Here is a 144,179-nt window from a genome sequence, read left to right as displayed (position 1 = left end):
GTTTATTGCCTTGTATTATATATAAATAATAAGACTAATGTATATTCCACCTGTCTGCTTTTCTTTCTCTTAATTCGGTCTTACTCTTCTCATTCACATATACATTTTATGCTGCTTTCAGAACTGTGCGTAACAGCATTTCCTGTGCCATCTTTCCTCTGTCAAGCTAGTGAGCGAGAAACACAACCATACAAGGGGTCTGGATTCACCTCTTTTCACTGAGTCCCTCCAGGACTGTATGGTGGATGAAGGAGATGACATCATATTGCAGGGGATTATAACAGGAAGCCAGCCAATCAATGTTTCCTGGCTTCATAATGGTGAGTCAGTGGCAGATGGTCTTGCAATTAATTAAATTCTAAATCAAATTCTTTCAAGTGTTCTACTTACGTTGCTGTATCAGGTTTTCCCTGATGACAAGACCAGAGTAAACCAATTTGAATTTCCATGCTGGTCCAAGCTGGCTTATACTGGTTAGGTGCTAGTCAAGCTGGTGGACCAGCATAGGTGAAGCGTGTGTAAGACTGGGGAAGGCCTAGCCTCCCCCTGATCATGGGCATGAAGTGTAGGCAATATGAATGAATATAGGAAACTGAAAGAGAATTCCGATTGCCAATCAGGGATGATAATGCTCGTAACTGCTGGTATAGGATCAGTTTCACCACCACAATTCCAAATGTATTGCTAGCGAGAACGGAAAGGCTGACTCATGATCAGTGGCTGCGGCTGAATTTATCTTACATCACTTGAGTGGCTGCGGCTGTACGCTGCATGTGCATGGAGAATGTTTTGGTTTCTGAAATTATTTTTAAAATTTTTAAACAAATATTACATTGAGTTAAATTCTATGAATATTAAATTCTTGTATTAAAACATATTGATTAGATTTGGATAAACAAACTCATTGAAAAGTAGTTCATCCAAGTCTGTAGTGTTCTTTTTTTCTTTTTTTTAATTAGCCCTACATCAAAAAGCGGCATCCGAATCAAATATGAAACGAGCCAGCACAGAGATGACTTCAATGAAAATAAAATCATCAGACACATTCCTTGATCTCGTGAAGAAGACTTCGTCACAACTAGATTTTTTCTTAATGTCTCAAGTCATCGTTTCATGACAAATTCATGTCGGTGCAGGACCGCTTATTATTATGCCGTATGTAGGTCCAATTCAATTTCATTTTTACTGCAGTAAGAAAGACAGAGCTTATTTCTTATTATTCAAGTTTGCAGTTATGCTGATTAAATAACCCAAATCAGGAATATAGTCTATGCTTGCTCTAGCTTTTGTTTAAATAATGATCAATGAGTACTGGCGTCTGTGAAAAATAAATACAAATTTGAATGGAGTGTGAACGCTGTACAGTAGGTTGTATCTGCATTTTGAAAAATCTTTTGAATTTAATGTATGGCTCCAGATTGCAAGAAATGTATTTTAAATGTTTTCAATATTATTATTATTATTATTATTATTATTATTATTATTATTTATAACCTCTAAGTGAGGTTGGGGTGGGGGGGTTTCACCAACAAAAAAACTAAAACAATGCTTGATCCTTCTGGTGAAGCTGGTTGACCAAGATACGCTTGCAAATTAAGTTGGTTAAGAATCCTGGCAGGGATGCCGTCCTACATTCCAGCATCCAAAGCATAAGCTGGGAACCAGCAATGCTGGTCTTTTCAACAGGGCTGTGATTTAGCTCCATTTGTAAATGGCAACTCAAAGCAAATGCATTCCTTTAAATATTATATCTCTTTGTACATGAATGATGTCCCATCTTTAAATACCCCTCTTAGTTTTATAATATCATCCTTTTATCTCCCTCTTTCTTTCAATCTATTCCACACCCTTGTCTCAGGTGAGGTTGTGCAGTTTGGTAAATCTTCATTAGTAGGGAGGAACAGTAAGACTGGTAGTTAGCGAGTGTCTTCCAGAGGATGCTGGGGCTTACACCTGTGTAGCTGAAAACACTGCAGGAAAAACATCCAGCAGTGCAGCAGTGTGTGTAAGAGGTAATGCAAGAACACTCACAGACAAACACACACATTCAGCATCATTAGTCTGCATGTACAGTACAGCAGTTTGACAAGAGTGATGAATGTTAGTGTAAACACAATCCAGTTTGTTGAGAAGTTGGGTTAGATTCCAACGGAAAGGCAGTTAAAGGGTAGCCTACACCCCAAACTGAAAATTCTGTCATCATTTATTTACCCTCATGTTGTTCCAAACCCATATAGGTGAAATGTTAGTCTCAGTCACCATTCACATTCACTGCATCTTTTTTCCATACAATTAAAGTGAATGGTGACTGGGAGAAACATTCTGTCTAAAATCTCCTTTTGTGGTCCACAGATGACAGAAAGTCAAACAGGTGTGGAACAACATGAGGGTGAGTAAATGATGACAGAATTTTCATTTTTGGATAAACTACTCCTTTAACATGACAAGACTCTAACATGAACACACTAAAAAAAACATAAAGCCTATTTTTAAGATTTACTCATTTAAATTACATAACAAATTTCCATCAAATTCTTGAATTGTTAACACACAAAAATATATTTCTCAATTCAATTTGATGGATTTTTATATATATATATATATATGTGTGTGTGTGTGTGTGTCATGTGTGTGTGTGTGTGTGTGTGTGTGTGTGTGTGTAAAACTGAAATGCGTAAATCTTAACATTATGTTTTTGAATGCAGGACTCTAAAGAGGTGTGGAGGTGTTTCTGTCTACATAAAATAGCCTAGCTGTATTTAGCCTGTAGTTGTGTGTGTTGTATGTAAGCTATAGTTTGGGGACAAAACCACCCTTTGGGGACATTTAGGTACATCCTCAATTGTAAAAATCAATTAATAATAATGGGGGTAAATACAAATAACCCTAATAGTAACTATAATTATCTTAATATGAAAACAATATAAGTTTATGCTATGTCCCCATTTAGATACCTAAGTAAACATCTATGTATGTGTGTGTGTTTGTGTTGCTAGGACCATCAATGTTAATTTCCCTGTCTAATGTTGTTCTTGTTTGTCTCACTCTTTCATCCTCTCTGACTTTTTTGCTTATTTACATAACCATTACTCCCTCATTCTAACATGTAAATACAATAAAATCTCCCTCTGTCAAAATGGACTTTGAAGACTATGAAACGATTCTTGGGGTCAATAACAATACCACACACAACTCTCATCCTCTTAATTCCGCTAATCCACACACTTCTAACGTGGTAAATGGGGGTTTAAACTCACCTCAGAACATTCCAGATGACATCAGTGTATTCAGAGGCCCACAGTCACCTGTGACCCCCCAGACAGGACAACCTGTAACATGTTCCCCAACACAAAAGAAAGGTATGTCACAAACAATCACCTCTACACGTACATATGAGGTGGAAATATAATTTAATACATGACACATTTAATCCAGGATAATTGTTCTCCAAAGCTTCTGTTTTCTAGTTCTACTTTTTGTCAGGAAAAGAATTAACCCAAGCATTTAATTATTTCCTGACTGCTTAGCATGCTAATGGTTATGTCACACTTTATGTTGAGCACTTCCTCTCTTTTATCTGTTGCATGTTTTTCTTAGACACACACACATACCTGTCGTCTTGACTCCACCCCTGTATGATAAGCAAAGTTTCTGTTATCTGTTGCATGCTCTTTAACACAAATGCACCCACACACACACACCTGATTCCTTACATATTTGTGCATTCGAGTGCTCTCTCTGTCTTTTGTTACAGAAGTGCTTGTCAAAAGGAGGAGCAGCTCAGGTACAGGTAAGATTATCATTATGTCTGTCTTCCACATTTTTTAGTTCTTCTTTTAAACTTTGACTAAAAATACTGCCTTTTTTATACTTTTCTTCATACCAGTAACCTAACCTAACAGTATTTAGAAAATACTGCTCAAACTACTGTGTTTTGGAACATGGTAGCTAATTTCCAGCTGCTCAAAGCCGGTCAAACTTGGGCAGGGAAAGTTATTTTCTTTCCTTCCTCATTTCTTCTTCTTAAGGTGCATCTGATCTCTAGCCTCCCACACCTTCTTTTCTTAATAAAAGAAAATTCTTAAACTTTTTAAGGGGAAGGCTTTTTGTCTAAAATTGCAAGTTAAAGTATAACCACTGTGACCTGCTTCGAAGTCATTTGGCTCTGAGTGGTAGTCTATGTTTCACTCCGCTGATCTTTACTTCCAGATTTTCTGGCTGTTTCAGGGGCTGTTAGTGTTGTATATACCAGGGACCGGTCTGTTTGCGTCGTAGCTACTGATATTTGTCTTAAACTTTTCTCTTTTCAAATACTGGAACCACTGACATCCAATGTAATACACCTGATTTATTTGTCCTTAAGACATCCACACACTGATAAAACTGAGACATAAAAACAGGAATTTGCTTTAAGTTCTATTTTTTTTCATGTAAGTGTCAGATTTTCAGTGACAGCGCTGGCCCTAAACAGTTTTTGGACACTTTAGCCACACTTTAAAATGTATGAATATCATAATATAACAATATATTAAACCAAGTGTCATTTGTTTTAAAGAAAAATGGCACAAACACAGTTTTCAAGGAAAACATTTTACAAAAATAAGTTTGTTAGATTTTAAGATTATGAAACAATAGACAAATTGTTCAAAGTATTTGAAGACTGTCTGATTGTCAAACACTTGTGGAACATGTCTTCTTCACCTGTGGTTACTCTGCTAAGACACTTGTGTGAACTTGAGGGGAATTTACTTCATACAACCACTCAAAATAGGCTAACCATGTGACCAGTTAGTTCAAAGTAATTACAAAAATGGGCAAAAAAATTGAAGTTATTTCAGAGAAAAGCTCTAGCATCTTTTTGTTTGTAAATGCCACTGGTTTTGATATATTTTCAATGGAATAAAATTCATGCATTTTTTAAGCAAAAGTTTAGGTTATAGTGAGGCACTTGCAATGGAAGTGAATGGGGCCAATTTTTAAAGGCAAAAAATTTGCAAAAGCACTTCCATTAATTCTTCAGTTTAAACTTGTGTATTATTTGAGCTGTAAAGTTGTATAAATCGTAATTTTCGTTACATCGTCTTAGCATCAAAGTTGTAAAATGAGATATAACTTTACACAGAAAAGGTTAGTAAGTGAAATCACACTAAAATCATGTTAACACTCATATTGTTTACATCTTGTGGTTATACTTTTGAAAAAGTGAGTAATTTAACTTTTACAGTTTGGCCCCATTAACTTCCACTGTAAGTACCACACTGTAACCCAGATTTCTGCTTATTTTTTATTTATTTATTTTTTTTTAAGAAAAGGACGAACAAGTCGGAATTCATTTTTGTGTTAATCAGTATTAAGCCACAAATGCAGTTGTTTAAGCTTGTATTGAGGCCGGAATATTCCTTTAAATTGAATGTCTACATTCTTATTTGGCGCCACTGTATGTAACTTAAAAAACATATGCTTTCAGTCCAGACTGAGAGGCAGGTTTTCATCTTTCTATTTGATACTTTTCTATGTAACTGTGGGCTGGGCATTAATGCACCATATGATGGGTGTTTGTTTGCAGTCTTTTGATCTTTCATGTAAAACACACTGCTATCTGTGGTCATTCTCTATGGTTGGTCTGTATTATGATATATTATGACTGGTCTTTTCAAAGAACATGAGGTCATCATACATAAGCAGATTTTATCAGGATCAGTCAAATTCATGTAAGTGTGCTGATTTGAATAATGACAGTTTCAGTCCACTTTCTCAAGTATCTGTTTGATAGCCCACAGCTCAAGCTGTATGATAGGGTTGTGCTTGTGTTATACATTCACACAGTATGAGAGCTAAACACCCCGAGAGAGCTGTAAAATTATTATGTGGATATCTAAAGTAAGGGAAGGAAAGTGTGATTGGATTTTTCTTACAGTAGAATAATGTATGAATGTATGAAACCACTTAGCCTAAATGGTTTGAATGTACACTATAAATATTTGAAAATCATAGTGCATGGGATAAATTATCCATCTTTTAACTTTCAGAACACATTATAAGATTTGCCATTTTGTGTATATCATATAAGAGACTACTGCATTGCTCCGAGGCTGCTCTTTCACAGCTTGCTCAGGAGACTAAATGGAGATCTATTTCTTGTTTAATTTAAGGATCAGCTGTGTCTCTCATGTTTCTACAAAAATGATTTAAGGACAATTAAAAATAGATACAAATGAGGCAATTCCTAACATACAGTAAGAGTGCAGAGCTATAACATTTACATGGATAGCATAGCCTACTGTGAATTATTTGTTTTTTGAAGAATTAGATTAGAAGTCATATTGAAATTTCTGACTTCCGATTGCAGACTTTGGTGTCTTGCTACACTGTCTCATTTGAAACTCTAAGGAATACATACAGTATGTGAGCTTACTAGACTCTTTTTCTGAAGAGAACAATCAGACTCTCCCTTTGGTCTTCATTTAATATCATTGTGTCTAGGAAAAAAATTTAGATATTAAAGAGGTCTCATATGTGATTTTTTTCCTTCTTACAGCACCGCCTTTGCAGTTTGTATCTCCATTAGATCGGCTGGAGATCCGTGTTGGAGAGACAGCCCAACTGACCTGTGCATTCAAAGGCAGCTCTCCAGTAGTGTCCTGCTGGATCCGTAACAAAGAGGAGGTATAAAAGCACTCACACAAACAACTTCTGTTGCTGTACTTTTCTAGAGTAAAATGTTAAAGTTAGTTGAAGGGACAATTCACCTTAAAAAATGTAAAAAATGGCTTGGAACAACATGAGGGTGAGAAAATGATGACAGGGGAGTGATGTTACTGTCTGCTTTTCTAAAGGTGTTGGAAGGCTCCAGGTTTCGTATAGAGAGCTGTGATCAGAGCAGTTCCCTGGTGATCTCTGAAGCTTTGCCTGAGGACTCTGGACGTTATACTATATTTGTGCGAGATCGCAAAAGCTCCGCCCAACACACAGTGACCGTATGTGTTATTGGTACGTTCCGATAACTCACATTGAGCATACAACTTCTATACTCTGTGCATTTGCATGACATGAGTGTTTGTGTGTGTTTAATCCAGACCGGCCCCAGCCACCTGCCTCCTGTCCTGTGGCGTGTGTTCTCTCCCCTCTCTCTCTGGTGTTGTCCTGGTCAGGTCCTTGTTACGATGGAGGAAGTGCTGTAACAGGATACGTGGTCGAGGTTCGGTCACAAAGCCTTGGTGAGACTGACTACTGGAGAGAGCTCAACACCCAGTGCAAGAGCACCTCACTCAGGGTGAACTCAGGGCTTCAGCCACAGGAAGAGTACTGCTTCCGGGTCAGAGCTTATAACGCTGTGGGGGTCAGCGAACCGAGTCAAGAGTCGCAGCCAATCAGGATGGACATCCCAGGTGAGGTGGACCTATGCTTTAAAATGAGTAAGGGCAAATACGATGAAAAAAAAAGGTTCTTTTTTGTTGAAAAGGTTTGACAAAGCTCTTTTGATAAGACAATTTAGCCAGTTTAGCTGTTTAAATGTACACTACAGTACACTGCCAAAAGTATGTAGACACCTCCTTCTAATTAACTACCTGTAGTTTGGCAAGGCCCTTTATTTCCATTGAAGACAGATCTTAAAGGGTCATGAAACACCCCTCTTTCAGCTCATTTCTGCCTCACAACTGTTTAAAAATAAACTTGCGTCCCAGTACTATCAACTCTCTCAACTGACACTGAGGCACTTGAGAGTTTGAAGTGCTGGTCACGTGGTATAATGAATAGTCCTCTGGGAAAAAAGGGGAAAGCGGATGTCAATGTTGAGGAGAAGATTGACACAATCCTTGAGGCTAGGCCCAGGAACCAATCATCGAGCCGCGAGGGTTCAGAGGAGAGCAGAGGATTCCACTCTAGCCCGACGCTGGCAGCTGTCCGGGAAAGCATGTCTGTCATCTCCGCGCCAGCCTGTGACCGGGCGACCGTACCCAAGGGGGGAAGCCCAGCTAAGGCTTCCGTTTCCGACTGGACGAGCCCGCTCTCCGATGCTGTGCTCAAGAGCTCATCACCTTCGCGGGTTCCGAACAAGAGGTCGAACTCGCTGTGAGAAGAGCCAGCGGACTCATCCGGAAGCCCGATCAGGGCAGACGAGCGTGCTGGGGAATGGGAGGTCTGTGGGGGGATACCCGGCAGAGGTGGTCCCACTGAGGTCCCCAAATCGCCCCCAGTGTAGCGCAGGCCTCATACCCGTAGGTAGAAGGACCGAGGCAGGGAGCCGCTGGGGTGGCTTGCTTTCTTATGAAGGCAAGCCGCGACCACAATGTTGCCATAGTCATGTTCTCGCAATGAGTACATGACCCACCCATCCGATCGTGACCGTCAGAAGGCGAGAGATAACAGCCGCAACCAGGAATAACACACAAACGGAAGGGCATCTTTAAAAAGACGTTCCGTGTATGCCGCTCTTTTAGAGAAATATACTCTTTTTTTAGAATATACTCTTTTATTTCTGCGGAAGCGCCCAGGGGCATACTCTGCAGTGCACCAGTGCAGAGGGGGAGAAGCCGCTGAAATGCACCATCAGATCCAGCAGAGGTGAATGGACAGCCATGAGAATTCAGCTCAGTAAGCACCGACCATTTGGCTCAGAAGAGAAAATCTGAATGAGTGGTTGCATACCAGCTCCTTTTATACCCGTATGTTCGGGGGAGTGGTTTGCAAATACCACTCGCCAATTCCCATTGCCCTTTTTTCAAAGACCAGAGGTGTTTCGGGCTCCCAAGAGTGACCCCTAGTGTCACTACATCGACACAACATCGAGTGAGTGACAGATAGGGAACTATGGGCTCAGATATTGGGAGATGGATAATAATGGTTTTCAAATTAGACAATTCTACTCTGATAATTTGCAGTGTATATGGATTCAGTTCTGGAACACATAATTTAGACATGTTTAAGTAAAGCTGTGAAACTTTAACAGATCTTGAAAAGAAATACAATGATGGTCATATAATAATTGCAGGTGATTTCAGTGAAACTCCTAATGATTTTATGGACCGTTTCCCCCCAAAAGATGCTCATTCACGAAACTCCAATTTATTTTATTTAATAACTAATAATTTTAGTAATAGATGTATGGAGGTATTTAAATCCTAATCACCGTTATTACACCTGGAACAATAATTCTCTGTCTTTGGATCAAGAATAAATATTTGGAATTCCTCTTGATTTAGTTCAGTATGTCTCAGAAACCCACATTTCTTGTGCCCCTTTATCAGATCATAAATTGATAACTATTTCCTTTAACCCTTGTTCTGTCTTTACATTTTTTACCAAATTTGGTGTTCCCAATCAAAAATGACTGGCATATTAAAATTGCTTATAAATCTCTCATTATGCTTTATTATCACCAAAAATTGGATTAGATCTTTTTATGAACTTCTTTTCTTTCAATTAGGACAGGTTTTGTATTTCTGTTTGGAACTTACTGATCGTAGGCCTCCCTGACCTGAGCTTATGCACATCATTTTTCAGTGAAAAAAGACATTATTTGTGAATAATTTTTGCAATATTAAATAAAATATGAAAACATGCTGTACTATTTATCACACTAGTATGCTTTAATGTTTAAACAGGAAGTATATTTTGAAACACTTTAATTTAGTAAATTGTTGCACAAAGTCACACTTGAGGTGTTCCCGGTCAAAAATGACCAGCCTATTAAAATTGCTGATAAATCTCTCATTATGCTATATTATCACCAAAAATTGGATTAGATCTTTTTGTCAACTTGTTTTCTTTCAATTAGGACAGGTTTTGTATTTCTTTTTGGAACTTAATGATCACAGGCATCACTGACCTGAGTTTGTTCGCCTTATTTTTTGAGTGAATAAAGCATTTTTTATGTGTTATTTTGACTAAATTAAATACCATAAGAAAACATCTATGCTATAAAAATGACACTATTTTGTTTTAATGTTTCTCAAGTGGATGGAGCATGGGATCATTTACTTAAGTGATTTGTTTGATCCATCATTTAAAATTTACTCTTATGATCATTTTATGTTTAAATTTCATTTCCCTGTCAAATATGTAGAGTTTGCTATGGTGATCAAAGTTTATCCCTTCTGGATTGATTCATTTACTAGGCAGTCACCTGGTCTATAATAAAGCAGAAAGGAAGGACTGTAATTTCCTTGCCAGAAATATGGATATATTTGTCCAAAGTTGCTCTAACAAAGATATTAGACAAGTGTTTCATGACAAAAAGGTTAACGAGGTTAACCGGAAGAAGGCCTGCATGTTGCCCTACAAATTTTGTATTTCAAATAAAGTGAGAGAAATTTATATAAAGATTTTACACAAAATATACCCCACTAATATTTTACTCTCTAAGTTTACGGATGTTGGAAAAGAATGTTCTTTTTGTAAAAGTATTTATGTCATCTGTTTTTTTATTGTTAAATTGTCCAGAAATTTTGGAAAGATTGTACTTCTTTTTCTGTGGAAAATAATTTAAATATAATGTTGTCTGTTGAAGACATTATTTGTTACTTTGAGCATGAAGAAAAAAGTATAGACAATTTATTGAATTATATAATTTTGGCTGGTAAATTTTACATTCACAAAAGTAGAATGTCCAATTATCTTCCATTTTACAAGGCTTCCTTTAATGAGCTTGTATATTTATTACAATCACTTAAGATTATAAAAAAAAAAAAGTATGTCTATTGTTTTGTTAAGCACGATGAATCGGTATTTGGCGTCATTTAAAATAATATTATATTAATATAATAATATTATTTATTTCTTTTCTTTTTTTATTTCTTTGTATCTTGGAGTAATATGATGTTGCCTGTTTTTGAATTATTTTTGATTATGCATAATGAAAGGAGAAAAAAACGTCTTGATGTTGATTTTAAACCAGGGGTTGATGTTGAAAATAGTGCAAAAAAATCCCTAAATCACTCAAATTAAAATGAAAGGATACTCACTTTGTCTTCTATCATGTGTAACACATACATATCTGGTAACATATCAGAAAATGTAGTTTTAGTGTTTCATGACCCTTTAACCCTTCAAACATCATAAAATGACATTCTAGAGAATTGTGTACTTTCAAATTTGTGGAAACAGTTTGGTGAGAGCCCTTTTTTGTTCCTTCATTACCATTTCCCTGTGCACAAAGCGAGGTCTATAAAGAAATAGTTTACTGAGTCTGGTGTGGAAGAACTTGATTGGCCTACACAAAGCTATTGAACACCTTTTGGATGAATTTGAATGCAGACAGGAGCTAGGCCTAATCACGCAACATTGCCTGGCCTCACTGTGACGATCTTGTGTTTCAGTGGAAGCAAATACCATGTTCCAGCCATGTTCTAACGTCTAGTGGAAAGCCTTTCCAGAATAGTGAAAGCTGTCAAGGAGGACCAATTCCCAATTAATGCCAATGGTTTTGAAAATAAATGTTCTAACAAGCACCTATTTTGGTTCGTTGTTGGTGTCCACATACTTCTGGCTAGATTGTGTATCTTTTGTGTTTGTTCAATAGTTTTTTTTTTTTTTTTTGTTTTTTGTTTTTTGCTCTTAGTCGTAAACCCAGCTTTTCCCTCAAATTAGAGGCACAAAGCTCAGTAACCAGTTTAAAAAATTGAAGAACATGTTTAAAATAATAACACAAAGCATGCAATCTGTGAGAATGAGGCTTTGAGCTGAGGGACGTGTGATGGATTCTGTGATGTTCTCTTTCAAAGGACAGCCCAATGAAGAGACACCAGTGGAATATGTAAATGTGACAATCAACACTGAGCATAAAGTTTCTGACCACTATATTGTTCAGGAAAAACTCGGAGTGTAAGTACTTATCCACAAATAAACACACACACATTCAACAGGCCTCATAGCTGTTGTTCATAGTACCTGTCAAGCTTAACGAAACTTCATCCCTGTACTGAGTATGTGTGTGTATGGAAAGTGTACATGTTCCTGCATGCATGCTTGTATCAAAAAGAGAAAACAACCCCTATAACTGACCCAGATTCCCAGAAAAATGCCTAGCTAAATAATCATGTTTACACAAAGACATCCTAACTTTTTAGGCAAAATATAAAATGTAACTAAGTGCACTTAATCCAACTGAATAGACAAAAAGCCAGAACACTGCGAAACAGTGATCACTTGATATTGGTCAGATTTCTAAATTTCATATTACTTATAGTTACTTCTGGTTTGTAAGCATGTTATCATGTTCCCATTTTGATTCTCTCAAAAGAGGGAAGTTTGGGCAGGTGTTTCGGATGACTCACAAGGAGACGGGTCGTGTATGCGCTGGAAAGTTCTATAAGGGACGGCGAGCAAAGGAGAGAGAAGCGGCGAGGAAAGAAATAGAGCTAATGAATTTCTTACACCACCCTAAATTGGTGCAGTGTCTCGCCGCATATGACAACAAACCTGAGATTGTTATGGTGATGGAGTAGTAAGTATCCTGATTGTGGTAGGTGGTAATGAGTGATTGGTTGGTACAACACGCTTAATACAGATGTACAATATTACAACAGTAATCTAAATTTAAAATGAATAAAATAGTCAAAATTTTGAAAAAAAAAAAAAAAAAGTCATAGCATTATGAAATTAGTAATATTTTGAGAATAAAGTACATTTATGATAGTAAAGTCATAGCATTATAAGATAATGTTCATTGAGTAGTGTTTTGAAAATAAAGTCACAATACTACAAAGATAACTTTGTTAAGAGACATCGTAATGTATACGGCACTAAAACTGCATTGTACAATATAGGTTTTTTTGTGCATATTTTTTTAAAAATATTTTTGTGTGTGTGTTTTAAAGACTCCATGAAAATGTTTAATTCACAAGTTTGCATGTCCATTTAGTCCTTGAAGTGGTAATGGTAAACAGGTTTGTAAGGGTAAACAAATTTGTCTTGCTGTCCATAAAGGAGGGGCTAAGTTTACCCCCTGTTAATTTATGATTAAAAATAAAAGGGGAAGTTGGGGTGGTGAAGAATTTTCACGGGAAAGAGGTAAGCAGCCACTTGTATGTGCTTGTGTGATTGACAGGACTAAACTGACAAGCTCCTCCCAAACCTTCATGTAAAACATTACATTTCTTAAAGCTAACAGCCACAAAACTCAAATCATTATTTCATGTAGTCTTTAAATGCACAGGTAGTTGATATTGACATGCAGCAGATAATTTACGTTGTTGGTTCTGATAAGAGTAATATGCAGAAATGAAGAGATGCCAGCAAGTTTTATGCATTAACTTCTGCAACAATGACAATATTTTGGTCATTATAGTATTTTGGTAATTAACACAGCATGATTATATTATGTCTCTGTATGTGTAGTGTTGCTGGCGGTGAGCTGTTTGAGCGTATTGTAGATGACAGTTTTGAACACACCGAGGCTTCCAGTGTGGGCTACATACGCCAGATTCTGGAGGGCATTCAGTACATGCACCAGCAGAACATCATCCACCTGGACCTCAAACCTGAAAACATCGTCTGTGTGGACAGAACAGGCGGTCAAATCAAAATCATTGACTTTGGACTTGCTAGCAAGCTGGGTAAGAATATACTCAGACATCAATGTCCACACAACAACATGTTAATTCTCAATATTCAATAATAAAAAAATAAACAAATTGGGGGCACAGCTCCCCTTATACCCAGCCATGCCTGGTATTATCCTGTTTTTTGTTGTTGTTGTTGTTGTTTTGAAAATGGTACCATGATCATAGGTGTCATTTACAGATGGGACATGTCCCTACCACTTTTTGAAGTAGCTTTCGTCAGGTAAGTGTCTAATGTAAAAGAAACATCTCTAGTTCTTGAGGAGGAGTTTCCATTTCGTTCATGTGTTATAATAAGCAGCTTTCAGCACCGAAGTTTGTATTTTTAATGAGTGCTCATTGCGGCTGTTATCAATGGCATTGAGTGAATGCGGGCAGCGATGTGTGCAACAAGACACACTCAACTGGGTCAAGGAGGCCGATTGCACCACCTTTAGTGAGCCGCTGGCACCCCCTTTACATGGCGCCCCTATGCATTGCACCTGGCATATATGGTTTTTACGCCTCTGCTTGCTCCGCTGCTCGTGCTCCTTTCTAGTTAAATCACAAAGCAAAATGCAAACAGATGTGTCCCCGCTCATGATATACATCCAGTAACGTGAAGATGCACTCTTCGTTTATTAAAATAATAAGATTATATTAGGGCAGATTATAATCCAAAAACTTTACCATGAGATCAAACAGTCATTCTGAACAAAAATGTCATTCAACTATGTCCCCACCACTTTTTAATACAAAGTGACACCGTGATAAATGGTTTATATTACATTATATTTAGCACACTAATAATACCATGGTTTTCTTTAAAGTATATTGGAGGACAATCTAAAGACCATGATTCATGAATATGGCAATCATGCAGTAGAGTGTATTACAATTTTATACCATCACTGTGCCATTATACCACCACAGTGCTTTTTGTTAGTATGGATTCTTGAAGTAAAGTGTGTGTGTGTGTGTGTGTGTGTATGTGTGTGTGTGTGTGTGTGTGTGTGTGTGTGTGCACGTGTGCATTTGTTATTTACCTTAGACCCCTCCACGCCTCTGAAGGTGATGCATGGCACTCCAGAATTTGTTGCTCCAGAAGTCATCAACTTTGAGCCAGTCACTCTGGCCACTGATATGTGGAGCATCGGGGTCATATGCTACATCCTGTGAGTAACAACACCACTGTTGCTCGCTGCTGTAGTGCTGAACACGGTTCTTGCTGCCCCCTAGTGGTGAATCATGAAATGGTATTTGTTCCATGTAGGCTGAGTGGTGAATCTCCATTCCAAGGGGAAAGTGACTCAGAGACTCTGTCTCTCGTAACAGCAGCACAGTGGGAGTTTGATGAGGAGAGCTTTGAAGAGATCACTGACCTGGCAAAGGATTTCATTAGCTCTCTGCTCAGCAAAGATATCAGGTTCATCAATATCCATCACTTCCCTTCCCTCACAAATATGTTCAGTTTTAAAAATAATGAACCTGAGTCCACACACTTTCATACTCAGCTTAGTTGTCTATTTACTCTGTGTTGGTAACAGACGAAGAATGTCATGTGAAGATGCCTTGGCTCATGCCTGGATGGCATTTGTGAGTGTAGACAACACCAGTAGCATCACCAAAAACCTCTCCAAAGACAAGATGAAGAAATTCCTGACAAGGCAAAAGTGGAAGGTAATCTAGTAATCATGCAGTGTTTAATTACAATGCACATACCAGACCATCATTGCAGATTTAAATGAGTGAATGCAAGAGATAAGCCATCAAAATTTCTTGATCCATTCTCCAGGAAGAGATAGGCTCTGAATTTTAAATGCGTATCTGCTGTAAGTTAATCATAGCAGATGAAGATGTCCTCGAAGCTAAAAGACAGGGAGTAAACTTCAGTTTTAATTTCATGGAGTCTTTTCCAAAACATAGTGAGTTGCCTTGCAGCCTCCTGCCTACATAGACAGCTGCCTTCTATCATGGCAGCATCCTAACTGACATGGAGCCTTGTAAGTGAGCGATTCATAGGCAGCAATTCCGAATGCCATTCAAATGCATGGGAGAATTGACTCACAATTGATTTCAGAGTGATGCAGGAGGAAGGGCACGACTCTCTAATGAGCATAAATACTGTATACATAGCAAACACAGACTATTTTTGAGTAAAATAATACATTTTCTATTATTTAACATTTGAAGTGTGTAATTTCTGCACCACATCACCATCGAACGGCACCATCAAAATTGCAAAAATAAACAAATAGCCTTCATACTTTTTTTAAACAGCCTCTTGAATGAGTGCCCCATCTACGTTTGATCGAACAAACCCATAGTCCCGCCCCTGTCTCAAGCTATTGGTTGAGTCAGTGTTGCTGGACAGGTCGTTCAAAACAAACAGCAGAATTTTTACAGAGCTACAGAGACACAGTGTTTACAGGTTGAGAAAATTCACATCAATTAGCTTACTTGTTTTGGCTTACAACCAAAAGTCTCTGCATACAGTATTAAGCTGGGATAAGAGAAAGCATTTTTACACCGAAAAATCTAAACACTTCAGCTTTAAAATATTTTTAGTGATAATTTTAAGTAATGAATGGATAAGTATAGTTATAATCAAAAATATAGCTGCAAGCATTGCTCAACCCAAAGAGTACATATGACATACAGGGCAAGCACACACCACAGGTTGCCCTAGAATGGATTTGAACCTTTGACTTCAAGCTTCTAGAGTTCAGAGAAAAACCCACTACACCACAACTTTATTGGTCACCAAACGGCCATACCAAGCTTCGAGCAACACAGCCAAGCAAAGCAGTCATTATAATTATCTTCGTATTTACGTAACTTTTCAACAAAGATGAAAATCTTAATTGATTGGGGAAAAGCCCAGCAACCATTCAGTAAGCAAAACACAAAAATCTACAGAACTACAAAACTTTCTAACATATGATTTGCTGAGGTGGGGTTTGAACCCATAACTCTTGGCACTATTGCCAAAATCCTTACCTACTGTGCCACTCAATATGATTTATTTATAGCAAAGAGGCATGGCATTTTTAGAGTGAGTACACAAGTGTGGGTTATCTTGTTAAATATAGGTGGCGCTGTCTCCAAACAGTTCAGGTATCCTCAGGACATAATATTGATGATGCATAACAATTTTGTTTTAAATTCAAGAATGCATTCAAAAGATATAAATAATTTTTCACAAAACATATGTATCAGAAGAACAATAATAATAAGAAGAAGGATAAAAATAAAATGCAAACAGAAATGATCAGGAACAAGCCCTGCAACTATTCAGTAAGCACAATACAAAGACCTCCAATACAATATTAAATAAACTGTAATACTTGTCCCCCTTTAACTTTCTTACTCTCCCAACTCTGGCTTTCAGAAAACAGGCAAAGCTCTGCTGGCTCTGAAGAGGATGGCTATATTGTCTAAACCAGAGGGTGCTGCGTGCCTGAGCCCTGTAGATGGTGAGAAAGAAAAAAAAAAACTTAAAAAAATCTATTTTTTAGCCTATGTGTTTAAAAATGTGATTTTATATAAATATTTTAGTCTTCAGTACACACTGTTTGAGGCAGTCTTCTGGCTCTTGTGTATTGTAGAGACAGAGCAGGCACTGCATTCTTTGGAGCTGAAACTTCAGTGTAAACCGGAGTTCAGTAAGACTCCATTTGACCTGACTGTCCCACAGGGCTCCAGCGCCAAACTCTCCTGCCTCATCGCAGGTTGGGTCACACTGATAGAGATCATTTACCTTCTACCTCAAATAATAATTCCAACTGGTATTTCTAAGCTAAACTGTGTAAAATATGCAGCAGTGTTTATATTTTCATTCGAAATATGCAGCTGAAAATAATACCAAGTATATTATTGCAGCAAATATTTCCGCTTAATTAAAGGAAGTTACATTCTGTCTCCATTTTTTCTCTTCCCGTTTCACCCATTAAATTATATCTTCTAAAATGACATGTGTATTCCTCCTCTTTCCTTTACTGTTCTCACATTTACTGTTCCTGGACACATTCCCTTTCTCTCTTTGCAACACTTTTGAACTGCAGTCTTTCTCTTGCAGGTTACCCTGACCCTGAGGTGGTGTGGTTAAGACAGGGTGAGCTGTTGGAGTTGCAGGACAGGTGTGTAACAGTGGATTATGAGGAGAATGGCAGCTGTACTCTCACCCTTGAGAATGTCTCTCTGCACCACAGTGGCCTGTATTCCTGCAGAGCCACCAATGTACATGGGGAGGCGCAGTGCTCTGCTACTCTTACAGTAGTAGAGAAAGACAGCTTATAGGTTCTTAATGGCACATTAATGATTACAGATTTACTATGCATTGAAATGTGTTTATACATATCACAAACACACACAAAACACATTTTGTTTACACACACCAGATAGATTCAAATATATTGATGGAATGAATGTACATGCTGATATAAATGTGGATTCAGTGTTAAAACTGTAATAAAAAAATCTGATGTTATTGTCATTATTATTATTGTTCATGAACATGCACCGAACATCAATTTCTCAAAGCCAGACCTCTGAAGATCAACATACAGTAGCCCTAAAAAGTATTTGGATGGTTTAGGACACTTAAGACACACAACTCTTAATGTCATTGCATTAGATCATATGTGACATCTGCAAACAAAAAGTTCACACCGGTTTACGTTAGGGCTGAAACATTTAGTCGATGTTATCGAAAACGTCGACAATAAAAAATTGTTGACAAAATGTGATTGCTCAGGACGTAGTGAATCATAATATATGTCACGGTGTGTATGTTAGCGTGAAGAACATCTGCGATTCAAGCTCTATTAAAGGTGCAGTATGTATGATTCAGAAACCCTTGTTATTAATGGCACCTGTGGCCATTAAGTGAACTGCAGTCAGCTACCTGTTGCTCGTGCTCCCGCTCGTTTACACACTCCATCCATAGGGCATTGGCCAAAACAATGACGTGACATACAAAGAGACAACGTGATTCACCGGCATCATGCTGACAGATGAGGTAGCATAATTAAAATAACACAGTTATGATTGTTTTACTACAAACTTTGAGACTGTATATTATATTTGACTCTCCAGTGCTGGAACAGGGCTAAAACAAAGTGTGGATATAGGTCTGACTATGCAAGACTGTATTTTGAAGTAATCACTTTTCTTTGCATGATACATTGACTGCATTTTTACAATAGCCTATGTCGGCGTTAGCTAGCTAGCCAGATTTATCAATAGCTGTTAGCTAAATTTGGTGGATGATGACAGTAGAGGTTTATAAAATAGATTGTACATTATAAATATGTTGACACAATTCAGTATTGATGTGATTCCATCACAAATGTCATTTTGATATATCGATGCGCTATTGTTTTATAATAATAGAATGTATATATTTTCTGTATAACCAAGTTACGTTTCACTAATGAATGGAGCTTTTTGCATTATCTTGAACAATGTCTAGCATTCATTTAATGTGTTATTGTAGTTTACCTTGCTGAATAATTACAGATTAACATTGACATTAACCTGACTTTTAGTATAAAGTGAAGATCGTTTAAATTATTTGAAAGTTACGAAGTAAGGTAGCTTGCAATTTGTCAGTGTTAGCAGGCAAGATAAAGTTAGCTAAAATTACACAGATCAATCCTTATGGCATTATATTTCACATGTTTTGCAGTTATGTAAGCTTATCTGTCCAATAGAAGAGAATGCCAATTCAGGGTCGGTTTTGATCCCCAAAACTGAGCGAATGTCCCTCCAGGAATCAAATGTTCACTCCAATTTTCGCTCGACCACGATCACGTTCCCACTTAGCCAGACAGGATTCAGTAGATAAATGTGTTTTATTTTTTTTTGGCTTTCTCTGAGTTTGTGTAGGAGTTGGTGTTTTGTTGGGAGCCGGACGTTTGCTGGATTCCATCTCTAAGATAACGTTACCTAGTTTTGCATTTTGTTGTTGCTGTTGAATAGCGGAAGAGAAGCTATTACTGTCTGAGGCAAGGCTCTCGGGAGCGCGCATAAACGTCACATCCTTTGGATTTTCCCGGCAAAAGCGACCCGCTCCCTTTGCATGAAAATCAGTCTACAGGCTTTAATAGGCAACCTAGGAAGTCCGGGAAGGGCTCATTTTTTAAGTTGTGTTATAAGCCGTTCACACATTGGCAAAAAAAGGTGAATATTAAATGAAAAATTTTACATATTGCACCTTAAAAAGAGGGAGCTTGTTTTTTGTGAGTTAAAGATGAATCGATGTGACCAAAAATGTGAGAGTGTAGTCTTAGCCCATTATACAATGAAAAAAAAATTTTTTTTAGATTTGTCTTTTTTGGTTTGTTTTCCAATATAAGTATCAAAAACTCCTTACGTAAATTTACTTTAGGAGCTATACTGCAGAAGAAAAAATTGGATAGGATTTTTTGCAGTTAATTTTTTACTGAATTAAACTTAATAAAAAGGATTTTTTTCCCCTTTAATTCAGTGAACGTCATTTAGAGATATTTTTAAAAGATGATTTTGTCCTCTTTATTGTTAGTAAGCCCGTTTAATACCAACTTTTAAGTCGGGCACAAGCTGAATAATTGGTTAAGAGCTAATGATTAATCATTGCAATAATCGCCGAATAATCGTTGTAATAATCGTTAGATTAGTCAATTATCAAAATAATTGTTAGTTGCAGCCCTAGTTTACGTATTACACAGATTGAGAATCTTTAGGGGCTGGGACCACAATGTAAAATAGTAGATGTCAAGACAGACTGTTCAAGGCCTAGATTCCATGTCTATTTAAAAAACAATTAAACATTTTAAATCTTTGGATGCTAAAATAACATTGCTAGATATATTTGATAGCAATTTCCTTCATCAGTTCAAAGACATAAATGCATTTCCTGCCAGTGAGTAATTATGTATGTCACAACACAGGGCCATTTTGTGGCCATTTAACACTCAGGATTTGCACATAAGCCAGACACTAAAATGTTGCATTCCCTTGTTACCAAAGTATTTGCTTGAGATGGAAAAGTGCATTAAGTGGACCATTAAGAGCTGTATTTTGTGACAGTTCTGGTTGATCAATCGGCATCAGACAATAATCAAATGAAACCATACATTTTCATAACCTGTTGGATGCTATGTACGGAAAGCTGGTTTTAAAAAAGGTGTTTATTTCATTTCATTTTAAACATAAGTATTATAGCACATAAGACATACAGTATGTTACATACATTGTTGTTTATATTTTCAAATAAACACATTTTCACACAATTCTTCAATAAACTGAAATGTCCCTCTCATTTTATACTTCATGTTAATTTTCTTACAATTTGCATCTGAAATGTACAGCAAAGAAATAATTTATGGACTATTAAATATCAAATCTCCCATTTTCATGTGAAATTTGCAGTGGCACAGTGTGTGGGCAAAATGCCACGTAATGGAAATAAAAATGTGAATCACTGTCAATTTTAAACTAACAATGAAAAGTGAAAATAAAGACAAATAAATGAATTATTTGTAACTAATAACTTATAAGATCTACCTCCTTACCCTAAACATTTAACCTTAACCTAACTTATAGTGACATAAAAAGCAAATGTGACACAAACAACAGAATAGCTTACGCAGTCACGCCATTTTGTGGTGCGTCTATGACACTTTTGGGTCATGTGTTGACTTGTGTGTTCTTTAAGGTTCCCCAGTCCATTGTATCACAAATGCAACACTCTATTAGTTGAGCAACAGTACAAAAAAGCTTGTAAATGTAGTTGATTATGTAATGTAAATGCTAAAATATATCACCTTACAAGTCATGCACTAGTAAAAGAGTTTATATGTTATAAGACAGCACTGTGTGAGGAATAGTGCAAAAAGTGTTTATTAACTGATAATCTGCCGGTTTACTGAAGATTTGTGTGAAAGTGAATAAAAGTCATAAGTCAATTTCACACATATAGCCTTTTCTAGAAAATTACATGCAATTTTTGCCATTTTTTTAGAGGTGTCTCATAGAACCAGGGCATGTGTTTTCACATGAGTTTGTGATCAGATCGACCAGACAGCCGGAGTATCCACAGTCAATGTTTATTTTGATGCTGATGTGTGAATGGTCGCAAAACGGAAAAAAGACCGTTGCATGTGTGGTAGCAGATGTGGTACATTTACCAGTAAAGGCAATCCAATGATTTTACTGCAATTTACCAGGTAGCATGTGTGAAAGGGGCTATTGAGTGTGTTTACTTGCATGATCTCAGACCAACTATGCTTGAAAAGCAGATAATGTGTGTGGTCATGTGAATGCCTAAACGACTTGCTTTCCTTTATCGGTGGTGTGGTTCAGGGGTGGTTCTAGGTTAAGCGGATATTCACTGCAGTGGATATGTATGGCCTTCCTTTGAGGAAATATCGAAATATAATACATTTTATAATTAAAGTTTAAATGTTACATATGTGAGGTCTAATTTATATAATAAATATTTAAATATTACTGAAACAGACTGGGGAAAATATAGACGCACTGTATGGCGAAGAGGGAGAAAGTTCGGGGCTAGAGAAAAAGTATTCTGGTAAGGTCATCGACAATTTAAGCAAAAATAATTATATATATATATATATATATATATATATATATATATATATATATATATATATATATATATATATACAGTTGTGCTCAAAAGTTTGCATACCCTGGCAGAAATTGTGAAATTTTGCCATTGATTTTGAAAATATGACTGATCATGCAAAAAAACTTTTCTTTAAGGATAGTGATCATATAGCCATATTCAAGGGTGTGTAAACTTTTGATCAGGGCCATATGGGTGATTTCTGTTATCATTATGATTTAAAAAGTAGCCAAACAACTATGTGATAATAAATGGCTTCATATGATCACTATCCTTAAAGAAAAGACCAATTGAAAGATCAGTGCCAAAATGTCATAATTTCTGCCAGGGTATGCAAACTTTTGAGCACAACTGTATATATATATATATATATATATATATATATATATATATATATATATATAAATTAAACATTTATATTTGGTCTCTCCAGTATTGGATATTTGGTTACATCCTTGATATTCTGGGCACAAGTATCATCAGAATAATTAAGTTAGTTTACTTTGGCTGAAACAGGTGTATGTTATGAGGCATAAAGTAGCCTTCACCTGTTGGTTTTGCAAATGCTCAGTTGACCAATTAAATGCAAATATATCACAGATTATAGATGTCACAGACACAAATCATGGACAAAGGTCCTACTATATAATCGTATCAAATTCACCTAGAGCACTTAGTTGCACTCACTTACCTCAGGGACAAGAAATGGAGACATATGTATCAAACATATGACCTCATTTCTGAGTTCAAATGGGACAAATTTCTCAAACATTTCATTCCACAACCAGCTTTGCACAGGATCTTACAAGACAGTTTTGGCCATCCCTGATATCCTAATGGTTGCCATTAATTTTCTGATATCTCTCTGTGTGATTGTGGAACTAATTCTGAGACAATATCTGGCACCTCCAAGTCCAGGAAACTCATCTTCCTTTGCACAGAGTGAGCTCTTCCTTCTTCATATCATCTGCATATATGTTTTCTTCTACATTGGAATTCTGCTGACCATAGTTCGGAATCTTGGTGGAGTAACCGGAATAAAAAGAGGAATACATCGCAGCCTTTCACAGTTGCAACTTGATTGGAGGGTCCTCCTTCTTTGGTGCCATGTCTATAGACTTTTATTTGGCTGTGGCTCATCCCATAGTGTATGTGGCCTACAAGACTTCCACAAAGCCAAAAATGGTACATATATGCTGTACATTTATTTGGGTGTGTGCCTTCACCCTGGGGATAATTATGGTCTTCTTTAATATGTGTAGGTACCATCCATTTATTATTGCTTGTTTTTGTGTCACAGTGCCGATTAGTTTTGTCTGTTGCACACTTGCACTAATTGCTTTACCCTCTGCTGGGCTTGGAAATGGTGATAAAACATCAAAACTTGAGAAAACCAAACAGAATGCCATCGGATTCATTTTGAATTGCTTAATCATATTAATAGCTTATTATCTGCCAACCATCTGTTTATTCATCTACTTGTTAGTAAAGCAGACTGACTGGAAAAATTTGCAATGTCAAGCTTTACCTCTATTGCTCACAATCCAGATTACTGAGCTGGTAGCACCACTGATCTTTTTCTATACCACAGGAAAACTGGAAGCAATAGCAAAATATTGTTTGACCACATTTCAGAATCATATGGGTCTCTGCTAATGGTGTTGTTTTTTTTGTTGTTGTTTTTTTTTTTACTAGTTAAAGGACGATAGTTATACTTCGCCGATATTCATTTTTTTCTCATTTATACTGTATATACATCATTTACAAATTAGGCACTTATATTCAGTGTTGGGTAACGTTACTTTTAAAAGTAACTCATTAGAATATTGCGTTACTCCTTAAAAAAGAAACTTAAAGGGGACCTAATATGCAAAATTCACTTTTACATGGTGTTTGAACATAAATGTGAGTTGACAGTGTGTGTACACAACCACCCTACAATGTTAAAAGTCCACCCACTCCTCTTTCTTATATTTCTATTAATCAAAAACAGTGTCTCAAAATGACTGGTTTTGGTATCTGCTCTAAAGTGACGTCACTTTAGAGCAGGCCATGCCCACGACTGGTGACGGACTCCACCCTATTATCATAGATCCTCCCCTGAGTGATCGACACACCGTCCGCCATTTTTTTCCGCGCTCGAGCAGCTACATTGAGAAGAATAATGTCTCAGCTTCATAAGCGTCATACGTGTTCTGTTGTAGGCTGCATAAGAGTCTTTATGTACTCCCGGCATCAGAGCCACTGAAGACGCAGTGGACAAGTTTTGTTCCCCAAAACATACCAAAATTAATGTATGTTTGTGCAAATCATTTTACACCGGACTTCTTTGTGAATGAGGGTCAATATAAAGCAGGATTTTCAAAAAATTTGACTCTCAAGCATGGGTCAGTACCAACTGTTCGTGTTCCAGCTTTATATCTTGAAGATGTAAGTATCGCACTTTATATTTTGTGAATGTTTGCAAATCGCATGATACAAATAAAATGTCATGTCTCGTTATAGCGCATAGCTAACGTCATTACAGCATATTTTTGTGTTGCTCATCCATCGTTGCTAAATGGCTGAAAAACACTCCGGTATTTACGGACACCTGAGACTTATATTACATCTTGTAAAAAGGGGCATAATAGGTCTCCTTTAATATATTAAAAAGTTAATTTTTATGGAAAGTAAAGTGTTACGATACTTTTGCATAATTTTTGCGATACTCAAAGTTAATTTCTCTTCTGCTATGCTATGCATTCCATACAAATAAGCCATGCATTGCATACAAGAGACATTACATGTCATGCTAGCTACTGTGCAACACTCATATCAAAACAACATAGTAAACAAACAGATATTTAGAAAGTAGATCTTCACATCATATTTATAATAAAGAATCGATAACATGAATATGCATGATTTGTTTTTCCATCAACATGGCAGCCAATATGAATAATGAAGAATAACACTGTCTTACTTAAAGCAGCAAAGTCCAACAATTGAACCTGCATCATATGTCATCATGTACTGTGCCCATTGACAATGTCAAAATCAACAAAGATGTTTTTCAAAAGTCAGGATACAATTCAGTGGGGAATGCCAGCCTAACATGTTCAAGGAATGTGTCTGATAATAAAATAATATTTTTCACTTAAGTCATCTCAGTGCACGCTTGTTTTGAGTCGATCCACGATGCGTACAGATGCCACTGGTTGATAGCATACAACTTCAAAGGCGCATGTTGTTACAAAATGAATGGAATAGTTTTTAATGCTATCAAAATGTCATAAAAACAGTTTGTGTCATGAATCAAACTACTTGTATATTATAAAACAAAAATGTAGAATCTTTTTAGAACCTAAGACATTTTCTCTGCATACACAATCGATGTAGAACATTGCTCTGAGCCACTGAACCAGAGTCAGCTTTTCTCATCCCATTCTCCCAATTACAGGGAGCTGTAACATGGAGCAGTTCTGCTGCATGAGTCAGTGAATTGAGCAAGTATTTCACCCTGTGTATCATATCGTGGCCAGTGGAAGACTAGTCTTATAATCCCTCTGCCTAAATGTGTTTACTGATTTTTTAATGCAGTGTGTACAAACACATGAATCAATCACGTTTCACTCAACTAAATGTTGACCTCAAATGACACTAAAAACACATTTTCTTGGCTTGTATAGCTAATGCGTATATGCGTTAGCGAGTTGATTGATAGGTGATGTCTGTATCTAAAAGGTGATTGGCTCTTTTACCTGCGAGGCGGGACTTCCTTTCTACATCCATTGACTGCTGGGTGCTAGAGCTTCTTGGTTGGGCGTTCCAATTTCTCCCATTCATTTAAATAGAAGTGACTCATCTCTGCTAAATAGTCTCTGGCCTCACACTCAATAGAACTACAATTCCCATCATGCACTACGTCTCCTCCCCGAAGTTTGCACACTTTTACTCCTGATTTCTCACAATACAAGGAAAGTAGAGGTGTACAAATGCAATGCGTTACTTTAATTAAAAAGTAACTCCGATATCATGGTCTAAAATAAAAAAATATTGCGTTACTTTACTCGTTACTCGAAAAAGTAATCTGATTACGTAAAACGTGTTACTTGTAACGTGTTACCCCAAAACTGCTTACATTCAAATTAAAATAACTATAAGCCAGCCTAGTAATAGGTTGAGAGTAACAACTGTTTATTGTACATATTGTTATGTGGGTATACTGTTGCATGGCCTATGATGAATGTATGTTAAATGTCTACACTCTACCCAAGAAAGGCCTGATTCATGAATGAACCACTCTTTTGACCCTGTTCTTTACAAAGAATTGGTCAAATGGGTTAACAACGCAGTCTGAATCGGTACGCAATTCAGTCCGAATCATGTGGACAGCTCATTCATGCACGAATCGAATGGTAAAACAGTAACTTGATTCTTTTTAAGATAGAGAGCAAAAAAGCACTGAAAGAAGTGGATATTTACCGACATTAAATTGAAATCAGACTTTGGCAGCATTTGCCGGCGACGAAGAAGGTCTTAAGGTTCAACACTCACATCTGTAGTAAGTCCATGAAAGCACATAAAGCTGAAGTGTTTAACTTTTCAGTGTTAAAACAATTTCTCTGATCAAAGCTTAATATGCAGAGACAACTGTATGTAAGCCATTTGTAGGGTAATTTTCTTGATAACTGTAAATACTGTCGATGTGTCCGAATATCCATCCATTTAGTATGCCAAAAACAGTATGCCAATGGAGTAGTATGTCCGAATCCACAGCATTCATGAAGCAGTAAGCGAGAAATACCCGGATGACCTACAATTTCCAACGAGATTCTGAAGTGCAGATCGACTGGACACTTAACGATCCCATAATCCCAAGGGAGATGAGGCGAAGTCACATTCAAAACGCTGGATTTAAAAGAACGTCGGTAAACCATGAGTCAGACGGCTCTTCTCAAATGTTAGCGCTACATATACCAAGATAATTGTTCCATGCGCTTAAATTGAGCTTGTTTACCGAAACCAGACCAGATAATTTTCGCGGTTGTTGTTCTTACGTCATATATGCGGGTCACGGGTCAATGCCCACGTCCCTGGATGAAGTATGTCCAAAATCTTTATACTACTCACATGCATACCTAAAAGAACTTACTGTTTTGGCGGCAGATACATGCGTCCTTCATCAAATACAGTACATAGTGTGACAGTACGCAGTTTCGGATGCAGCATGTCTCTGTGGCGCTAAAAATATTCTTCTGTTTGTTTTGAGCATCCCGTCCATACCGACAGAATAACATTGACTCAACCAATGAGGTGGGTTGGGGGCGGGACCAGGGGTGGTTCTAGGGTCAGTGGATACTCGGGGCTTAGCCCAGAGCCCTGCATATGGGGCCATCCTTTAATGAAATATCGGAATACAACACACATTGTAATAAAAGTTTAAATGTTACATTAGATTAGATAAGATTCAACTTTATTGTCATTTTGCAGAGTACAGGTACAGAGCGAATGAAATGCAGTTAGCATCTAACCAGAAGTGCAAATAGCAATATGTATATAATATACAATAAAGATTTTTTAATGGAGTGCAAAGTTATGAGGTAGAGAAGCAGAGACCAGCTCAATGCAAGTGTTTATGAATACAGTACATGGTGCAAATGAAGAAGTATAAAGACTGAAGGTGCATTGTACAGAATGAGGTATAATATATGTAAATATATATATATGGCCGGTGACCATAACAGTGCAAGTGGCATCAAGAAATGATGTGCAAAGAAATGTTCAAGGGATTTTTTTTTTTTAAATGCAGAATATCAGGAGGCAACATTGTAAATGTACAATGTACGGCGAATATCATGAGGCAAGAAACATTGTAAATGTACAGTGTGGAGACACTGTTTTTTTTTACAAGTATTATTTTTACAAGTGGTCTGAGTGGGATGTAGTGTTCAGCGGCTGAGTTTAGAGTTCAGTAGGCTGACAGCTGAGGGAAAGAAACTGTTCCTGAATCTGCTGGTGTGACAGCAAAGACTCCTATAGCGTCTCCCAGATGGGAGAGGAGTAAACAGGCCATGGTTGGGGTGAGAGGTGTCTTTGGTAATGTTTCTCACCCTCCTTAGGCAGCGTTTGTGGTGAATGTCTTTGATGGAGAGTAGCTGAACACCAGTGATGTATTGGGCAGTTTTCACCACCCGCTGGAGGGCCTTCTGGTCTGAGACAGTGCAGTTGCCATACCACACTGTGATGCAGTTTGTTAGGATACTTTCAATAGTGCAGCGGTAAAAGTTCAGCAGGATGTGGGGGGACAGGTGAGCTTTCCTTAGCTTCCTAAGGAAGTAAATTCATTGTTGTGCCTTTTTGATCAGAGTGGAGGTATTGTAAGTCCAGGAAAGATCCTCAGAGATATGGACACCCAGGAACATGAAGCTAGTCACACGATCCACTTCGTCCCCATCAATGTAGATGGGAGTGTATGTGTGGCCCTTCCTAGTCTGCCGATGGTCCACAATCAGCTCCTTGGTCTTCTGGGTGTTGAGTGTGAGATTGTTGTTGGCACACCACACTGCCAGGTGCTGTACCACTTCCCTGTAGGCCATCTCATCATCGCCGCTGTTCAGGCCTACCACCGTGGTGTCATCTGCAAACTTGATTATGGAGCTGGAGCCATGCTCAGGTATGCAGTTGTGGGTGAAGAGGGAGTAGAGGATTGGACTCAGCACACAACCCTGTGGTACACCAGTGTTCAAAGAGAGGGTGGAGGAGTTGTGGTTGCTGATCCTAACAGACTGTAGTCTGAAAGTCCAAGGTCCAGTTGCAGAGGGAGGGGCTGATGCCAAGATCAGTGAGCTTGGAGATCAGCTTGGATAGGATCACAGTATTGAAGGCAGAACTGAAATCAATGAATAGCATCCTGACATATGTGTTGTTTTTGTCCAAGTGAGTCAGGGTGTGGTGAAGAGCTGAGGCGATAGCTTCCTCAGTTGGCCTGTTGGGTTTGTAGGCAAACTGATATGGGTCTAGTGTTGGGGCAGGCATGTTTTCAGGTGGGAGAGGACTAGCCTCTCAAAACACTTAGTGATGATGGGAGTAAGAGCAATGGGGCGGAAGTCATTGAGGGCCATTGCAGCAGCGTGTTTTGGTACTGGTACAATGGTGGTTGTTTTGAAGCAGGTGGGGACAATGGCCTGGGCCAAGGAGAGGTTGAAAATGTTGGTGAAGACGTCAGCCAGCTGTTCTGCGCAGGCCCTGAGCACTTGGCCAGGATTGCCATCAGGGCCAGCAGCTTTATGTGCATTCACTCTGCTCAGGGTGGAGCACGTCACTGGTGGAAAATGTGAGCGGCATATCATCAGGTGGGAGCTCAGCTTTTATGGGTGGATCTGTGTTTCCACGATCAAAGCGAGCATAATAGGTGTTCAGTTCGTCTTGGAGGGTGGCATTAATTGTTGGGGGGGGGGGTGTTGTTCGCTGGTTTGTAGTCTGTGAGGGCATGGATGCCTGTCCACATACGTTGGGGGTCGTTGTTCTTAAATTTGTCCTCAATCCGCAGTTTGTATTTGTATTTGTGTTTGGCTGCTTTAATCCTCCTCTTCAGATTGGCCCTGGATAAATTGTAGGCTTCCCAGTCGCCAGATCTGAAAGCAGCATCATGTGCCTTCAGCAGGAGTTGGACTTCCTTTTTCATCCAGGGTTTCTGATTGGGGTATGTTTTAAAAGTTTTATGGGTGGTTACCTTGTCAACGCACCTGTTGATGTGTTGCAGAACAGAATTTGTGTAGGTATTAATGTCCGTGTGTGAGTCCAGGTTGGCCTGAGAAGCAAACGCATTCCAGTCTGTGTTCTGGAACTCATGCTGTAGTGAAGAGTCTGCTCCTTCCAGCCACACTTTTACAGTCTGTGAGATGTCATTTATATAGGCTAATAAATCTTTCAATATTACAAAAAAACAAAACAAAAAAAAACTAAAGGTTCCCACCAACTTTTGTCCCAGCTTCAGGTTTGCTCAAAGATCAGAAGTTGCATGGTTTTCACAGTATGAACTTTAAAATGTGATTAAAAAAACAACAACTATATTGTCCCTTTTGGCTTCCCATAGTTCGCCAAGTTAAGTTATTTAAGCAATATCTGCTGATGTAGGGCCATATAGCATGATCGTGAGTATGATGCTTACAGTATATACAACAGTTCAATGAACAAGTACATTTTAAAAAATTAGGCACACAATAAAAAAACCGCATTTGTGCATAGAACTACTTAGGCGATGGATTAGAATCTTCCGTTGCTAGTTCAAACCAAATGATGAGTCCAAGCCTCTCTAAAACATCACTTTAGAACTAGTATCACAGCTTGGGTCGTTTCTAAAAAGTTATTGGAGAAACAAGGATGCGTGTGTGTGTATGTGTGTAATAGAGAGCGATAGAGAGAGAGAGAGCGATAGAGAGAGAAAGAGAGAGAGAGAGAGAAAGCATATGTGATTTGGACTCTCAAACAGAGATGCTGTAGTGTGTTAGTCAGCTTTCTGAAAAAAATTTCATTTTGGTCAAATGCATCCTGTTTTCTCTGTGGGAAAATAGCCATCCAAGTGGGGGTATTCCTCCCTATTTCACGGTAGCTGGTGCACAAGAGTCAATCACTACTCAAACCGCAATCTCCTCCACCATTTTGAACAGTATGTCCTCTCCAATGTGGAAAGTCTGGTAAGAGGTAAGCACCTTGAGTTTGTGTAATTAATCAGTCTGTTGTGTCTCTCAGCTTTGATGAGCCTTAATGCTGAAGTTGTTCGTTTAAAGCCGTTTATAGCTACTTCCTAGCTTTAGTAGTGTAGTAGTAATACGAGCGATCACAGCATGCTGATGAATAAAAACACTGACTGATGCTGACTAACCTCACGTCGCCTGTCTCATGTTATACACAAAAATTGTCTTTTGCTGCCACCTTCTGGCTAAAGAGACACATATAGCTCTTGACACATATGCACTGATCTAGCACTTTAGTCTAGAATGGCAGGAACACAAGCAGAGTGATACAAACAGTGAACAGTGAAACAGCATCGGAGTGCTGATGTGTGAGACCATCAGTACTCATGGAACGTTTCTCATCCATTCAGATTTGAGGACCGGAACTTCACTATGTGAACCTCTTGAGCATTTTGGAGTTTTCTATTTTTTTACCATTATTTCTTTATTTAATCAGAACCAGTATTTTTTTTATATGAAATAACAGGTATATGTTTATCAATTCCATATACTTTTTTTGAGGAAATCAATTGTATAGTCAAAAGACTAAATTAAAAATATTTTTATGTAAACTTTTGTAGGTGCAAAAGTTAGTGAACCCTGAGCTGCATTGCTTAAAACGAGCAGGTAAATACAATTAGGTGGGGCAAAATTGGTGGCTAAATTAACCAGTGAAATGAGAGATCTTTAGGGAAGAAATTGGGCAGCACTGATTGAAACAGAGATAAAACCAGGTCAGTTTAGTCTTACCAAAGTGAACCCATACAGGTCAATCATGCCGAGAGGAAAAGAAATCTCAGAGGACCTCAGGAAGAGGGTAGTGACAGCACATTTGTCTGGGGAAAGCTATAAATTCATCTAAAAAAAATTGAGCTCCATCGGTCCACCGTGAGGCAGATCATCTACAAATGGAGAGCACTGAAAATTACTGCAACTCTACCTAGAAGTGGACGACATAAAATATCTGCAAGAGCTGCAAGAATAGTGATAATTCAGGTAAAAGCCAACCCAAACATAATATCTAGGGATTTGCAGACCTCTCTTGCTGTATCTGGGACACATGTATATGCTTCCACAATAAGAAGAAAACTCCATCAACATGGCTTTCATGGGAGGGCTGCTAGGAAGAAGCCTCTGCTCTCAAAAAATAACAAAGCTGCCCATCTCAACTTTGCCAGAGAGTACCTGGAGAAACCTCAAGCTTTCTGGAAGTCCATTCTGCGGACAGATGAGTCCAAAATTGAACTGTTTGGTCACAACCAAAACTGCCACGTTTGGTGAAAAGTCAACACTGCATACCACCAAAAGAACCTTCACCCAACAGTGAAGCATGGTGGTGGGAACATTAAGATCAGGGCCTGCTTTTCATCCTTGGGACCTGGACAACTCTACATAGTCCAGAGAATCATGAATTCTGAGGAATATTGTAAAATCCTGGAACATAACCACAAGCCGTCAGTTGTGAAGTTAAAGCTTGGCCGAAAATGGATCATGCAACATGATAATGATCTGAAGCATTCCAGCAAAACAACCAAAGAATGGCTGAGGAAGAATAAGATTCGTGTTTTGGATTGGCCCAGTCAAAGTCCGGACCTGAATCCAATTGAAATGCTGTGGCGGGACCTGAAGCTGGCAGTTCATGCCAGACGCCCATCCAACCTCACTTGACTGGCTGCGTTCTGCAAGGGGGAATGGGCAAAAATCCCCTAAAGCAGATGTGAGAGACTGATTAGTCGCTACAGAAACCATTTGGTTGAGGTTATTGCTGTGAAAGGAGGTGCAATACCATATTAACTGAAGGGGTTCACATATTTTTGCACCCATGAAATCTGAGTTTTTGTTCAATCAACCACTTTTGTTAAATAAACAATGACAATATATCATTTTCTTTTGTTTGAGTCCATTATTTGGAATGTCAGTATTATGAATTGGGGTATAGATTGACATTTAATAAGGTTATTTTAGTATTTTTTACAAAAATACTATCTCTGTAGGGTTCACAAACTTTCGAGCAGCACTGTATATATGTTAAACAACAATACTGCCCTTCAAAGTGTGGTTTATGCAGGGTTGGGGAGTAACGCAATACATGTAACGGGATTACGTGTTTAAAATACAAAATACTAGTAACTGTATTCCACTACATTTACAATCATTGGTAATTAGAATACAGTTACATTCAAAAAGTATTTTGATTACTGAAGAGATTACTTTGCATTTTGCATTGTCATTTGTTTCTTAATATTTAGTCCTTTCAGATGGAAAACATTTATACATATAAATGATGCGATCCAAAATGCATTTGAACATCGGTGAAACATTTTCTTACGATGTGTTACATTCATACGAGCAGACAGTGAAGTATGTTTGAAGTAAGTTTGGAACAGAAGAAATAGAAATAAATCTTGTGTAAACTGTCAGTTTTACGCTAAGCTAAAATGCTATTTCTAGCCATTTTACATGCACGTTACCAGACACGATCATATTTTTTTTATCAAGAAAATTAACGTTGGATCATAATTTGATTGATCTTGTTTTAGAAACAACACTGCATAAGATATTTAGGTTTTTCAGAGAATGTATTTTTAACATGTGTATTTTGTTTTACTGTACTGGCAGATTTTTTATAGTCAAAACAAGTGAAAAAATCTACCAGTGCTGAAGAAGTAATCCAAAGTATTTAGAATATATTACTGACCTTACAAATTACAAATTACATTTTACAGCATGTATTCTGTAATCTGTAGTGGAATACATTTCAAAAGTAACCCTCCCAACCCTGGCTTTATGTGGTAACATCTAAATTACTGATAACTGCTTTGATTGAAGTAAAACTATTATTTAACATAACTGAGTTAATTTACCTACAGTATGGTTACACCACAAAAAGCTAGCTTTAGGGGTTAGATCAAGTAGAAATAGTTCCTTAAGGTAACAGTTAAAGGTTACCACTTTTTACAGTGATCTATCCTGCAACTATCTTAAGATTCAGAGAAAACGAAGTGTGAAAATTTGATAATAAACATGGTAACACTTTAGAATACTGTTCCTTAATTAATTGGTATCTATGCAGGATTACTGCAGGACAAATGAGCAGTACTACATTAACACTTAAGTCACTACAATTAACTAAAATGGACACATGATTAACTAATCAGTAAGTAATTAAAAATTGATGACTGTAGTAGTTTACTATTAGCTAATCAATAATTAATTAATTTTATTTGCCTCACTGAGAACTAATAACTAACTATGGCTAAATTTGAAAAACTCTGTGTCTAAAATGTGAAGATATATATATATATATATATACACACACACACACACACACACACACACACACACAGCTCTGGAAAAAAATTAAGAGACCACTGCAAAATTATCAGTTTCTCTGGATTTACTATTTATAGGTATGTGTTTGAGTAAAATGAACATTTTTGTTTTATTCTATAAAGTACTGACAATATTTCTCCCAAATTCCAAATAAAAATATTATCATTTAGAGCATTTATTTGCAGAAAATGACAACTGGTCAAAATAACAAAAAAGATGCTGTGTTTTCAGACCTCGAATAATGCAAAGAAAACAAGTTCATATCCACTTTTAAACAACACAATACTAATGATTTAACTTGGTAAGAGTTCAGAAATCAATATTTGGTGGAATAACCCTGATTTTCAATCACAGCTTTCATGTGTCTTGGCATGCTCTCTACCAGTCTTTCACATTGTTGTTGGGTGAATTTATGCCACTCCTGGCACAAAAATTCAAGCAGCTCGGCTTTGTTTGATGGCTTGTGGCCATCCATCTTCCTCTTGATCACATTCCAGAGGTTTTTAATGGGGTTCAGGTCTGGAGATTGGGCGCAGTTGGGGAGCATTGTCAGAGCAGAAGGAAGCAAGTTTTCTTCCAGGATAACCTTGTACGAGTCATGCATCATTTACAAAGACGAATCTGCCCGATTCCAGTCTTGCTGAAGCACCCCCAGATCATCACCGATCTTCCACCTGGTTGTCTAATGGTTAAACGGAGACCTGGAGAGGCCTTCAAGGCACAGTGTCTCACACCCACTGTGAAATTTGGTGGAGGATCGGTGATGATCTGGGTATGTCAAGTAAGAATCCCTAGTTTAATTAATTTATTGATCATCTGAGTAATTGTTCATCTTAAATTTTTTTTTTTTATGTATAGTTTATGCCAATATGCTGCTGTTGGCACGGTATATCATGTTTTTTGGGAATGTTTAGTTTTAAATAATTTCTGGACTCAAGTTCCGGATCCCTGCCTGTGTTTTCTGAATGATGGCTCTTCTTTGAATCTTGGATCAATGGACAAAAGGATGATTTCTTTCAGGCTTTACTGCAGCAAAGAGGACAATATTCTAACATTGGTGGGGTACTAATGCAGGTACAACAAGACTGTGGTTACTGAATATGCAATACATGCTTAATATGGAACGCTCTACAGCCAGGATTAACAAAGCCAGGCCCAGAACAGTGCAGGCCTGGTTAAGGGTTTCCTTCCAAATGAGACACAGACAATGAGTGAAAGAATCAAATTACAGGGACATACTGAGATTGAGCAAGTAGCATTCGGCAGGGCATATGATCCTAACATGGCAGCCCCCATGAGGTTTTCATTATATGTCATGTGTTCCGGCAGGAGAAACTACGCTCTTCACTTTAGTTCAGTCAAACTCTCACAGTTCAGGACAGCATCGCTGCAGTCTAGATGGATGTATATCTCTTATCTGTTTGGCGAAGTTGTTTACCTGCTATAATGCTTGTGTCACGGTACCCGCCCCGATCGGGATTCTAACCAGCGATCCCCAGCATGGGAATCAGATGCGCAAGCAAGGAGGCTACAAAAGCCATGGCCTCTAGCCTCGGTCGCTAGTGCATCTCTTAAAGGAATAGTTCACCCAAAAATGAAAATTTGCTGATAATTTACTCACCCTTAGGCCATCCAAGATGTATCTGAGTTTCTTTCTTCATCAAAACAGAATTTAAGACTTTTAGGATTTCATTTCAGGCCTCCTCTAAACAATGCAAGTGAATGTACTCCATTTTTTGACAGTCCAAAATGCATATTTAGGGTGCATCAAAATAATCCACACAACTCCAGTCGACAAATACATTTCTTCTGTACCCAAACGATTGATTATTTTTAGAAACAAAACAATACATATATACTTTTTTAACTACAAATGTTCGCTTCCATACATCTCTGTGACGTGCGCTCATGAGAGGGATGACGTAAGGGATGAGTCAGGAAGCGTCATTGTTTACAATAGAAACTTGCACAGAGCACAGAGCACAGACCAAGCGCCGTTAACAAACCGAAAAAGTCCAAAACATTTTCAAAACAATATAAAATAAAATACAAAATAATTTCCAAATAATAATAATAATAATAAAAAACAATGTAAACAATGACATGCTTCCTGACTCCTCCTCCACGTGACACGTGACCTTGCCAACGAGCGCACGTCACAGATGTACGGAAGCGAACATTTGTAGTTTAAAAGTATATATGTATTGTTTTGTTTCTCAAAATAATCAATCGTTTGCATTCAGAAGAACTTTATTTGTCGACTGGAGTCGTGTGGATTATTTTGACGCACTCTAAATGTGCATTTTGGACTGTCAAAAAATGGAGGACATTCACTTGCATTGTTTAGAGGAGGAAGCCTGAAATGAAATCCTAAAAGTCTTAAATTCTGTTTTGATGAAGAAAGAAACTCAGATACATCTGGGATGGCCTGAGGGTGAGTAAATTATCAGCAAATTTTCATTTTTGGGTGAACTATTCCTTTAAGGCCAGGAGAGTGAGGTTTACACACTGCACAACTATCACGTACCAGCTGGCTAGCGTTACACTTGTATATGTTTTCTGGTAGGCTTGTTGAAGCTTATATTGGTTGTCATGCTTTTATGAATCGAACATTAGTCACGTGTAAACCAATCGCGATGTATCCACATTGTTTGGTAAATTTACTGTAACATGTTTACTAATATGAATGACTTCTGAAACTGACTTCTTGTAATTGTTATATTGCATATTTAAGCATATAACTTTCATGTTTAATAAAGTATATTTTATCCCCATCATTACTGAATCCTCGTTTTATGTTTTTAGTTTACGGTGTTATTGTTTGCAGTGCATAGACGCAAGACAAATAAAGTCTTTCATTGAACTCAAGAGTTTCACCTCTTAAATTGATATGTGTAGTACAATATAAAACATTAATAATAAATAAAACACTTGAATAATCATATTAAAATATGCTGGTAACTGGTGGTGGTTTGTTATCGATGTAAAAGTGCTTTGAATGTAGTGTCAGAAAAGTGCAATAAGTGTAAAATTCATTCAAAATATGTAAATAAGAGTGTTCAGTCTTCATCAAAGCAAGTAATATTTCAGTTTTAAATGTTTAATCATATAACATAATATCAACATGAAATTAGCATGTTATGATGACTACAGTTCTGAGTATCTCCCAGTCATGATCACACAAAGGCGATGTCCAGGTAAGCTCAAATCATGAGATTCATCCGCCAGAAGGGTAGTGTCGAAACACGATGGATGTAAAGTGTTCTTCCGCAAATTGCTTGCAATTTTAAGTTTCAACCACAGATGCCGCAAGAGAGCACAAAGTTACGTAGTGCAGCTTTAAATAATACCAAGCAATAGAAATTCTTTTTTTTATATATATATCAAATAGTTTATTATGTTTCCAGGAGTATTGGTTATTCATGTTTTTTGATGCTACAGAAATCGCAGCTGATTTTCGGTAAAGCTGCTTTGGAACAATGTGTATTTGGAAAAGCGCAAATCTAAAACGATACAAATAAAAATGATTTGACTTTTATGTTACAATGATTTTTTTGTACTTTGGCAACAAAATCTCAATGTTCTCTCTTTGCACTGTCAAATAAATAATTGAGAGCCAGTGCTGAAGCATTTTACCAATCAGAAATTAGCATAAATTAATTTTAAGTAATCGTTGCCAACCATGTTAAAATAAAATGTAGCATTATAAATTAAAAATCTATGTACTGATTAGCATTGTTCCATTTCTGCTAACCATGTTGAGTTATGTAAATATCATCTGCAGCCTGAAACTGAACTTTTGGTCAGATGTTAGGAGGGAATGCACTTGGCTGCATAGGAAAGCTATAGAATGCTCCCTTGCTCCCTATTTAGTGAATGCTTAACCTCCAGTGGGCTGTCTGTCTGCACTGGTCTCAGAACAGTTCGAGCTGCTGTTCCTCTGTATTGAAAGGAGCCATTTGAGCCATATTTAATGGTGGATCTGACTTGTTGGTAGGCATCAGGCAATAATCAAATGAAACCATACATTTTCACATCCTGTAGGATGTCGGATGCTGTGGATGAAAAGCTGGTTTTATGCATCATTTATTTCTGTGTTGTCACATTTCAAAAACCACTTTTTCACACACTTCCTCAAGAAATTAAAATTTCTCTCTCAATTGGTGTGTCATGTTAATTTTCCTACAATTTGCATCTGAAATATACAGGAAAGAAAACATTATGGTCTATCACATTATGGAACCTCTCATGTTCAAGTGCAACTCACTGTGCCACAGTGTGTAGGTAATCTGATTTGTTGGAGTAATCTGGGTAGATAAACTGACACAGAGAATCTGAATCTTTTTCAGTTTTATGCTAAATTGGTATGGTTTACGAGGACATTTGTTTAGGTTACAAACTGGTAATTACAAGAGTATTATGCTATAAATATGGTTTATAAGGACATTTCTGGTGTCCCCACAATTCAAATAGCTTAAAAAAAATAAAATAAAAAAAAAAAAAAAACATACTAAACGATGAATAACAAGCATTGACATGTAGCACTGATAATGTTAGTTCAATCAAATAAGACATCTAATAAGATAGGGTCTTATTTGACATTATCATAATGTGAGAAAACTAAAAGCTTGACACTCCATAAATATGTGCTATACAAACCCTAAATATTTTTACATATTAATTTATTCAATGTTGTTAACTGCTTTTAGCAAAATTTACCCTAATTTACAGGAGGACAAATATTGTCATTTAATGTATGCTACTGTTCATGTGTTGCATTATTGTAACTTTACAATCAAGTGTCAATCAAGGCAATCACTGCAAAAAAAACAGTGCTACCTACAATACTAAATAGGACTCTGCACTCAAAAAGGTATAATATACACATACAATTTTAATATTGAAATGTACATCAACATGAATTCACAATCTTAAAAACATTAATGAACAAAATAAGGTGTATTTAAATATTTAAGTTGCCTATATTACGTTTTTTTCCTAATTTGGGTCATTGTCCCTCAAAATGTTTGTTCTGTCAGAGATTATTTAGTAGAGATGGGCCACTTCTATTTAAATGAATGGAAGGAATTGGAACGCTCATCCAAGGAGCTCTGAGCACTCAACAGTCAACGGATGTACAAAGAAAGTCCCGCCTTACAGTTAAAAGAGCCAATCACCTTTTAGATACAGACATCACCTGTCAGTCAACTCTAGAACGTACATGCGCATTAGCTATACAATCCGGGAAACTTGTGTTTGTGGTTTTCATCAATGCAAAATGCAGCTCTCACACGCGATCCTTCAACACCACAGGCGTTTCAGTGTAAGCTTGAATCACACTTAAAATGCAATGAACAGGACATTGTCAAAAGGATATTAATTATTTTGATTGCTCTTCCTACTTATTTTTTCACTTATTTATTCACATTCACAAACATTTTGGATTGATTTAACTAGGCTTAAAGAAGCGCAAATAACAGAGGCGGAGCTATGAAAGCAGCCTGTGACCATGAGAGGTTAAGTAGCCAAATTCAGCCTTGTGTGACGGTGACAGGTCGAGTGAGAGCCGTGGCAGGTCGAGTGAGAGCTGCTTGTGGTGGTGGCAGGTCTCCATGGCAGCTCTCCCTTCCATGGAAAGATTTTACCCCTACTGGTTCTCCCTTGGTATAATTGCTTGTATTATACTCATTTGTAAATCGCTTTGGATAAAAGTGTCTGCTGAATGAATACACTACAAAAAATGATTTCCACACAACATCATGGAGCTGTTGAAAGTCAATATAGACTGCAAAGACTTATCAGGGATATGGCTGGTAACATATAGGCTCTGCATATATAATGTGTTTTGCAGTGGCAGACTGTGCATTTAAAGTCTAGGCCTTCATTGTGATTCGTGCCATTAAGAAAACACAGTTTCACAATGAATACCCTATGACACCCTATGCCTTTGGGCATCATACACTTAATGCTCAAGCAAGCCTAATTTTAACTGCAGCATGACTGTTTTGTTGTGAAAGTCACCCAAACAGACATTCAAAAATCATAATTTTTCATATGAATCTACCAAGGAGGTCTATAATACCTGGAAAAATCTGTCTAATAATATTTGCGATTTAAATGTTGCTTGTAATAAATTTTGTTTCGTCAGGGTACATGGTTATGCTGCATTCCATTCAAGTTGGATGTGGGATATTTCTACTTGATATCTCTGACCATAAATGTATTCCATTCCCCGATATTCGGAAGATGACGTTTAAGAAAACGAAACTGCAACACTCCCGTTAGCTTAGCAGGGGTTTGACTCTCATTAGAGATGTCTCTTAGCAACCCAACTGATAAACAATGCTGCAGCGCTAGCATTTATGCTTCAGGTGTACGATTATCAAAAGAGATTATAATGTTTTATACACCTGTTTCTGCAGGCGTTTGTTAAACAAGCTTTAATATCATGTAATGTGGAAACAAACTAATTTATCGATATTACTTAATAAAGTGAATGTTTATCACTTACTTTGTATATCTCCCTGAGTGTCCACATGTTTGTGTGACATCATGCACCTGCATCTCGGCAAAATCAGAGTTGAGAATTCTGACTTCAAGATGCATTTCATTGCACTTTTCCTAGTAGGAAATTGTAAAATCCGACATTCTGAGTTGAATGGAACGCAGCACTACTTTTCAAAACTTGATCCGACACTGAATGCTCAAGCAGCCTAATTTACACTTAGAAAACCCCTGATGTTGCTATAACAAAGCAAAAAGCACTTTCCAATTTTCTTGAGGTGAAAATCAGTCGCCCTTTCCTGTTTAATAAATTAAGAAATCACACGGTCATGCAGAACGTCTCGTGTTTTTAAATCCATAAGGATCTCTTTCTCAACGGCAATACCAGCAGTGATGACAGCTGACTCGTCAGACAGCTCAATCTTATGCTTTTCGTTTTTGAATTACGTACATCACTTAAAGCGTGATTGCGTCACTCAAGGCCAGCTTAAAGGCCTCGACTGGGACATATCCTAAAGACCACACCCACCAAGAACAAATAAATCAATCTGATTGGCTGATGAATCTGACAATCTGACTTTAGTTGCTCATTCATTTGCACTGTTGAGGGATTCTGTAGAAATTATGAAGGCCTGAGGGGGTGGAGCTCAGACTCACGCGCTGCTTTGGGCATGCAATTTGTGAAACAGTTGTCACACTTTGCTTGTAAGCATCAAGGAATATATTCTGACTGGATAAACTTTTCATTTTTCTCTATTTGTTTGTAGATTAATTAAGAGTGGAAAGCGATTAAAAATACATAGGCAAAAAGGTGATTGAGAATGAAAGGATGAAAAATATTTATTTATTTGGCATGTTACACCAGCAGAGAAGGCTTTGCTGGCCCTGAGAATTCGCCACTGGTGTTTTGTTTGGTAAAGCTGAGCTGAATTAATCTGGCCCTCTTCCTACATCACTCTGCCTGTTATGTTGTTCTATTACATCTCCATGCTGAAAGCCTTGTTCCTTGTTGGACTTGGAAACAGCAAGAAAAGTTCAACAGTACAAGGAGCAGAATGACAATCTAACCTAAAGACCAAAAGACATGTCCTTTCTAACCGTCCCCTTGACACTATCATCTTCTCCAAGCACAACCTGCTGTATACCAACTAAAGAAAGAAACTGTCCTGCAAGAACTACATCAAAATCATTAGTCCTTTTTCTGCTTAATCTGTTCACTGCCACTGCCCATCAACCCTCTCAGAAGTAGTCATTTAAGGTTCTACTTTTTGCTGGGTTGAATCCTATCTTACAGACATTTATTGATTTACATTAATTCACTTATTAGACACTTTTATCCAAAGCGACTCTGTGTGTTCAGGCCCAGTGGCACTCAGTAGAGGTTGGTGGCGAATGTTTAAACTAAAGAATTTTGTATGAACTGAGATTAATGACTAAATGCAGGGCTGAATTAAGACTCCATTGTGCCACTGGGCCTGAACACAGATTGGCCAATGAATAGCAAGCACTCTAAACAGAGAGGACTTGTGAAGAGAGAGACATTACGTCTAGGTTGTAAAACCATGCGAATGTGTTTTGAGGACCATCCTGCTGCAAAACATATGTCTTGTAAGGACACACCATTTGTCCATGCGCATGAGGAGGCCATGCCTCTAGTTGAGTGTGCTTTAACACCAATTGGGCAAGTCTTACACTGCGACTCATAAGCCAGGGCAATTGCTTCGACAATCCAGTGAGAAAGTCTTTGCTTGGAGGCAAACATTCCTTTTGTGCGTCCTCCATAGCATACAAAGAGCTGATTAGACAGTCTGAACTGGCTTGTACGCTCAATGTATGTATGTAGTGCCTGCACAGGGCATAACAAATGCAATGATTGTTCCTCATCCGAATTAAATGGAGGAGGGAAGAAGGCCTGAAGGTGAACTACCTGTGCTCTGAAGGGCATGGTTAGGACCTTAGGCACATAGCCTTTTCTGGGTTTGACAATTGCTTTTGAAAGACCAGGGCCAAACTCCAGACATGAATTTTCGATTGATAGTGAATGCAGGTCACAGACCCGTTTTACTGAGGCCAGAGCCAGCAGTAGTGCGGTCTTAATGGTGAGCATTTGTAAATCAACAGAGTCCAAAGGCTCGAAGGTGGCCCTGCGAGAGCTTTTAGGACTAAAGTTAAGTCACAAGTCGGGACTGTAGCCGGCTGAGGTGGGTTTAATCGTCTTGCTCCTTTAAGGAAATTTATGATTAAATCATGCTTGCCTTACCGGGGGAAATGCATATTTGAGTTTCGCCGGCCATTTGTGTGTCTGCTCCCAGCAGGGCTTGGGACTTCAAGTACCAGAGGGGGCAGTGGGTAATTCAGGCGGCCTGGGACATATGTCACTCTCAGGGAGAGGAGATGACGCTCGCTCCATATGAAGAGGTAATGCATCAGTCTCAACAGTGGCGGTGAATGAATTCTGCCTTGACGGTTTATACTGTATATACAACTGACATGTTGTCTGAGCGAACCAGGACATGACAGTTCACCATTTCTGCCTGAAAAGCCTTTAAGGCTAGGAATACAGCCGCTAGCTCCAGGCGGTTGATGTGCCACGCTTTCTTCACACCTTTCCAGGTGCCAAAAGTCGGGCTTCCATCGTGCACCGCCCCCCAACCTGTGTTGGAAGCATCCGTAGTCACCACTTTCCGCCTGACAATCTGCCCCAGCGTGACACCTCGCTGGTAAAAGGCAGGAGCTGTCCAAGGTGCTAAAGCAGCTATACAGCGATGTGCATGTGTCCTTAGCGCCTTGAGCCAGCATTGAAAAGGTCTCATGTGTAAGAGACCTAATGGAATGGCGGATGCTGCTGCCATAAACCCCAATGTGTTTTTGAAACAGCTTCAGTGGAAGTGTTCTCCCCAGTTTTAACTGAGACAGACACTGTAGAATGGCCTGAACGTGCTCACTCGTGAGGTGCACGCACCAGCTCGTGGAGTAGAGGTGGACTCCCAAAAAGGAGATTTGTTGGCTGGGGGAGTGGGTGCTCTTCACCCAGTTCACATTGAGGCCCAAGCTGTTAGATGTTGAAGCAGTAAGTCTCTGTGCTGACATAACAGAGCCTCTGATTGTGCCAATAACAGCCAATCATTGAGGTAGTTCAAGATGCGCACGCCGCTCAGTTTCAGGGGGCGAGAACCACATCGATGCACTTTGTGAAAGTGCAAGGTGCTAGAGAATTGATACGCTGTTTCCTCGAATGCAAATCTAAAAAAACATCCTGTGATTTTGTACGATTTGGATATTAAAGTACGCATCCTTCAGATCTATCGACACAAACCAATCGTGTGGACGTACATGCGATAATGATCCGTTTCTAAGTAATCATTTTGAACGGGCATTTTGTGAGTGCACGATTTAGGATCCAGGATCAGCCGAAGCCCTCCGTCTTTCTTTGGGACAAGAAAATAATGGCTGTAAAACCCTTTTTGGGCTTGAAAATTTGGCACAATCTCTATCACGCTTTTCATGAGGAGATTGTGTAATTCGGCTCATAACACTGGCGCATCTTCGGACAAAACAGTGGAAGACAGTACGCTGTTGAAATGGGGTGGCCGGCATGCAAATTGGATCGTATAACCATGTTAGATAGTTTTTTGCACCCATTCTTTAATACCCGTTAGGGCTCGTCACACGTCCGCGTAATGGGACAGAGGGCGATTTGGTTTGCTCACCATATATGATGCAACGCTCACCATAGGGGAGTGGTTGCGCATAATGTGTGTGCTTTGAAGAGGAAAAGGCTCTTTATTGAGAATGTATGAGCATATCGTGCATATGCAATGAGTTCTGTATTCTTTTTTGCACTTACTGCATTTTTTATTACATTTATTTGAGTGCAAGACACAGAAACAACATTTTGAATAACATTGTGAACAACAACATTCCTTTCCCGACAAACAGCAATGGGGAGATGGGGAACAGCATTCTGTGTCTCCAATCAAGCCTTTTTCAGAGCAGACCCGGAAGGAACTGCGGGATCTGTTTTCTGCTTCAAAGGGTTGTGCCTGTCAGGAGCGTTTTACTGCGTGGGGATGTTTCTCTTACCGACACGGGGCATACACTGGTATGGCTGCTTCCGTTTGGGCTATGGCTTGCGTGGCCTCACCGGTGGCTCGGCAGCAGCAGGTGGCGGTGCTGAGGTAGCAGGCATGGGGCTTTTAGCCGGGCACCGGCTCGAAACAGAGCGAGGGCGAATGGGCTGTGATGTACTCCATTTGGGCATGAAGTGTCTCATAGAGAGTGACTGCTGCTGAGTCGCGATGTAACGCTCGGCAAACTTAGTCACAAAGCTGCCAAAGAGGCCAGCTGGAGACACTGGAGCATCCAACAGAGTGGCTTTTTCCCTATCACTTATTTCTGTGTCAGCCATATATGTTGATCCAGAACAACCAGGTTGCCCATGGACTTGCCGAAGGCCTGTGCAGTGACTTTCATGGCACGCAACGCTAAGTCTGTAGCAGTGCGAAGGTCTTTGAAAGTCTCTGGATCGAAGCCTTGCTTGTCCATTTGCTTGAGGAGCTTGGATCCTCAAGCTCAAGCTGATCCAGCTTGTCCTGCCACTGAGTAAGCTTTTCCAGCCAGTGCGGACGTTTGTCGACAAGGCTTGGAAGGATGTATGGGTTGTGATTTAAATGCCCTGTTTCTCATTGGGTAGAGTTGTGCTGCTACCGCCTCCTCCACAGGAGGAAGTTGGACATAGCCATTCTCTTCCCCATGATCCACATTAGAGAGGATGGCATCACTGCTCGAGAGTGCTGAGAAGGGTGTGCGCCAGGACTTAGACAGTTCATTATGAACTTCAGGGAAGAATGGGGCAGATTTGTGGGATGCGGCCGCTTGACGGCGTCCGGACTGCAGGAACCATTCATCGAGGCGAGACTGTTCAGGTTCCTCTGGGGGAGACTACTCAAGGTTAAGCTCTTCGACCGCCCTTGTAAGGACATGGAGCATCTCCCTGTCAGAGGCGTGTGCACGTTCCTCGCCCTTGCTGGGGGGAGGGGTGGCAGCACCATCAACTGACCGCTCGCCTGATGCAGCAAGAGAAATGGCATCGTCATTATCATCCCCAACGTCAGAACCACTGAACGAGACGCGGCCACACGCTCTTTCAGTGGGCTGGAACTCGTCTCGCACATAGCGTATCTGGAAACGTGCTTCGTGGAGAATGAGGGCCTCGCAGGGCATGTGCCGACACGAGGTCCACCTCAAGTTCATCCTGCTCGACCTCGCGGCTCCGCCATGCCTCCTTGTGTGAATCCTCGGAAGAGGGCGGTAGAAGGGCAAAAGAGGCTGAATCGTCCCTCAGAATGAGGCCTATTCGTGAGGGAAGTGACTTGAGACTCAAGCCCTCACAGTGAGGACAGTCTGTCTCCATGAGAGCTGACTCTGCATGGGCGCAGCCCAGAGAGTAAACGCAGCTCTCATGCTGATCTGACGGCAGGATGTGCCTATCGCACAATGAACACTTACAGAACAACATCTTGAAAAAGACAAAAACACGTATATTTATATCACACAATATACAATACACAATTACTTTGTAAGGATACACAAACCCGGCCGAAGTGCTGCGGGTAATCAGGATGCTGAGGACTGTTCACCAGCGAAGCGCCAAGCGGTGAGGTGGTGTTTTGTTTGCCGAGCACTGCAGGGGAGTGGAAAGACTTCCCATGAAGATTCCGCCCGCTGACTCGTGTATATCTATGCCGAAGGTAGAGGGCTTCTAGATAAGAGATGATTGCTGTCTTGAAGAAATTCTTGTGCTCCTGCTTTTATAGTAGACAGCTTCGCGCCCAAACGGACAGGGCTCAAACACCATAGCCAATATTAGAATATTGGCATTATTGTAGAGAGGTTTCAACTAGGTCGTGTAAGAAGGCACTCCCCATATGCGTTTATAAACGCAATGTCAAGTGTAGTGAGACGTAAGGGTACCGAATCCTCGATTCATCTGCATTGAAATCTCAGAACGTTTTTATTTATTATTGGAGACATTAGTGATTTTTAATAAAAACTGATCATTGCAAGGATACATACCTGTGAATGGAAATCCGCCTCAGTAGTATCTATAAAAGCATTTTTAAAATTCTCATCCAGTACTAATAAACAACTGTGATTGGCCCACCCTGGCCAGCGCTGAGAAAAGTAACAGTTACCACGTGACAGCACCGCCTATGCACTGTTTCGGTAGAATTACGGACAACTGGACAATGATACTTTTAATGATACTGAAAACTTTAACCATTTAAAATAAAAATGGACCTAACACAATTTTTTAAATGCTGTCATGTGGTGGCCCCCTGGACATGATGCCCCTGGACACGTGCCCAATTGCCCATATGGTTAATCCAGTCCTGACTAAATGTCTTTGAAGTCCATCTTGAATTAACTGCAGAAGTCCACGTAGATGGAATATCCTTTGTTATTTGGTTGATGAAGGCTTTAGTTGGCGCCCCGTGCCACCCCCGGCAAGATGCTGCCCCAGGCGGCTGCTCATGTCTATGCCTAAATCCGCCTCTGAGTACTATCAAGCCTTTGCAGATGATTCAGAATACAGCAGCATGTCTGGTCTTTAATAAGCCAAGAGCCAAGTCATAACCCTCTTGAATTTGTTAACTGCTGCTAATATAAGTTACCCCACAGTACCTTCAAGGGATGATCCTAACCAGAGGTAAATTTGCAAAAACAACAGCTTTGATTTTTCTCATGTGTAAACTTGGTCTATGCAGGTGGATTCAGGATTTTCTGGTCACAAGAATCATCAAAATTATGTGAGTAGGAGGAAGATTTTTGTGGTTAGGTGGTATTTGTTACGTAAATAATATTTCTTCAAAACAGGTGTATGTTCTGAGGCATAAAGTTGCCTGAGAATGCACATCTGTTGGTTTTGCAAATAGTTATTTGATCTACCTAATGCAAATATATAACAATCTAACAATGACAGAGAAGTAAATCTTGGTCAAAAGCCCCAATATATAGATCTACCCCACTAAGTTCACTTCCACAAAGCACCAGACTTACCTGCACTCACTTCTTGAGAGACAAGAAATGGAGATGTGGGTTTCAAACACCTCCTTCTCCCTGGGTGTTAATGGGACAAATTTCTCAAACATTTCATCTCATTATCAGCCTTGCACAGGATCTTACAATCCATCTATGGCCGTCCTTGATATCCTAATGGTTGTCATTAATCTTCCGATAACCGTCTATGTGATTGTAGAACTATTTCTGAGACAATTTTTGGCACCTCCAAGTCCAGGAAACTCATCTTCCTTTTCACTGAGTGAGCTCTTTTTTCTTCATCTGTGCTGCATACATTCTTTCTATTACATCGGAGTTCTGCTGACCACATTTCGGAACCTTGGTGGAGTAACTGGAATCAGACAGGAATACATCACAGCCTTTCACACTTCCAGCTTGATTGGAGGGGCTTCCTTCTTTTCTGCCATGTCTATTGACTTGTATATGGCTGTTGCTCATCCAATAGCATATATGGCCTGCAAGACTTCCACAAAGCGAAAAATGGCACATATATGCTGTACATTTATTTGGGTGTATGCCTTCACCCTGGGGATAATTATAGTTGTCTTAAATTTCAGTATGTACCATCCAATAACTATGGGTTTGTTTTGTGTCACAGTGCCAATTAGTTTTTCCTGTTCCATGTTCTCACTGATTGCTTTAAACTCTGCTGGGCCTGGAAACGTCAGTCAAACGTCAAAACTTGAGAAAACCAAACAGAATGCTGTCCGGTATGTAATAAACAGCTTTGTTATATTAATAGCTTACTATCTGCCAACTATCGGTTTATTCATCTACAAGTTAGTAAAGCAGACTGATCGGGAAAGTTTGCCATGTCTTGTATTACCTCTGGTGATAACTATTCAGATTGCGGAGTTGGTAGCACCACTGGTCTTTTTCTACATTACAGGAAAACTGGAAGCAATAACTAAGCATTGTTCAACTTTATTTCAGAATGGTTTGGATCTCTGCTAATGGATTTTTTTTTTCTTTTTTCTTTTTACTATTTAAAGGATGACAGTTGCACTCAACTAAATCATCTCCTGCTAATTTATCATTCTCCAGCTTTAACTGCAAGAATTTTAATAGATATATTTGTTAGTTGTAATGGACAATTGACCTTTTAGGTGTCATTAATAGTTGCAATACCAAACATCAAAATAAACATTTTGGCATTGTAAACAATCCACTTTCTGTGAATGTGGTAACTCTTATTTATACTATAAGTTGAAGCACAGTAATGGACGAAGAGGAAGAGGACATTTAGATGCAAATCAAATGCAACATGATACACAGAGTATCTGTTAATGATCAAGGTGTTAATGTTACAACTTACACATTATGTAATTAATTTAATCTGCTAAAAAACAAACACAGAAGTAGTAGGTCAGACTAGTGAAGACTGGAATATATATTCAGTGTAATAATTGTGTTCAGAATATTTCTCGTCTTGCATATGTTGCACAGCCTGTGATCAACAACTGTGAATGCATGTGAAATCACTGCACTGTAGCCTGGAAATTCACATTTCTCCCTAGCTGTGCAAGTGTAAAATGGCAATAAACCTTACTTTGACTATGCCATCTAAGTTCTACATTCAGGGTTCCCACTCTTTTAAACCAATGAATTTCCATGACTTTTCCATGACTTGAAAGCTAATTTCCATGCCCAATCATTTAGCCTTTCATTCTGAAAATGGCACCAAAATAACAAATCGCAAATTTGTAAAAAAAAAAAAAAAAAAAAAAAGTTTGATAAAAGTTGAACTGAAAACATTTAATTTGACATTTAATCCATACGAGCACTGCGTGCATCCTAAAATGGGCTAGGATTAGCAGCACATTGCTGTCTCCAGGGTGTATTCACACTTGGTTCGATTGCTTGGACCGCACCAGAGTTCGTTTCCTCCCCACTACCCCTGCTGGTCTTTGTTCACATCATATAATTTGGGTCCGAACAACAGTCTGATTAAATCATCAACGTGAGTACAAGCGGCAGCTGTTTTCCTCTGTAACTAGGTAACAACTCAAGAAGACATCAGCTTCGCTGTGTTAGTAAAGTATTAATCTCTTTGGATTGACCTTCAAAACTTTACATGCACAGAACGACAATTATGTTTGTCTGCCACGGATGCCTTGAATGTGTAATGATGTGATGAATATTAGCGTTTGTCTGCCGCGAACCTGCGGATGCATTGCAGGAGATGTGAAGAATGTGAGCTGCTCTCTGAAGGGGATTTATTTGGACGCAAGCATGAGAAATGCATTATACCATAATAATTGCGATTGGGAGCCTGCAATGACGCAAATTATATGTCATCACAAGCGGTTCACTTTGGTGATTTGGTACGATTGCGTTCATATCAGTAACGAACCATACTGGAGGTGACATGAACCGTAACCTAGACCTTTTCAAGCGGACTCGAGTGCAGTTCACGGGTTTAGAAAACAGCGTTCACATTATCCAAACAAACCAAACTTTGATGTCATTCGAACCCGGCTATGCACCAAAAGTGCTAGTGTGAAATCACAATATGGGTGCTTTCAATTGCTGGTTCAATTGCTTGGACCGAACCCAAGTTCGTTTCCTCCCCCTCCTGTGCTGGTCTGTGTTCACATAATTTTATTTGAGTCCAAACCGCGGTTTGATTACCTAAGTACAAGCGGTAGCTCTTTACCACTTTAACTAGGTAACAACTCGATAAAACGTCACTGTGTTAAGCAAAGTATTAAAGTTTATCTCTTTGGATTTACCACGAAAACTTGCCATGCACAGAACAACACTTGTGTTTGTCTGCTGCGGATGCATTGAATGTGCAATGATGTGATGAATATTAGCGTTTCTCTGCCGCAAGCACGCGGATGCATTGCAAGAGATGTGAAGAATGTGAGCTGCTCTCTGAAGGTGGTGTATTTGGACACAAGCAGGTATGAGAAATGCATTATACCATAATAATTGCAATCGCGAGCCGGCAAAGACGCAAATTCACTTCCACAACTTGGTACGATTGCATTCATATCAGCAGCGAACCGTACTAGAGGTGACATGAACCGTACCCCATACCACTTTTTCAAGTGGACTCGGGTGCGGTTCCCGAGTGTGCACCTGAGTTCGGAAAACAGCATTCACATTATCCAAACGAACCGACCTATGACATCATTTGACCCCAAAAGTGCTAGTGTGAAAGCAGCCTAATTGGTCAGGTATTCAAAGGGTGTGTTCACACTTGTAGTTCGGTTCTCTTGGTCCGGACCAAAAAAAGAAAATTATACATTTAGTCCTGGTTTGCTTAGTGTTCACACTGGCATTTTTAACACTGAACCTAAAGATATGAAACAAAAGGCATCAGGAAAAAGTCACAACCTGTTTGGACAGAGTTTATGACATATATTTTGTGACATAACTTACAGAACATCCAAAACAATGCTGGCTGCTGGGCTAAATGCACTCATTAGATTTATATATGTATATATATGGTGGTATTTTTACCAGCTGAGAACAAACGAAGAGCTAATAAAATGTGTAAAGGAGTCAAAACAGCACCAGGAATTCCTCCATTGCAAACACAAATGAAGATATGCTGCAAGGACGGCTGATGGCGGTTCCGACACCTGTACTGAACTGTAATGGGCAACATAGCTCCTATGATGAGAAGAACCAGGTATGCTTGAGGTCAGTATTAAAGGCAAATTACTTCCTGTTTTTGGTCCATTTAGACATTTTTGGTCCATGTTGCATTCATTTATCAATCAAACCGCACCAGGGTTAATACGGAAGCGGACCGAGACCCACTATTCAGGCTGTCTCGGTCCGCTTGTTTGGTGCGCACCAAGGTTCAGATGGCAGCGTTCACACTTGTTCAAATGAACCCTGTACATTTAAAAATACACATTAAAGTGGATCTAAATTTTCTACTTTTTAGGTTAAGATTAATTATTTTTATATAGATTTTTTATATACATCAGAATTTCTGAAAAATTGAATAAAGACCAAGAGCCATTCCAAAGACAATCTTGTTTTCAATGAATGTTTTATTTAATTTGCGCTCTCTTTAACAAATCTTACAAAACAAGTGTTACAGTCAATGTTCTTTCATAAGCATGAGCCCATGGATGATCTGATCAACCTTTAAGTTAAAGATAAATAAAATTTTCACCTCTATTAAATACTATTACAGGAGGAGTTTGTGCTCACAATGGGCCTATGCTAATAAAAAGAGAGTGAGAAAGACAACAACGACTTGCCAATTATTTATCTATAAAACAGTGGCAATCATGAACTCTCAAAAAAAAAAGGATAAGGAAAAACTGAACTGTACAAAAAAAGTTATCTTTCTTACCCACCCAGTTCCTGTTAAAAACTCCCTGATTTCCCAATTAAAAAGAAGATTTGACAAGAGATTAAATGAAATTCACGGGAGTAGAATCAAATTAAAATGCAGTTCCTCTCAACAAAATTCTGTTATGGAAGGTCCTTTACTGAACTTCAGAAGACAACTGAATCAGAAAAGAATGGCTTAAGTGTGATGCTGGGTTGATGGGGCTCAGAGCACCAGTTTATTATGGCAAATCCAGCAAGAAAGCAACATATTGCCTGGCGAACATGCTCAAGATTCATACTTTTTCAATTAAAATCTGCCATGCAATTATTTAGAACACCAATGCTTAAACTAAATGACTTCTACAGTAAAACATTCAAATAGCTTTTAAACACACATATTTCCAATCCAGCTGTCTTTGAAAGATCACATTTCCTCCTTAACCAGCTGCTTTTGAAAACACATCTGTTCCGCGAGCACTTAACCAACCCACACTATTTGCACTTAACCCGCACTAAATGTGTATAAAAAAAAATAAAAGAAATCCTTGTCTGTCTCTTTCTTCTGTGCTAGCATCTTTACTACTCCAGCAACTGTAAGAACCTGGCAGTCCTATACTGCAGATGTTGATAAACTTTGTATGACAAACTGCTTGCTATGTGTCTCATTTGTAAGTGGCTTTGGATAAAAGCGTCTGCTAAATGACTAAATGTAAATGTGCTTTCTTCATTCTGATTGGACAGAGCGTTTCTATGGGAACAGTACAGCCAATAGAATGGCAAGCACATTCATAAAAGACCTTGTAATAGAGTGCACATTGGCAGGTGCAAGCAGAAGCTACGGAAGTAGTAGATTATTTATCTAATGACTACGTAGGTGTGCCTCCCTCTGCTTACATGGCTTTCACCTTGATCTGCTTCATTTTCATCTGCTTCTTCTCCAACTTCTTTTGCTCGCGACGTTGGGCAGCTTCCTGAAAAACAAAGGAAAACATAATATAGTATTAAAGATATAGATAAGATTTCTTCACAATATCTTTCTCTCAGACACACACCTCTAAGCGGCGCTGTCTCTCTGGATCCTCCTCATTCATGATCCTCTCTTTCTCCGCTCTCTTCTTCTCTTCTCGGCGTGTCTGAGCAGCCTCCTGTCTTTGAGCATGAGTCTGCTTCAGAAAGTTCTCCTCCACACGAGCACGGTTCCTGTCAGCTTTTTGCTTCCCCTGAACACCCCGAAGAAGCTACATATTAACCCTCTGTTACTAATTCAACACATCTTTATGCGTGCTGTGTGCACTCACCTCTCTATTGAGGCGGAGCTTCTTGACTTTGTCGATGCTGTAGATCACCATGTTCATCAGAGGAAGCAGACTGTCCATATCTTTGGGAGACGTGTTACCCATTCCAGGCACTATAATAATTAATACTCAGATTAACTAGGAATGTTAAAGTGTCACAATATAATATACATATTACAAGTAATATTCAGTAAAATATGAATTGCCATCTGTGGATTATGAAACTGGCTCACCGTTAAATGTAAACAGCAGTGTTTTCTTGGTCTCAGGCAGCTTTAAGGGCTGACCCTCCCTAAAAATCATTAATCAGAATGAGCTTTATTGCCAAATGTGCTCACGTACACAAGGAATATTTTTTGGTGATAGGAGAAACAAGCAAGTACACACAGAACATTACAGTGAGACACAGAATATAAAACAAGGTAAGAGTATAAACAGACAAAAAAAAAAATATTACTAAATGTTAGCATCATAATTTTTCAAACTTAAAATGAACTATAACAGGTCTGTTATGCCTTCAAGTGCATGTTTTGTTTTTTGGAAAAAAGAAAGGTTATATGAATAGTGGTCTAACAATTATATGAATTATTTAATGTACGTGTGTGTTTTGTTTTATCTTGTCTTGCTGTATTTTATTTGTGATACTGTTTGTGATATATTTAATTTGATTTATTTTGTTGTTGTATGTGCACTGTGGTATTAATAAAAAAAAATAAAATAAAAAAAAGTCTCAACAATAAGGATTGTTTTCTGCTGGCCTGGTTAGGCCAGTAATTCAGATTTTATGTGCCCTCACCACAAATATAAATAGCATGTTTTTACATTATCAAAATAAATAAATAAAATGATTATACATAATTATTACTGGAAAAGGATGGCGTACGGTGTGAAACATTATGGATTTGTAATAATCTTCAACCCATTCTAACTAAAGCTTCCCACACACACACACGTCATTCTCACATTTTTGACAGGTTTTTTTTTTTTTTACTTTATACCAAAAAGCCCAAACTATGATAATTCCCTTTCAAGGGACCTCCTTCCTGAAACATAGAGGCAGCTATATATTTTCATGTATAAAGTCCCAATTATACTGTTTGCTAAATTTAATGTTTAGCTTTGTTAGTGTATTTGTTTTCAACCCACAACTGGAGTAATGGTATGATGTATAAACTCAAAGTCAATTCAAATGAATTATCTATAGCGTTTTTCATAATAAATATTGTTTCAAATAAGCATTAGATAGAGAATCTGGTGGTCTTACAAACCCCAGTTAAAAAGCTAAAGGTGACAGTGTCAAGTAGAATCTATGGCTAATTTCCGACCTCTTGACTAGAAAGAATGAAACAGTAATGAATGCTAAATTCAGTAAATGTTGACTTAACAAATTTTTTACCCCCTTTTTTCTCTGAAATTTTCCACGAACCCTTTAGCTCTCCCTTGTGGCTCTCTTGGGTTCCCCAAACCCCAGTTTAAAATCCCCTGGGCTAGACTGATTTGGTGACATTTAAATTTTGAATTTGTAACTATATTCAAAAATACTGTTTTTGAAATAAAACCAAATGTTTAAATTTTAAAACATGTATATGATCAACAAACTTATGATGTAGTGACAATGCAGCACTGACCCAATCAGGCAAGTGACCGTTCTTTCAATTGGCCCAAATCTCTCTCAAATCCTTATTGTTAAACCCTGTGTAACAACAACATTTGTAACAGTAATGTTGCCATTCATAGTACATTCAAGAACCCTTACTCTTGCATAACTTTTGGACCAGAAAATTGGTCCGAAAAATGGATGGACTCAATCTTGTCAGCATGATTGGTGAGGTAATGTACCATCTGAAACCAGAAAAACAAGTTGGGAGTAAGTTTAACACTGATCCATGACATTGAGCGGAAAAATATTGATCTCTGTTTCTCGAGGAACAAAATAATCTGTCTCAGTGGGAGGTCCCTGTGTGTTCCATATCTCAGTCCTGACGTTCAACTCTTACCTTGTTGTCCATCACTCCATCCGTGACCTCCCCCATCTCTGATATGATGGTCAGAGAGTCAGTGAGGCCATATTTAGCCCCTGACTTGGGCTTATCCCCGCAGAACTCACTCTGTCAAGTGACCAAGAAAATATGAAGTTAGCCCACACATAAATATACATCTAGTGCTGTGTCAGAGAAACAGATTACTCACCAAGTCCTGCATCTCTTTCTGCAGTCGTGCCATGGCCTTCCGACTCCCCATGGCAAACACAAATGTATCCATGTCATCGTCATTCAGAGTAACTTTAACTTGCTGTGGACAATGAGAAGACAGACAGCAAAGCAATAAGATTTCTAATGTATCTAAGGATATCTAAAGAATTTGCCTATGAAAACCCATGTGGAGACCAGTTTATGTTTGTATTTTAGAGTTTGAGTGCTTACTACTTGATCACATGCTGGTCTCATCATCCGTGCCAACACATTCAGCAGATCCTGTCTTTTCAGAAACTGCAGAGCAAAAGAAGAAACATGAATGAATACACAAATATCTACAGTCTTGGTCTCTCACTCTCTAACAAATACATCACCTTTAGCTGAATGAGCATTCCTTCACAGCAGACACGTCCCGAGCACCACAGGTTATAGATGTGCTCATTCTCCTGATTCAGCTTCCCTGTACTGGTGGCCTCCTTACTGGTACCGTCATCACCTACAAAACAAGACACATTTGATAATCTGTATAAAAAAATTAAACAAATGGTGGGTGGGGGGATAATTGCATAAATCAAATAAAGGGAACAAAGAAGACCATATGGGCAAAAGAGGAAGTTATACACACCCACAAGGGCAAAGTTGCTCTCGAGAAGTTCTCTGTGGGAATTGAACCATGCCTGGGCGAGTCTGCTGTTCTTGTTTTTTCCAATTATGTAGTTCATAATATAGGCTAGGAGACCAGTGACCATCAAGATTTCCATGTAATAACTCTCCCAGCTGTTCTGAAGGTGCGCTGGGACCTGTAGCTCACACAAATAAGGTCAGCTGAGGATAAGTCACTGCCTACAAAGTGCCTGCAAGGTCAAATGCATTGTAGATGAGTTCTTACCTCTCTGTAAATAAGAGTGTCTTTAAAGGAGGGGTTGGTCTTCTCGTGGCCCTCAAACTCCTCATTGTCAAACTTGCTGTACATGTCTTGATCCTGTAACAACAACCAGGTTAAATTAAACTACTCATCCACTTGGACTGGTTGAAAAATATTTCAGGCTAAAATCTGCACAAGAAAGGAAATAAGAATGGCTGAACATCATCACTTCCGTGCTGCAATTTAAGAGTTATGAGAATGCATTTCACATCTTTACTTGTGCATCACCATCCTCAAACTCATCCAGGCCATCCTCATTCTCCACTGTGGCCTCGTCTTCATCATCCTCTACCGGTGTGAACGAAGGGGCTGCTCGTAGGGGTGGCTCTTTCTCCACATCAACTGCTGGATCCTCACTGACATCTTCAAACTCAGCAAAGTCATTGTCATCAAACTCGGCAATGTCCTCACCATCATCAAAGTCATCATTGTAGCGCCCCCTAGTGTCCGGCAGGGCCAGCAGCAGCAGAAGGGCTGGGAGGAGGAAGAGCAAGTGCCTCATGGCTGGGCCTATGCAAATAGAAATGACAGCCAAACTGAAGACTTGTGTTATAAAAAAACAATATTCTGCCCTTTGTAATAATTTATATCCAATCTAATGTGTTCATAAAGACACTAACGTGAATGTTGACCATGTAAACAAACAATTGTTTGACAGATGCCTGATACATGATAAGACACCTCAATACAACAAGACTCGTATCAAAAACACTTCATCCTCCAAGAAACAGCCAATGATGCCTATAGTATTCCATGCTTAAGGCCAGCAGTAGCATAGACAAACAAGACTTGGTTTTCTGGTTCTCACTGATTACTATTCTAAGAAAATACCTTCAAACACCTTTCCCTTACATATATTTCTTTAGGTTAAACTGTACAAGTGTTCACTAGGGCTGCCGCCAACCAAAGATTTTCCTAGTAGGCGTTAGTTTAAGCCATTAGTCGACTAGTTGTCGCACGTTTATGATATTAATTTAATTAAATATTTTTTGGGGGGGGTTATCAGAAAATGGTTTGAGTTCCAGGGCTGAGAAAGAATAAGTAACATTGCTAACACTGTCGTACATTACAGAGAAATTCTAAACCGTAATAATGAGCCTTTAAAATATACATTTTACATGCACGAAGTGAGCCGCAGCGACACCGGCAAAATGATTCTGAATGTGTCAGAAAAACCAGCAAGGAGACTGTCTGAACATTTTGTTAATTTATAGAGAAATGCACATTAAGTTAAACATGCAGTAAGCGAGGTACTAATTTAGCTTACCCACTCCTCACGAACACTTGAATAAGCCTAATAGCGCATATTTATCTAGGTTATCTAACGTTAGATTGAGCGGCCATGCTAAGTGGCTAACGTTAGGCTACTTGTTTCAAATGATAAGCCATGTTAGAGGTTGATGAATGATAGGCGAACGTTTGCCTGCAGAGTTTGCATGTTACCTTCTTGGGGTCATCCTTTACCCTCTTGAAATGATCCCACACTTTGGATTTCCTGCCTGACATAATTAATTACCGCATGGATCAGCCATGTAAAGGATCATGTCTGTCCATCACTGACTGTGTGACTTCGCCACTTCCTGTGGAGTTTTTTTTTTCTGCAACCAACCGACCATTCAAAACTTGGGTCGACCAAGACTCTTCTCATCGACTAACGTTTGGTAGACTATTAGGGGGCAGCCCTAGTATTCACATACTTAAAGGAATTGTTCACCCAAAAAGGAAAATTCTATCATTTACACACCCTCATGTCATCTCAGATGTGTATGACTTTCTTCTGCTGAACACAAACAAAGATTTTGAGAAGAATATTTCAGCTCTGTTGGTCCAAACAATGCAAGTGAATGGTGACCAAAATTTTGAAAGTTGGCATGACACGGAAGTTGCGACCGACTTCTGTAATACAACGTATTTCCGAGTGAAACGGCTTATTGAACTAGAAAAAATGTTTGCTGTCAGCTGTTGACTGGCTTGTGGAAAGTGGGCATTGCATAGCGGAGTGGAGGCAGATCTGAATGAGAGTTTGCAGTAGACACAAACACACACCCCTTCCACCATGCAGCTCGAGCCAGAGCCGGTTATCAGTGAAACTGAGCAGTGATCTCAACGCACTACTGATCAAACTGACAACATAAACGCACGAGCACGTCACAGTTTTTCTTATATCGAGGCTTTAGCCATTGAAAAACAAGCAAGTAAAAGATAACAATATTTTAACATTTTGTATCACAAAGGGAAAAAACACTTACTTGTGCTGTACATCCCAAGATACCTGCATTAGAAATTATGAATAAACTCCAGAGGCATCCATGTTGTTTTCATTAGTGATCACCTCAGCAAATCAGGCGTGAAATGTCTAGAAAACATCCGCAAATTCACCGTTATTCCTCCTCACTCTAAATATTAATTCAAGCCAGCTGGCTCGTAACCAAGACCGAACAAACACCTTAACATCTCTGTATTAGCTGTTATGATGGCAGGTTTGTTCATACTCTTGAAGGAGTGGGGTTAAAACTCACTACCACTTGCATAAGTAAGCAAAGCAGAGTCAGTCATTTCACCAGAAGAGCAAGACATGACATTTTGATTAAAGATCACAAGGTCAAAAAAAAAAAAAAAATTTTATAAAATAGAAAATATGCATGGATGAATTGTTAATAATAAGACTAGTAACATGCATTAATAAAATAAATAGGGTCAATGTTGATTTCATGCATCACATAAAGTCAACATAAAAGTAATCTATAAGACTCCAGTGGTTTAATCCATGTCTTCTGAAGCGATCTAATCGATTTTGGGTGAAAACAGACCAAAATAAAACTCCTTTTTTACTATAAATATTGCCATTGCAGTCTCTAGGCACGATCATGAATTCAAGCTCAGTTACACTTCATAGCACTTGATGCATGAGTGAAGTGCTAGATGGCATTATGAAGTGTAGTCAAGCTTGAAATCATAATTGTCAAGGAGACTGTTGATGTCAAGATTTGGCCTATAATGAAAAATGAGTAATATTTTGGTCTGTTCTCATCCAAAATTGATTAGATCACTTCAGAAGACATGGATTAAAACACTGGAGTCTTGTGCATTACTTTCATGCTGCCTTCATGTGATTTTGGAGCTACAAAATTCTGGTCACCATTCACTTGCATTGTTTGGACCAACAGAGCTGAAATATTCTTCTAAAAATCTACATTTGTGTTCTGCAGAAGAAAAAGTCATACACATCTGGCACAGCATGAGGGTGAGTAAAATAAATTTTGGGGGTAAAACTATTCCTTTAATGAATAAGAATAAGCCATTGCAGGTTACTTTTAATCTAATGTTTATGTACCACATGTGTGTTATGTTGTCAATTACCAGACAATAATTTCGACTCATTCCTCAGAGTGTACAAAGGTAAATGTCTCCAAATTGTCTAAAACATGAAAATGAGTTCAGATTCAATAGTGGAGCAGTAACTGGAGAAATCGCCAAAATAGTTATGGCAGTGGGAAGGGAAGAGGCCAGTCAATCTTTTGATTGTCTTATCGTGAAAGCCTAAGCCTCAGATGTTGGTCACTGAAATAAGTGTGTTCTAATTGGCTGAAAGTCTTTAATAATCACACAGCATTGTCTGGTTGGCCATACACTAAGCTGATCCACTCTTTTCCTATTGAATATCATCAACACCTATGGTGTAAGATTGCACACTTTAACTCAGTGTCTAACAGTATGATTCAATATCAACTTAAGCTGATCGCTGATGATTCAATTCTTCTGTATTGTCAACCATGTAAAAACAGCCACAACTCCTTCCTTATATGCTCACAATGTGTCTAAGCAAATACTGAACACCTCTTCAAATTTACATTTTAACAATAAAATGCTCCTATTATCAAGAAACTGATGTCAAAAGGACAATTACAGTGAATTATAAGCCTCACATCCTGAAAAGCAAGCGAAAAGCATTTATAACTAAAGCATCAGCAGTTTAACAGCAGTATAAATAAAACATTTTTTATACTAATATACACCTAATTTCACTTACCATGCTCACCTGTAGTAAAAATAAATAAATCTCATAAATCACTGCTAATTCATGAGTTTGGGCCCATATACTGTACTCTAAACATGGAATTGATAGGATATTAAGTGTATAATGTGTGTGTGTGTGTTTGTTGACAGGACAGAGGGTGAAGCAGAGCAGATGGCTCACTCTAAATGACTTCTGCCAAGACAACCAATGCACCTTGTAATGTCAGTTAACACAGCTATAACCGGCTGTCCAGCAATTCTCCACCTGTCACAGACTGGTAATGGAATAAGTACTCTAAATAGCAAACGGTAAAGTTAGAGATATGAGGAGTGTTATTACATTTTAACCGACTTCAACCTCTAAACTTTGCAAAGGTTTGTTTAAGGTTCATGCCAGCGCCAATCCCTCTCTATATGTAACCCTTCTATCATACCTTAACAGACCTGGCTAATTCACCACGTGTGTCTTCTCAGGCAAGTCAAACGATTCTTACATTTGACGAAAAAAGAAGCTAACAAGCCAACATATCCACCCCACCCCCAAGACTCCAGCCTATCTCATCCCGACGATAGCTAGCTTATTAGCTCGCTAGCCAGAAATCGCTACACGATCAACCGTAGAAAACAAATGCGACATTGTTGCTGCACTACACCATCGAGGATCATTTCACCTCATGTGTTTAAAACGAACAGCAAGGGTGATGTCATAAATCACGTACACATACCTTCAAATGTGTGACTTCTTCAGTGGCTAACAGTCTGTGACAGAGCAGCTGTACTCCTCACAGCAGAGGCGAGGATCCGCTGACTGACTCTACCCACAGTGCTTTGCGAATACCAACCCTGACAACGAGGATGAGAAAAGATCGAGGAGTTTATTATGGCGCTCTGATGGATGATTGACCCTTTATTAGTAAACTGTTTGCATATAATTTTTTTTTTTAATTTTTAATTGTTAAAAACAATACAAACAGTTAGGGGTTTCAATACAAACAGTATTATGTTAAATTATACAAATAAAGATCTTTACAAATCTTTTAGCTTTAATATTTTTACAAAGTTTAATCATGTTGTAATATCCTTGTAACTCTATCAAAAATATTTTAATATTGGGTTTCTTTTCTGACCATTTCTACTTATGTAAAAAGATTAGTCCATTAATAATTATAAAATTTACAATAAAAGGAAGGTTAGCATCTTTGTTATTGTGATGAAAATAATGTAAAACATTGTTTTCTTCAATGGAAAAAGTGTAATTCGTTTTTCTACACATAAATTGAGAGACATCCAGAATCTTTTAACAAGATGGCAATTCCAAAACAGGTGGGATAATGTATGTGTTTATGTATGTATGTGTGTGTCTGTACATATGTGTATAATTAGTTTTATTTTTTATTTTTTATTATTATCTATGTCTTGTTGTATTGTTTGTGTACTGGAAGCTCCTGTCACCAAGATAAATTCCTTGTATGTGTAAGCATACTTGGCAATAAAGCTCATTCTGATTCTGATTCTGATAATGATTCTGGTTCATCTTTACAGAATGCACATTCATTATTCATTTCAATTTTACATCTTTTACTAATATAATCTTTTGTTTGCATATAAAGTACTGCTACTTAAATCTGTATTTAGGGATTTTGGTAACAATTTACAGAAAGGTTGTATTGGTAAACATTAGTTAACACAATAGTTAAAATGAACCAACAATAAACAATATTACTTTTACAGCATCTCAGTTAATGTTAATTCCTACATATACTAATACATTTTTACAAGAAAAGTTGTAAACGTTAACATTAGTTCATGTAATATGAGCTAACATTAATTTTAGTTCATTATAAAGCATTTACTTATGTTAATGAATAGAACCTTATAGTTGTGTTTCCGATTTTTGGAACTATACAATAACTGTTTAATTATTGTTTTATCTAATCATTTAGTTTGTACATTCAATTTATAAGTTAATAAATGCTGTAAAAAATAATTGGTCATTGCTAGTTCATGATGTATAATGCATTTACTAATGTTAATGAATGAACCTGATATGAAGGCCTAATGTGTTATCGATTTTTTTAACTATACAATAACTGTTTATTTATTGTTTTGTCTAATAAATTAGTTTGTGCAGTACATTAATAAGTTAACAAATGCTGTAAAAATAATTTTCATTGATAGTTTATGATATCTACTACATTTAGATTTACATTTTTTTTACATTATTTATATTTTATTTATTTATTTGTATTATTATTTTTTATTATTATCTCAGTCTTGTTGCTGTTTTTGTATTATTGTACACTGGAAGCTCCTGTCACCAAGATAAATTCCTTGTATGTGTAAGCATACTTGGCAATAAAGCTCATTCTGATTCTGATTCTGATTAGCCTACTAATGTTAATGAACAGAACCTTAAAGTGCTGCCGATTTTTTTAACTGTATAACTGCTTATTTATTGTTCTTATGTAATCATTTATTTTATAGATGACATTTATAAAATGTTGTTATCTTTATACCTTTATAATTTGTAAATAATTAACTAATAATATCTATTGTAATTAATATTAATATATATTATTTAAGATTGATAACATTTAATTTGCATTTAAAGACATTTGTAAATGAAAGCTAAAATACTTCATTAGCCTGGTTTGACGATTTATCATTGTCCCATTTTTAATTCTGGAATCCATTCTGTATTCTAGGTCTTAGATCTTGTGTTGTGGTTCATGTTTTCTCTCTTGACCCACAGTCATTGTGTTGCTTTCCAGTGTTGAAGGGAACAAATGAAAAATTTGACATTAAATAAATAAATGTAAAAAAAAAAAAAATTTCAACTAGTCGCAATGAAAACCGAATATCTATAAATAACCCTCGGCTCCCATTTTCTATCGAGAACTTTTATTTTGAAATACACACGTTCTCAGATCAAATGCGCTGTGGAGTGGTCCGGCCTGTTTAGGGCTCTCTAAAGTTAGAATTAAAAACCGTTGGGGCAAAGAAACACATGGGCATGTAGTTACATATAATGATGAACATTATCGAGTGAATCTGTTGTCGCCTTGGTTTTGTGTCGCAGCAGAGCGCAGTTCGTCGGATTCGCGGAGGGATTGTTATGACATTCTCTTTGTCTCACGCTGCACAAACACGAGAGCATATTTCTTGCTGAAAGAAGAGGCTCTTTCAGCGATCCGTACAAACCTAGTTAGTTTTGTTGACCTAATTCTTTCTCGTCCCTGCCGACCTGATCAAGGCATTGAAACATGTCGTTACACGGCAAACGAAAAGAGATCTACAAATACGAGGCGCCATGGACGGTTTATGCCATGAACTGGAGCGTCCGACCTGACAAACGCTTTCGGTTGGCGCTCGGCAGCTTCGTCGAGGAATATAACAACAAGGTAAACAGTTGTTTGACATCAATGCCAGATAGTCATGCTTGATGTGTATACGGTGTTCTGTGATATTATTGCGACTGTTCCAACCATACTGGGACGTGTGCGTGGACATTTATAGGAACATGTCAAATACAGATGAAAAATATTAACACCGTGCATTATAAAATAATACAGTGCCACTAAAATGTGCACATTGTACAAAATTATTATACAAATCATTCAAAATGTGTAATGAAAGAGGGTGTGTTGACAAATACGGCCAGGGCTGAGCATAGATGCCTAGACTTTATATGTACTTGTAGGTAAGGTAATATATGCATTTATTAAGACAGAAAATTGGAAGTGTAATTTGCCCTCTTAAAAATTATAATTATCTAATAACTAATTCATAAAATAGTTTTTACTTGATACTTGGTGGATTCTGTCTGTGTGAAATGAAAAGTGGACCGGACAATATTAAATTGACTGTTTTGTTTTTGATGTCCAGGTCCAGCTGGTGGGTCTTGAGGAGGAGAGCTCAGAGTTCGTATGCAGGAACACCTTCGATCACCCGTACCCCACCACCAAGATCATGTGGATCCCTGACACCAAGGGAGTCTATCCAGACCTGCTGGCCACCAGTGGAGATTACCTACGCATATGGAGGGTGTGAAGAGGAGACAACCATACATTCACATTAGTTGTTACACATCAGTTTGTGTTCAAGTTTGACTGCTCATAAGACACTGCATCGCCCTATGACTTAAGGTCAACATGAAATAGTGTTCGGAAACCATTTTACTTCAATAATGTCAAGTTTCCAAAGAAAACAAGATATTCTGTTTGGAAAAAAAATGTAGGACGGAACTTGATTGTAACCATCGGTAATTGATTAGATCATGAAGTGAATTTTATATGACTGGTGGTTGGAGGGAAAGGTTTAAAAATGTAAGAGTGCTTAGTGTTGTCAACTGAAAAGGAAAGTTTTTGCAGAGCAAGTTATGACATTTGAACATGTATTTTCTTTGGAATGATGTACATCCATGAATCGCTCACAACAAGACCATTTATGGTTATTAAGAAAGTAAATGGGATCATTTCAGATTTCATGTTGACTTTATATAATTAGGAACCAAGACAACCCAATAAGCATACATGTTTGAATTAACTGTATATCTCTTGTCAGGTTAATGACACAGAGACCCGTCTAGAATGCCTCCTGAATAATAACAAGAACTCTGATTTCTGCGCACCTCTGACCTCTTTTGACTGGAATGAAGTGGACCCCAACCTTCTGGGTAAGAGACTTACATAGTCAACCTGTGCATGTTTGTGTATGAGAAAATGCTTTACATGTTTACATGTTTGTGTGTTTTTGCATATATCTTTAAATGCATGCATACGTCTTTGTCTATGACCATCAGGTTGTCATAATATATGTGTGTTTTCTGGTTTTATAGGCACCTCCAGTATTGATACCACCTGCACTATCTGGGGTTTAGAGACGGGACAGGTTCTGGGGAGGGTCAATCTGGTCTCAGGCCATGTCAAAACGCAGCTAATCGCTCATGACAAAGAAGTGAGTATAAAACTTCCCCTAGTCCTATGTTTGATTGGCCGTTCTAACACACACCGACACACACACATACTATATATATATTTGTGTGTGACTTGAGCATTTCTATTGGCTTGCAGGTGTATGATATTGCTTTCAGCCGTGCAGGTGGTGGGCGGGATATGTTTGCGTCTGTGGGAGCAGACGGTTCTGTACGCATGTTTGATCTGCGGCACCTAGAACACAGCACCATCATCTACGAGGACCCTCAACATCACCCGCTGCTGCGCCTCTGCTGGAACAAACAGGACCCCAACTACTTGGCCACTATGGCCATGGACGGCATGGAGGTCTTTCTTTTAATTATTTTTACTTGAGATTTGGTCGATTTGGCTACTTTTAGTATATTCCCTAATGTCTCCCTAACTTTCTTTGCTTTCTATATTAAGGTGGTGATTCTGGATGTGCGTGTGCCGTGCACACCAGTGGCTCGGCTCAATAATCATCGTGCTTGTGTAAATGGCATCGCATGGGCTCCCCACTCCTCCTGCCACATATGTACAGCAGGTTAGAAACCAGCCCAGCCACATACACACACACACACACACACACACACACACAGGTTTGTTTCACTATGTAAGTGAGGACATCTCATAGACCTCCATTTCTTAGCAGGCTAATGATATTTTCTATTCCCTAACCCTACCCCTAAACCTAACCCTCACAGAAACCTGTGCACATCAGTAGATTTAAAGCTAAACATGATTAGGCTGATTTTTGGGCTTTTTTTACTAGTCAGGACCACCTAAAATGTCCTCACTAGAGAGTTTTCAACAAGTTTCACTATATTAGTGAGGACATTTTCAAAAATGTGGCACTCACAAATATAGTGAAACCTGTATACACACACAGTAGCGGATTTAGGCATGGGCGATATCTTGCGGGGGGCGGCACGAGGCACCCACACAGACCATACAACCCCCCCATACATCTTTGGAGGCGTGTTGAAGCGGGTTTCGCCCAGGGCTCCATACAAGCTAGAACCGCCATTGCACACACACACATTGCATTAATATTCTCAACTGGTCCTCCATAAAGTTTCATTTCAAGGCAAACTGCATTAAGGCAGGGTGATTTATTGAATATTCACTATATATTTGCAATGATTTTGCTGGCGAGATCAAATTAAACAACATTGCAGTGATTTTATTGCAAGTTTCCTGAAGAACATGCCACTTGAATAGATTCGCGATTGTTCCTTGTCTCGCTCGTGAGCATTATAGGCAAATTTGATGCATTTTCAAAAGCTTCCACTTTAGTGAATCGTTTTAAAATTCTGATTCCGTGATTTGTTTGCACCATCACTCAAATTTTCACGGAAGCCTTTATGGGGCATTTTTCATATATTTAAATGTTTTAGTCATTTATATATAAAGTGGCTGGTGAGTGTATATACACCGATCAGCCACAAGATTAAAACCACCTGCCATTATTGTGTAGGTCCCCCTCGTCCTGCCAAAACAGCGCCAACCTGCATCTCAGAATAGCATTCTAAGATGGTATTCTTCTCACCAGAATTGTACAGAGCAGTTATCTGAGTTACCATAGACTTTGTCAGTCTGAACCAATCTGGCCATTCTCTGTTGACCTCTCTCATCAACAAGGCATTTCCGTCCACAGAACTGCCGCTCACCGAATATTTTTTGGCACCATTCTGAGACTGTTGTGTGTGAAAATCCCAGGAGATCAGCAGTTACAGAAATACTCAAACCAGCACCAACAATCATGCTACAGTCCAAATCACTGTGATCAAATTTTTTCCCCATTCTGATTGTTGATGTGAACATTAACTGAAGCTCCTGACCTGTATCTGCATGATTTTATGCACTGCACTGCTGCCACACATTTGGCTGATTAGATAATCGCATGGATGATTGTTGATGCTGGTTTGAGTATTTCTGTAACTGCTGATCTCCTGGGATTTTCACACAGAGCAGTCTTTAGAATGTACTCAGATTGGTGCCAAAAACAAAAAACATCCAGTGAGCGGCAGTTCTGTGGACGAAAATGCCTTGATGAGAGCGGTCAATAGAGAATGGTTCAAACTGACAAAGTCTACGGTAACTCAGATAACCGCTCTGTACAATTGTGGTGAGAAGAATACCATCTTAGAATGCTGTTCTGAGATGCAGGTTGGCGCAGTTTTGGCAGCACGAGGGGGACCTACACAATAATAGGCAGGTGGTTTTAATGTTGTGGCTGATCGGTGTATATACACTCACCGGTCATTTTATTAAGTACACCTGTACATCTACTTATTCATGCGATTGATCTAATCAGCCAATCGTCTGGCAGAAGTGTAATGTATACAATCATCAGATACGGGTCAGGAGCTGCAGTTAATGTTCACATCAACCATCACAATTGTGATCTCAGTGATTTCGACCATGGCATAATTGTTGGTGCCAGACGGGTTGATTTGAGTATTTCTGTAACTGCTGATCTCCTGGGATTTTCACTCGCAACAGTTTCTAGAGTGTATAGAGAATGGTGCGAAAAACAAAAAACAACCAGTGAGCACCAGTTCGAAAACTCCTTGTTGATGAGAGAGGTCAACAGAGAATGGCCAGACTGGTTCGAGCTAACAGAAAGGCTATGGTAAGACTGCCCCCTGATAGTCGACCAAAACGTCAGTCATGAGAAGAGTCTTGGTCGATCAAGTTTTGATTGGTCGGTTAGTCGCAGAAAAAAAACTCCACAGGAAACCAACGAACAATATTACCGCTGGTTGGACGCTAGGTGGTACTATGGGGTAATTTTCGTTAAGCAGGGTTAGGGTTAAGCCTACACAATAAAGCATGACACCTTGATTTCAAACTTTGAACTTTATTTTTTATTTATTTTAACAAAAAATTCAAATGAAACTGGAAAAAAATGAAGTGCAATTAAAATGTGTGTTGTTCAACTTTTTGAAAGATGGTTTTACAACATTTGTCAACATCTCTCTGGCAAAGAACCTGCTTCAACTGTGCATTCTCTACCGGTCGGGTATTTCGTTATTCGGGAAAATACATCGTGTGTGAATAAATGCGTTTTGTTCCCTCCTCCATATATATATCGCAATATCCAATTACATCAGCAACCCCTGGGCTGAGGGATTGGTGAATAATCTTGCTTTAGTGAGTTTGCATTTCAAATTAAATTAAATTATTTAAAAAACGAAAAACTTAAATCAAATACATTTCTAAATTCAAATTGCTCTCCAAACAAAACGAAAAAGCAATTAAAATAATGAAGTGATCAAAAAAATAATATATAGGCTATATAAGTAACCACCTTTCCATTTACCGTCAGGCAAGTGTCTGTCTAAACATGCAGGCAGAAAATTACTTACACAAATGAAGACAAAATCAATTATAAATGTAAAAATTATAAAGATGATGATAATCACTGAAATATAAATCATGGATCGAGGTGAACGTGTTTTTGTATTTTATGTTTTAATCACAGCTATAGAGGCTGCAGAGTTGTGGTCACAATAAAACTGCTCTGTGGAAATAAAGTGAACTGAACTCAAAACACCTCCTGAGCTGAGATGTCTGAGGTCATTTGCAGCACTCATAGATAATACTGTTCTTGCAAAAACAATTCAGAAGACAGAAACGGTGAGAACCTTTTACATGCGTGTGTTCCACGAGACTGCAGGCCTCCGTATCAACATGCATGCGCATGGACGGTTTTTCTGTCATCTGTTCTTAATAATATAATAAAGTGTGTTTCTTCAAGCATGTGTCTGTGTCTATGGGCAAATTATTTGTAAAATTAATTTGATAATAATAATAGCATAATAATAATAATTGTATACATTAATGGGAAAACGAGCCAAATATCGTCTTGACATCGTCAAAGGCATCAGCTATTGGTGATCACTCTGACCATCGTTGATCCACGTGATCATTGTCTGTCGGCAAAACCCTAATGTGCATTTCTCTCTATAAATTAACAAAATGTTCAGACAGTCTTGCTGGTTTTTCCGACATATTCAGAATTATTACCACTTTTGCCGGTGTCGCTGCGGCTCACTTCATGCGTGTGCTTGTAAAATGTATATTTTAAAGGCTCATTATTACGGTTTAGAATTTCTCTGTAATGTACAACAGTGTTAGCAATGTTACTTATAACATTCTTTCTCAGCCCTGGAACTCGAACCATTTTCTGATGCCCCCCTATATATATATATATATATATACATACACTATATTGCCAAAAGTATTCGCTCATCTGCCTTTAGACGCATATGAACTTAAGTGACATCCCATTCTTAATTCATAGGGTTTAATATGACGTCGGCCCACCCTTTGCAGCTATAACAGCTTCAATTCTTCTGGGTAGGCTTTCCACAAGGTTTAGGAGTGTGTTTATGGGAATTTTTGACCATTCTTCCAGAAGCGCATTTGTGAGGTCAGACACTGATGTAGGACGAGAAGGCCTGGCTCACAGTCTTCGCTCTAATTCATCCCAAAGGTGCTCTATCGGGTTGAGGTCAGGACTCTGTGAGGCCAGTCAAGTTCTTCCACACCAAACTCGCTCATCCATGTCTTTATGGACCTTGCTTTGTGCACTGGTGCGCAGTCATGTTGGAACAGGAAGGGGCCATCCCCAAACTGTTCCCACAAAGTTGGGAGCATGGAATTGTCCAAAATCACTTGGTATGCTGAAGCATTCAGAGTTCCTTTCACTGGAACTAAGGGGCCAAGCCCAGCTCCTGAAAAACAACCCCATACCATAATCCCCCCTCCACCAAACCTCACAGTTGGCACAATGCAGTCAGACAAGTACCGTTCTCCTGGCAACCGCCAAACCCAGACTCGTCCATCAGATTGCCAGATGGAGAAGCGTGATTCGTCACTCCAGAGAACGCATCTCCACTGCTCTAGAGTCCAGTGGAGGCGTGCTTTACACCACTGCATCCGACGCTTTGCATTGCACTTGGTGATGTATGGCTTGGATGCAGCTGATCGGCCATGGAAACCCATTCCATGAAGCTCTCTACGCACTGTTCTTGAGCTCTGAAGGCCACATGAACTTTGGAGGTCTGTAGCGATTGACTCTGCAGAAAGTTGGCGACCTCTGCGCACTATGCGCCTCAGCATCCGCTGACCCCGCTCTGTCATTTTACGGGGCCTACCACTTCGTGGCTGAGTTGCTGTCATTCCCAATCGCTTCCACTTTGTTATAATACCACTGACAGTTGACAGTGGAATATTTAGTAGCGAGGAAATTTCACGACTGGACTTGTTGCACAGGTGGCATCCTATCACAGTACCATGCTGGAATTCACTGAGCTCCTGAGAGCAGCCCATTCTTTCACAAATGTTTGTAGAAGCAGTCTGCATGCCTAGGTGCTTCATTTTATACACCTGTGGCCATGGAAGTGATAGGAACACCTGAATTCAATTATTTGGATGGGTGAGCGAATACTTTTGGCAATATAGTGTATATATATACACATATATATAAGTAATTAAATTAATATCATAAACGTGCAACTAGTGGACTAATGGCTTAAATTAACGCCTACTAGCCGACTAGGAAAATCTTTGGTCGGGGGCAGCCCTAGGCTACAGTAACTCAGATAACCACTCTAAAATTGTAATGAGCAGAACAGTGTCTCAAAATGCACAACATGTCAAACCTTGAGGCAGATGGGCCACAACAGCAGAAGACCACAAAGGGTTCCACTTCTGTTAGCCAAGAACAGAAAGCTGAGGCTGCAGTGGGCCTATCTTTTGTGTACCTCAGCAGGAATCCAGATTTATCAGACCAGGCGATGTCAATCATCTACTGTCCAGTTTTGGCGAGCCTGTGCCCACTGCAGCCTCCGTTTCCTGTTTTAAGCTGACAGTAGTGGTACCCGGAGGGCTTTTCTGCTGCTGTAGCCCATCCGCCTCAATGTTTGATGTGTTTTATGTTCAGAAATGCTTTTCTGCGTAGAGCTGTTGTAACGTATGGTTATTTGGGTTACTGTCACCTTCCTGTCAGCTTGGACCAGTCTGGCCATCTCCTCTGACCACTGTCATTAATAGGCCGTTTTCGCCCACAGAACTGCAGCTTGCTGGATGTTTTTTGCACCATTCTCTTAACACTAGAGACTGTAGTGTGTGAAAATCCCAGGAGATCAGCAGTTACAGAAATACTCAAACCAGCCCATCTGGCACCAACAATCATGCCATGGTCGAAATCACTGAGATCACATTTTTTCCACATTCTACTGATTAATGTGAATATTAACTGAAGCTTCTGACCCATATCTGCATGATTGTATACATTACACTGCTGCCGCATGATTGGCTGATTAGATAATCCCATGAATAAGTAGATGTACAGGTGTACCTAATAAAGTGGCTGGTGTGTGTGTGTATGTATGTATGTATGTGTTATATATATATATATATATATGTACACACACACGCACACACATGCATACAGTTGAAGTCAGAAGTTTACATACACTTAGGTTGAAGTCACTAAAAAAAAGTTTTTTTAACCACTCCGCAGATTTCATATTAGCAAACTATAGTTTTGGCAAGTCGTTTAGGACTTGTGCATGGCACAAGTAATTTTTCCAACAATTGTTTACAGACAGATTGTTTCACTTTTAATTGACTATATCACAATTCCAGTGGGTCAGAAGTTTACATACACTAAGTTAACTGTGCCTTTAAGCAGCTTGGAAAATTCCAGAAAATGATGTCATGCCTTTAGGCAATTAGCCAATTAGCTTATGATATGCTAATTGGATTCAATTGGAGGTGTACCTGTGGATGTATTTTAAGGCCTACCTTCTAACACAGTGACTCTTTGCTTGACATCACGGGAAAATAAAAATAAATCAGCCAAGACCTCGGAAAAAAATTGTGGACCTTCACAAGTCTGGTTCATACTTGGGAGCAATTTCCAAATGCCTGAAGGTATCACGTTCATCTATACAAACAATAGTACGCAAGTATAAACACCATGGGACCGCGCAGCCATCATACCGCTCAGGAAGCAGACGCATTCTGTCTCCTAGAGATGAATGTAGTTTGGTGCGAAAAGTGTAGATCAATCCCAGAACAACAGAAAAGGATCTTGTGAAGATGCTGGAGGAAACAGGTAAACAAGTATCTATATCCACAAAAAAAAACAGTCCTATATCAACATAACCTGAAAGGCTGCTCAGCAAGGAAGATGCCAATGTTCCAAAACCACCATAAAAAAGCCAGACTACAGTTTGCAAGTGCACATGGAGACAAAGATCGTACTTTTTGAGAGATGTCCTCTGGTCTGATGAAACAAAAATTGATCTGTTTGGCCATAATGACTATTGTTATGTTTGGAGGAAAAAGGGTAAGGCTTGCAAGCCGAAGAACACCATCCCAACCGTGAAGCATGGGGGTGGCAGCATCATGTTGCAGGGGTGCTTTGCTGCAGGAGGGACTGGTGCACTTCACAAAATAGATGGCATCATGAGGAGGGAAAATTATGTGGATATATTGAAGCAATATCTCAAGACATCAGCCAGGAAGTTAAAGCTCTGTTGCAAATGGGTCTTCCAAATGGACAATGACCCCAAGCATACCTCCAAAGTTGTGGCAAAATGGCGTAAAGACAACAAAGTCAAGGTGTTGGAGTGGATATCACAAAGCCCTGACCACAAATTTGTGGGCAGAACTGAAAAAGTGTGTGCGAGCAAGGAGGCCTACAAACCCTACTCAGTTACACCAGTTCTGTCTGAAGGAATGGGCCCACTGAGAATGTGATGAAAGAAATAAAAGCTGAAATAAATCATTCTCTCTACTATTATTCTGACATTTCACATTCTTAAAATAAAGTAGTGATCCTAACTGACCTAAGACAGGGAATGTTTTCTACGATTAAATGTCAGGAATTGTGAAAAACTGTTTAAATGTATTTGGTTAAGCTGTATAAAAACTTCTGACTTCGTCTGTGTGTGTGTAAATATTTCTGTTTATAGCCATGTTTTGTTATATTGGTCCAAATACATGAAAATTATTAAATATTCTGCTTTGTGATCATTTAGTGAAAAACAGTGTGGAAAACATAATAGATTTTTGCTGTGTTTAGTTTTGGCATTAAACATTTTGAATCTACTTTGCAACAATGGCTGTTTGGTGAAAATTAGTATTTGAAAAGAGAAACTCACCCTTATAACCCATTTCTTAGCACATACAAAAATATCCATAAATACTGAATATCAGAAAAAGGCTGAAAAATATAGATTTGTTTTTTCTACCACCCAGACCTAATATCAGGGTTTCCACAGTCATGTAAAACATGAAAAAATCTGAGAATTTGTAAATTGATGACATCTTCAAAGTCATTGAAAAATCATGGAAATGTCTATAGTGTATACATTTTTCTAGTTTTTATTGGCTCTAAAAATATCTTATCAGCTAGATAATGCTCTTGTATTGAGTAAAACTTGCTTCAAGCCATAGTTATGTCTGATGTTTGAATGAATCATTCTTTTGTGTCTGCTCTTGTAAATGAAATGGTCTGTTTCACAATTTCAGTCTGAATAATTTGTTAGTGTATCGTCTGAATCAGAATAGTTCTTAGAAATCTGTATCCAGAAACAAATGCCTGGAAAGGTCATGGATCTTCATTGGTCAAAAATGGTGGGAACCTTTTAATATGCATCAGTATTAGACTGGCAGCAGTGACAGTGCTGTTTCATACAAGTCTTCTTTACCTGGCCCCCCTCTCTTTAACTCCCACTGTAGCGGACGATCACCAGGCTCTGATCTGGGACATTCAGCAGATGCCGCGTGCAATCGAGGACCCCATCTTGGCCTACACAGCTGAAGGAGAGATCAACAACGTGCAGTGGGCCTCCACTCAGCCCGACTGGATCGCCATCTGCTACAACAACTGTCTGGAGATCCTGCGGGTGTAGTGCTGATCCTGAAAGCCCCTGTATGCTGAGCTCAGGGCTTATCACAGGAGAAGAGTCTTGAAGAGGAGCAGAGACTTGTTTTCTAACGTTCCTGAGGTCTATAGGTTTCAGTGGGGAGGGGAGATGAGATGACTGGGCCGATGGGAACAGTAGTCTGAACAATGTGTGTGGATCTTTTGTCTGAGAGAACGAGGCTGTGTGAATGAGTATCTGTAGGTCTGCACAATATATCATATTGGTCTGTTTTCCTACTTGCTGATGTCCCAGAGTCCTCATATTGGGATCTTAAAGAAAACTGTAATTTACTATGATTGTAAGGCCCAATTTGTGTAGGGAGAGGTTGTATGTTTGTTTATTCTGTTTGACCATTTTAGAACTATTCTTTAAGTAGGCAAGCAAAATTGTTCAGGTACACATTTGCCAAGATAGACTTCTACTGCAAAACAACTCTTAGGTTGCAATTCCTTACTTAGATTTGTACAGTTTTAAAGGTCCTCTAAACTGCAGATTATCAGATATCTGAATTTCCATCAAGAATACATTTATTTCAATTTTTCTTCATTTCAGAAAGGTGCCATTTTTTATATCCCTGGGAAATGTTAAAAATAGCTGTTTTAGATTGAACTGTCAACTGTTACAGAAAAAAAAAATGTATATCATAAAAGCACTGCAGAACCTTCATAATTGCTCAGTCCCTCATATACTCACATTAGTTAAGATATATTACTGCTCACTAATTGTGAGAAGAGCCCTCTTATATTTCCCCATGTTATTTTTCAAAAAAGTCAGTTCCCTTTCAGCATGCTTGTGCTCAAAGTGAAATGTGTACTTTATACATATATAAATATGATGTACAAGGTAGGACAAAGGTGTTACTTTTTCAGAATAATTTTGCAAGTCATTTGGTCTGTTCACATGTTCTGTTATGCAAATATGATGTAGTAGTAATGCCACTATTTTTGGTCGAGACTGAAATCAAAAGTGAATTTGCGAGGCTATGTGAGATTATTCATCCTCAACTCGCACTATTAGATGGGGTGTTTATATGTAAGTAGATTTGTGTGTGTCAAGCCATAATGCTTTTCTATTAATAAACTCTTGTTCTTTCATAAAGCTTCCACTGAGAATTCATTTTAAAGCATCACGGAAAGGCCAGACAATTTAAAATAGAAAAACTAAGACCGGGAATGTTGCTATCTTAAACCCATATAGACAGAATATTTTGGGAAAATCCATGAGATCCCGAAATCGATAAAACACATGGAGAGTGTGAGCCTTCCTGTTACTTCAGAAAACAAATCCGTACAACATTGGCACTCTGTTATAAATAACATTTAATCTAAAAAAAAAATATATATATATATATATATATATATATAATATTAACTGTGTGCTTTTGGAAACCTTTACAGTCCAATAAAGGTTTTCAATCATTTTACATACATTCATGTGCTTTCATTGTAGAGGTGAACATTGAATTTACACTGATGTCATCTCAACAAGTCCTTGTCTTCAATCAAAATGTGAAGAATTCAAAGGAATATCATCTTGACATCTTTGTCTTTCACATACATTGATCACACTTCCATTAGTTCACACACCCATTGGAGCATATGCAACACACACACACACACACACACACACACACCTCACTGATCAGTTCACAAAGTGGATAAATTAACCATTTAAATTGAGAAATATCATTTCATGATCTCGGAATTCATGTCCATTTGCTTACTATTAATCCAACAGACAAATATACTTTTTACCTGATGTAATATTACATTAGATTTGGGTCAAATATCTAACCTGACACAAAAATATATAATAGTATAAGTAGTATTTTACTTTTAAAAAATTTTATAGATTGAAAAGAATAAGTCCTGCACTTTTACAATATCAATACACAAGAAATTCATTATACTCTGAAAACAGCCCAGACATATGTTTCATCTGTCTGGGTGTGAAATGTCCTCGTCTCAGTGGTGGCACTGCCTCAGAAGGTCTATTCTCTGAATCTCAGCCAGCGTAAGACATGAGGTTTACTACGTAAAGATAACTAAAACAAATCGTAAAATCTCAAACCTGACATCCAGATAATAATTTAAAATGATCATTGTAGAACATGATGGTGAAAAGAGTCACTCAGATCGTAATGCGATCTTTCTGTCTTTTTTTTTTTTTTTTTTTTTTTTGCCCATTGTACTCATACAAAAGCTGAGATTTATTGCATCTGAGGAAACGTCCAGCTCTTAATAAGAAGGGATATGAAACAAAATACAAAAAACAGAAATGTACAACAACCATTATGAATTAATTTTCTCAACTGAACACCCTTTTACCTAATGTAAGTCAACACATGTAACATGAATAATTTTTTTCAGTTCGAGCAAGCATAGATTCTATTCAAGTGCAATATTGAGCTGTCTGAAAAATGGAAACCATGAAAATGTGGTAAATATGCGACTTAGGAAAGTTGTGCTCTTTCAGAGCTCAAACAAAATGCTGTCAAGACACCCAGAAGTCTGTTTTTGGCCTCTAGCTGCCAGGTAAGACTGGATCAGACACATGCCTTTGGATTTCTGGTGATTCCTCCAGTATGTTTGGACTTTCCAGACTGTCTGGGAGCGAGGGGAATCGTGGGCTTCTACACAGCAGTCCAAGGAGCTCTTGATGAGTCTCTCGAGGGGGACTCAGTCCCATGGGCACAGCCAGCTCTGTCTCTGGGGACATGGACATGGTGTCATTTGAGGCTATTGTCAGATGGATGCCGCTGGACAGAGAGTCACGAGACTTGTATTTGAAGCTGTCCGTGTCAGGGCTCTGTGTAATGTGAAAAACAGCTCAGATTCAATACAGACTATAGAGGACAGCATTAGACATGCAACAGTTGCACTCACTACAAAGTTGGTCTTGGAAGATGACTAGCCAGTGGCCACCTGATCATGTAAAAACAAACTGATCTACTCAGTCTTAAATCCTTAAAGGAATGTTCTGGGTTCAATAAAAGTTAAGCTCAAACAATGTCCAACGCTAGATAGTGCTTCCAGGGTGGAGTATAAACTTAAGGTGCTCTATGGTCAAGGGTTCATTATAGTCCAAAAAACAAAGAGCTGGATAACCATGGCACTCTTATTAATTAAAAAGCCTTTATGGGGGCCTGGGTAGCTCAGCAAGTAAAGACGCTGACTACCAACCCTGGAGTCGCAAGTTCGAATCCAGGGTGTGCTGAGTGACTCCAGCCAGGTCTACTTAGCAACCAAATTGGCCCGGTTGCTAGGGAGGGTAGAGTCACAGGGGGTAATCTCCTTATGGTCGCTATAATGTGTGGTTCTCGCGCTCAGTGGGGCGTGTGGTGAGTTGTGCGCGGATGCCACGGAGAATAGCGTGAAGCCTCCACACGCACTACGTCTCCACGGTAACGCGCTCAACAAGCCATGTGATAAGATGCGCAGATTGACGGTCTCATACGCGGAGGCAACTGAGGTTCGTCCTCCGCAACCCGGATTGAGGCTAGGTCATTTTTTCATCATTTCGTAATTTAAAAATAATAGTCCCCGTGCTTGTTTATATTTAAAAGTCCCACTTTATGTACCAAATATTAATTGTTCTGTTTATTTTGGGGATTTTGGTTGAACAATAAACTGCATCTGGGATTTTATTTGTTTAGGTCTCTTTGTCTGTGGCCGTTATAGTATGGAAAGTATAAGATTTGTTTTTGACATTCTATAAATCGTTTTTGAAAAACTAACGGCCGATTAATCGGTTATTTCCCACCACCTTAGTTATCGGTATCGGCAAAATCCACTATCGGTCGACCTCTAACATTGAGCATTATAATTTCTCCTATTAATTTTTTAAAAAGTGGTCCATCTTGTCTTCCTTTTATTGTTTTTCATATTCCACACCATTTTTTTATCTAATGTACAGTTTACAAGTGCACAAACAAGTCCGTGCCTTGTTACATAATATCAAACCCTCTCACACTCACTGCTGACATCACAACCTACCTTACCAGGAGATGATGGCCTGTCAGGGATCTGTACAGAGGGCGTGGTGTTGTGGACTGCTGTAGTGTACAGGCTGGTGGGGTGAGCTGGGTGTGCTGTGAGCGGTTCAGGGGAAACTGCACTGTAGGCAGGGGGCACTGGAGCCATCTGCCTCTGCAGCAACTGCAGAATCACATTTATATCAGTTGTCATCCTGGTCTCCAGTCTGGAGAGAGAGAGAGAGAGAGAGAGAGAGAGAGGTTGTAGGGGAAATCCAGACTTTGCATATATAGCTAGTGTCCTCCCTCTCTAAACATCCCTCTGTTCCCTGGTTGTCTGACCTGTTGAGTTGGGACTGCAGTAGTTCCAGACGGGCCTGCAGTTGGCTTGGTCTGTCCTCGTTGCAGAGGCTGTGATGGTGGTAACAGGTCTGCACTGCAGAAGGGCGACTCTGACGCTCTGAGTACTGACTGGCCCTGCGGTCAGACAAATAGCCATATAACCCAGACACGTTTGGAGGAGCTGTTATATGGGTAAAGAATGAGTTGATAGGCAGAGAGAGAGAAAAAAAGAAAAGAAAAGAGAAAGATTATTAGTTAAGATGGATAGGTTAAAGCTTCAATAGAACAAATTGATTCTAAAATATGACAAATACAGTATTTAGATGAAAAATAAACAGGGACTGGATACCAGTTTGCATACTTCTTATAAGTACAAAACTTAGATATTGCACTGGTGATAGACTGGTAAAGGACATACTTTTAATGGGATAGTTCACCCAAAATATGAAAATTCTGCTATTTTCTCAGCCTCATGTTGTGGAACACAAAAAGAGATGTTAGGCAGAATGTTACACTCACAGTCACTATTCACGTTCATTGTATGGAAAAATATGCGATGAAAGTGATTGGTGACTAAGGCTGTCATACTGCTAAACATCTCCTTTAGTGTTCCACAGAAAAAGAAAAGTCCTGTATTGGGACATCAAACAACATCATGAAATTGCATCTTGATACTGAATTTAGGACTGATAGTGTGCTGATTAATATTCCGCCAAAGTATTCACTCTTTCTGTTCGCACCTGTGTATGAATGAGACCCTCGCTCCTGTGATCCTCCCATGCTGACAGCAGAAGGGGAGTATTCTTGCATCTCTATCCCTGGAGAGTATATCTCCCCTCGGCCAGGTACCAGGGGCTTTAGGTCCTCCTCACTGGACAGGGAAGCAGCACTGGTATCACTGCATAATTCATCCCACTGTGAGAGTGGCATCACTCCCCGATGGTTCCCGACAGGAGAACAGGTCTGGATCGGGTATGTGTCCATCCCATCTCGGTCCATCCCATCTGATAGGGGTAAGAGCAGAGCGATGAGCTGTGCAGTCCTGCAGCAATGGCCCTAAGCTTAATTCCTGTAGTAGTGATCTGTGGTTTTCATGTTGCCTAAATGGAAATTACTAGATGGACACCCTTACCAGGTCGATTGCGCTGTAAGGGGTTCCTCCGGTGTCTGGGCCGACGGTACCCACAGTCTGAGTCCTCGCTTGGTGTTGGATGCATGATTCTGTCTGCCTGATACACACAAGCTTCAGTAACTCACATAATTACTGAAAACATGTATAGAAACATGCATTAAGACTAGCTAAGCAAATACCCATTTATTATCTCATTAACATTTGTGTGAGTTTGAGGGGCTTACATCTCTAAGGTTGAATGTGATCTCTAGGTTGCTCCAGAAGTTGTCTGAGAAATCAGGGTACATGTCCAACACCTCCAGCAGGTCGTCTCTCAGGATCTTGTGCAGGTCGCAATAGGTCAGAGCCCTCACGTCTGCACTTGATTTCCCTGGCCTGGCATAGAGACTGATGGGCTCCCCAAAAATATCATTCTTTCCTGCAGAGAGGAAAAAAAGGAGACACAGGGTTGGAAAAGAAACATAGAAGAGAAACAAAGAGAGAAATAAATATAACAGTTTGGTGCCATTGATGGGTCTCTTCATGCAGCTGATGGTATGAATGCAACATCTAAACAGTTCACTCAGTAAGGGGCACTATAAAGCTGCACTTTGAGATGCTCGGAAACACAGGTACCAGCTCAGACAAAAATATGCTAAGAAATTAGCTGTAAAACGGAAATATACACTATTAAAGGGAACGTTCAGCCAAAAATGAAAATTCTGTCATCATTTACTCAACCAAACCTGTATGACTTTGCTTCTTTCTTCCTTGGACACACAAGGAGATTTTGGCAGAATGTTACCATTCACTTTCATAGTATAAAAAAAGATGCAATTAAAGTGAATGGTGACTGAGGCTAACATTCTCAAGTCAAGTCAAGTCATTTTATGTACATGTATAGTTTTTAACAACTCACATCGTTTCAAAGCAGCTTTACAAAAAATTATGTTGTAACAGAAAATGAAGCTGTAATGTCTGTAATGTCTTAAAGTCTACATTCTGCGGTTTGATAAAAAACGTGATTGTAGATTATGCCTTAAATATATTCTGTATATTTATCGTCTATGTATTCCATTTTAAGAGAGTGTAGTCCATCCTGTGACCAAGATGATGCAGGCAGAGGTCAGTGAGGGGCATCGCAATTCGGCTGGAAGCTTGTGGCAGTTCATTTCAAAAGCTTTCTGCCTAACATCTTTTTTGTTTCACATAAGACAAAAGTAATATGTAAGGTCTTTCCACAGATCTGCAGAAGGGCCTGTCAAGGGACTGAAGAGGGTCTTACAACACCATGATGGATCTTTACTACAGGAATATTGATGTTCAGAATATAATATTAAAGTCCCTCTCCAGTCACTGGTTTAACCCCTAAAAACATATCTTTGTTAATCAAAATTACACATTTAGAAGTTTTTTGTCCATGACAATAATCCCTTCATGCTTTAAAATGGCTTAGATATAACTCTACACCTTTGCCTCATTTAGTATGCGCGGACCTATGAATATGCAAATTAGTTCCCGTCTCCATCTCCACTCACCCCTGCACCGCTCACTTGCAGCTCGGGCTACCTGCTCACCTTCACCCATTTATCTGAGATTTTCAGATCCTTTGGTAATACATGAAGGCATACCATTTGTTCTTTCGCAACTTTGCCTCTGAAAACAGAACATGTCTTGCAAAATACCGATCCGTAGCTACACCTAGCTTCTCCTTATACCCCTTGCTTCGCCGTAGCATATGCTATTGATATGGAAAGCCCCACCCCGCAAGTTGACGGGACCTTAGTTTGTGACATATGAAACCCTGGCTTTCTGAATCTGTGTTTTTGAGACTGTCTTTGGTAGACTGCAGTTCCAAGGGTGAAAATGCTCAGCCATGGCATTGACTGCTGATTTAACTCGTGGTATGTCTTCTAGCACATAAAAAAAAACACCGTATGGACATGTAAACAAGGTTAAAAACTTGATTTTCACTGGAGGGGGTCTTTAAATTTGCTCAATGCTGAAAAAAATTGGTAGTGACTGGTAGTACTTGAATGTTCTAATATGTTTGAAGGTGTTGCTTGGCCTGAAAAGTTTGAGAACCACTGCTATAGAGCAACATGGCAAGAGCCTTGCTTTATATTGATCTGCATGGCACATTATAATAGAGAGCTGCAGGGACAGATTATCTGGCTTGTTGATAATCAATGAGAAAGAATCAATGAGATGCACTGTAGTAGCACATGATGGTGTGAACATCAAAACAGAGGAAAATGCAGTGAAACAGAAGAGGAGACAGAAAGAGACAGAACAATGGCAAATGTGATAAAAAATGCAAGGCAGAGAAGAGAAAAATGAGACAAGCGATAAATACTAAATCATACAAAACTAGACACTGCCTCTCGCACCTAATATGGCCACAACCACATCATCTTTGAGGATTTCTATTGAGCCTCGGGAGATGAAATACAGGGCAGTCAAAACGTCTCCACTGTGCACCAGAGTGTCGCCGGGCGGGGCATGGGTGGTCTTAAAACGCATGGCTAGAGCACGCAGACAGCCCTTACTCGCCCCCCTGAATGCCTTACAGTTCTGCAGCAGACTCCGGTTCAGATGCAGACAGATGTCAGCCTGTAGACACTCTGGAAAACCCTTCAATACCTGGAGCAGGAGAAGAAGAAAAAAATGGAACATTAGAGGCATACAGTTTTCACAAAATCAAAGAAATACATAACAACTAGATGTGTGTAGTGCTTTATTGTGAGAGTTGTGAGAAAAAGATCGAGAGTGAAAACTTTAATGGCAGTAATGTCAACAAAATGCTTGCTGTAGACTTGTGCCTAGCACAGTGTTTAGGAGATATTTCGGCTCATTCTTCACATTTATTGTTATTTAGTACTGATTTTTTGGGACGTCTTGCTTCAATTGCCTCTTCTAGATCACAGTGTAGCATTTAAATGGGATGAGGTCGGGACTCGGCCAGGATTGCCCATTCTAAAATGATGAATTTAAGAACACAGACATTTTCAAGTTTAAAAGAGATAATTGTAGATCCATAGCTGTGACCCAATTCTTTGTCAGTTAGTTGAGGATTCTACACTGGGTACTCTAAAAGCAACAGTGATACATTTCTTCCATTTGTAAACAGAAGCACACCAGACCACTGTCAAAGCCTAACTTAAAGGAATATTCCGAGTTCAATATCAGTTAAGCTCAGTCGACAGCATGAAAGTGAATGTGGCCAGTTTTTGGAGGGTTTAAAGGCAGAAATGTGTAGCTTGTAATTTTATAAAAGCACTTACAGTACATTAGTTCTTCTGTTAAAACTTGTGTATTATTTAAAGTGTAAAGTTGCTTAAATTGTCATTTTTACAGTGGTTGTAGGGTTTGTTGACATTACATCATCATGGTAACAAAGTTGTAAAATTGGCTATAACTTTACACAGAAAAGGTCAGTAAGTGATTTTAGCACACTAAAAATAATGTTTACTCACATATTGTTTATGTCTTGTGGCTAAACATTTGAAAAAATGAATATTTTAAGATTCAACAATTGTCACCATTAAGACCCTCACTGTAACCCAGATTATTGCTTTAAAAAAAAAAAGAGGGACAAGTCAAAATAAATTTTTGTAGTAATCAACATTATGCCACAATTGCTGTCGATTAAGAAAATTCCTTTAATTGGAACAGCTTATTCCAATTACCCTATTTCCAAGGCATTATCCTAGGATAATATACTTTGTTCATCACTGACCTGGATTAATTAAACTGTAAATTCAGTTAAGACCATGTGAAATGTTTTGTGGTGTTTTTTTTTCCAATGTTTAAACACTTGTTACTGCTGTTGGCTGATTTGTAATCTAATCAAAAATGTAACCTTGAACTCCATGAAAAATAACTTTAATGTAATTAATTACTAGTGCTTGATTTTTTTTTATTTTTTTTATTATGTAATCCCAATTACATGTAATCAACTACTACCTAACACTGATTACTTATTGTATTTATAACAGGCACTTAGAGGATCAATTCATGGTTTTGGAGCCATTCATTCAGAAAATCCACAACAACTGTACATTCTATTCTCAAACCTATTCTCTTAAATGAATACAGATATTTTTGTGTTTCTTATTGTAATGTAGGCATATTTAAACAATATGTGTGTGCATTACTCACAGCATTCATGTCAATGCCATTAGTGTAGGACCAGGCGTGCTGGAAGTACTCCTCCAGCCGCTGCCTAAGGTCTCCTGGGATCTGATGGAACCTGATGAACTCCTTGACTCGTAGCATCTGAGTGTGATAGCGAGCTGTGCCTGAATACAACCTCTGAATTATAGCGGACACATTGCCAAAGATACTGGCATACATCAGGGCTGGAAAGAAGGAAGATCCAAGATTATTATCAGTCAAGAGCGTAATAGGAACCATACAAATAACACTATGTTACACAATTTTTGTTCCTGGGTAGTAAGTGTTATTTCCCAATTGCTTATGCCTCAAAAGTATAGAAAATGGCTATTATTCCCCACAAACTTTGCTTTTGTGACCAGGACAATGATATTTTGAAATGTACCTATTTTCAATGAGAAAACGGGTGAATTTGTGTCTTTTTGTTCACATAAAGTCAGAAAAAACAACATATGAATCAGACAGCTTAGGGAAGAAGTCTTGAAGGTACTTGAAGGTTGCCGACTCCTTATCTAGAGCTCTGACAAATTGTTTCGTAAGGCCCAATTTGATGTGAACAATAAATGTCTTGAATGTGGATGTTAACCCGGCTCCTGCTTCCTCCAGATCCCAGGTTTCGGCAACGATGTGACAGATCACGTTCTTAATGTGGAAAGGAGGAAGCGGGAGCTGGGTTAACATCCACACGTAAGACATTTATTGTTCTGCTTTTCAGTGTCAAACACACTAAGGGTTTACTTTTCAGCACAATCCCCAACACACACACAAACATGTCGACACACACAGCTTTGTGCGTCTCCCTCTCTCAAACTCGTGCCCTGGCTCCTCTTTATCGCTCTCCTGGCTGATTGAGATAATTCTCCACCAGGTGTCCATCCTTACCGCTCAGCCATGCCCTGCTTGCCACACTTTAATTAGTTCCCATTTCTTTTTCACAATCTACCCGCCCCCCCCCCCCCCCCCCCACACACACACACATACAAGTTCATTTTAAATGAACCTGCGGTGTGACAAATGAATTTTTAAAGACACAAATATGAAAATGTTGTCTCAATTAATATGAGCTCATAAAAGCTGCATGCATAACAATTAGCAAAATGCTGTTTGAAATAGTTTTAGATGAAGTAGAGCATGTCACACTGCAGGACATGTCAACTACGATCATCACCTTAGTTTGGGTCTATTATGGAGAATGAATTCAATATACTCACAGCCAATGAGCATGACGCAAATGGAGAAAATCTTCTCAGGGTTGGTGTTAGGAGAGACGTTTCCAAATCCCACACTGGTCAAGCTACTGAAGGTAAAATAAAGAGCAGTTACATATTTATCCTTGATGGAGGGGCCAGAGGAGAAATCACTGTCGTTGTACTGCTTGCCGATCTGGTCGGCCAGGTTGTCCAGCCAGCCGATCTTCATGCCCCCGATACGGGAGGAGCTGGTGCGCTCTACGTTGCCAATGGCATACCAGATGCACGCCAGCCAGTGGGCAATGAGTGCGAAGGTGCACATGAGGAGGAAGAGCACTGCTGCACCGTACTCAGAGTAGCGGTCCAGTTTCCTTGCCACTCGCACCAAACGCAGCAGCCGTGCGGTCTTCAGAAGGCCAATCAGAGTGGTGGTTTGAGGCTGAAGGGAGGAGTTTGAGAGGAGAGTGACCTGATTGAAAGGTGAAATTAGTTTTCACAATCACACTGTTTTTGTTAAGTCGGCAGGACAACTGCAACTATGACCAAATTATGTTTGTGTGACTTTGATTTGTGAATACTAATGCTGCAAGGCAGGAGTACTCAGATTACTTAGCTTGGGGGCCACTTGAAGGGGCCAAGAAAATTAGCATAATACACTACTTTATATATATATTATATACTATACTTACTATAAGTGGCCAGTGAATTTGCCAAAAAATATGGATAGTGGTGGTGGGCCAGTGGATTTGATATGGACCATCTTGAGATGGAGTATCTCTGCCATAAAGTTAAATGTTTCTCAAAAACAGTAAAAGTCCAAAAGATCATTAAAGGGATTGTTCACCCAAAAATAGAAATTCTCTCATCATTTACTCACACTCATGACATCCCAGGTCTGTATGATTTTCTTTCTTTACCAGAACACATTTGAAGAAAAATACAAAAGTATCTTAGCTCAGTAGGTCCTTAAAATGCAAGTGGATGGTGATCCAACTTTTGAAGCTCCAAAAATTACAGATAGTCAGCATAAACGACATCCATACACGAGTCCAGCTCTTAAATTAATGTCTTCTAAAGCAACACGATCGCTTTTGGTACGAAAAAGATCAATATGGAAGTACTTTTTCAACTCTAAATCATCACTTCCGGTCAGCAGCGGTATGCACATGTGAGGTAATCGTGTTGGCATGTGAGACACATGAGAACTGATGCATGTGCGGCACACATGGAAGAGCAGTGCTGTTTACGAGTAGAAAAAACGCTGTACAGAAGCTTAGTTGGTTTTGGTTAGATCTGTATTTATCTGTTTCTTTACTCACAATGGTGCGTTTGTGTGCTTATCATGGATGTCTCAACCGAGAGGAGAATGTGAGATTACCTCTGTATCATGGCAACGCAAATAGGTCACACGAGAGACCGTGTGATCTCCAACCTCTCATGAAGCTTGGATTATAGTTAAAAAGTACTTAAATATTTTTATTTTTTCACACCAAAAGTGATTATATCACTTTAAAGGACATGAATTTAACTGCTGGAGTCATATTGATGACTTTATGCTGTGACTATCTATGATTTTTGGAGCTTCAAAAGAGAAATCTCCATCCACATGCATTTTAAGGACCTACTGAGATACTAAGATATTTTTCTAATTTTCTTCAAATGTGTCCTGGTGAAGAAAGAAAGTCATACACACCTGGGATATCATGAGGGTGAGTAAATAATTACAATTTTAATTTTTGGGTGAATTATCCCTTTAATATGCTAATATGTCTCTTTTTGCATATAAATGAATAAAACGGCTTCACCTTTACTGTATATAACATCAATATTGCAGTAAATACAGGTCATTACAACATTCAGAAAAATAACACAATCAATATAACTACACTGCAATCAATATGCTAGTTGATTCATTGATTTGTTTGAGTGGTTCTACAACCCCAATTCCAAAAATGTTGGGACAGTATGAAAAATGCTAATAAAAAGAAGTAGTGATTTGTAAATTATTTTCACCCTTTGCTAAATTGAAAACACTACAACTACACATTATATGATGTTTTACCTTGTGAATTTCATTGTTTTTTTTTTTAAATGTACAGTAATTTCAAATCAGATGATTGCAATACGTTCCCACAAAGTTGAGACAGGGGCAATTTAAGACTAATAACAATTTGGTAATGTGAAACAGGAGATGTTAAACAGGTGAGGCAATCGTGTCATAGTATATAAGGAGCCTCCAAAAACAGCCTAGTCCTTCAAGAGCAAGGATCATTCGAGACTTGTCCATTTGCCAACAGATGCTTCAGCAAATAATCCAGCACTTTGAGAACAATGTTCCCCAAAGACAAATTGGAAGGATTTTGGGCATTTCACCCTCTACAGTGTACAATACAGTTAAAAGATTCAAGGAATCTGGTCAAATCTCGGTGCGTAAAGGGCAAGACGAGAACCACTTCTGAATGCGCGTAATTTCTGATCCCTCAGACATCACTATCTTAAAAAACGTCATTCATCTGTAATGGATATCATGAACATGGGTTTGGGATTACTTCAGTAAACCTTTGTTAGTCAACACCATTCGCCACTGCATCCACAGATACAAGTTAAGACTTTACTATGCAAAGCAGAAGCCCTACATCAACACTGTCCAGAAGCACTGCCGACTTCTCTGTGCTCGGTCTCATCTTAGATGGAAAGTAGAACAGTGGAACTGTGTTTTTTGGTCCGATGAGTCCACATTTCAAATATTTTTTGAAAAACACAGCCGTCATGTTCTCCGGGCCAAATAGGAAAAGGACCATCCAAGTTGTTATCAGCATCAGGTCCAAAAAACAAGTGCCTGTATGGGCCAGGGGTGTGTCAGTGCCTATGGCACCGGTAACTCGCACATCTGTGAGGGCACCATTAATGCAGACGGATTGTAAACATTTTGGAGCAGCATATACTACCACCCAGCACCGTCTTTTCCAGGGATGTCTTGGAATTTTCAGCAGGACAACTTCAAACCACATACTGGCCGAATAAGCAGAGAGTGCAGGTGCTAGATTGGCCTGCCTGCAGTCCATCTCCAATTGAGAATGTGTGGTGCATTATGAAGTGCACAATACAGCAACGAAGACCCCGTACAATTGTGCAGCTGAAGACCTACATAATGGATGAATGGGGGAAAATTCCACTTTTTAAACTTAAACTTGTGTCTTCAGTGCCTAAATGCTTAATAAGTGTTATTAGAAGAAATGGTGATGTTTCACAGTGGTAAACACTCGACTGTCTCAACTTTTTGGAGTGTGTTGCAATCATCTGATTTGAAATTACTGTATATTTTCAAAATAAACAATGAAATTCACAAGGTAAAATATCATATAATGTGTAGTTGTAGTGTTTTCAATTTAGCAAAGGGTGAATATAATTTACAAATCACTATTTTTAGTCAACTTTATTGGAATTGTGGTTGTACTAAATTTAGCACATCTGCCCATTTCAATAAATTGTATATTGTGTTTTAGGGTACCGAGCTGTACAATTGAAATATTACTGATTAATATACAGTCTGGTTACCACATCACAGCATTCCTCTCTCACCTCATCTGAACCTGATCTGAAAATGAGCAGGTCAAAAGGAATGGCAGCCACAATGTCTATGAGGAACCAGCCCTTGAAGTAGTGCTGAGCAATACGAGCTGGATTGCTGACCACCTCATCATTGTGATTGACATATGTGGTCCTGAAATTGATGAGGATGTCAATAATGAACATGACATCCACCACCAGGTCCACCACATTTAGGGGATTGCAGGTGTAGCCGCAGGTGCGCCTCCTCTCATCTTCCTGCTCGTTGAGGAGGAAGGCGGCCGAGTAGGGCGTGAAGACGGCCGTGTAGAGCACCAGGAGTAAGATGATCCAGTCCCATACTGCCTTGAAGGGGCTGTAGTGAAGGATGGTCCACTTGTGGATGCGTGGAGCTTGGAGCTTGTATTCGGGAAGCACATCCGCTCCAAGTGACAGCACCTGGGAAGAGAATGAGAAAGAGAGGCAGAAAACCATAGGATCAGTGGTCAGAGGGTATTCTTAACTGAAAAGCAACTGGTGTCAGTGGAAGGCAGGCTTTAAAATCTTTTTTTAACCAAACTATATGAGGTGATATCTGTACTGTATAAATTAGCTTTGACAAACGATAGACCAACAACTTAAAAAATACAAAGAAAATAATTTATTTTCAGGAAATTGTTGGAAAAGACATACAGAAATTTTAAACACACACAGTGGGGTCCAAATGTCTGAGACCATAGACAAAATGCTTCTATTTTGAATTATTTTTGTTATTAACAGGTTTTATTGATTCCATCCAAAAGACAGACAAACACAACATAAAAAACCGAATCAATTATATACATTAAACCCCTCCCCCCGAACATTCTTGGGTAGGCCAAGCCCACCTTTGTCAATCGACCTATGTAACTTATTGAAATGTAATCTTGGATGCTTAGCATTCCAAATTGCTTGAAATAAGAGAGGGGGACATTTACAGGGAGAGACTGTAGCAGGTAGTTGAATTTTGGGATCCAATTCATTTTAATAACATTAACCTTCCAAATCATAGATAAATGTAATGAAGCCCACCTGCCCACATTGCTCGAAATATTTTTTATTAAGGGGTCAAAATTAACTAACTAAATCACACAAATTTGCTGGGAATAAAATGCCCAAATATTTAATGCCCTGTTTGGGTCACTGGAAAGCGCCCGGCTGAAAAGCCGTTACTGGCAGTACGCTGTCAGAGCCAAAGCTTCGTATTTCGACCAATTGACTCTGTATCCTGAGAACTTAGAAAAGGAATTAATAATTCTGTGAAGGCAAGGCACAGATCTAGTGGGGTCGGAGACGAATAATAAAATATCATCTGCATAAAGCAAAAGCTTATGTGCCATACCTCCCGCCACCACCCCTGGAAAATCATCTTCCTTTCTTATCGTGGCTGCTAATGATTCCAGGGCAAGACTGAACAATAATGGGGAAAGAGGGCAACCCTGCCAGGTGCCCCTTTACAGAGTAAAATAATCTGAAATGAATCCATTTGTTTGTACCGCCGATACCGGGTGTCTATAAAGTAAATTAATCCATCCAATAAAAATATTCCCGAACCCGTATATTTCCAAAATTTTAAAAAGATAATCCCATTCTACCATATCAAAAGCCTTTTCGGCATCAAGTGAGATGGCAGCAACCGGAGACTGATCATTCGCCACTGACCACATGATATTGATGAGACGCCTGATGTTATCAGAAAAGCTGCGGCCCCGAATAAACCCCACCTGATCTATATGTATAAGGGATGTCATAACTTTACTTAATAGGTTATCCAAAATTTTTGACAATATTTTAATGTCTAGCTGGATCAGGGAATTTGGATGGCAACTCTTACGCTCGCTTGGATCTTTGTCCTTTTTAAGAATCAGACTGATCCGGGCTTGTGTCATGGTTGGCGGAAGCTTTCCTAGCAAAAGTGGAGCAAGTTCTGTAGCATGATATCTAAAAAATTCAGCAGCAAAGCCATCCGGCCCCAGAGACTTGCCTGTAGGCAAGGCCTTAATTACCTCGCCCAGCTCCTCCAAGTTTATCTCAGAATCAAGAGAATTTATCATATTCGTCAGTTCAGGGAGTTCTAATGGTTCCACAAAGTTTCTAATATCTTCATCAGTAGATGAAGACGTGGAACTATAGAGATCAAGATAGACTTCTTTAAAAGCATTATTAATATCAATGGCCGAGGTAAAAATTTCACCACCAACAGATTTCACTAAGGGAATGGTAGAAAAAGACTCTCTTTGCTTTATATATCTAGCCAAAACTTTCACTGCATTGTCCCCCGACTCAAAGTATGACTGTCTTGCCCTGAATAGTCAAAACTCCACCTGGATTTAAATCGGGTTAATTCTCTGAGGCCATCAGACGACATTCGGCACTTCAGCTCTGAGGATACTGAGGACCAGTTGATCTCCATATAAACATTGATTTCAGTCTTTAACATCTGTTGGAATTCAGGATTTTGCAAAAGGGATACATTAAAGCACCAACTATATGATTTCTTTTTCTCCGTATGTGGCAACACCTCTAAACTCAGCAGGGTGTGATCTGAGACTAAGATGTTTCCAATTGAGCAATTCACAACAGATGAACTGAGGAACTTATATATAAAAAAAAATCTATTCTAGAATAAATCTTATGGACTGATGAAAAAATGTGTAGTCCCTACCAGGTGGGTTCAAAAGTCTCCAAATATCTGTAAGACTAAAATTTTTACATACCCTGTGAAGCGTCAGTGTTGCTCTAGGGGGCTTACACACTTTTGCTTCAATATGATCAAGCATTAAGTCCATCAAAAGATTAAAGTCTCCTCCCAATATTATATCATGAGGGGTGCCAGCAGCTTGCAACATCCTTTCAAGATCTTTAAAAAAGCCATGATCATCAGCGTTAGGTGCGTAAATATTAGCCAAAATCAACATTTGCCCCTGAATTTCTGCTAAAACAATAATGACTCTTCATAATTTATCTCTAATCTGTTTGAAACATTTGAATTGTAAATGTTTACTTATCTATGTAATGACTCCCCTGCTCTTACTTGAGCACTAAAAAAAACATGTCCACCCCATATCTTCCCACATTATTCAGCTTCCTGTGGGAAAAGATGCATTTCTTGAAACACTATATCATATTTCTTATGTTTAAGAAAAGAAATAACCTTCCTTCTTTTTATGGGGTGCCCCAACCCATTCACATTCCACGTGGAGAGAGTCAATCCATTCATATTAACATTTGACATTTTGACATATTACAAAAAATAGATTATGTGTCAAAAATAGAATTATAAAGACCACATTCCAACATTAGTGCAACAAATAACCCCCGAATTCCTCCAGAACCAAAAAAACTGAAAAAGAAAAACACGCACAGAGCGGCAGTGGCAACCGGAGTCCATCCCTCTAAACTCACACAGTCCATGTACACCTAAAAGAACCCCTGTCCTGAAAATATATGCTACCTATCAGGATGAGCTGCCAACGCTATAATCGCATAGTTTTAAGGTTAGGGTTTGGGGTAGGGTTAGGGCTTAATATAGCCTCACCCCATATCACACTACATTATAGTTATGCTGGTAGCACATCCTGATAGGTATTATCTGCCTGACAAGATGTGCTACCTAGGTTTTTAACACTTTTCATGCTGTTGTAGTACATACCAACAGGTTCTCCCATGCCTCCTGACTTGTGCTATCCATGTTTTAGCTTTACACATCACTGTTTTTACTGCTGGTAGCACATCCTGAGAAGGTAGCACGAATTGTCAGAACACCCCCATGACAACTTTGCCATCGGATTGCTCAAGTCCGGTGCTTCTATACAAATTTTGTGAGACAGAATTACACAAAAGAAAATAATCTATAAAACAAACTCCAGCCAATAGGTGGAATAAGCACACAAGACATGTAGATTCATCCACATAACTGTACTGAAAGTGTGTTCCTCTACAAAACGAGCTCCAGCCGCTAGGCGGAACAAGCACAAAAATTAACAAAGAAAGCGCTCAGTTTCCTCGCACAGTCAAGTGAATGTACAGTGAGTCAGGTCCACTCGGCTGCATCGAGAGCAGCACACAATGACTTACTCATTCCATTGAATTTATGAAGGACATCGCTTGCTGTGGGCATGTAAATATTTTGCGGCCATCCTTAGTATCTATTCTCAATTTGGCCGGGACCATCAGTGCAAAAGCGACCTTCCGTTGATGTATGAGTTTCTTGCATTCCTTGAATCGATCACATTTCTCTCTTGTCAAATTCGCAAAGTCTGGGAACAAGTAAATGCTGTGGTTCTTCCAAGAAAGCCTTCCTTTACTCCTCGCCTCGTGTAACACAAGATCTTTATCGGATGATCTCAGAAATTTGGGCAGAATTGATTGGGGCCTGTCTCCCTCAGCAGATCTCCATGCCGGAACTCTGTGAGCTCGCTCGATTTCCAGCTTATGGCCAGTTATGTCGAGCAGACTCAGGAAGAGCTCGTCTAGGAATTTCACCATATCTCGGCCTTCTTCATTCTCAGGAATTCCAACAATTCGGATGTTGTTTCATCGGTTACGATTCTCTAAGTCTTCCAACTTTTCCCAAATGCGCTCCAAGTCTGTCTTGGTCTCTAGCGGGTTAGCAGCTAATTCCCTCTCTGATGACTGCAGATAATCGATCCGTTTCTTGATGTCCCCCACTCTTGTAACCAACTCAGAGAATTTCATCTCCATGGCAGTGATCAATCGACATATTACAGCAAGATCCTCCAAGTCAGCAATGACCTTCGCCAGCATTGCTGACATGCTCGACAGTTGACGCTGAATTTCTCCCACTGCACCATCCAAACTGAGTCCTTGGTCTGCGGCCCTGTCAGGGGTATCAGCTTGAGCACGTAAGTGTCTTTTAATGTCTCAAGAGCCCGAGGATTTTGAATTCTTTGACATACTGTCTTCATAGAACAGTTATGGAACAGGGTGTATCGAATCTCAATGGTTTATGACACGAAAAGTATTAAAAACTAGCAAAGTGTGCAGAGCTCGCCGCTCACACGTCCGACCCTCGCATGGCGCCACGTGACCCTCTATTTTGAATTCTTTAATATTTTAGAAAATGTCATTTAATCTATTAATTGAATCTAATTTAATCTAATATATTGATATATTAGAAAATACAATTATTTTTTCCATTACAAATTATATAACCTTCATAATAATTTGATTTGAATTGAAACATTAACAAGAACTTATTAATATTTGGTACACTATGTCGCCCATGACAGCATTCACAGCTGGCAAAACCTGATGATCCATGTTTATCCAGCATGATCTGAGAATGTTCCAAATCATGCATCTTGTGTGCTTCAATGGAAGGAAATCTGACCTTTTGTACAAAGGATTCAACATCAATGTCAATGTCACAAATTTGATCAGTGACCTAGAAATAGTTGAGAACCTATTAATTTTATGTCAAACCTTTCTTTGTTTTAAACTTTTCAAAATCCAAAAAATGTTCTGCTTATTTCCAGGTATAAATTAGATTTTGAATTCCATATTTTCAGCGTGGTCTCAGACACAGACTCCACTGTCTGCAAAGACCAGCAGGCATATTTTGCTTGAGCAAAAGAAGACTCAGTCCCAGAAACAAACACAAACACACAAGGTGCAGTCTGTGAGTGACACTATAAAATGTCAGAAGATACCTCAGCAGACCCCTTTTAAAAAACAGTCACACATATACACAAAGACAGAGAGAGAAGGAGTGACAATGAACACTAGATCAAATCTTGTTCAATGACATTTTAAAATGCAAATAAATCACTCAATGCTTTGTACTGTATTGTCATTCGCACTTGAACTGAGATGTACAGACACTGTGTGAAAATCTATTCAACTTTCATGCTGTGCTATTTAAGCCTCATCTTTCTTTTGATGTGTACCATTATTTAAAAGGAAGGGCAGAAGCCATACAGACCAGAACCAATTTTAAAGGGCACAGCCTGAAGACATGCACCACAAGGGGTCTGTCTATAAGTTGAGAATAATGCTAATTGACCACACTGCTTGAAAGGTTTGCTTTTGGAGTGAGACAGGACTATGGCAAAACAAGAAAAAGATAAACTGGAAAAAAATAAATAAATAAAGGGGCTTTTTTGCTGCATAAAAACAATATATAAATACCAAACCACGGACATTTTTTCCTGATTTCATTAAGTAGAGCTAAAGTGTGTAATTTCTGCACCACTAATGTCAGTAAACATAATTGCAAAAATAGTGTTTGTTTTCAAACAGGTTTCCTGAACTACTGCCCTGTCTGCCATTGGTCGAACAAATAGTTTTTAAAGCCACGGAGTTCACACTTCCTGGAAAATCAAGCTGCAACTGACATACAGTTGTTATTGCATATTACTAAGCTGGGATAAAAGAAAGTATTTTAATATAGAAAAAATTACGCTCTTCAGCGTATTAGTCATTTCCAGCCCTGATATTCTGCGTTTCTGTAGCAAAGGGTGGTTGAGTTGATGATAAACACTTGCTTCTGAAACAACTCATTTGATGACAGCTGTATAATTGCAGATCTACACTGACCTGTAATGGAAGAGTTTAGTTTATCTTTCCTTTAAACAGTCAGCTATTAATTTGCACAGTCTCGGAAGTTAATATTGAGACTTTGTATTGTGTTACTGAGAGGCTTTGCAATATGGTCTGGATCAGTTCATCAATCCACTACATCTGTGACATCAGGAACAACAGAATAGGCTCAAGCTTTCCATTATCTCTCTATCTCTGACACTGATCAATCACTGGTTGTTTGTAGGCTTGAAGGGAAAGAAAGAAAGAAAGAAAGAAAGAAAGAAAGAAAAAGAAAAAATAACTTGCCACATTTTATCTGACATTTAAGTTACCTGACATTAATACACTGCTCTCTGGAATACTTGATTCTGATTGGTCAATGGCGCTATCTAACGGTCTGATATTTCTCAGTAACAACTGCAAATCCACGTATCAGACCACTCATCCAGAGGTCTATTTCAGCCTTTTAGCGATTTATTTCTTATATCATACAGTAATTACATAATTTCAATGCAAATTGCCAGTGTTCAGCCAGGGTAACTTGATTTCAATACAGAGTCTGACCACTGACTTGAGACTGACTTGAGAACCAAACGATGATCTAACTGACCATGTTACTATATAACTAGTCGACAAACAGACACAGTGCATTGCCGTCTTTGCTTTCGACGAGGCTGGAGCCGTTGTGCAAGATGAATGAGAAACAAGCGAGTAAAAGATCACAATACATTTAACATAAAGAATAAAGAACAATTCCTCATGCTGTTCATCCCCCCTATAAAAAATATCTTAAAAAGCCCGCATTAAACATATGGATAAACTCTAGCCACTTTAATCGCATCCAGCTCCTGCGTGGCGCATCCCATTCAAAAGTGATCATCCCTATTTCCTTCAAAGACAATTACCCTCCACCGTCCACTTCTTACTGGAAATTCTGTTTGTAATGAACCTTGAGCTCCCTTGGAAGGCATCATCAGCGTGGATTAAAACAGCCATGTTCGCTGAAAACGTGTAGGGGGAGGGTGCATTTTCGTTATAAAAAAATATTTGATTTAGACAAAATTTCTCACGCTCTATGTGACGTTATATTTTTTCCTGGGTCTGTTTAGTCAGAAGAGAGACTGTAGATTTTAAATGCTTATATCTTCTGAAAACAAATTTTGACAGTGTTAAGAAGTACATTAGCAAACCTTAAAGCAAGTAGATATGGATTAAACCAGCAGAACTAGTTTTGATTTCATGGGGTTTTTAATAATGAAAATTACTCTAAAGAAGCCATAAAACACTAGAATATATACAATGCTGTTGAATTATTTCACACTGAGACCTATTTCTCTGCTAGAGCTTTTCCCCTACAGAATATCACTCCTTTAATACACCATTAGCAACCAATGATTACTGCTGGCACAGAGGACTTGCTGCCATGGAAACTAAAAGTTGATCATGTGGAAAGGTTGGTCGATTAAAAACGATTTTTTTTGGGAAGAAAAAAAAAATTTGTGAACAAAACAGTAAACGATGCGATAAGGCATATCTTATGCTTAATTTGAGATCTTTTAAACGTAACAGTGCTATTGAGCTAAATGTTTGTTTTTTTTTGTTGTTTTTTTTTTTTGCAATGAATTGTATTTGTTTAAATAGACCAATGGCTTTGAATAAGAGTTTAAAATGTAATTGTCGCCACCTACCAACCATTCAAGCTGAAACCATGGAAAACCAATTATGATAAATGTTTGATTCTATTAGCATATCCCAAGCCATGAAGTGGGGAAACTCTGTATAGAGGAAACTCTCCCAAGTGCCTTGGTAAGGTCTTTGAAAACATAACAAAGACAAAATTCATAAAACCCTCATGCAACATTTCTGATTTCATGTGCATCCTTTATAACCTGCAATGTCCAGTCTGAGTGTGGGCTCAGACACTGCAAGTGTTTTTAGTCTGTACTGACCGGTATGACGATGAGAGCCTCCATGTCCAGATTCTCAAAGGTGTCATGCTGTTGCCCCCAACATCCACAGCAAAAGTGTGTCTTCAGAAAGCCAAAAAGATCCCCCATTTCTACCTCAAAATAGACACCTCACCCAAGACATTCCTGAACTAAACTTTACACCAAACACAACAGCTCTGCCAGAATGAAAGCAAGAACGCGAGCAAGCAAGAAAAAAGAAAAAAGAAAGACTGACAACTAACAAATAAACAAACAAATAAGGCAGTACTAGATAAATGAGGCCAGCATTCTGAATCACAGACAACAAATGTAGGATTGCTGAACAAAATAGGCTTCACTGCCTTAATGCGCCAATTTGCAGGGAAAAAAATCGACAGGAAAGGGATGGGGTAGGGAGGGTTTGGAACATTTTCATCAGGTCAAACCAAATGAGGCCTAAAAAGGCTGAAAGACCAGCAGAACATGTCTCCCACAAAGATGACAAAGTACACTATAAAAAGAGGTGATCTGCAATTGTTACCATCAGGAACTATTTCTATTTGATCGAACCCTTAAAATAAGATTTGTTGGTGTAACTTAATGTATTTAGGTTTTAATATTATATATCAGTTAATTCAGATGATAGCACGTGACGAACCATTTTTTTTTAGGTAACCACTTTTTTAGTTTACAGCATCAGAAAATTCTGTACATTTGACAGTGGTTACCGCAGTCGTAGTCACTCTTAATAAATGTAGTGAAATTTAACAAATAATTATATTCGAATTGCAAATACGTAGTTCTATTTGGTAAAAGAATATTAAAATGATGAGATAGCAAGCTAATTTATTAAATGTTATAATCACTAGGCTAGCTCTTATGAAAATATACCATTGTTTGAAAAATAGTAGCTTGCATATTTTGAATTTGAAGTCTCTCAAAAGCCCTCAAAGTTATCAAATATAAAATTAAATAATTAGATTCACTCACTCCTTTATCAGATTATTTAGTATAGATCTATAACATTTCTGTGAAAACACTTTAATTACTAACTGTAGTAAAACAATGGTAACAGGGGGTTGGGGTGGGGTGAATCTTGTAGGTTGTCCTATTCACCTCTTTTTCTTTTTTATATCTTCCTCATTCTCTTTCTCTCTTATACCATATGCAAAGAAGTCCATACTAAATCATTTTCAAAAGGAAATGTACTACTCCACCATGAATGTCACTGGCATCACCTGATCTGCAAACGAGGGCCCTTTTCATATTAATTTGCATTGAACAAAACGACACAGAAACTATTAACAAATATCTTGTTGTTTTGATTTGCGTGTTTAACCCAGTGTATATCTGCCTGCTGTTGTTCTGAACCTGGAAAGAATTCCAAGTTATGCTCTAGATCAGTGTTTCCCAACCTTTTTTCTGCCACGGCACACTTTTTACGACTAAAACATTCTACGGCACATCACTATCCCACATAGGCTAACCATCGTCAATATTTTTCCTTTTCAAGAACTTGTCCATGTTTTCTATCCATCTTAGTAGCATGTTTACTTGTAATGTTTGAAATCCGGCTATGCCAAAAAAAAAAAAAAACACAAAAAAAGTCACATAGGTAGGCTACGCTGTGTGAGGTCACAGGTGGCAAGAGCGCTAAATGGGTAATGAAAAAACAACAAATTTGCTTCTTTTTTCATTTGTAGATTTGTTCTTGCAATGCCACAACAAATTACAGGGATGCTCATGAGGGGCGAAAAAGGTAAGACAATCACTGGTCCACGAACATTTTTTCTGGGGATATTTTTTTTAAAGAATAAGCTAAAAGCACGAATTCCAGCTATTTTAGTGATTCAAGTTTATTCAAGTTTACAATTGTGCAGAATTGGCTGCAAAATAAAGAGCATTTTGGTGAGACTTGCTTCTGTTTCACAAATTTGTTCAATTTTACTAACTGATTAGTTCAGTGACCCCTTCTGGAAATGTCACTAGGTGGCGACAAATGAGCGTCTTATGTGCTATGAGTGAGTCAGTGAATCATTTTGAGTCGTTCATGACCGAAATCTACCATGAGACTTTATAGTGTTTAAGCATTAAAAGAACAAAGCAGATCTATAGTCTTTCTTCAGCCTGAGCATTATTTTTCATCCAAAAAGAAAACAATAATAGTCTAATAATAGTGAGTTTCAATAACGTCCTTACCTTCTCCTTTATTAAAACTTGCATGGCTACAAATCTACTGACTTCAGTATAAGAATTATAAACACAAAGCAGATCTACGGTATCATTTTCCTACAGTATTTAAACTGCTGTGCATGGCTTTTATCAGAAAAGACCACAATAATAGACAAATAATAATGATTTTAAGTTTCAATAATAATTTTTCATGCATTTATTTATTTTGTGGAATTTGATAATTTTCCATGGCACACCTGACAATCTAGTGTACCACGGCACAGTGGTTGGGAAACACTGCTCTAGGTCTTAAAATACCACAGATTACGGCACTGCAGGTCTTGCACACTCACATAAAGAATTTACACCATACAGATAGATAAAGATATCTCTAATATAATTGCAACAAACGCTATTTAACATCTGCATATAACTTCCTACAACACACCAAGACTACTTAACATTTTAAATGACTGTTAAAACAAGTAGCCTATTGGTGTGTAACAGTGAGACCATTTTCTATATTATTTATTTTTTTCCTGTTAGCATTCTTTAGAACTTTCCAAAGACGGAACCTCTATCTCTATGCTTAAAAGGAATCTCTGGAATCTGCCTAGAAAGATGCCTAGAATTCTTGGTTTATCTTTCAAAACAGCCTGAGCAGACTACAGTCTGTAGTCAACTGACACATACTATAGAAGACGCATCTGTTACGCATAAATCTGTACTAAAAAACAGACCAGAACTAGCCTATGTCAAAATGTTAGTAACGTTTACATTTATTCAATTGCCAGACCCTTTTATCCAAAGCGACTTACAAAAAAAGAGGAAGAGTGCAACAAAAGTGATTTATCTTAAGGAGACAGTAGTACGAAAAGTGCTGCATTACAAACTTTCAATTTAAATAGAAAAACACTATCCAAGACAGAGATTTGAGCGCAATAAGAACAGTATATTTATACTATTTTTTTATGAGTGTATTGTCAAGTGCTCAATAATGTCTTTAGCCATTTTTTGTTATGTCGTTTGTCTGCACCAAACAATACTGCAAAAAAATCATTGTTTTCAAACAGGTTTACCAATCTTCCCTTCTTCTATAGTTAGGACAAACTATATAGCCCCCCATAATCTCAATAGGACAAACAGGTCCCAAAAATCCCAGGTCATGTACACTTCAAATAACTGCCATTAATATGAATGGGAATTCTAAGGTATAGCTCCTTAGCTCATTTGAACAGAGCAAATGTTACAAGCGCCACAAATCAGTGTTTTTATTCTTTCCAAGGAAATCAACCTACAAATGGCTTACTTATAGTTTTCTCAGCACATTAAGCCAAGGATAGGAGATACAAATTTAACATTATTTTTATTTTTTTACACTTTAAAATGCCTCTCCACCATTAGGGTAAAATTTCAAAGAATGTCTCAAATCTGCTTTGGATGTCTTACCTGACATAACATATCATTCAGACTCAAACACACACACATGCACACACACGCTCGCATGCACACACATACCTGTTCAATTCACTAAGTTCAATTTCACTATGTGGCATAATCATAAGAAGGCAGTGACCCTGAAATGAAGTTACGAACAGCTCACTCTGTACAAGAGTAACACAAATGCACACACACACATAAAAATTACACCACAAATATTCAGTGAGTGATAAAAAAGGCAGATTTTTGCAATACAACTATGCAATTATAAAAATACATACATTTCTGTCCTTACTCTAAATGAATTTAAAAAAAAGTTTGGAACTCTAAACATACAGCAATATACAGTACAATATGCTCACTTTTATTACAGTGTAAGAATTGGACATGAATCATCAAATTCAAGCAGAGATTACATATATTTTTACATGACTGTATCAAAATGTACACATCAAGTGGAGTCCCAACCTTTTCAAGTTCTCTTTTCTCTTTTATCAGTCGCATGTCTATAAGAATACACACAAACACACTGTGAGAGTGCACATTCAAATCCATGTGCTGGGGAGTTCCTAATGACCACACACAGAAGGCACTCACATGCACACACACGAATTCACTGGAGCGAGATATCTGTGCTTATTGATATAATCTAACACTCTGTTTCATAATGATGGGACTAGGCAAATCCATTCTCACCGTCTGCACGCTCACCATAGCAACAAACTCAGTGACATACACACACGCACAAGCACACACACACACACACACACACACACATATTGTCAACCATGTACTGTGCAAAAACTTTAGCAGTAAATTTATCTCGTGCAACTAAGGTCATTGTAACATTTCCATTACATGTGTTCCATGGTACTGTGTGTTGTTTATACTAGCAAGAAAACTTTCCTCTGTGCTCTGACATTGCAGCTTCTAACACACAACACTGCATTTAAACATGCAAAACAAAAACATGATGAATGATGAGAAAAAAGGAAGAAAAGCAAAATAAACTGTGTTCACATGCAAAACAAACAACACAAAATCAAGGTTAATGGTTTAAGATAAAATAAAAAATGAAGAAAAAATAAACTAAAGCAAAACAAATAGATTTGTACACACACTACTAAAACAAAACAAAAACATGATGAATAACAATAAGAATTTAAAAAAAGGATGTTTCCTCACGCTACAAAAACAAAACCAAAGAAACATGCTAAATTGCAAAAAATGTTTTAAAGAAAAACAAAACAAACAAAAGCATAATAAAAGGATGATTCCATGCTAATAAAACAAATAATAAAAAACACATGATGAATAGCTATAAGAAAATAAAGAGGGAATGAAAGAAAAATCAAACAAAAGCTAAATAAAGGGATGTTTCCATGCACTACTACAACATGCAAAGCAAAACACAGTGAATGGCAACAAAGACAAAACTAAAAAATTAAGAAAAACAAACAGAAAGCAAAATGAAAGGGATATGTCCACAGGCAAAAGCACATCACAAAAGAAATATCTGTTGTTCCAGACAGCATATGTCTCATAAGTCACAATAGAGGCAACAGAGAATGACACCAAAACAACACCATTAACAATGATCTATGTGTGTGGCATCAGCTGCCAGTCAAATCCATCAAGGTCCTGACCTATTTCTTTTTCAATCAGGTGTGGGAAGGGTTCAGTCAGAGACAGTGAGAGAGAAACACAAAGCAGCAAAGTTGTGAAAAAAGCGAGTGGATACGGAGGAGATAAGTAAAGGTCAAGGCAAGTATTAGTACTTACTGGCTTAATTTTCTGCTTCAAGCTCATGGTGGCATTCTCTGAGCCGCGCTGAGACAGGGAAACAGCGCACTGACACTGGGCAACACCTCCCTTTCTGTCTCTCGCCCTCTTTTTCCTCATACGCACACACACAAACTGACAAAGGTGTGGAATGGATGAAGGCCATCCTATTTGCATAATGATTAGCCTATGTGCAAAGTTGGATGCAATACAGGCATTGCAAAGGATGCCCCTCTCACAAACAGACAGGTTGCATTTGTGAACTCACATGAAACACACATGACAGTGACAATACAGTATTTAGACTTTATGATAGTTTTATCTAATGCACCTTCAAATGAACTCCAGACACCACCCAAGCAGTACTACATTAAATTCTCCTCTCTGTGTGAAGAACGAATCATTGTAATTCTAGCCTGTTAAAGTCTGACAGCTCAACAGGTGCAACACAAAATCTACAGACAGGTATATTCTTGGATGTTGTACTATCTGCTTCTGACTCATTGAATGCCTTCCTCTTCTGCTTCAGACTGGAATGCTTTGTGTCTGTACTCTGTACATCATGGAGAGACAGACTTATTCTCTGTGATATTTAGATTTCTAAGCACTGATCCATGTTTTCTACTGTGGCGCAGAGGTGCAGAACACAAAGCAAGCAAACAAAAAATTACAACACAGAGAAATCAAGCTACAACACAAAGAAATTAAGCCACTTCATAAATAAATTCCTCCACGACACAACAAAATTAAGCTACAACACAAAAAATTAAGACACAGCACAAAGACATGAAGCCACAACACAAATAAAGTCAAAACACAATGCAATTAAGCCACATCAAAACAAAATTAAGCCACAACACAAATAAATTAAGTCACAACACAAAAAAATTCAGCCACTACACAACAAAATTAAGCCATGACACAAAAAAATTAAGTCACAAAGCAAAGAAATTCAGCCACAACACAACGAAATTAAGCCACGACACAAAAAGGTCACAACGCAACGAAATTAAGCCACAACACAAATAAACTAAGCCACAACACAACAAAATTAAGCCACAACACAAATAAATTAAGCCACAACACAAAAAAATTCAATCCCAATGCAAAGAAATTAAGCCACAACACAAATAAATTAAGCCACAACACAAAAAATTAAGTCACAACACAAATAAATTAAGTCACAACACAAAAAAATTCAGCCACTACACAACAAAATTAAGCCATGACACAAAAAAATTAAGTCACAATGCTAAGAAATTAAGCCACAACACAACAAAATTAAGCCACAATACAAATTAATTAAGTCACAACACAGAAATTCAGCCACGACACAACAAAATTAAGCCAGGTCACAAAATAATTAAGTCACAACGCAATGAAATTCAGCCACAACACAAATAAATTAAGCCACAACCAGAGGTGGGTAGTAACGCGCTACATTTACTTGAGAAACTTTTTGGGGAAAAATTTACTTTTAGAGTAGGTTTAAAAGTGGGTACTTTATACTCTCACTCAAGTAAATTTCAAATTAAATTTTTTTACTTTTACTTCTTTACAATGGGTGGCGTTCCTGTCATTACATTACTGGGTTTAATTTTAATTAATGTGTAATTTATTGAGAGATTATTGAATGGGACATGTGATACGAGAGCGGAAGTTCACACAGCTACGTGCGCTGGGCCGGTGTCACTGACTGTCACTCAATCACTGCAGCAGCATCAAACTCTTCAAAGTGAAACACTTTCTTCGCTCCGCACAGTGAAAAAAGTATAGTTTTGTTATGCAATGCCTTCATTTAACACCAAGACAAGCTGATATTTCAAGATTAAAATCACAGCTCCAACTTAAGGCAGCACGCTGAGGTAAGTTTTGGCTCTAATCCTAACGCAGGCTTTTCTGTGTAATGAGATGGTCATTTTCAGGGTGATAATGTAACTGGGCTCTTATGACATCAGTTTTTAAGTGTACATTTTTAAATCAGTGCAGCAATATATCAGTGAGCTTTGTCCCGCATCCCACATGTCATAAGCAGTATTTATGCATTTACTCCGTGCCCTCATGAGGGTACTGGAAACTATCACAGCTACTTCAGGTGGCTTTACTGTATAAATCCATGTAAACATACAAGTTAAGTGTAAATCACTGCCATTCGCGTGATCAACAACTGGAGCGCGAACAGACAGCATTTCTGCACTTGCACAACGAGTTGTGCAGGGCGCGCGCATGTGAGATGTGCGGGCGCGAGGCAATCATATGGCGAAGAGAGACTGGCTGTGTCTGCAATCGTTCACTCATTCACTATTTCCTATATAGTGAATGGCATTTAGTGCACTAGCAGTAAGTGAACGAAATGAGTGAATTCGGATGTGAGTGTCGGAGCTCTGGGACTGTCGCAGAAACAATGTCACATATGACATTTTAAAATACTTGGGCCTTACTTGTTATTCTTATTAAATAATATATTAATACAATAAATCTTCATTCTGTTTGTCATTTTTTAATATATACTCTGTGTTAATATAAAGAGTAAGCACATTTGATCAAATGAAGAGTACATTTTAAAGTGTATCTGTATGTTTTGTCTCTCTATATGTTATTATGTTATTTTAATCAAGTAATGATTTGTCAAAAAGTAATTACTACATTCAGCATGAAATAAAACATTGCAGGAGTGAAGGAAGCAGTGAACTCCCAGCTCGTACGTCTTCCCCATGGTGGATTGTGGGAAATTAACCATTGTCGAGTGTACATCAAATGTACACTTGAAATTAGAGTGCGTTGTGGGTAAGAATGAGTGAACAAAAGTAGGGAACGAGTGGCTCACTCAGAATTCAGACACTCCTACAAAATAGCGGACACTCCAAATAGCGCACTATATAGTGGATAGGGGGCGGTTTCAGGCACAGCGAGTGTTCCGCGACAGGAGTTGGTGCCCTACGTAGGCTGTGTACTCTGGATTTAGAGAGCGGCGGTATTGCTGTACAGAACTAATCTAAATACTTACGACACTGAAAAATGAAATACACTGAAATAAGAATCCACACTTTAAAAGCTATGAAATAGTGAAAGAAGGCATTAATAAAGCATGATCTTGCTTTGGTTTATATTTCAGCATTATATATAATGTACTTGTGGTACATTTTCACGTTTTCACTGTAATAATTACTAGAAATGTTTCCAAACCTCTCTTCTTATTGACAAATTCATCCAGATCTGACAAGAGCCCTTAAAGGGATAGTTCACTCAAAAATTATAATTCTCATTATTTACTCACACTCTTGCCACCCCAGATGTGTATGACTTTCTTTCATCTGCTGAACTCAAATGAAGATTTTTAGAAGAATTTCTCAGCTCTGTAGGTCCATACAATGCAAGTGAATGGGTGGCAACATTTTAAAGCTAAACAAATAAACATAAGTAATCCATAAGACTCTAGTGGTTAAATCAGTATCTTCAGAAGTGATGTGATAGGTGTGGATGAGAAACAGAGAAACAGATCACTTTCATATTCTTCTTCTTGTGTTTTTGGTGATTCACATTCTTCTCTGCATATTGCCCCCTGCTTTCATTCCAAAAATGACAAATATTGATCTATTTCTCACCCACACCTATCATATCACTTCTGAATGCATGGATTTAACCACTGGAGTCTTATGGATTACTTTTATACTGCCTTTATGTGCTTTTTGGAGCATCACAATTTTGGCCTACAGAGGTAAAATATTCTTCTAAAAATCATAATTTGTGTTCTGCAGAAGAAAGGAAGTCATACACATCTGGGATGGCATGAGGGTGAGTAAATGATGAGAGAATTTTCATTTTTGGGTAAACTATTTCTTTAAAGTGATAGCTTAGCCATAATTTAATATTCTGTCATCATTTCTCGACCCTCATGTTGTTCCAAACCAGTGTGACGCTTTGTATTATGTGGAACACAAAATATGTTAAACAGAATGTTAGGGACTGACAGTCTCAGTCACCATTCACTTTCAATATATATATATATATATATATATATATATATATACAAACATTTACTGAAAGTAAATAGTGACTCAGGCAAACATACTGTCTAATATCTCCTTGTTGTGTTGCATGGAAGAAAGTCATACAGGTTTGGAAAAACATGATGGTGAATGATGACAGAATTTCCATTAATAATAATAATAATTCTGTAGTACATGTTCAATGTGTATTATGTAATGGAATATAGGGGAGTAAATGTCTATTATGTCATTTGTGAAAGTAAGGAGTTACTCACTACTTGAGTACTCTTTTAATTGGATACTTTCTTACTCTTACTCAAGTAATTATTTATGTTAGTACTTTTACTTCTACTTGAGTAATTATTTTTTTTGAAGTAATTGTACTTTTACTTGAGTACAGTTTTTGGCTACTCTACCCACCTCTGGCCACAACACAAAAAAATTAAGTCACAACACGATGAAATTAAGCCACAACACAAATAAATTAAGCCACAACACAAAAAAATTTAAGTCACAATGCAAAGAAATTAAGCCACAACACAAAAAATTTAAGTCACAATGCAAAGAAATTAAGCCACAACACAACGAAATTAAGCCACAACACAAATAAATTAAAGTGGCACAAGTCAAAAGACCCTGCTGACCTGTTTAAGTATTAATCACTTCTCTCCACTTTTTCCACTAGAGTTTCTGCTGCTAAAATTGATTACTATCAAAACAAGATCAGTAACACTTCAGATTCCCATAAACTATTTTCAACTTTCTCATCTCTTCTCTATCCTCCTCCACCACATCCTACTACTTCTCTGACTGCTGATGACTTTGCCACATTCTTTACTGACAAATTAGTGAGCATCAGCAGCCAGTTCTCTATACCTAACACCCACAGCTACTCTCTTCCAACATCCCATCCTCTGTTTTCCTGTTTCTCTCCTCTCTCTGAGACTGAGGTCTCCAAAGTGCTTCTTTCTAACCATCCAACCACCTGTCCATTTGACCTTATCCCCTCCCAGCTTATGCAAGCTGCCTCTTCATCGATCTTACCTGCAATTACACACATTATCAACGCATCTCTCACAACTGGAAACTTTCCCAATAGATACAAACAGGCTCGAGTAACCCACTGCTTAAAAAAACAACATATAACCCCACAGTAGTTGACAACTACAGACCGGTGTCTCTCCTACTCTTCCTGTCTGAAATTATTGAGAGGGTCGTATTCAACCAGTTGTCTGCTTTTCTCTCACAGAACAACCTACTCGACAGACATCAGTCTGGCTTCAAAAAAGGACACTCAACAGAGACTGCCCTCTTGTCAGTAGCTGAAACCCGGCGATTGCCGTGAGCTAACTCCAAATCATCCATCCTCATCCTCCTTGATTTGTCTGCTGCCTTCGGCACAGTGAACCACAAGATCCTCCTGTCCACCCTCTCTGAACTGCGCTTGGATGGTTTGAGTCATATCTCACTGGCAGATCATTCAAGGTCTCCTGGAGAGGAGAGGTGTCCAAGACACACCAACTGACCACTGGGGTTCCTCAAGGATTAGTGCTTGGACCCCTCCTCTTCTCAATATACACAACATCACTGGGACCAGTCATTGAGGCACATGGCTTATCCTACCACTGCTATGCAGATGATACGCAGCTCTACTTGTTGTTCCAGCCTGATGACCCTATTGTCTCAGCTCGTATGTCTGCCTGCCTCTCAGACACTTAGGCCTGGATGAAGGAACAACACCTTCAGCTCAACCTTGCCAAGACAGAACTCCTCGTGATCCCAGCCAACCCATCTGTTGACCATAGCCTCACTTTTCATCTTGGTTCACCTACACTAACACCAACCAGAACAGCCTGGAACCTGGGAGTGGTGGCTGATGACCAGCTTAATTTCATTGCACACATCTCATCAACTGCCTGGTCTTGCAGATTTGCACTTTACAACATCAGGAAAATCAGACCTTTCCTGTCTGAATATGCTACACAGCACCTTGTCCAAGCTCTGGTCATTTCAAGACTGGACTACTGCAATGCTCTGTTGGCTGGCCTTCCATCTAACACAATTAAGCCACTGCAGATGGTCCAGAATGCAGCAGCGTGTGTGGTCTTCAATAAGCCAAAAAGGGCTCATGTCACCCCACTCTTGATTTCACTCCACTGGCTACCTGCAGCTGCCCATATCAAATTCAAGGCTTTGACTCTGGCTTTCAGAACAGCCAATGGAACCACACCTTCTTCAATTCATTTCTTCAGGGCTATGCTCCAACTCACTCTCTGAGGACTATGAACGTGCAACACCTGGTGGTCCCACCACTAAGAGGTTCAAAGTCTATTTCACGATCGTTCACTTTCTCTGCTCCTCTGTGTTGGAATGTACTTCGAACCTTCACACGATCTGCCGTTACCTTCTCAACATTCAAGAACCAGCTGTAAACACATCTGTTCCGTGAGCACTTAACCAACCCACACTAATTGCACTTACCACTGCACTTAATTAACATGCATTTAATTTACTTAAATAAATAAATAAAATTCCTTGTCTGTCTCTTTCTTCTGTACTAGCATCTTTACTACTTCAGCAACTATGAGAACTTGGCAGTCCCATACTGCAGATGTTGTTAAACTTTGTATGACAGATTGCTTGCTATGTGTCTCATTTGTAAGTCGCTTTGGATAAAAGCACCTGCTAAATTACTAAATGTAAATGCAAAATGTAACTTAATTTCCAGTCCTGGAAATCAAATTTTTAAAAATTGCCTGTTATTTACAGGTTGTCATGATCATGGGAACCCTCTAGCTTCCGAATCCACACTTAAACCGTATGCCATTCAAGAATGCTTTTCTAAATAAATTTCATTCAGACTACAGTACAGACTTCAAAATACAGTACAGCCTGTAACATAACTAGGTACGTCATGTTATGTAGACAAATCAATAGCAACAAAGATCAATTCAGATGATCATTTCCCTTCTTGCTCAGTGTCAAATCGAAGTCCAATTATCAAGCCAGGAATTGCCTGTTGCAGTTCTATCACAGGACATAATGCCTCTCACAGACAACAAACAGCTTTCAAAACACAACAATTATTACCATAATTTTAAAGCATATTTCCTTCTGGTCATCAACTAGCTTCACACTAAATACTTACGCTGGCATTTTAATAAAAACTTCACAAAACAAGACAGTGAGTGAGAGAAAAAGAGACAGGTAGAGAGTGTGTTTAGCGTGCACACTTTTGTCAGAAGCATGTGTCGTTAGAAAAACAGACTCTGTGTGGCCTCTACTGTCACTGTCCTCTACTTCCATTAGCCCTAGAGGCCAAGGTCACCACCAGAGAGCAACCACATACAGACACACACATACACACACACACACACACACACACGCATGTTGGTGCAGCTATCATTATGAGGACTCTCCATAGACATAATGATTTTTATACTGTACGAATTACAGATTCTATCCCCTAACCCTAACCCTACCCCTAAACCTAACCCTCACAAAAAACTTTCTGCATTTTTACATTTTCAATAAAACATAATTTAGTATGTTTTTTAAGTGATTTGAATTATGGGGACACTAGAAATGTCCTCATAAACCACATTTATAGCATAATACCCTAGTAATTACCAGTTTGTAACCTAAAAAAAAGTCCTCGTAAACCACTTAAACCTGCCCACACACACACACAGGACATGCTCATACAAATTAAAATGTGCTTAATACTTACTTTCCAAGTACAAGTTAAACTTTCTGAAAAACTTACTGAACACTTCAGTAAATAAAATAGCTTAATTCTGTTTAGAAAAAAAAGTTCATTATTGTTTCCAATTGCCTCAGCTGCACTTTTATGCCCGTTTCCTTTCAAATATCTGTGACAATTCAGAGGCACCCATCTTTCACCTTTACAGAACAAAAGTTTCATGTTCTTACCAACATTTTCTGCACCTTTACCAGGACTCACAGTCTCTCACCTCTCCAAATACCCTACAAAAATAATTATACCCCCTATTTGCACACATATCAAAACACCTCATATGTGTTTCTATATTAATATCTGTTAAATTATAGTTTATTAACTTTAAGTTAACTGTGAAATATATTAGGACAAAGTTGTATATGGAGACTGGATCCCATTACTACACTTGATATATTATATACTGATATATGTACTTCAGAAATGTAGAATATACTGAAATACTGCATTACTGTAAAGATATCAAAGATTAGCATGTATATGAGGTCTTTTGTAATACAAAAAGAATGGAAAAGGGATGATTAAAGATTTTTATACTGTACTAACTATAGATTCTATCCCCTAACCCTACCCCTAAACCTAACCCTCACAAAAACTTTCTGCATTTTTACATTTTCAAAAAAACTTTGTTTAGTAAAAGAAAAGTCCTCATAAACCACCCAAACCCACCCACACACACACACACGCTCAAGAAGGTTTTATGATTGGAATGTGCAAGCTTGCAGTAGATTTGTCAGCAGGATTGATTTTTCCACTGGTAGGACAACACACAGGTTCTCATGTGTGTCCATGGAGAGAAACGTCACCAATACAATCTCTGTCTTTCACTCTCTCCCTCATTTTCACTGTGTGAAAGAGCCCACCCAATCTTTGACCACTTCACATTCATAACAAAAGTTTCAGGTTCATTCAAACGTGCCCTCTCTGTTTTGTTTTTTTAGCCAAGTGGGTTTTGAATGCAACTTCCTAAAACAATTGCACAATTATTCTAGGTCAAAAAGTGTTTGTTTAATGCGCAATGGCAGAAATCACCCATAAACATGTCTAAATTTGGTCAGTCCAATCGCGTCACACCTTCTGCAGATCATTTGCTTTAAACCGAACTTTCTGTCATTATTTTCCCACTGTCATGCAGCTTCACACTCATATGACTTTTTCTCATGGAAAACAAAATTATCTATATTATATTATATATATGGTCAAATTTTCAACCCAGGTCCCCTTGAACACTAAATGAAAACCATGCCAACACACTTATGCTTATATGAACTTTTAAATTGACAAAAGTATTTTTGATGGCCCTGACTTATAGTAGAGTACAATATCTAAACTGAGTCCACAAACATGCAGAAACACACCAGTACACTGCAATAAAAGTGTGTCAGTGTTTGCCTATACACATTGTCCACTACAAACACACACACACACACGCACACACACACACATGTTGGTGCAGCTATCATTATGAGGACTCTCCATAGACATAATGAATTTTATACTGCACGAACTTTTGATTCTATCCCCTAACCCTACCCCTAAACCTAACCCTCACAGAAAACTTTCTGCATTTTTACATTTTCAATAAAACATAATTCAGTATGTTTTTTAAGCGATTTAAATTATGGGGACACTAGAAATGTCCTCATAAACCACATTTACAGCATAATACCCTTGTAATTACCAGTTTGTAACCTAAAAAAAAAGTCCTCGTAAAACACTTAAACCTGACCACACACACACACACACACACACACAGAGAGAGAGAGAGAGAGGGAGAAAGAGAACACACTAATAAGCACAACCAACATCAGCACAGGACTTTCTGTATATACTGTAGGTCCCTAACTGCTAGTGTGGAGATGTTACAAAATAGTAAATGATGTAGATTATGTCATCACTCTTCATCCTTCTTACAGGCCGTTAAAGACTGGTGAAAGCTTTTCTGTGATGTCATTTAGTTCATTAAGACAGAGTCAGTCATTCAATCTTTCTCTTTGTTTACAATGATTATATCTTTATAGTGCTTGCAAGGAGAGCACTATATTAAATCTTCTTTTTATTCTTCTATTTTTATCCACAATTTTCTGCAATTAAATCAGCTCAAACGTACAGACTTTTGGTGTGCTAGCTATTTTAGTTTTTTTGTAAACCCTTTTTAAGTTTTTTTGCATACATTTTTAAGAAATTTAAAGACCTCATGAGATCACATTTCTTATTGAATATTTCCTATTGAATTATTTTCTATTGAATATTTCCTTTTGAAACAGGACATTGGGGTAGGACATGCTGAAGGGCTCAGCCAATAGCCCTACATTTCTGTCAGAGCCCTAAACAACAATTTGCTGCATGTTAATGTCCCTGCATACTTCATACAAAATCAAAGAACGAACAGGTGTGACATCATTTATAACAAAATCTGGCCAAAACAAAGGTGCTTTTGAGTTAGTTTCAATGGTAAGTTACAGCTTGCCAGTGCAAACTTTCAGGAAAACTTCTTACCGGCTGCTAAACACCTTCTTACTGACATTGGTCCATGTCATCGGTAGGTGTGACCTGGAGCGCCACCTACTTTGAGGCCGACAGCTAATTCCCATTCAGTCAGTTAAGATCAGTCTACATGAACACACCGGCGTGCAGAGTTATTAGTAAGCTGGTGCAAATGTACCTACATCTGTTCGATCGTTCACGTAGAGACATTTTCCAAGAACATGTTATGCGATGTTTTTGTTTAATAAATCTACAAATGGTGTAAGGAAATCAGCGTTCTTGTTTGCATGACGTTTCAGAATGCCGCTTTCTACTAAAACACTGGAATAAACCATTTTCTTAAATGCATGTAAACGTGGTCATTGAAACCTGTTTGGTTGTAAAGAGTAGCGTCTCTAGTTATGTTTGATATGCTGCTTTAAAAAATTCATTCATTTTTCGCTTGCCAGCACGCTGATAAATATGATGTCCATATATGTGGAAAATTATCAATATTATGTTCCCACAAAAGTTGAAAAAGCATGTTAGTTATTTTGAATATTTTTCAACATTAACACATCTGTGGGTCATTTCGATTCATTTTAATAAACAATATGTTATATTTTATTTTGTTTTCACTGTTCAATACATTCTATTTATTAACATTAGTAAATGCATTCCTATATATTTACTATGTATTATCACATTGAGAATAAATGTATTCATGCAAAAGCTGAAAAATGTTGCTTTCAGAAGCTTTATATGGAGTTAGGATGAAAATAAGGTGCATTTAAAACTTTTCTGAGACCAGTGCAGACAGACAGCACACTGGAGGTTAAGTCACTGGCAGACATGGGACAATGATAATCAGTAAATAGATTCAGAATTTTATAATGCAAAATTTTATTTTAACATGGTTGGCAGTGATTTGATAATGCTGGCCATTACTTTGAATAAGAACTGTTTATTCAGCTTTAAAGAAAATCAACTGTCTATAACATCTCAAAAACATGAATAACCAATACTCCTGGAAACTTAATAAACAATTTGATGGAAAAAAATCTGACTTTCTATAGCTTGGTATTATTTATAATTTCACAACTTAGTCCCGCTGTCCACATATGTGGACATCAATTTTAGGAAAACTATTTGCTCTAGAATTTATTTATTTATTTTGCTTGTTTATTAGGTGCTACTAGTTACAAATCAAAAAAGGGAAATGGAAAATGCACACAGCAGTCACGCTCAGGTCTCAGGAGGTTAATCTCTTGTTACCTTACAAGCACCAGTATCTCCTGTAAATATACTCTTAATTGATATTTTTACCTTATCGAGTTCACATTATAGAAGATGGCAATACCTTTAGGTCCCACTAAGGAAGATAAGGAACAATGTCTTGAAACTGTCTGGATGCATTTGCATGACAATGTGAGTAAAATACCTTGATGAGCTGTCAAACACTTTTTACATTACCTGTGTGACTTGAGTGACCTTTTCTGAGACGTTCTGTGTGCGATCTTTAATCTTGCTGGGTGCAATGATCTCGATCTCAGTGGGGGAGGGGGGTCTGAGTCGATCCGAGCCAAATGCTAACGTCACCTGCGGGATCCGGCCAATGGCACGGTGCCGCATCAAATCAGAATCTGAGGTGGAGTTTACATTACTGGGCTTCAGATCTGAAAAACATTTTTTTTTTGAAAACATCACACCTTCTGGTCAGCCCTTACAACATCTACTGAACCCAAGAAACCATACCAAAAATGTTTTTTAGCATGGTAGTCTTAAAGGGATAGCTAATTCATAAATGAAAAATATGTCATAATTTACTCACACTCATGTTGTTCCAAATCTGGTTTTGTTTGGTGTACTGTATAAATTCCATATAAATTAAAGTATTATTCTCAGTGAAAGTTGACTGGGACCGAACATTTTGCTTAACATCTCATTTTTGTCTTCCACAGAAGTAAATGATTAAATGAAGACAGAATTTTTATTTGTGGGTGAACTATCCCTTTAAGTAGCTTAGAAGAGCAGGAAACATTACAGAGTTAGATTAAAATAATGGCCGTTTAATGGACAGTTTACTTTATATCATGTGACATGCACTATCACTCTGTGTATGCTAATTACAGTGCCGGTAATGTCACTGTTTGTGTGCATAATACAATAATGATGACGTTAGAATGTATTTATGAGTCACACGGACATCTGTATAGTAACAGAAATAAATTCTTTATAGCACACACACACGCACACACACACACATGCATAATGGTGAGCAAATCAGGGGTGGATAGGGGTAATCACAGTAACACAAAAGCATTGATTAGGACTGCAGCTACAGAAAAAGGCCTGTCAGGCTGCCACATGTGCCCATCTCACTAAGGGAAACAACGAGCCTCACTCTGGACATCCGGTGACTTACATTTTAACATGTACAAGTGGACTGCTTTGATGTGCTTATACCACTGATCATTGTGTTTATACCCCCCACCCCCCCACCTCCCCATTCCATTCTGTATATGACTTATGATGCTTTATTACAGCTCTGATAAACGGAAAACAAAGAGCTGCAATCTCACTGCCCAGTCAGTCAGTGGCGTAACAGGCAGCATTTCTGCATGAAGATACGTCTTAAGGAAATTGGTTTCAGGCCAGGTTTATTCCGCAAATATTTAGTGACTATAATGCGTGATATAAGCCAGTGTCAGAAATTAACTTTACCATTAAGGGGCTCTTTTGCCCCTGCAATTGATTCTCAGGGGCATTTTTTACCTTTATGAGGGCAGATGTTTTCTAACTAAATAAAAATATACTGTATGTCATCCTTTCAGATTAAATCCTTCAATTTAACCAGTTCACTAACATTAATAAGGGGTAAAATGCATAACCAGGCTAGAATAGAATATTAAGAATATCAGATTTTAAATAAGAACAGAGGAATTCATTGAAGGACATTCTTTAAATCCAAGATTTTAAATTATGTGTGCATTTTTGTCATTTGAAGTGGCATTTTTGCACTGCGTTTACATGACCCTACCTGTTGTCAGCTTATTAAGCATAATCTGTGTAAGAACATGCATGTATACGGGCTAAATGTTGAGATTTCTGCAACTCAAGAGAAGACATGTGAGATTACTTAAACAAAACAGTCCATTTGTTCTCCAGTAAATCTCACTGCTGTTTAGAAGAAACAACTGATATATATTTATTTATTTATTTATTTATTTATTAAAAAAAAAATCTATCCTACTGGCAACTTTACTCTTTCAATCACCCACCAAACTGCACACACAAGATTTTGAAATATCACAGATACGTGATACATTTATGCTGCCTTCAAAAATCGACCAGATAGGCATCTTAGTAAACAGGATGTTATGCAAACATTGGATTGGGACTTGCCTAGATGTCTTCCTACCTCTGAATACTGTCTGATAAAGCAGCAATTACACAATTTCAGACAGAGCCTATGTTTCTGTCAGTATGTCGTTCAAACTAGAAACTAGATAATTATACACATAAACTCACTCTAATTTTCATTCATACTTATAACCAGAGACAAAAACACTCTTTGTTGTTCGTACCACTCCACTGGTTCCTCATGCCATCGATGTCGTGCAGTGAGGAGGCTCGGCGCAGGCTGCGTACACTCTCTCTGGAGTGGCTGTGTGTGAGGGGGGGTCCGCAGGGCTCTAGCCGGTCTGAGGGCCGTGAGAGTGAGGAGGAGAAGCCACATGTGGAGGGGTTATGTTGAATCAGGGCCTGGGTCTCTGACTTCAAGCAGCTCTCTTGGGAAGACATCTGCAAGTCTTTCAAGGCCATCTCCTTATTAGAGGGCTGCAGTACACAAAGAGGGGAGCTGTAGGTCAGGTGTGTGGGGGAGAATATGAACATGGATGTGTATAGCATGAGCATGTACCTGTAGGTAGTCCACCACCACTCCCTCAAAGTGGTCCTTAGGGAGGGAGGGCTGCCGTTTCACACGGAGAGAGGGCATTCGCAGCCTCATCTTACGTCTTTGACCTGATACAGAGACAATTAAATCTCTTTTAATTTTAGAAATCTTTGCTGTTTGGGAGAAACAACTTAGATATTAAAAAGATCTCATATTAGATTTTTCTTTCCTATGGGATATACTATAAGTTATCGAATATTTAATCATTAAAAATAATAATAATAATAATAACACTTACTATTATTATTATTATTATTATCATTAATAATAATAATAAAAATAATAATTAAAAAATCATATATTTACATTTGATTTATTAATAATAATAATTATTATTATTAATAATAAATGAAATGTAAATATCTTAATATCTCAGTGTTTAATATAATTATTTAATTATATTTAATCATTAATAATTAATAATAATAAAAATAATAACAATTAATAATAATAATAACAATTATTAGTATTATTATTAATAAATTAAATGTAAATATCTGAATACATCATAGTGTTTAATATAATAATTAAATTATTATTTAACCATTAATAAGTAATAATAATAATAATAACAATTAATAATAATAATAATTCTTATTATTAATCATTAATAATTCAATAATAATTCAATAATTATATTAAACACTATGATATATTCAGATATTTACATTTCATTTATTATTAATAATAATAAAAAATATTATTATTATTATTATTATTAATAATAATAAATGTATTGTAAATATCTGAATGTCTCAAAGTGTTTAATATAATAGTTAAATGCAACACTACAGACAGAAATGATAGCCCATTCATATGTACACACTTCACCAGAGGCGAATTCTCAGGGCCAGCAAAGCCTTCTCTGCTGGCCTAACATGCCAAATAAATAAATATTTTTCATCCTTTCATTCTCAATCATCTTTTTGCCTATGTATATTTAATCGCTTTCCTCTCTTAATTAATCTACAAACAAATAGAGAAAAATGAAAAGTTTATCCAGTCAGAATTTATTCCTTGATGCTTACAAGAGAAGTGTGACAAATGTTTCACAAATCACATGCCCAAAGCAGCGCATGAGTCTGAGCTCCACCCCGTCAGGCCTTCATAATTTCCACAGAATCCCTCAACAGTGCAAATGAATGGGAAACTAAAGTCAGATTGTCAGATTCATCAGCCAATCAGATTGATTTATTTGTTCGTGGTGGGTGTGATCTTTAAGATATGTCCCGGTAAAGGCCTTCTAGCTGACCTTGAGTGACGCAATCACGCTTTAAGTGACGTACGTAATTCAAGAGCGAAAAGCATAAGATTAAGCTGTCTGATGAGTCGCAGTCATCACTGTCGCTATCGCCATTGAGAAAGAGATCTTTATGGATTTAAAAACACGAGATGTTCTACATGACCGTGTGATTGCTTAATTTATTAAACAGGAAAGGAGGACTGATTTTCACTTCAAGTAAATTGGCAAGTGCTTTTTGGTTTGTTATAGCAACATCAGGAGTTTTCTAAGTGTAAATTAGGCTGCTGGAGCATTCAGTGTCAGATCAAGTTTTGAAAAGTACAGCTGCGTTCCATTCAATTCAGAAAGTCGGATTTTACAACTTCCTACTAGGAAAAGTGCAATGAAATGCATCTTGAAGTCAGAATTACAACTTGTAGGCAGAAATTCTCAACTCCGATTTTGCCGAGATGCAGATGCATGATGTCACACAAACATGTCGACACTCAGGGAGATATACAAAGTAAGTGATAAACATTCACTTTATTAAGTAATATCGATAAATGAGTTCATTTCCACATTACATGATATTAAAGCTTGTTTAACATACGCCTGCAGAAACAGGTGTATAAAACATTATAATCTCTTTTTATAATCGTACACCTGAAGCACAAATGCTAGCGCTGCAGCATTGTTTATCAGTTGGGTTGCTAGGAGACATCTCTAGTGAGAGTCAAACCCCTGCTAAGCTAACGGGAGGTTGCAGTTTTGTTTCCTTAAACGTCATCTTCCGAATATCAGGGAATGGAATGCATTTATGGTCAGAGATATCAAGTATGAATATCCCTCATCCAACTTGAATGGAACGCAGCATAACTGTGTACTCTGACAAAACGAAATTTATTGCAAGCAACATTTAAATCGCAAATATTATTAGATGGATTTTTCCAGGTATTATTAGACCTCCTTGGTAGATTCATATGAAAAATTATTATTTTTGAATGTCTGTTCGGGAGACGTTCATTTCACAAAACTGTTATGCTGCAGTTAAAATTAGGCTTGCTTGAGCATTAAATGTTGTTTCAAGTTCTGGCTTTCGTGCGTGGATGTGTTTTTAAAATGTCAATTGGTATTACTAGTTCGCTGCAACATAATGTATGATGCCCAAAGGCATACGGCTTCTTATTCATTGTGAAACTGTGTTTTCTTAATGGCACGAATCACACTGAAGGCCTAGACATTAAATGCACGGCCCACCACTGCACTTCACATGTGCATACACACAATCACCAACAAATCTGACACAACCTTTATCAAACACTGCCATAGGCTTCACCTCTACACCAACCGTCACACCAAACACAGCAGTGTGAGTTTACCTTATATGGCTGTATTACAGAAAGGGCTAGAATGTCATTCACATACAGAGATAGGGGGGAACACACACCTGCCTGTAGCCAGCTGTGTGTCATTCGCTGTTTGATGCCACCTTTCTTCATGGAGGGATCTAAGAGCTCCTGGAAGTTTAAGATGAACATGATAACGACTCCTTCCTCATTCTTTACAGGAACAACATCAACCAAACAAGGTCTACACGTCCCTAAAATATAGACAGAATGAAAGAGAAAGAGAGAATGAGGATGGGAGCAGTGGGAGGGATGTCAGCAAACAGAAACATACGTATAAAATACAAAAAAAAATTAAGTTAGGTAATTATACAGCTCTCTGGAATACTTGATTTTGATTGGTCGTTGCAGCATTCCGTGGTCAAATATTCCTTTACAATGACCTCTAAACTGTATATTTGACCAATGTCCTGTATGCTGTATGCTAGTTCTGTGTTTCTCATAGCACTTCACACTCTCTCTCTCTTCTCACAAAATAAAACCATTTAAACTGAAATCAATGTTTTATGTCAATTTATTCACTTACTTGGTAAGTAGCCATGTAATGTGGGATAATGTACAGTCAGCTGGTCATTATCACAAAATAAACCCCTTCAGGATGATACAAGGTCCTGATCACTCTACCATGGTTTATACAGCGATAATGACCGGCAGATGGTACATTATCCCTTCCTTAGTTTTCCTGAGAAACTGTTATAAATACTTGTGTGACAGCTCTAAGTAGTCCAAACACACTCACACTAAAGCAAACACACTATAAGACACCCACACACAGGTGCTGCTGTTTGGGGGGTCTGAATTCCATGATTATGAGGAAACACACATGAAATACTCTAGTTGCAAGCTCTAAGATAAACACAGATGAATTGAGAACATTTAGGTCACCTATATTTTGGCTATGAAACTGTAAAAGATCTTCTTTAAAACTCTTCTTGACATACTGCTCTTGAGTTTCTGAAGAAATCAAAGGACTTTGAGTTGTACTTTTGACCCTTTATCTGTCACTCAAGAAATACTAGAGGGAAAAATATATATATATTCTCTTAAGCCCCCTGTTATGTTTGGTTACTATTATTATTTTGTATCCGTTTAAGGGTTAAAAATGGTGAAAAAACAATCTTAATCTTCCATTTCATCAAAATGCCTTTGGATTCTCAACAAAAATGAATGACTGAATAAGGTGTTTTGGGTGATTACTAGGGCGCTGTCATGTGTCAAATGAACAAAACACAAACTATACATTTTGAGTTTGCACAGCCACGACAACATGAACGAATCACTTATAGCAATGTTCATGTTTTGTTTTTGTTTTTTAATCAATCCGCATATCTTATCACGTGGCTCGCTGTGCATGACACTGCGGAGACTCACAGCATGTGGAGGCTCACGCTGCTCTATGCGATCCACGCACAATTTACCACGCGCCCCGCTGAGAGCGAGAACCACTTAATCGCGACCACGAGGAGGTTACCCCATGTGACTCTACCCTCCCTAGCAACCGGGCCAATTTGGTTGCTTAGGAGACCTGGCTGGAGTCACTCAGCACACCCTGGATTCGAACCCTCCAGGGGTGGTAGTCAGTGTCAATACTCGCTGAGCTACCCAGGCCTCAGCAATATTCATGTTTATAATCAAAAGGGAGGTGCTGTAAATCTATTGTACTCTACCGTTTTTTTTTTTTACCCAGATAAAACTTGTAGGTTGAATGGAATTTTCTCCCAAATCAGAAGGGTTAAAAAAATATCTTCTAGTGGGTGAACAGACTCTTGCACTTTTTTTTCATCATGAACTTTAATGCAAAAATAAATAAATAATAATAACCTCAACCAATTGGTTGAGATGTATTGTGTAATATGTAATCTTATTAGGACAATTTTGAGCTCCTGCTCTCCCTTCAATGTAATGAAGTTCAAATGACTCAAACAACAATACGGTTTCCTGCTTAATGACAATGAGTTTGGTGATTTGATTAGCATATGGGTCAGAAATTGAAGCAGGAAGACCAACTTAAACCAGCTGAGACCAGTTTAAATCAGCTAAGACCAGCAAACCATCTTGGGCTGGTTGACTTGTCATCTGCTACAAAACTATGGTCTACTGGTTGAGAAAACAGTTAGAGTTAACTCAGAAACAAATACCAACAGACAGACAATAAAAGAGATAAATGAGAGAGCAAAAATGAGTTGATTCAAACCAAAGCAATGAGGATGCAAAGCAGGAATGAGAAGGGAGTGACAAAGAGTAGGAGGACAGAAAAAAACAGAGAAAGAACAGCATGATTAAAGTCAGCCAGACCCCCCTCAGCTCTTGACTAAAGCAGGCCATCAACCACTCTAAATATAGACCCTGTCCTGACACACACACACACACACACACACACACACACACACACAAGGTGCTGTTCAGTCTCTAGCTCAACTGTGACACAGATCTAGAAGCTGTATCCACTCAAAACATGTTCTAGATAAAAGAACAGAGCAATGCCGGCATGTGTGAGTGCGTGCGTGTCTGTCCATGCGTGCATCTCAGTGCTTTAGTTCACTGATAGGGGTCTAAGTCTCTAGAGTCCTGTTGTCATGGTAATGTTATCAGTGTACTGCTTACCAACCGAAGGAACACCTGTCCACTTTCTAGCTGAACTACACACACACACACACACACACACACAAAAGGGCACATACATGCACAAAACACAGGTTTAACATTGTGCAGAGTACCAGGTACACCCTTCATCTTTTCCTGTCTGCGGAGACTATAGACAGGAAGAGAGAAAGAGAGGGATGGGGCGAGTCTGTTGGGTAGACACTTTCGTCTTTCTGTGCAGCCTCAGCTGGCCTCTGTATTAAGCCAGTTCATCAGAGTGTTACTTTCCCATGTGTATCTGTCTGTGTGTGTTACAAAACAAAAGGGCAATACAAATTCCTGGACTGGTGTCTGATGATTTATTTTGAGTAGTAAGTCAGTGGCATGACTTACTTAAGAATGTACAACTGGAGTAATGCTGCAAGAAATACAGTGGCCCCAAAAACCTGTGTGTATGTGTGAATGCCTTTGCCTTTTTTTTTTTTTTTTTTTGCCTTATTTAATAAAATATATAACCAAGTGGCATTTATTTTAAAGAAATATAGCACAAACATATTTTCAAAGCAAAACATTTCACAACAAGAACCAGTTAATGTGATGGACTAGACCTGTGAGTCACTTGTGCAAGCTTGAGGGCAACTGACTTCATACATCCACAAAAAAATCCCCTTGAGAACAGTTGACATGGCTCAGAAAAGAGAAATTAGTTCTGAGAAAAAGCCTAACATCTTTTGTTTGCAGATGTCTTATTTTGAATCTAATGCATTGGTATTCAGTCACTTTTGTGTGCAACAAGTGTGTTTTAAGTGTCTAAATACTTTTTGGGGCCACTGCATTTGACCATAACTTTGGATACGCAAACAATTACAGGAACATGTGTAGGTTACAGGAAGAATCTTAAAAGAAAAAAATAAATAAATACAGTAAATAATAATAATTTTTTAAAAAATCTGACAGCTGGGCAAAAATCTAGGTGGGTTCCTTTAGGTTTTGCAAAAACTAGGGTTGTCATGATTCCAAAATTTTAGAATTTCACTATATCGATACCAAAACCACAGCAAAAATATGCTAATATTGTAATGTGATATTGAACACACTCCGTTAGCCTATTTAACATTTCATTGTAAATAATAAATTAAAACAAATACATATTTCCTTCATGTATTTTTTCCCCCAAATCCTGTTTTTTATTTTATTTTATTTTTCAGAATTTCATTATGTTTTTAATTTAATTTCATCATTAAAATGGTGTTTAATTTAATGAATTCCAAAAAAAAAAAATCAAATCATCAAACCATTGCATTTTTTACCAAATTTTTATTCAGTACAGCAGCACTCTTGCTTACTATATATTGCTTAATTTTTATTATAATTGTTTATTAATAAATTCTATTAATATTATTATTAACATTATTACAGTGAATAAAACATTATAATATACAGTTGTAATATACTGTATTTCTGTCACAATTTCTTCAATTTCAGGTATCTATCTTTTATTTTCAATCAAGCTTTTATTTTGACATAAGCTTTTATTTTGATTTGTGTTTTTGATAGAAGCTTCACACTTATAAGCAGTTCGCTATATGGCCCAGTGTGATCAATAAAGCGCAAATGCTGTGATTTAAGTATATAAATATGTAATCTACATGTGTTTCACGCTTCATAGTTCTGCCATCTCATACAACATACACTGTGTGCATGATTCTGTGTCTGTGGATTTTTCAGTGTATGAGCGGTCAGCTTCACACATTCACTTTAAAGCACGCAGCTCAAACAGACTGAGATTGAAGCCTTTCGCTGTTTAATAATCACACTAGGACATATCACAATTTTATATTTGATTAAATATGCATTCATTTTTTCCCCAAATATGTCAAATTTGTGTGTGAGCATTTGGAAGCAGTCATGTGTCACTCAGACAGCATGCTGGTATGGAATTGAGTCTGTACTACCAGTACTGCAGAAACTCTGGTCTTGTGACTTTTTTTATTTTAGTATAGACTTGGTACCGAAGTACCGGTACTTTTGGCATGCCTAGCTTAAACCACAAAAGAACAAAGTTTAAAGCAATGACTTGTAATAAAATGGGTCATATGGACATGTTTTTGAAAGGTTTCATCTATACAGTATATCTTCTCCTTATGCCATTGCATCCCTCTATCACCATGTCTTTATTCAATCTCGTCATCTGTATACTGTATCTCTGAGTGCATTTACATGCACATCGATATGCTGATAATAACCAAAAATCAGTTTATTAAAAAATCTGATAATGTAAGAAGACTGTGTTAACATGAGATCTAATTATTCTCTACTTTTGGGGTAAAAATCGACCCGTGTCGATCAGTTTATGCTTAAACAGTTTATGATCTTACCCTGATAAAGGCAAGCCATTTAAGGCAGTCATACCTTCCTTAGAGTAGTACAGGATCTCCACCTTGCGCTCCTCTGATCCGAGAAGGGCCTGTGCCAGCTGTGCCAGTGCGCTCTTCATAGTGCCCGGCCCCACCAGGAACTGACAGGTGCAGGACTGCTGCATGATCTCTGCTCGCGAGAAACCGAACATTTGACAGAAGCCCTCATTGCAGTAGATAATCCCGCAGTTCTTCATCTGAGCATTGGCTATCAGGAATTTACGATCTGTTTGGCATGAAGGTCACGAAAGAGTGGAATAAAAAGAGAGATTAGATCAATACACATTAGCATGCCACATGAGAACAGACATTTCAATATGTTTGGTATTTACATTAAATTATTAATTCTGTCATAATTTATTCTCCCTCTTGTTGTTTCTAATGACTCTCACAACACAAAGGAAGTGGATTAGCTGAATATCTGAACTACTCTTTTGCATACAATGAAAGTGAATGGGGACTGAGGCTGTTAAGCTCCAAAAATGACACACACACAAAAAAAATCTAATTAGCCAAGATTAATGTCAATGAGGAGACACACGAGAACCACTGGTGTCAGTAATGTCAATCCTGGCAAGACGTACAGTTCACAGCCCCAAAAATGCAGACACAAATGAGATTTGAAAGCTGCGGTCAATGTGAAGATTTTCAGCAAATAACTACATTTCTGTCTGTTCCTCAAGCAAAGCTATCGTATATGTCTTAAGAAGACTTAGTGCACTTAGGAATATAACATACGAGTCTTTACATATAGTATAATATAATAATAACACATATAATATTCAGTATTTTTGATGGTTGATGTGATACAAACAGGAAATCTGCTGACAGCTGTGCTATTTTTAGAGCAAGTGCCTCACATATCAGCTTTATTGACAGGTGAAAAACCCCTAACCTTGCCTCTCTAATTTACGTCAGAGAGCACCACAGTTCCTTTTAATGTTAGGGAAATGTTAGAGACTCTGCTTTGAACAGAAGGCACATGTTTCCTCACTCTTTATGGCAAATAGTTATGGGTTTTTACCAGCGCCTTTAAGGAGTCAAGCTGCCTACTTTTATTACTGAATCTCAACACTATTTTTCCATCTGTGAATGCTAATTGTGTTTGGTGACAGCAACTTTAATGCCCAACAGCATCAAACTCATTATCGCCCTTTTTACTTCAGGAACAGAACACAATGCACTATGATGGTTGCCTAGCAGCCGCAAAATGACTCTTAGCCTTAACTGATAGAGAGTAAAGGGAGAAGCTGCAGGCGCACGTTCACACATCTATACACACTTGCACATATGTGCATGAATGTGTACTTAAAAAAAAGAATGAGGACCAAAAGCAAAAGCAGTGCACACATTACTGATGTATGCAGACTGGCGGAGAAGAAATAAATACTTGAATGATACATTTTCTCAGAAATAACAGCAATATCTAAGGCAACATTGACAGAGCAGGCTAAAGTTTTCAATAACTTAAATGTAATATTTTATCTGTAAATCTTAAAGGTTTTTGCCCTACATGGACAACACAGTTTTTTTTTTTTGTGTTTGTTTTTGTTTGTTTGTTTGTTTGTTTTTTGGTTTGTTTGTTTGTTTGTTTGTTTGTTTGTTTGTTTTTTGCTGTGTAGCTACAAAGGTCAAAGGTCAAAGGCAGCATCTAAATAGTGCCTTTAAGGACAAAGACATGATAATGATCATAATTAAAAGGTCTGTTGTAATGGTGACTTTGCCTTGCTTATTTAAAGCATCAAGTCCCCTTGATTAATGACCTAATGACAGAGCAGGCAGAGGGCAGGTTTTAGATTTAAAACAGAATTAAGTTCTGGGTTTGATTGACTGGATTGAGTGTTTAGGGTCAAGGTTAGGATTAGGGCAAGGACAACATAAAATGTTCTTTTCCTTTCAGCTCAAATGAAATGTAATTATGTGCACAAGCAAGCTGACTGCAGTGGTTCCACCTGTAACCTTTGTAAATGTGGAAGGTGAGACATTGGAAAAGTGTGAATAATTAATGGTAGATGAATATTGCTAATACTGTTTTTCCAGGCAAATTTCATTCTGTTTATATGAGTGTGAAGTATATGTGCAGCATGTAAAAATAGACAACATGAAAGAATGAGCAAAACAGGTGCACAGCATACACAAATACAAAGAAGAAACAGAGGGACAGATGGTGGTTAGCAAATTTGCACTCTGAATATTTAGAAGTGACAGATGAGTTTTTACCCAATGTATTTGCACAATGCAGATCAAATCTGTCAGATCCACTGACTGGCGCGCGCACACACAACTTCATATAAACTAAAAAAAATTATTGGCATTATTCGTATTATTCAAACCAAAGTTTTTGTAACTCACTTTGTCCGTCGAATTTCCTTATGATGGTGTCCAGATAGGTGTTTTGGAGAGCGACATGTCCCCGACGCACAGGCATTTTCTCGCGTGGACAAGATCCAAGACACTTACGTCACAACCCCTCTTATTTTCTCTTTTTCTTTCAAGGACAACAGGAAAGGTAAAAGGAAGATATGCCCAAACTGAAACACATAGTGTATGAAAAAGTGCTTATAGCCCCAGCATTGAACAAAAAGTGCTTATAGCCCCAGCATTGAACAAAAAGTGCATGGGAATGTTGATGTGATCCTTGTAAAAGTGAGAAGTCGTGGAGTTGCAGCGCGTATTTGTTGCTTGTCGGATCTGAATGAAAGTGAAGCAGGTGTCTCGCCGTTTCGCGACTCGCAACTCCACCGCCGCCTATAAAGCACCAGAAATGCCGCGTCGTTAGATAAAAGGTCGCTGCGCGCAGTGATAACGCACGTAAGTGCTCTCTGAAACCACGCGAAACATCTTCTGAAACAAAGACTGAAGAACAACGCGAAGCTACGGAACTGATTCCGGATACTTTAGAGGTAGCGCCCAGCTTGGCTCAGTGTGAAATAGGCGCTTGCGTTCACAAGGGAGCAGCAGACACAACTGCCACTTTTGACAGAAGGCAGATGCGCTCTCTCTCTCTCTCTCTCTCTCTCTCTCTCTCTCTCTCTCTCTCTCTCTCTCTCTCTCTCTCTCTGAGCGTTTATCATGCTGGAAGGTAGGTTATGTGTTATGTCCTAGTGGGATCCAGTCCATAAAACAAGGATAACATATCCACAAAACAAAATTCCAATTACCATTAGCATCTTTCACCATTCAGTGGATCACTACAGTTATATTTGCATTAATGTAATGCACATTTACATTGCATATTTATCAGTTAAATCACTCTTAAAGGAATAGTTCACGCAAAAATGAAAATTCACTCATAATTTTCTAACCCTCATGCCATCTAAAATGTGTATGACTTTCATTCCTCTGTAGAACTCAAACAAAGATTTCTACACGAATATCTCAGCTGTGTTGGTCTATTCAACGCAAGTGAGTGCTGACCAGAACTTTTAAGCTCCAGAAAGCACATAAAGGCAGCATACAAGTAATCTTTCCTACTCCGGTGGTTAATTCCATGTCTTCCGAAGCTATATAATAGGTGTGTGATGATATGCACAAAGTGAAAGTGAAGATTTATAGTAATATATATATATATATATATATATATATATATATATATATATATATATATATATATATATATATATATATATATTGAATATTGATCTGAGGCTAATGGATTACTTTTATACTGCCTTTATGTGCTTTTTGGTGCTTCAAAGTTCTGGTCACCATTTACCTGCATTGTATGGACATACAGCACTGAGATATTTTTCTAAAAATCTTTGTTATGTATTCTGCAGAAGAAAGAAAGACTGGATGTCATCATGAGGGTGAGTAAATGATGAGAGAATTTTCATTTTTTGGCAAACTATACTTTTATAGCCAGCTTGAGAACATGATAATACTAAGTGATTTCAGTTCTAGACATATTTATTACAGCATCTCTTAGCTCAGGGCAGGCTCCTTGTTGGAGTGTGTTTGATGAAAAGAGAGCTATACTTAGACACCAGGAGCATATACACATGTTAACCAAGAAAGTGTAAGTGTATGGGTGTTTGTTTTTGTATTCTGAGCATATAGGGTGATATCAGTTTAGGGTATACATTTTGTATATCAGCATGTGTATCAGTATATCACAGGTCTTTCACAACGGCATGCAAAAGTTATATGCTCTCAGAGGTAATTTACCATCATATTCCTTATATGAAGTGTTATTAAAAATACAGCAATGATCCACTGATTAACACAAATCACTCTCTTTGTAACCTCTCTAGTGGTTTCGGTAAGATCCCAGAATGGAAAATCCTCCATCTGTATCTGGCCAAATGCGAGCACCACTATTGAAGTGTGTTATCTGTCCCACATACTTCCAGTTTCACAGGCCTAAACCTCAGCCTGAGTACTGATAACTCCTCCTAATCACACACACATACACACACACACACACACACACACACACACACACACATACACACACACACACACACACACACACATATATGTTGGTTTAGCTATCCTTATGAGGATCCTCCATAGACGTAATGATTTTTATACTGTACAAACTATAGATTCTATCCCCTAACCCTAACCCTACCCCTAAACCTAACCCTCATAGAAACCTTTTTGCATTTTTACATTTTCAAAAAAACATAATTTAATATGTCATTTCCCTTGTGAGGACCGCTGGCTGGTCCTCGCAACGTAGGTGATCTCAGGTTTTACTATCCTTGTGGGGACATTTGGTAAATGGTAAATGGTAAAACCTGTACACACACACACACACACACACACACACAATATATATATATATATATATATATATATATATATATATATATATATATATATATATATATACACACACAGCCTGGAGAGGATAGACTAAAAAATGTAGGGAAAAAAACATCTGATACCACATATTTCATATGCATGTTTAAAAGCTGGGCTCACTCTTAAAAATAAGGCTTCCAATTTCAACCAAATGGACTTTCAAAGTCTGATATCATAGGAGAAACTTTTTACGTTCCACAGAAAACATTTAATGTACTAATACTTTAAAGAGCCCAGTAACCAATATGCTGATCTGAAGAACCTATAATGTAACATCAAGAATCCAAACCACCAAATAGCCAACTCAAGAACCCTACAGAGCCAAAATGTTTTTTGATCAAAACTTTGCAGAACCCAAAAACCATTAAGGAACCTTGATTTTTAAGAGTGCTCTTTGATAAAAGAAAGGCCAGGTCTTGTATTGCATGAAAAATGTTCCATGTATCCTGACGAACGCTGCTCTACCAAATAAGTCCTGTAAAACTCTCTGTCCCTCAGTCTCACCTTCCATGAGCACACTGAAGTGATTTTCATCTTAACCAAGAGATAAACTTCTCTGCTGCCAACAGCGATCTTAACTTGTGGGACGAAGGGTGAACGTAGAGAGATGTGACACATAGTGACAAACTTGGCTGATTGTGACATGCTTCGAGCAGATTCCCTGAGTGCCTGAGCAAATAGGCGGCAGCGCTGGAGGGTCAGACTGAGGTTAAATAGAAGGAGATGTTTAATTACAGCCCTGAAGAACCTCTATCATATTTGTCCATAACATTCAGTGCTGCCGTTGTTGTCTGATGGGCACTGCAGAAAATTTGTGACTACAACCTTCTAACAACCCTTTTCTTTACTCCTTCCTGGGATATTCGTTTTTAACTTTCTCTCTAACAGGCCAGAATCAAGAGTGTCATGTGTTCTGGAATGCTGTCAATCATCAGAGGTAAACAGATGTCTGATCATTGTATGTAACTGAGCAGCATCTTTATTGTTGAAATGATTTTTCTGGTGAATATGACTGATAGATATTGTTGCTACTGCAGGGACTTTCAGTTGATCGTAATTTCTCATGCCCATAGTCCCCTCTGATCCAGAAATAAGCCAAGCTGCCTATGATTAATTTTTTAGTGCAGTATTTAAAGTGGAACCAGTTAAACATCCAGATATTATCAGACAAAAATAATAATTCTGTTGTCATTTTATTACCCTCTTGTTGTTCCAAACCCGTATAACTTACTTTCTTCAGTGGAACACAAAAGATAACGTTAGGCAGAATGTTAGATACTAACAACTTCAGTCTGATTCATTTCTTCAAAATATCTCTTCTTGTGTTCCGCTGAAGAAAGAAAAGGTCATACTGGTTTGGAATGAAATGAGTGTGAGATTTAACTTTAGATTTAACTTTAACACTCCTTTATTATACATCAGTGGTGATGGGATGTGATCATGCCTCTCAGTTGCCCTTGTAATAGTTTCCACGTTCCAAATGACTCATTCATTCAATTTTTTCAGACTGGATTCTGTCAACTCAAGCCAAGTTCTGTCAAATCAAAGATCCCACACTGCAAGTCTGCTCTGCTGTGAAATGTTGCAGTGACCTTAAATTTTTATGGTCTGCTATGACATTTCATTTCATGAGTATGGAGATCAGTCATTTGCTAAATCTTTTTAGGTGAAGTCCACCCAGCTGACAAAAAAAAAAAAAAAAAAAAAAAAAAAAAAGGATAAAAAAGTTCACAGATCATGCCAGGGACATTTTTTAAATTTTTGGAAAAGTTGATCTGTACAATATTTCTAAACATAACGTGTGTGTTCTTAAAATGGGGCATTGACCAATAAACCTCTGTTCGTTTTTTTAGAGGAGAACTTTTGTGCAGAATGCACCGACAAACTGTACAAAGTGTCCTTTCAGTTTGACTGCATTTTAAAATCTTTGCCTTCATTTTAATTTCATTAATAAGAATTTGACCCCAAAGTACTCTCTGGTATTGCAAATATTCTAAAGTGCTGCATTTAAAAATACATTTTCTCGACCACTGAATAATTGATTTCTTAGATATTGGCTCACTCTTACTTTTATTGACTTAATACTGCCTTTGGAGACCCAGAATGTGTATGTGGCTTTACTTTCTCCCCAAAGATGTAGTTATGAAACAGTACGTAAGAAATTTAATTCATGTAAACCTGTTAAAAGATTTCAGGATGAGAATGTTCTTAGCCTGTGAATTTCATTAACGCTTGTTCAACCTGCAGCAGGATTAATTACACTGATATCAGGAGTCTAGTAATCTCATGTAACAGCAGACTTAGTTCTAACTTGCATGATGGATTGTCTTTTGTCAACATAACCTGACAGAGCAATACAAAGATAGTCCATGCAATCCCCTCTAACCAAGCCTGGGATCCGTAATGTTTCAATGCCCCTGTCACACACACCCGTCACTCAAGCCTTCTGCCCCTTGACAAGTTGAGTGCTTGTCTGATATTAGTAGGAACATCATATGTGACCGAAGATTCACTGTCAGTTCCCATTATTCTCACATATTAGATATTGAGAGACCATTCACCATTATTAGACAGTCAGAATAAATCAGCTGTTATGAAAACCATGGATGTGTTGAGCAATCCTTATAAACAGGCTTATAAACAGATCAGAGGCTATCAAATGAAAAGTCTTTTTATTGCTATTAATATTAACTGCAACAATTAAGTGACATCCCAAATGCAATATGCAAGAGTAATGTGAAAATTAGCCATCTTGTGTTGAAAAGATCAAGGTTAATTGGTAGTATTTTTTATTACAGACAGTTAGAAAGCAAAAATCAACAATCATTTATTCATGTGATGGGTAACGCTATGCGAGTAGATGTGTAATGTATGTATGCATGGGTCAAGTAAGAGACAGAGAATGGTAAGAGTCTACTGTCAGTTAACGGTCATTGCTAATTAGAGTTTACCATATGTTAAATCAGCTTTCTACAAGTCAACAAGCTTCACTGGATTTTTAAAACATTTTTAACCTAGGTCCAAAGAGAGCCACTGTGTCAGGACAGAGGGTGATCAGAAAAGTGGGATAAAAGTTTCAAATAGCACCGCTGACAAAATCATCCCCTTGAAATCCTACTTTAACAGTTTCCTTCTGCCTTTAACACTGACCATTCAAAACTACCATTTCCAAATCCTGCTCTTCTTCATCTAATACATAATCCTTAAAGACTACATCACATTTCTGAACGAATTCTCTAAATTTGTGCTTGATAAAAGCTATATTGGTCAAACTACATTGCCCACTCTCAACTACTACTTGTTCAGACCAGAACTACTTCCTTCCATCCATCCACCTAACCATGACTTTTCATGGCACAGTCAGAGATAAACTAGTCTACTCTTATGCTTAGACTCTTTTCCACAGCACCAAGAGAGAGAAAAAGAGAAACACAGGAATAGAGAAAAGTACGCATTTCAAGTAGTAAAAAGCCCTCTGTTTTTCAGTTCATACTGTAATGCTGAGCAATTTAGTCATAACTGAATATGAACGAAATCGGATCTCTTAGACTATGATCTGACATTTTTGCTCATTCCAGTGTTGGTGTTGTTACTGTGTTTTGCCTATAAACTAAAGAATCGATTTTTAAGGTGTGATTTTCAATCACGTTTTTCATTTAAACCGCACAATGAGGACTTTAAGACATTACAGTCGTTATAGCATTATTTTCTTATACAGCATCATTTTCTGTAAAGCTGCTTTTAAACTATGTGTGCTGTGATACAAATAAAAAAGCGCTATGCAAATACAACTGGCTTGACTATATAGGACAGCATAGTTGCCCTAATTTCTGAGTATGCATAATTGAACGGTTGTTTTTAAGCAGATGACAGAACATCAGGGGAGGATAAGCAAGGACATTTGATAGTGGTGGTGATCTTTGATCAAAACATCCAGAAGTATTAGTGAGACAGGAGTGAGTCTGGGCCATGAATCTGTGCTCTTCAATTGCAGCCAATCCAGTGCTTGAGATGGATCAGGGCAAATCCTTCCTCTCCGTAGTGGACTCCTTAATTATCTTTGAAAAGGTATAACATATGTTAGTTTTAGCTGAAACAGAAACACAACACAAATAATAAAAAGTACAATTCTGCCATGCAACAGATAAACTGATCACCCAGTCATCCTATTCTCTTGTGAGAGTTGGAATAAATGAAAAAGAAAAAGGCTGCCATCTGCTGCTGGTGTTTCAGAAGTGCATTCATGTGCAGTGGTTGTTCAGATCTTTTCAAATTCGTATGTAGTTTACTGTTATACTGTATATTGCACCCTCTTGTGTTTACCTCCCCATCTCGAGTCTCAACAGTTCGCACGACTATGCTCCTCTTCACATGTGCCTCTGGAGTCAGCTTAGTGTCCATGCTGGTCTCTGACAAAACAAAACACACCAAAAATATGAAGTTAGAAGGCAAATAGCTGTAGAAATGGAGACATGTCAAAAAAGATGATGATGAAAACTGAATAGTTACTCACCTCTAAACTGTAAGTTAGTGAAGTTCTGCACTGGAACTGTGATTCTAAGAGGCACAAGTGCATTTATTTCATTACAACAATTTCATTCTGAGGTATTTGAATTAATTAAGCAAGAGAGCATGAAATGTAATCTTAACAGTTTCGGGGGGGTTGGTGTGCCATTTCACCCCTCTCCTTACCTGCTTTCCTCTCCTTCAAGCAGCTTCCTGTAGGTGGCAATTTCTATGTCCAGGGCCAGTTTGACATTGAGCAGGTCCTGGTACTCCTGCAAGTGTCTGGCCATCTCCTCCTTCAGCATCTGGATCTCGTCCTCCAGACGAGCTATAGTATCCTGGTAACCAGCCGTCTCTAGGGCAAAACGTTCCTCCATCTCTCGCAGCTGACGCTCCATAGACTCGTTCTTAAAAAAGAAAAGAAAAAGAAAGAATATAGAATTGAGTGGACTGACAGGAATGAGGATTTTATCCATAATGGCTTTTCTGTCATGAAGTCTACAGTCAAGCTGAGAACAGGTAAGACTATTACAGATGAATTACTGTGGTACAAAACCTTTTTTACTCCAAGGCCCCCCCCCCCCCCCCCCCCCATTGTCCAAGACAATATTTAGAAGGCCCCTCCTATAGGCTGAGATATTTCCTCCAGAACAGAACACTTGGAGTGTCAATAGATTAAAATTTACTAATTAGGATTAACTTCCTGATTCTAGAAGTTTCACAAACTGGATGTTCTTCAGTAAAAAACAACAGTTTATTAGGCCTACTAAAATCATGATTTTTAGCATTTTAATTAAGTTAGATTATTTCAGTATTCTTACTTATGATATTAACTTATTTGAAATAATTTTTTTGTCATTTTGGAAGCCCCCTTTGAAGTTTGCTGAGGCCTAATAGTGTGCCCCGGTCCCCTGGTTGAGAACCACTGATTTAGATTATTTCAAATGCTTTTTAAGAAATGTGAGTTTGAAACTCTCCCACTGACTTGGATTGATAGAATGTTCAGAATCAAAATGTGCAATGAAGTCTTCATGATTATTGCATACTGAATTGCAATTCGCAAACTGCAAATCACTCTGATGCATTGATTAACACACGACCAAATCCTTAACCTAAACGTAACTTTTAAACTATTCTTTTGTTGATGTACAAGTATTAATAGTTCATTAAAGAAATACATTTTTCTGAACAAGTTAGGTGAGATGTAAAACAAAATGCTTACAATCCCACGAAGAGATTCCAAGTCACAGGTCAGGCCCTGAATCTGCCGGCGATAATCATTGGCCTCCTGCTTTGCTTGCCTCAGAGCCTCTGCATTTCGACTGGCCGCGTCAGTCAAATCAGCAAACTGGGAGGTAAAAACACATTTGAATTGCAAAAGTACTTTAGATTGCCTTCATTCCAATTTACAACAGAAGATATACAGAAATAAAATGATGTACTATCTTCTTGAAGAGAAAATGCACTAAGGAGAAAGCATGTGTGTGTGTTTATGTAACCTTTGAGCGATACCACTCCTCAGTCTCCTGTATATTTGAGGTGGCCATGACCTCAAACTGAGCTCTTATGTCCCTCAATGCAGCAGTTAAGTCTGGCTTAGACACATCCAGATCCACATGAACCTGTTGGGCCATCAGCTGCTCCATCAGCTCCCTCATCTCCTACAGAGAAAGCAAAGCAAGAAATAGATAAATAAAAGGCTGAATTGCATTTCAAGGTGAATGAGTGTGTGTATGAATGTATGGTTTTGCCTGTGTGAGAGAGTCTTGGAGTAAAATTAACAGGGGTGAAGTGAACAGATGGAGGTAGTGAGGAGACAGAGTGATAAGATACCTCCTCATGGACATTCTTCAGGAAATTGATCTCATCCTGCAGAGCATCAATCTTCCTCTCCAGCTGCATGCGGTTTAGAGCTGCTTCATCCATATCCTACAATTAGAAGTCAAACTCATGAGCAATACACAGTACATTTACTTAGAAGCCTCATGTCTCTGCACATGCTCCTTGGATTTTTGAACCAAGTGGATTTTGAGTGCAAAAAAATAAAATAAAAAAATCTGTCATCATCTATCCACCCTCATATTATTGAATATCTGTTTTCCACACAACAAAAATGCATGGTGATTTTATAAAGGGAACTACTACTACAACTTTTTTTGATCATGTCTTATTTTTGCCTCGGCATTAAGTGTGCCAGGTCTGCACTGGTACCATCTCAAAAAAGGTGTATGTATTGTATGCATTATACCAACTTTTTCATTATACATTTGAACGAGATGGAAATGGAGTGTTCCTTACTTGTCTGAAGGTGTTGAGGTTATTTTCTGCCTCTTGTCGTAGGGCAGTCTCATCTTGAAATCTGGAAGAGTGATAAGAAAAAAGTTAATATTACTAAAGTTAATTTTCTTCTTAACCTTCAACCAACAGCAAGGCTGTAACATAATCAACATTGGGGAGAACCAGTATAAGAACCAGCCATTGAAAAACCCATATTGGTTACCGGTGATCTGAATTCTGCAGGGGACATGTCTGTCTTGGTTTCAGCCTTGACCAATAGCATTCCATCAACAACAAAAGTTTTGTTCTTTGATGTCATGAAGATAATTTCTCCAGCCCTCAAACTGAATCATGAATAGCTAATTGATTATGTAGTTTAATATATGATTTGGAGCTGATCTATCACAGTGTGGTAAGACCTGCAGCAGGGGGCTGGACAGAGTTCAATGGATCACTCATGCATCATTAACCGTTCACATACACTGCAGCTACCAGTCTTTCCCACGGGGTGGAGTTTACACACACCCTTTCATATGGAGCAATTCTAAACTGAGCAGTAACACCTGACATAGGCATTCCAACATAAATCAGCGCAGGCAATTAAAAATAAACAGCTTCTATAATTTGAGCATAAAAACAACCCTTTACAGACAGTAATGTATCTGCACCAGTAAAAATATATAAAAGAATAAATAAAATAAACACAAAAAAACACAAAACACTTGTTGTCAATAGATCACTGTCAGTAGATCTTGTTAAAAATTTTGTTACAGACAAATTCCTCTCTATTGAGTACTGACTTTAATCTGTGTTTTGCATAGATGTTACTAATGTTTGATCCATTTATACCTCATTAAACATTAGGTAATAGTTCACACTCATCCAGCAAAGGAAAGAACACATATCAATGCTACATTTTCCTGTTTTATTAAGTTTTATTAGGATAATTTTCATTCAGATTCAATTTTCACATCAGATTAGGTCACTACATGATCTAAAACTCACTGGTATGGGAAACATGCTGGTTACACATTCCATGAGTTAAAAGGCTTTGAGGGTTTGACATTTGGTTAAAAATGTGGTTCTTCTCACTCAGACCTTGGCTAACAACAGGACATCTGCATGGGGTGTGTGCAGTCTTTGTGGAAGCTGAGGTATTGTGCCCCCCCTGCCCCCATCCCATTCTGTGGATAAGGCTTTAGTTTGAAAAGAGAGCCAGAGAGAGAAATGAGGAGCCTCTTGATGAACACTGCTTTCGAGCACTATAAATTTACACTGTAACATTGTGGTTGTGGCAGTATAGTATCGTTGCTGAAAAAATGCTTGATTTGCCGAAATGTTGGTTCTTAACACAGCTGTTCTTTCCGTCCATGGCAACTGACTACACATTTGTATAAGGGCCATTTATATTTATTGGGTTTCTTTAACATGGCTATTGACCTTTATTGTGATGTTGTTTTTCTGTTGCTCTTAGCATTCCTTTTGGTGTGTCCTGGAATGCTTGATACCTCCACCCCAGCCAGACACAAATTTATTTATTTATTTTTGGATAAAAAAGCACTGAAATTATTCTTTTACTTTGACATGTTGACTTGAACAATGCTAACCTTTCAAAATAGATTTCATTAAACTAGTAAAAAAGACTTCTCAGGTGCTTCACTGTTTACATTTTTGGCACCAAAATAATTTACATTAAAGCATAAAATGTATTAAAGTGAAGTGATTTACCTACCCATGGTAAAATCAATAATTACATTTTTTTTAAATATAAAAAATCTGAATAAACCATTCTTACAGCAAGTAGTATACAGTAGATCATTATTAAATGGCTCGCTGGAATACTTGATTCTGATTGGTCAACTGCATCCAGTTCCATTTAACATACCATTTTTTAATAATTACCACACATCCAAGCATGAAGTGATATTATAACAATCATCTGGTTATTGCAAGCAAGGGTGTAGCCTTTTGCTACTTTTGGGTGGGCCTCAATAAAAATGGATCATCTACATTTTTGCCCGAATGTTTTTTCGTTTGTTTGTTTTTTTTACCAAAATTTCCTTAACAGAAAGGCAGCACGTTCAAACAGTTTTTTCACACTTTCAGAAATCAGAATTTATGCATTTTTTAAACTATTTAAAAATATACTGTATGTTTGATCAAAAAATTGTCAAAAAATAATCTCTAATATTCTGGGTGGGCCTGGCCCACACTTAGCTATACCACTGATTGCAAGTCATATTTCCTACTTCTCATATCACTCTGAAATCTCTTCATGTAAGCCAGTAAATTGACTGAAATCAACAGTTCATTATAAGTGGGATAATAGCGTAATTTCAACTCAGATTCATTTAATTAAAGTGACACATTAATACAGAATGTGCAGTCACAGATGTGTGTTTATAGTTAATAAACAAGGGCTATGAAAGTGGCTCATCCAATCAGTATTTAGAGTCGGAACTGTCCATTATAAAATACTGTACATCTGCTTCATAAAACATGATCACATAATTTTTTTCTTCTCATTATCTCCTTTTGCAATTTCTTCCTTTTTGTTGAAATAATATTTCTGTCTTACCTCTGTTTAAGAGTGGCCAAATCTGAGGCCAGGTTGTCTCTTTCTATCTCCAGTCGGGCTTTACCAGCGTTGAGGCCATCCACCTGCCTGCGCAGCTCCCTCAGCTCCTCTTGGTAGATGTCACCCAAGCGACTGGGCTCCTTCCCCCTCAGCTGGTTCAGTTCTGCCACCAGCATCTTATTCTGCTGCTCCAGGAAGCGCACTTTCTCAATGTAGCTGGCGAAGCGGTCATTCAGCCCCATCATCTCCACCTTCTCATTGGTGCGATTCTCCCTGTACTGGGCTTTCAGCAAGGTGTCTGCTGAGAAGTCCAGACGCTCCCCACCCTGGGACAAGCGAGATGTGGAAAGGGTGATGGGGCTGGAAGTGAGGTGGCGTGGGCTGCCGTGGAGAGACATTCGGCCCGTGCTAAGACGGCAGGTGACTCCCACAGATGGGGAGCCACCAGGGGTACCGAAACGCTTTCGGTAGGATGAGAAAGCACGTTGGTTCTCCATGGCAAGGGAAATGGGATTGAGTGTGGGTGAACAGTGGTCTTTTATAGAGAAGGTAGGAGTGAGGGGGAGAGAATGAGAGTGAAAGGATCCAATGGGGAGGGCAAAGGCCAGTGTGTGTGTGTGTGTGTGAGAGCCCGGAATTGTTTGTGCTTGTCCACCCAGTCTTCTGACTGTGTCTCTGGTGTGGGGTGCACTATGTGTGTTTGGGGGGGTGACACTCAGTCAGAGAAAATCCTATTCATACCACTGCTGGAACAGATTCACACTAGCAAAGAGAGAGACAGTGACTGTGAGAGTGACTCTGATATTTGAGTATCAGTTTAATACCGTCTCAGCCTATAAAAAGTTGTCCCTCTTCAGAGTTAATTTGGAGTTCCTCTCCTTCTCTGTCAGTTTTCCTGCCAATCTAAGAGAGATTTTAATGATGTCACAAAACACTGGGCGATTACATAATTCTGTGATTATAAAAAGTGTACAGTAGGTCAACCCATCTCTTTTGTGCTGATCTGGGAACATCACACACAGACCTTTCAGCACCATTGATTCATATCAGTTTACCAGAAAAGGTTTGACTCATTTAACTGTATAAAGCATGCTCACACAACTCACTCTGGATAATTAAGTTTCATGACCAATAGCAGATCATACAGACATTTTCAGTGTCAGTTCAAAAGATCCAAAGACTCTTTCACAGTCTGCTTTCTTTGCATTGTAATGCATTTCTCTGGCACAAGGAAAAGAGGACACAAATTGTAGGGAAGTGCAGTATATCAGGTCAGAGAGAAAAGCCACAACCAGACAGAAAACAACACACCCACCATCAAATTTACTGGGGATTAGCTCATCAAAAGCCACCACATTAGCCAGCAGACTGCAGGTTTGTTATGGATGGATAGTCAGGTCCGGTGAGAGTGCTGGGGTTGTGTGGGTGTTACACTTCTGTAGTTGTTTAGGAAAGGGGGTGAGAAGAAGATTTAAAGAACACAACTAGAGTAAATCTGAAAACACACCATTTTAATTCAAATAAAGCAACTGATGAAATGGTGAAATGCCATATACATAGTTTTGTACAATTTTGCCCCAGGAAAAAAGCTCTTTTGTGGCACAAAACCCAGTCATCTCACCTGGCTGACAGCTCCCTTTTCTGAGTGCTTTTAAATACTTATTTTTTATCAGACAAAGTGCATGAAGAGTATATGAAGATTGTGAATTGAATCCTGCTCTCACAAACATATATATACTGTAATCATAGGTTAGTGTAATACATATGAGCTGAAAATCTTGTATTTCTAAAATGGCAACCATCTCTAAAATGTAGGTCCATGTAGTTTTAAAGATGTAAATCATATATTACAGTTCCAGGATCATTCATGTCACCCTGACCCTCCCAAATAACAGAATCTGAGCAAAACAAAACTGGTTATATATGCAAGTAAAAATAGATAAATAGATAAAAATAGATAAATATTATTATTATTATTTATTTATTTATTTTTTATTTTTTTTATTTTTGGGGGGGTGGGGGTATGCTTTAGAGGAGGAATTTTAATGCTACGCTGAGACAGTGCAGTAGGAAGCCAACAACTACAAATGCAGTAACTATGTCAACACTGAACATGCTTTCAAGAAAAAGCTTTCAAATTAATTTGTTTTCATGGTGAATTTAGTATTTACTGCAATTTTCATACTGTTTTCTCTAAGCCTGAGCATATTGTGGCAACCATATTTCTGTCACAGGACAGAACAACACTAAATTAAAAAAGTGTAGTTACTGTCCTTTGCTGTAAATTCAACAATATGTAGAATTACATCAACAGCCAATGTGAAGTAAATTTAATGTCGGGTTATTGAATCTTTTATTTCTTAAAAAAACTGATGGCCATTTTTAAACTTCAGCATAAAAGAGCCTACTACATGCAATATAATAATTTTCTCTATGCAAAAATAGGGAAAAATTAGCAGAAGCCTACACAAAAAGTAATAAATGTTGACCACAACCAAATATCCTATAATACCTGGGTTTCACATAAAACTTATTGTGTTTCTGATCTAAATGATCAACTAAGTTGGTGGCTGGACCTTCAACAGAGTGACTAGAATACAAAAGACCTTGACTTTTGTCGTACAAACGTGTGTTTTTTTTTTTTTATTTTAAACAGAAAGACTGGTTCCACTGTAAACTCAGCTGTAAATTGATGTAGTTTGGTGTGTTTAGTGTCAGAATAAACCTGGAGGAGCCATCATTACGATCGCCTAATGAATGTCTGAAGGGATGACTGTGGTTGCCTCAGATCCGGTAACTGGGGGAATGTCTGTCACAGACTAAACATTCAAGCGAGGTGAAAAGTTCAAAGTGGAAAGTCAGTTACAGTATGAAAAGTCCCCCCCCCCCCCATTGCAATGTCTTTATTCCATTCTCCCTCCAGCTGTTCTCCCTTCAAATCTTCCTCATTTTGTTTTGTTACTCAATCTCTTTTTAACATTGGTCTGCTTGGTCTTACTTTCTCAAACAGCTGATTCATGTGTCTAGTGAAACAGGACAGAAGAAAACAGCAGAATTCTAATGCTGTTTCCACTGACTGATCATCAGCCAAGTCAAAGCCACAACTAGACTGTCAGACTGCTCTAATCTGGCACACTTGTGTATGGCTGTGTGTGAATGGTATTGGGAATTGTATTGTGTGTGTGTGTGTGTGAAGGAATACAAATGTAAACTCTGTCTACCACAACATGGATTTTGTTTGTCCAGAAAACAGTGCAAACATCAAGTGTACCTACCTTTTATAGGCAGACAATTGACACTCTCCTTAAAATATTTTTTACTTCAATAAAATGTTGTGCAAATGTTTGACCCAGTACATTTCAAAATCCATTTACCGGAGATGAAATTTAACCTGTTTACCTTGAGAGCTAAAGAAAACATGATATATGGGCATATATGAACATTAAATTAAAATGAAATACAAATTTAGAAAACATTATAGTATAGAGGGTATACAGTACAGTGCAAAAGTTTTAGGCAGTTGTGAAAAATGTTGTATAGTGAGGATGTTTTCAAAAATAATACCACAAATCATTTTTATCAATTAACTTCAAAGTGCAGTTAACATAAGAAAAAAAAAAGAAAAACTAAATCAATATTTGGCGTGACCACCCTATGCCTTTAAAACAGCTTCTGATGTCATAGGTACACTTATGCATACATATACTGTATATATATATATATATATATATATATATATATATATATATATATATAGTGCATTCATAAAGTATTCAGACCCCTTCATTTTCACATTTTGTTATGTTGCAGCCTTATGCTAAAATGATTAAAATATATATATATATATTTTCACATCAATCTACACTCCATACTCCATAATGACAAAGCAAAAAACAGATTTGTGATAACTTTGCAAATGTATTAAAAATAAAAACTGAAATATCACATTGACATAAGTATTCAGACCATTTGCTATGACACTTGAAATTTAGCTCCAGTGCATCCCATTTCTCTGGATCATCTTTGAGATGTTTCTACACTTTGACTGGAGTCCATCTGTGGCAAATTCTGTCTATATACAGTAAGGTCTCACAGCTGAAAATGCATATCAGAGCAAAAATCAAGCCATGAGGTCAAAGGAACTGTCTGCAGAGCTCAGAGACAGGATTGTGTTGAGGCACAGATCTGGAGAAGGCTACAAATTTTTTTTTTGGCTGCATTGAAGGTTCCCAAGAGCACAGTGGCCTCCATATTTCTTAAATGGAAGATGTTTGGAACAACCAGGTCTCTTCCTAGAGCTGGCTGCCCGGCTAAACTGAGCAATCGGGGGGAGAAGGCCCTTGGTAAGAGAGGTAACCAAGAACCCAATGGTCACTCTTGTTGAGCTCCAGAGATCATGTGTGGAGATGTGAGAAACTTGCAGAAGGACAACCATCACTGCAACACTCCACCGATCTGGTCTTTATGGCAGAGTGGCTTGATGAAGCCTCTCCTCTGTGCAAGACACATGAAAGCCTGCTTGGAATTTGCACAAAAAAAAAAAAAAGCACCTAAAGGACTCTTAGACTGTGAGAAACAAGATTCTCTGGTCTGGTGAAAAGAAGATTGAACTGTTTGGCCTCAACTCCAAGCGTCATGTCTGGAGGAAACCAGGCACCGCTCATCACCTGCGCAATACCATCCCAACAGTAAAGCATGGTGGTGGTAGCATCAAGCTGTGGGGGTGTTTTTCAGCGGCAGGGACTGGGGGACTGGTCTGGGTTGAAGGAACACTGAACGCAGCAAAATACAGAGATATCCTTAATGAAAACCTGGTCCAGAGCGCTCAGGACCGCAGACTGAACCGAAGGTTCACCTTCCAACAGGACAATGACCCTAAGCACACAGCCAAGACAACGCAAGAGTGACAACTCTGTGAATGTCCTTGAGTGGCCCAGCCAGAACCCGGACTTGAACCCAATCGAACATCTCTGGAGAGACCTGAAAATGGCTGTCCACCGACGGTCCCCATCCAACATAACAGATCTTGAGAGGATCTGCAGAGAAGAATGGCAGAAAATCCTCAAATCCAGGTGTGCAAAGCTTGTTGCATCATACCCATGCCAAAGAGTATGTAATCGCTGCCAAAGCTGCTTCAAGTAAGTACTGAGTTAAGGGTCTGAATACTTATGTCAATGCGATATTTCAGTTTTTTCTTTTTAATAAATTTGCAACATTATCAAAAATGTGTTTGTTTTTTTCTTTGTCTTTATGGGGTATGGAGTGTAGATTGATGTGAAAAAAAAATATTTAAAGCATTTTAACATAAGGCTGCAACATAACAAAATGTTAAAAAAATGAAAGGGTCTGAATACTTTATGAATGCACTGTATATATCTTCACATGTATATACAGTATATATACACTCAGTACCACTTTATTAGGAACACCTGTACACCTTATTCATGCGATTATCTAATCAGCAAATTGTGTGGCAGCAGTGCAATGCATAAAATCATGCAGATGCAGATCAGGAGCTT

The 144,179-nt window shown here is 38.3% G+C and overlaps 5 protein-coding genes across 9 annotated transcripts; 2 read left to right on the top strand and 3 right to left on the bottom strand.

The window, feature by feature from the left end:
- The first annotated feature begins 2,337 nt into the window (after positions 1–2,337).
- On the top strand, positions 2,338–18,041 carry LOC127450806 (myosin light chain kinase, smooth muscle-like). 2 transcript variants are annotated; one of them, XM_051715174.1, is made up of 15 exons: positions 2,338–2,389; positions 3,150–3,359; positions 3,755–3,790; positions 6,539–6,666; positions 6,837–6,990; positions 7,077–7,388; positions 11,724–11,823; positions 12,242–12,445; positions 13,339–13,556; positions 14,593–14,716; positions 14,815–14,967; positions 15,089–15,221; positions 16,933–17,017; positions 17,150–17,272; positions 17,620–18,041. In XM_051715174.1, exons 1-15 carry the CDS (start codon positions 2,353–2,355, stop codon positions 17,838–17,840), a joined length of 2,238 nt encoding a protein of 745 aa, XP_051571134.1. In that variant the 5' UTR covers positions 2,338–2,352; the 3' UTR covers positions 17,841–18,041. The 2 variants fall into 2 exon arrangements, with proteins under 2 accessions (XP_051571134.1, XP_051571133.1); XM_051715173.1 differs by having other exon boundaries at positions 7,077–7,393; positions 11,729–11,823.
- A 33,766-nt stretch (positions 18,042–51,807) lies between these two features.
- On the bottom strand, positions 51,808–61,383 carry LOC127450728 (PAT complex subunit CCDC47-like). Of its 2 annotated transcripts, XM_051715040.1 has the most exons (14): positions 61,267–61,363; positions 58,774–58,880; positions 56,742–57,034; positions 56,489–56,581; positions 56,225–56,399; positions 55,974–56,095; positions 55,828–55,893; positions 55,595–55,696; positions 55,402–55,512; positions 55,161–55,246; positions 53,638–53,696; positions 53,408–53,517; positions 53,162–53,329; positions 51,808–53,080 (listed from the first exon to the last, which is right to left on the bottom strand). In XM_051715040.1, exons 2-14 carry the CDS (start codon positions 58,784–58,786, stop codon positions 53,000–53,002), a joined length of 1,479 nt encoding a protein of 492 aa, XP_051571000.1. In that variant the 5' UTR covers positions 58,787–58,880; positions 61,267–61,363; the 3' UTR covers positions 51,808–52,999. The 2 variants fall into 2 exon arrangements, with proteins under 2 accessions (XP_051571000.1, XP_051571001.1); XM_051715041.1 differs by lacking the exon at positions 58,774–58,880 and having other exon boundaries at positions 61,267–61,383.
- Positions 61,384–63,457: 2,074 nt separating this feature from the next.
- On the top strand, positions 63,458–75,545 carry LOC127450664 (DDB1- and CUL4-associated factor 7). Of its 2 annotated transcripts, none has more exons than XM_051714940.1 (7): positions 63,458–63,942; positions 64,427–64,585; positions 65,105–65,216; positions 65,379–65,497; positions 65,614–65,823; positions 65,923–66,040; positions 74,260–75,545. In XM_051714940.1, exons 1-7 carry the CDS (start codon positions 63,805–63,807, stop codon positions 74,430–74,432), a joined length of 1,029 nt encoding a protein of 342 aa, XP_051570900.1. In that variant the 5' UTR covers positions 63,458–63,804; the 3' UTR covers positions 74,433–75,545. The 2 variants fall into 2 exon arrangements, with proteins under 2 accessions (XP_051570900.1, XP_051570898.1); XM_051714938.1 differs by having other exon boundaries at positions 74,257–75,545.
- Positions 75,546–75,751: 206 nt separating this feature from the next.
- LOC127450762 (potassium voltage-gated channel subfamily H member 6-like) lies at positions 75,752–127,442 on the bottom strand. 2 transcript variants are annotated; one of them, XM_051715101.1, is made up of 16 exons: positions 126,843–127,442; positions 124,486–124,716; positions 119,532–119,684; positions 116,827–116,930; positions 116,492–116,744; positions 114,378–114,580; positions 88,822–89,247; positions 85,261–85,678; positions 84,035–84,234; positions 82,264–82,516; positions 80,119–80,312; positions 79,895–79,991; positions 79,503–79,766; positions 78,763–78,943; positions 78,443–78,647; positions 75,752–77,255 (listed from the first exon to the last, which is right to left on the bottom strand). In XM_051715101.1, the coding sequence occupies exons 1-16, from the start codon at positions 126,916–126,918 to the stop codon at positions 76,971–76,973; spliced, it is 3,543 nt and encodes a 1,180-aa protein (XP_051571061.1). In that variant the 5' UTR covers positions 126,919–127,442; the 3' UTR covers positions 75,752–76,970. The 2 variants fall into 2 exon arrangements, with proteins under 2 accessions (XP_051571061.1, XP_051571062.1); XM_051715102.1 differs by having other exon boundaries at positions 77,119–77,255; positions 78,448–78,647.
- Positions 127,443–131,964: 4,522 nt separating this feature from the next.
- LOC127450481 (glial fibrillary acidic protein-like) lies at positions 131,965–139,157 on the bottom strand. The gene is made up of 9 exons (XM_051714625.1): positions 138,661–139,157; positions 136,104–136,164; positions 135,639–135,734; positions 135,305–135,466; positions 135,028–135,153; positions 133,992–134,212; positions 133,813–133,856; positions 133,623–133,708; positions 131,965–133,357 (listed from the first exon to the last, which is right to left on the bottom strand). The coding sequence occupies exons 1-9, from the start codon at positions 139,155–139,157 to the stop codon at positions 133,316–133,318; spliced, it is 1,335 nt and encodes a 444-aa protein (XP_051570585.1). The 3' UTR covers positions 131,965–133,315.
- Positions 139,158–144,179: the final 5,022 nt, after the last annotated feature.

Source organism: Myxocyprinus asiaticus, chromosome 13 (assembly GCF_019703515.2).
Source record: "Myxocyprinus asiaticus isolate MX2 ecotype Aquarium Trade chromosome 13, UBuf_Myxa_2, whole genome shotgun sequence".
NCBI lineage: Eukaryota > Metazoa > Chordata > Actinopteri > Cypriniformes > Catostomidae > Myxocyprinus > Myxocyprinus asiaticus.
This window is presented reverse-complemented; position numbering and strand designations above follow the sequence as displayed.

What these genes read in the sequence shown, in the direction of transcription:
- LOC127450806 (XM_051715174.1), top strand. Translation starts at nt 2,353, where the DNA reads ATGACAGAAAGTCAAACAGGTGTGGAACAACATGAGG. An exon ending in AGGTGTGGAACAACATGAGG is followed by an intron (nt 2,390 to 3,149) that starts GTGAGTAAATGA and finishes TGGACTTTGAAG; the next exon opens with ACTATGAAACGATTCTTGGG. An exon ending in AGTGACCGTATGTGTTATTG is followed by an intron (nt 6,991 to 7,076) that starts GTACGTTCCGAT and finishes TGTTTAATCCAG; the next exon opens with ACCGGCCCCAGCCACCTGCC.
- LOC127450728 (XM_051715040.1), bottom strand. An exon ending in ACACTCTTATTTACAGAGAG is followed by an intron (nt 56,400 to 56,488) that starts GTAAGAACTCAT and finishes TGTGAGCTACAG; the next exon opens with GTCCCAGCGCACCTTCAGAA. An exon ending in GACCAGCATGTGATCAAGTA is followed by an intron (nt 55,697 to 55,827) that starts GTAAGCACTCAA and finishes CATTGTCCACAG; the next exon opens with CAAGTTAAAGTTACTCTGAA.
- LOC127450664 (XM_051714938.1), top strand. Translation starts at nt 63,805, where the DNA reads ATGTCGTTACACGGCAAACGAAAAGAGATCTACAAATACGAGGCGCCA. An exon ending in AGTGGACCCCAACCTTCTGG is followed by an intron (nt 65,217 to 65,378) that starts GTAAGAGACTTA and finishes CTGGTTTTATAG; the next exon opens with GCACCTCCAGTATTGATACC. An exon ending in TGGCCATGGACGGCATGGAG is followed by an intron (nt 65,824 to 65,922) that starts GTCTTTCTTTTA and finishes TTCTATATTAAG; the next exon opens with GTGGTGATTCTGGATGTGCG.
- LOC127450762 (XM_051715101.1), bottom strand. Translation starts at nt 126,918, where the DNA reads ATGCCTGTGCGTCGGGGACATGTCGCTCTCCAAAACACCTATCTGGAC. An exon ending in ATGGCATTGACATGAATGCT is followed by an intron (nt 82,517 to 84,034) that starts GTGAGTAATGCA and finishes CTCCTGCTCCAG; the next exon opens with GTATTGAAGGGTTTTCCAGA. An exon ending in GGCCATCATCTCCTGGTAAG is followed by an intron (nt 77,256 to 78,442) that starts GTAGGTTGTGAT and finishes CACATTACACAG; the next exon opens with AGCCCTGACACGGACAGCTT.
- LOC127450481 (XM_051714625.1), bottom strand. Translation starts at nt 139,157, where the DNA reads ATGGAGAACCAACGTGCTTTCTCATCCTACCGAAAGCGTTTCGGTACC. An exon ending in TTGGCCACTCTTAAACAGAG is followed by an intron (nt 136,165 to 138,660) that starts GTAAGACAGAAA and finishes TCACTCTTCCAG; the next exon opens with ATTTCAAGATGAGACTGCCC. An exon ending in AGGAGTGGTATCGCTCAAAG is followed by an intron (nt 135,154 to 135,304) that starts GTTACATAAACA and finishes TTTACCTCCCAG; the next exon opens with TTTGCTGATTTGACTGACGC.